The sequence below is a fragment of the Castanea sativa genome, chromosome 1 (genome assembly GCF_040712315.1).
Source record: "Castanea sativa cultivar Marrone di Chiusa Pesio chromosome 1, ASM4071231v1".
Classification (NCBI taxonomy): Eukaryota; Viridiplantae; Streptophyta; class Magnoliopsida; order Fagales; family Fagaceae; genus Castanea; species Castanea sativa.
This window is the reverse complement of record NC_134013.1, coordinates 2,213,906-2,358,084: the sequence shown is the minus strand read 5'-3', so window position 1 is coordinate 2,358,084 and position 144,179 is coordinate 2,213,906. Positions and strand designations below refer to the sequence as shown.

Sequence of the window (144,179 nt, the reverse complement as noted above, 5' to 3'; positions counted from 1 at the left end):
ACTTGTAGTGGTGAGATACAGCAACAACGGCTTTTCAAGTGCTAGTGGGACAAGTATTGGTGGTTTCATCAGATAACTCTTGATCTTCTCAAAAGTTTCTTGGCATTATTCATTTCATACTGTAGGGACCTCATTCTTAAGCAGTTTGAAGATTGGTTCACATGTCATGGTGAGCTGGGCTATGAACCTGTTGATACTGTATCCTCCCTAAAAATCCTTGGATCTCCTTTTCAGTTCTTAAAGGCTTCATCTCCATAATCGCCTTGATTTTGTCAGGATTAACTTCTATTTCTCTTTGGCTTACTATAAACCATAACAATTTTTTGGATGTAACTCTGAAAGTGCATTTCTTAGGATTCAATCGTAACTTGTAGAACTGGATTTATTTGAATAACTTCCTCAAAGCTGGTATGTGCCCTTCACGGTCTTTGGACTTCACTATCGTGTCATCAATATAAACTTCTACTTCTTTGTGGATTAGATTGTGCAACAAGGTGGTGGTTGTACGTTGGTAAGTAGCACTAGCGTTTTGAAGACCAAATGGCATGACCTTGTAACAGTATGTCCCCCATGGTGTAATGAAGGAGGTTTTCTCCATATCTTCCGAAACCATCTTGATCTGGTTGTACCCTGAAAATCCATCCATAAACGATAGCAGAGCATAACTCGCGGTGTTGTCAACCAAGACATCAATGTGAGGCAAAGGGAAATCATCTTTCTAGCTGACCTTATTCAGATCTAAAATATCTACAGACATTTTGACCTTCCCATCTTTCTTTGGTATCCTAACCACATTAGCTAACCATTTCGAATAGTTGACCACTCATAGGAATCCAGCATTGTACTGTTTCTCCACTTCTTCCTTGATCTTGAGAGTCCACTCTGGCTTTATTCTTCTCAATTTCAGCTTGACCGACTTCATGGTTGGATCTGTGGGAATGTAGTACTGTACTATATCTATATCAATCCCAGGCATGTCTTCATATGACCAGGCAAAGACGTCCTGGAACTCTAACAGCAGTGCCACTAGTGCATTTTTCTCTAAAGTGGTTAGGGTATTGTCAACTTGGATTATTTTGGGCTCATCCTCAGTTCCCAAGTTAATGGGTTAGGTTTCTTCTTTTATAGGTTCTAGGTATCCATGTTTTGATTCCTTATTATTAAGAGTTTCTTTACCAATTTCAGAAAAAAAAAAAAATCAAAGCCAACAAATAAGCAGAATCAAAAATCATATTAAAAGGAAAAGAGTTCTCAACAAACTCAAGAGACTTAACAGACTCAACTAAAGCATATTCAACTGGAAAAACTATCACAAACAAACTTAACAGGAATAGAAATACTATCAGAGATAGACTCAATAGGGACGGAAACAACATTCTTGGCAGGGGCGACTAGCTCAGCGGTCTTGATCTTTTTGGCAAAGGTGACTGACTTAACGGTCTTGATCTTCCTCAAGGAGTCCTCCATGGGATGGACGACTCCCTCCCATGCCCAGTTCTTTAACTTGGTTATGACTTCTGCAATGGCAGGTGGCTCCTAGTAAGCTCCTTCTTCCCTCAACATCAGTACTACGGGATCTACATCCTTATAATTTGTAGCTTCTTCTTCAATCTCCATGTCTATAGGCTTGTCGGTCACAAAAGCATCTAGACACTCTATGCTATCCATCCATTCATCAAACAGGTTGTGCTTGCCTTTGTTGCCCAAGTCAGTGGGTTGAGGGAAATGTTCTAGCTCGCCTTCTTCTTCCCTCTCATTACTACATTTAGCATTCTCAAGTGTCATGATTCTAAGACTGTGGACCATCAGCTTATGGTCTAGTGTGACCAACCTGGCATCTATGTCATCCTCCTCTTCAGCAATGGGTGAACTTGGCTCTGAATCATAATATGACCCCAATTCTGAAACTTCTCTTCCATGCTTGTCATACCTTAGGCCAGACCTTGAGCTAACATTAGTGATATCACTCCAATTTAAAAGGTGCCCATAGAGATACTTTTCATGGTACATTCGATTGGCTTGTGCATTCTCCTCTCTTGCATTCTCTAAATTCTCTAACACATTCACCAATCTATGTTAATCATTATCTGTATCACTCCACCTATTAGCCTCAGCGTCGTCTTCAATGTCTTGATCATAATAGTCCACATCACTATCATATTCTTCATAGAACAGGTTTGCATCTTCATCTTCTCTATCACTAGGGGGTTCACCCCAATCGTCACCACTGTATGGGCTATCATAACTTCTGTTGCTGTTGTCTTCACTATCGGTGTTGCTATCATCATCATCTTGTCCACTATCATTGTTGCTGCTGTCACTACTACTATCACTCTTGTCATTATTTTCATCTTCATCATCACTAGAGGCTACTTCCCCTTACTCATCTTCGTTATGGGCTCTTAGCTCATACGGGCTCTTCAATGCATGTTGACTAGCTTCCCAATACTCTTCATCTTCTATGTTACAAATAGGATCTCTAAGAAGCCTGGTCATGGCATTAGGATCCATGTAATTGGCCTAGTCAGTAGGAACCCACATTTTATCTTCTTTCTTCAATTCTGGAACCTTGTTGTGGCAATCAAGTAGTATCTCAAATCCAAGTACCATTGTATTTATCATAGGATTAAATTGCTGTTTAGGGAATCCCCAATAATGTTGACTCTCTTCGGCTTTCACAAACTTCTCATTCAATGTAGGCGTGTAGGGCTTTAGAGGTTCGGGAGGAAAAGGGAGTGTTTTTGCTTTGGATCAGGCCATCTTTCTCACTTCCATATCTAGCAAATCATCATCAGTGAGTTTGTAGCCAAGCCCAAAAGGTGGTGTGGCAGTAGGGATCGTCGAATCCTGAACATTTGGCTTCTTCACAGTTCTTTCCAAATTCATCCCCAGAAAGTAGTTCATTCTCCTCATCATTGCTACCACATTGTTGTTACCATAAGAAGCAAAGTCTATTGGGATCTTCTCAACTTCTCCTTCTCTATTTTCAGAAATAGGCCTTTCAATCACGAAGCCATCCAAGGCCAATGGCTCTTTCTCAGAATTAATGCCATAAACAGGTTTAGGCACAGTCAAAGTATCCTTATAGATGATCACAATAACTCCTTCATGTGGAAACTGAACCTTTTGATGTAGGGAAGAAGCTATGGCCTCTGTGTCATGAATCCAAGGTCGCCCAAGGAGCATGTTGAAGCATGATGCTATATTTAGGACCTAAAAATCCACTTTCTTGACCATTGGTCCTATGGTAAGCTCCAAGGTTATGGTTCCCAAGACTTCTCTTCTACTATTGTCATATGTCCTTATATATTGATCAATAGGCACAAAGTCTTCAATACTGAGGCCGAAGCAACTTGCAATCTTCAATGGACAAACATTCAAAGCACTTCCATCATCTATCAAAACCATCGGTATTCTCTTCCCCATGGAATCTACACTGATATGCAAAGGGTCGTTGCGATGCTTCCCCTTCTTGGTCAAATCCTTGTTAGAATAAGAGATAGTGAGTTCTTTATTTATGGACCCAATCATAGCATTCAGATCTTAGGAGGTTGTGGTTGTAAGGACCTGGATTTAGTTGAGAAGGTCTACTAAGTTTTAACGGTGTTTGTATGAGGCCATTAGTAAACCCCATAGAGATATGTTGGCTTGTGTCTTCTATAATTGCTTAAGGACTTCATCTTCCTCCGCAGATGTCTATTAGGTCGATCTATTCAAGGCTTCCATAGGGTTTTTGGTCTCCAAATATGGGGGTTTGAAGTGTCTCCCCCCATTTGTGGGTGTTTGGTTGTTTTCTTGGGGTTTGAAGTGTCTCCCTCCACTTGTGGATGTTTGGTTGTTTATTTGGGATTTGAAGTGTCTCCCTCCATTTATGGGTGTTTGACAATCCTCAGGTTCTGATTCTTCATTCCATATGTTATATCCTGTGGTGGTGGTGGTAGATGCCCTATCTATTAATTCTTCCCATGTTATCATGAAGCATGCAAGTAGGTCACAGATCAGGTCAGATGAATCCTCCTTATTCTCCTCTTCAATCATCAAGCAATTAATCTTTGTTCCTTTCCCAAAGTTCTGATTGGGCAAGGGATTGTTAATGATGCTAGGCCTTGTAGGCGACGCAATCACTTTGTTATCTATTAAGTCTTGAATTGCATGACGAAGGGGATAACAACAGTGAGTGTCATGACCAGGGCCTTGGTGGTAGGCACATCTTTCATTTACATCAAATCTTGAGGGCAAAGGGTTCAGAATTGGTCTTAGGTCCAAGGGCCTCAGTAACCTTTTTGCTTTTAGCTTATCAAACACTTGGCTCATGGGCATGTACAACTCATGAAATTCTCTTTTAGGCCTAGGCCCTTGTGGTACTTTCACAGGTGCAATGGGTGCAATCAATTGATAGGGATCATTTTTATGAATATTAGAAATTTCTGCAGCTTTGGAATTAGATCCTATATTCTTTCTAAACCTTGGTGGGTCATTAGTTTTTATGGTTCCATTATTTAAAGTATCCTCAATTTGGGTTCCAGCAGCAATTAGAGCTTTAAAGTTGGGAATGTATTATGCAAACAAATATTTATGATACACAAGTAATAAATTCTTTACAACCATGGATAATTGTTCTTCCTCACTAAGCCTACTCATCATCTGTGCGGCCTTAGCTCTCCACTTGGTGATGAAAGTGGAGAAGGGATCCTTTGGCTATTGTTTGGTAGTCTCAAGGTCTTTTCTTGTGATGTCAACTTCCGTATTGTACTTGTATTGCTTGTAGAACTCTCGGTAGATGTCCTCCCAACTTCTTGCTCTTGCATCATCTAGATTGAGGAACCACCTAAGAGCAGCTCTAGTCAGTGTGCTTTGGAACATTTAAGCAAGCACTTCCTCGGTCGCGATTAAGGGCTGCATAGCCCTCATGTACATCTTCAGATGGGACTTTGGACAACCGATCCCATCAAACTTGTCAAGTGTTGGCATCTTGAACCTGGGTGGCAATCTTGCATTAGGGAATAATGAGAGAGAATTATAGTCCATAAGGTCCTCCATCTTACGGGCTCTTCTAATCATCTCCTCCATCTTATTCATTCTTTCGTTGATCTTCTTCTCACTTTCTACGGCTAGTGGATCATGATCAGTCTTATGCTCCTCTTGATTACTCTTCAGATTCTGGAACTGTTGCATCATACGGTTCACGTCTTCCTTCAGCTGAATTTAACTAGCTAACATAGTGTTAAGTAGCTCTTAAGTGTTCATGGGTTCCTCTGGGTTTGGGTGTTCTCCTTCCTCTGTCATAGTGTGGGGAGCTTCAAACTGGGGTTGTGGTGTTGCAGCAGTAGAGTTTCTTCTATGCTTGACGGCTTCCAGTATGGTAATAGGAGTGACATGTTTGGAATTGGAGCTACTAGCTTGAGTGTTGGACTTTTATTTTCTTTGTAGCCTTCCTTCAAATCTTGACCAAATTCTCCCCTAATGATAGGCTTGGTCGAGTTAATCAAAGCTAAGACACACAACATGTAATACATTTTTAACCGGGACCAACCTCGAGATAGGTTCTAAGCCATTACATTGTAGGGTGGGTTTGTTGTTTCATTGTTTCCCATAGTTAGGACGTTACACCTCCATACTTGTAAAGTAATGAACATTGCGTTGATCCAAACGGTATGGTTTGTCTTTTACAGTCAACAGGAAATGATCTAGTAACTTTAGGCTATGAGTTGGTGAGTTCGTCACTAGGTACCCGAATCTAATGAAGACCGGTGATCCATGGTTACTACTACCACAAAATTGTTGAAAAGGGGTGCATACATATTGTTTGAATGGCACACACTATGATAGTTAGGGAAAGATTTTAATAAACAATACATACAACAAAATATCATACAACATCTCAACAAATATAAATAAACAAACAAACAACAATATCATGCAAGACCATGCAAAACAAGGGTACATATTTGGTCACTTAAGTATAATATGAAGCTTAGCAATCGACATCCCCAGCGGAGTCGCCACTGTGAGAGACGGGTCCCTCAAAAAAAGATTCGAGTACCATTTAGGGCACCTCTCTTTTTGGGTAAGTGGTATGGAGTTGCCACTTATTTTTTTTATGTACAAAAAATAAGAAAAACTAAATACAAATTTATATGATTAAATGTTCCATTCATTGATTGAATAAATAAAAATACAAGTTAAAAAATTTGAACTTTACATAGCTTTGGGTTCTAGTTACAATCTACCAAATATACATGACTTTTTGTCCTAATTACAATCTACCCAAAATAAAAACAAAAGATAGAGCTAAGTCTACTTAACCAAAAATCTAAAACCGAAGGCTAGGTTATGGAATGGGAAGGTGTTAGGCACCCATTCCGCCTAGACAGAATATGATTTTCTAAACTCTTGTGACTAATGTACCATTTTATGCATATTATGTATAATGTGATGAACATGTGAAATAAAAATTAAATCACACAAATTTGTTTATGATTGAAATCTCTTATTTTGTTTTTTTTTTTATTTTTAAATTCATATCTTTTTTGATCGATGAAAAGAATTGACATTGATTTGTCAAAATACCAGATCTGTTTTGTAGTTCGTAGAAAAAAAGTGGTTTTTGAAGAAAAAAATCCAAATCTATTTTTATTTCATAAAAACAAAGTCTTTTGGTTGGTTTAAAAAATTCAAATCTATTTTTAAGAGAAAAAAAAATGGTTTTGAGTTTTGTAAAAAAATTAGATATGTTTTATGATAATAAAAAAATGGTTTTGATAACAAAAAAAGAATTAGATCTTTTTCTAAGATGTTAAAAAAAATGAAAATGATTTTTCTTTAAGAAGAGAGTTTCACTCATAATTTAAATTTATGCAATCATGAATTAAAACAAACACAAACACAAAAATGTTTAATCTTTTTCTTTATTTCAAAAATCTGTATATGTTAAAGAAAATCATATTTGTATCTAAGAAAGATACAAATCAGTTTTTTAATTGAGAAAAATTCAGATTTATATCTTAGAAATATGCAAATCCGTTTTTTATTAAGAAAAAGTCAGATCTACATCTTATGAAGATGTAGATCTGTTTTTATTTTTAAGAAAAAGTATTGTTCATATGCAAATTATTGACGTTCAAGAAAGAGATTATAGCAATTACATAGAAGAAATAAAAAACAATCATGCTTTAAACAAAACAATTACGAATCATTCATGTTATGGAAATAAACATTCATCAACATAAAAGGGAGCATGGAAAAGATAGGATAAAGGAAACAACCTCTTGTATGAGCAGAGGATATTTTAGGGTTCAAATAAACTTATTCAGTTATCCTTGAAACCTAAAAACTCTAATTCTTGTAGCAATTCTTAGAGAGGATCAAAGAATATCAACAATTCTTAGAGAGGATCAAAGAATATCAACACTCTTTTAGTCTCAAAACGTATGCCCTCTGAGCATCTAAATTATGAGGTTCAGTCTCTATTTATAGAGGTTAGAAATCCCTAAAAAATAGGTATGGGCATTAGTGTTTAAATTCAGACACATCCTTTTGCGAAAATGTCGAAAAGGGTGTCCATTATTGTCACCTGGAGACCATTGGGCCAAATCCCATCCAAGTGTAATTCGACACTCCAAAAGTGTCAAATTGACCCTTGGATGCCGAACGCACTTTTGTATTCGGGTGCCAATTGGACTCTCTTTCTAGGGTTTTTTGGCCAGTCCTTGTACCTAAACGCGTTTTCATCTATTTTTTGGATAATTCAGGCTTTTTCAGAACAATTATCTTGAACCATTATCCTAAACAAATATCTTGTGGATAAATCCCTTAAAATAGATCTTGATAAAGTTTAGATCATCCACAGTTTTATTGCTATCCAATTATCCCAGAGGTAATTTTTCAAATTCCAGCCATGAAAACCAGGTCCATGACAGTGGGATTCTTTCTTCCTTAAACATAAAACCTTTCTTTTATATTTATAAAGAACAATATGGCATAAAAGTAAAACATAAATAAAGAAGTTGTCTTTGGTAATCCAATGGATTGAGGGTTCGTCTGAATCTTTCCGTAAATACGTTTCTATCAATCATCCTCTTCTTGTTCTTGCATGACTGTACCTGAATGTTCTTTCGACGAGCGAGCCTGTTCTTGTTCTTGCATGACTGCATCATCTAAATGTTCTTTCGGCGAGCAAGCCTGTTCTTGTGTATCAGAATGTACTTTCAACGAGCAAGCCTGTTCTTGTGTATCAGAATGTTCTTTCGACGAGCAAGCCTGTTCTTGTTCTTGCGTTACGGCATCATCAGAATGTTTATTCAACGAGCAATCTTCTTCTTGTTCTTGCATGACTGTATCTGAATGTTCTTTCGATGACCAAGCCTGTTCTTGTTCTTCTTGCATGACTGCATCATCTGAATGTTCTTTCGGTGAGCCCACCATTAGATGAATTGGAAACGTAATCTGAGAAAAAAATCGCTCAGTTAGTTCGAAAACTCCTTGATTCTGCTTTGTCATTGTGCGGCACAATTAATCAAAGCAATAAACTGTATTATATATTGTTCACGGATAGAGCTTTTGAGAGAAAACCAAAAGATAGAGTAACACACAACCCACGTGTATATATATATTCTTTTAGGAGTCTTAACCTAGATGAACAAGTCTAGGAAAACTTGTTCATATAGGTTAAGACTCCTAAAAGATAAAAAAAATGTAATTCTTTTTGTATTCTAATTTCCATGTAGATAAGATAAGAGCCAACTATCACGGTTTTTCTATTGGACTTCAGATTATTGTGTTCAATGGGTTAGATTAGGTCCATATTGAGGGGATCTTGCGGCAATAAGAGTTTGGTCTGAAGATATGGACTTGTAATTGTTTAATGATATGGGCCCAATATATTTATGGTATGTTTGGAATGGATCGGAGGAAGATGCCTTATTAAAGTTTTTGTTATTGCCTTGCTCTTCTTGCTGCATTTTGTTGCGGGTTTCTTTGTAAATTCTACCAATTCGAGATATGAGTTATGAGATATCAGTGGCAATTTCGTAAATTTTCAGCACAAACGGGTTTCACTAGCAATGTCCCGTCCCATCCTTGCGCAGGCTTTTGCTCCAACGGGTCTTTTTACCTTTACTTTCCCAAACACCCAAACCAGAGCTCTTCTTCATCAAATGAAATTATAAAGTTCAAATAGTAAAAATTTACAAATTGTAAGAATTTCATTCCATTCAAGGATAATGCACTGAACTAATGTAACAAACAATTTGTCACAATTCTCACTAATTCAAAATCAAACAGGAACTCCATACTCTGCAATTGTCATAGATAATCACTAATACTGAATCAAACATGTCATGTAAGTTTACAACCCAGAAATCTTGATCAAAACCCAATACTCCTACCTACCCAAAAAATATACATTTACCCCCCACAAACACCCATCCAAAGTCCAAACACACATAAACAAAACAAAACCCCAATCCACCCAACACCCAAATGAAAGCAACCTAAAATCTATCACCTCCTCCGCCTCCAATCCACGACATACTGCGACAGCGGCACAACTTCAAAAAGTGGCGTCGACAGCGGCGTCGGCAGAGGCGAATTTCGACAAACCGGGCACGACCCATTTAGCTTCAACTAAGCATCGATGCACAACAAGGGAAAGTAGTGGCGGAGGACGGCACTGTAGCTTCGTCTGAAAGGTGATCACAAGATGCTGGGTTCGCTGTCAAGGACGATGAGGGGGGAAGCTGACGGACGTGGGGCCAATGGCGGCGGCGCGATGAAAAGAGGATGGAGGAGTTCTAAACAGCGATGGTCGGCGAGTTTGGGAGTTGAAAGCAGCGGTATGAAAGGGAATGGGGTGACCTGAGTTTTGTGGTTGGGACTTGAGGGAAGCAAGTGCACAGTAAATAGAAATAGGGTTCCATACGCTGGTAACCTAACTGTGTGCACTGCATAATGGTCAACCCTTGGGTCCCACACAAATGTGAGCTTTTCGGCAGAAAACAGAAGTGGGTTTGGTTGCCAAACAAGGGTGGGAGTATTTTCAAAATTTTTGAGTTATAAGAAATAAGTGATAGTGTGATGAGATTTGAGTGATGAATTAACACCCACTCAGCAACCAAACAGGGCCTAAGAAACTACAATTTTCTCACATTTAAAAGGAATTCAAACACTTCTTTGACTATAACAAAATCTCATAACATTTTCACAATAAGCTAATATATCAACTAACCAAAAGTCAAAATAAATCAATTAATAATAAAAAGATTACACTGGGACTCATCATGGCTAAAAATAATATTATTGTGAGATTTGTTGCATTTATATTTCATAAAATTTCTATATATCAAATAGTTTCACAGGCACATATTATACCTGATTTAAAAAATAAAGACAAAAAATAACACTTAACTCCAAATTATCAAAATAATATACACTTTTGTGTTGAAAAATGATTCTTATTACTTGAGATGTCATAGTTATTAAAGAAACAATGCGGATTTGTTTCTTAGACATATAAAATTATCAATATTATTATTCAAAATTTCTAATAACTTGCATTCATTTTTAGGCTCTAAAATGCAAACCTTTGTAAGTATGGGTGTACATCCAACCCACCAATCCAACAAAATTGGTCCAACCCGATATAAGTTTGGAATGTGATTTGAGAATATTAGGATAATTGTATTAATTTATTGAAGAGGGGACTCAACCCACCTACCTAATTATTCCAACTCGACCCAAGTTGTGTTGGTTTCTACAAATTTGATGTGTTTGGTTGGGTTAATTTAAAGAAGCCTCCAACTTGATACATGCAAACTCCTGTTTGTGAGTATGTAATTTGGTTAACTTGCAATTTTTTCCCAATAGTAATCTCGTGGGCCTTGTTTAGATGAAATGATGGGCTTGGTGGCCTTGGCCCATGACCCCAAAACAACACCCTTAAGTCTTTAGTAGGATTCAAAGAATTGCCGTCATTGTTATTGTCTCTTCTTTCTCTCCTTTTTTTTATTTAAAATTTTTAAAAATAACTAAAAAGTTTTGAAATTAGAGTAGATTCTAATTAGCTAAAATGAAAAAAAAAAAAAAAAAAAAAAAGTCTTTTGTTGACAAAGTTTTGAGATCCAAGATAGTAAAGTTTATATTGAAAAGCTTTTACAACATAATCAGTGATGAAAGATAAATTAGAACAAAAGAACTTTTTCAATTTTCACTTAACATGCTTACATGAAGGATATTTGGTCAAGAACTCGTTTATCCAATGTTTTCTCACGATCAAGATATGTCGGGTTCCAAACTGCCTCAATTAATAAGAAGATTTTGGCAAAATAAAGGAATTGAAATGTAAGCGAAATGTACAGAAAAGATAATTGAATAACAGATACAAATTTTTTGAATCAAGTTGTGGGTTCCTGTTTTGGACAACAGCTAGGCCTAAATGGTAACGAGGTCTTGGTACTCCCAAAAAATTATATTTGTTGGTTAGTGGACTGGGCTTGATTCATCACAGTTATATTAGGCTGATTACGAACCAATTTGTGCACAAAACATGGGCCCTACAACACATATACACTCATTCATGCAAACATATACATATTGTAAAATAAATGGCTGAGGAACAGTAAAGAGTTATCAAAAGAGTGAGTAAGAACACCAAGGATCCTTAGAAAATAGAGTGACGTGTCATTATATTAAGTTTTAAAATACATTGGACCTTATTTCTTACTAGGATATGCTACAAGGTTTAAATAAGTTCAAAAGTCTCAAACTTAGATAGCTCTTTCTAGGCTTCCAAGACTTGTGAGGTTTAAATCCCCTTGAATCTAAGTGTATCCTCAAGCACTTATTACAGGATCCTTTGCAATGCCTTTCTTTTCTCTCTATTTTTCTGAAGCTTAATGAGTCTCTCTAATGCTCTTTTTTGCTCTAATTAATGGTTGTTGAATGAATTTTGTTAATGGCTTGATCCTCCTTTTATAGTACCTTCATAGGGTTTTTGGTATGCCATTGATTCCGTCCCTTTGCTGCCCTAGGTACCAAAGTTAGTGTTATGTCAGTAACATTGGTGGCTAATCCTTTCCTTATTTCTCATTGTATTTTTCTTTTGAGATTTCTCTCCAAAAAGTTCTCAGCTGGCCTTCCTCTTTTGGGGGGTCCTGATGGGGCTGACTTTTATTTCTCTTTCCAAGGCTTTTATAGAGATTTTTTAAAGCCTCTTTTTGGCTACGTCACCCTTTGTCCTTTTTCTTCAAATAGGTAGATTCCTCCCTGTCATGTTGCAAGATCCCCAACCACCTTCCTTCATAGTTCACCTTCTTGCTTTTCTCGAGGTACCAAGCTCCCTTCATCAGGTGTTGGTTCTTAAGTCACCATCTATTTCCAAAGCTTTTCTTCTGGATTGTGGGCAGCTAATGGGACATGTCTTTCTTCATTCCTTGTATCCATAAGCATGCTTCCTTGAACTGTCCAAGTCCCAGCTGATTCCTTCTTGTACTTCCCGTGGATCCCCTTCTTGGTTCTGGTAGCTCCAATGTATCCTGGTCCAGCCCATTTCTTTTCTCTGGGTTCCTAGGAGCCCCTCTTATAGAGGGTTGGGCCAATCTTCCTTTGCTTTTCTTTTCTTTCTTCCCTAAGGCCTAGGGCCTACCCATTCATGGACTTGGGCTTCCTTCTGCGCATTCTAATGGGCTTTGGCTCAAGGATTGGGCCTTCCTTATTTTTGGAGGCCTATTTGTTTTGGTTCTTAACACTTGTAATATTTTGAACCTCAACAGAAGTCAATCAACTTATTTGCATTAATTGAGTTGTTGTTACAATTGATTTTGAGCCCCAAGCCTCATGAATAACTTGGAGATAGTTTTAGACTAAAGATTACAAGAAATTGCAAGAAAAATATGAGGAAACTCCTAAAGCCCAAGGTTGGTTGAAACAAAGAACCACTCCTTGGACTCTAACAGTGAACCACTCCTTATAGCAAAGAAAAACAATCCTAAGAAATCCAATGGATTCTGAATCTTCAAACTTCAAAAGGTAAGCATGTTGCTATCAATTGCATACCATATAGACATATATTGTAAAAAATGGAAGAAAATAAAATTTTGGCTATAATCTATATTTATATAATATTTAACGGTTAAATCATAATATTTATTGATTTCATGCTTAGTTTTGTCAATTTGGTCTATTTTTGTCCATTCAATTTATTTCAACCCATTTCAGTTTGTTTAATTCAATTCAATCTACTTTGGTTTCAATCTACTTAATTTGGTTTGCAGTTCACTTAGCTTTCTTGTCGTGACAATAGAAGTAATACAATTTTATTTGTGTTTCTATTCATTTTATTTCTTTCTTCCTCCTTTTTCTTTATCTTTTTTGAGGAACTCTAGTTACTTGCTGAGATATATCATTCTTATTCTAGTTCTTCATAAAAGCCAAAAGTTAATAGGTTCTACTTAGCAGTTAGCACTCTTAGTTCATCTGCAACCCCACACGATGAATGAACCAGGTTAAAAATTACCTTGTTGTGGTCCTCAATTACTTGTGAAGTATTAATATCATCACTGGGTCACGATATATATGCCATGGTGAAAAAAACGAAATGTCAACATTTAAGAAGGATGTAAATTGCATGTAATATCTGATGCAGATTGGTTAAAAGAGAATAAAATATTTTAAAGGATTGAACTTGTAAAAGCAAATAAATCCTAATTCCACTAGAAAAGAAAAAACAACATAAAATATTAAAACATTTTATTCTCTCTTAACTAATTTGCTTCAATATCGTTCTGTTCTTGATATTCTTGCATGCATATTCTTGCATGCATTTCAAATGATTAGAAGAGTCTTTTATCCCAGTGGTTAGGAAATAGTTTTTTCTTCCACACCAAGAAAACAAAATATATATATATATATATATATATATATATATCCTAATTAAAAAAAAAATTTATTAAACAAGAAAGCCCAATTAGCTTTTCAAGTTACAATTATAATTAGAATTTGAGGTAATTTTCCAAATTCCAGCCATCAAACTAGATCCATGACAGAGGGATTTCTTCCTTAAACATAAAACCTTTCTTTTATATTTATAAAGAACAATATCTCACGTAAAAGTAAAACTTAAATAAAGAAGTTATCTCTTTGGTAATCCAATGGATTGAGGGTTTGTCTGAATCTTTCCATAAACACGTTTCTATCAATCATAATAATTCATAACATCGGGCATATAACGGAAAAACTTAAAAAATATATTATTACTATTTTAAAAAAATTACAATTCATCGTAAACATTATTCTACTCCATTTTTCTCACTCCTCAGTCCAAACAGTCCTAAAAGTATGAACTTTACCTATTACTCCATAATCATCTAAAAACCTACAATATTTATATTCGTTACAACTTACGACTTGAAAATTCAGAATATTTTATTGTCCATGGCCCCTCTTCACTGAAGAATGAACCCGGTTGAAATTTCATGAGTTGTTGTTCTCCATTATCATCGTTATTGGTATCACTAAGATTGGTATTGACATTACTTGAAGTATTGTCGCTATTGGTATTTGCATTGGCACTAGGATCCCAATTCCACGGAGAAAGAAACGAATTATCAACTTTGAAGAACAACGATGTCAATCGCATGTAATGTTGCTTCTCTCTAGAAAGTTGAAGGGCCTGTTCTTGCATGACTGCATCATCAGAATGTTCTTTCGGCGAGCAAACCTGTTCTTGTTCTTCTTGCATGGTTGCATCATCAGAATGTTCTTTCGACCAGCTATCCTGTTCTTGTTCTTTTATGACTGTATCATCAGAATGTTCTTTCGACGAGCAAGCTTGTTCTTGTTCTTTCGATGATTTCAAACAAGCTTGTTCTTGTTCTTTCGACGAGACCAACATTGGAAACGTAATGCTGGAAAAACAATTCATAGGAAATAGTTCGAAACCTCCTTTACTGGGGATTGTCATTGTGCGGCACAATTAATCAAAGCAATAAACTGTATTATATAGTGTTTACTGGTAGAGTTTGTGTTTGAGAGCAAACCTAAAAATAAGAGTCCTAATACACTCGGTCAACTAATTGTTGACCAAAGAACTAACTCTATCCTCACACTATATCACATGAGTGGTAATCGATAAAATCTTATTAGGATAAGGAGAAAAAACTTGTTGTACACTTAATAGTGTACACTTCTTAGTTCTTACGCATCAAATTCAAAATTGTGAGCGTCAACTATTGTTCTAAATTAGGTCAAAATTGTGAGCGTGAACAATTGTTTTAATCAAAAGATTTAAATTATATAATAACTATAATATTGTTTTATATAAATAGAGAAGATGTTATTAAAGAACCTTTTTTAAATATATCATAATTGGTTTACTAATTTGAACATATCCTAGAATATTAAAAAAAAAATACACTCTCCTTCTAGGAAACATATGTAACATGTTACATTATGTTTAAATTGTAGTTTTTTTTTTTCTTTCAGAATATAATTATAATGCATATATTATTGAAACTTGAATTTTAAGTTAATCTTTTGAATATTTATCATTTTTATTACTTTTTAAAGGCCCATGTCTCTAATTTCTCATGCTTATTTTGTTTGTATTTTTTAGCCCCAAAACTAAAAAGTTTAGCCTAAATAGAATAAAATTTCATAATTTTTAACCCAAAAATAAAAAAAATATATTTTTTGAGCCAAAAACTGAAAAATGCAACTTCCAAAAAAAGTTAATTTAAGGCCCAATTAGTCTAAAGTGGATTAAATTAGAATAAATGGACCAAAGTGGATTGAAACTAAAGAGTTTGGCCCAAATAAAATAAAATTTCATACTTTTCAACACAAAAAAAGCCCAAGACTGAAAAGGAAACCTATAAAAAAAATCAATTTAAAGCTCAATTAGTTTAAAATAGATCGAAGTGGATCGAATAAACCAATATGGACTGAAATAGATCAAATGGGATCGAATGAACTGAGAGGGACCCAATTGAACCTAATGGATCAAAGTGAACCGAGATGGACCAAATAGACTAAATTAGACTGAAATGCTATGCTAATAGCCTAATATAGCTCAAAATGACGTTTCAAATTTTAGATATTATATAGATTTGTAAGACTTATATGTAGTAAAATGTGTGTACTAACTATAGTATAACTAAAAAAAATTATTAAGAATTTGTTTATTATGTTGTTGATGTGAAACTAACCAATTATAAAATTTTGTAAATTTTTTTTATTGTAAATGATATTGTTTAAATGTTCTTTTTAATTCATAAGATGCATTATTTAAAAAAATCTTATTGTTTGATTAATAGTATTTTTGTTTAAAAAAGTTTAAATAACTTCGTGTACAAATATATTTGGACAAAAATAATTAAATTAACTGATTTAGTTACTTATTTTACTAATAGATATGAAGTAAAGTGAATTGAAATGCTACGTTAATGTAACTCATCCAAAATAAGACTGAAAACAGCCAAGAAAACAAAATCCCTTTTGTAATCTAATTTGCACGTAGATGTGAATTGTGAAGCATCTGATATTGATTTGGTACAGGTCTTTTTTTCTTGTTCTTTTTTTGTTGGGCTTTGGATTATTGGGTCCAATGGGTTAACTCCATATGAGATAATAATCTTCGGCTTTAAAATTTTTATACATGACATATTAACAATACAGTTCACGTCTCCTGTCTAAAGGAACTCTTCTAGCTAGTCTCATTTTGTTTGTCTCCCATTTAAAAATTTTTCTTTTTTTTTTCTTTTTTTTTTTTGTTGACTATTATCTTTCTTATATGTCAAACTTTGTTTTATTGTAAATTAGTAAAGTATTTCCTATTTCACTAATGTTTTTTAGGGTTCAAAACATGAAAAGTGAAAACGATGATAAAGTAAAAGAAAAGAAGAAAAGGGAAGGCATACTTTTGATCAATTATACAAAAATAAAAAATAATATAACCCTACAGTACTTTTGAAAATGGGTATACTTGTTGTTTTCATGAAAATTTTGTGTAAACAATTAAATAAACGTTTATTTATTTAGTGTTTTTTTTATGATTAATAATTATTGAATCCATTTTTTCTATTATATCGAATGTGTTTTTGTATATGTATGCATTATAAACTTTGACACTCTAGAGTCAAATCTGGTTCCCCAACTAGTATGCATTGTGAAGATTGTGGAGAAAAATATATCACAACATATCTTGAGAATAAAAACCAAACAAATTAAATTAGGGTCCGGATTAGGTCCAGTGCTTCCAGTACACTGGACCCAGTCGGATGGTGACATGTGTTCAAAATAGACACGTATCATCATCTCAAAACCGCCCCCAACAAGTCAAGGAAGAAAACAAAAATCAGTTCAACTATTCAATTTTCCTGAAAGAAAATAGCAGCTGTTATTTTCCTTCAAAAAATAACTCTACAAATCCTGTCCATGGGTTTTCGTCTTTGTTGTCATAGGGAAATCCATATCCAAGAAAAAGAGAAGAAGATTTGTCATTGATAAATAAATTTTAGTTCATGAACGTGTATGACATGGCCAACATTTAAAATCAATGTGACTTTGACAAGAACTTATTGCTTGGTCATCATCTACCTTCCCCCACAAACTCACTTTTTTTCTACTAATGTCACACTCTTGGCTCTTGTAGTATTAGCCACTTGAGCGACATGTAGACAAAGACAAGATGTTCTCTTCTCATCCCCAAACCAATGGTCCTTCGGGATTTCGAATAAGTTAGAAAAAAAATGTCTTATCAAATTAACGACATCTCTGTTAAACCAGCAAAATCCAACCACTGTCATGCATGAAACTATTACTCAAGTGGAGGAAATAAAAGTTGATTGTGTTATTATGATCAACTAGGCCAGCTAAATTTAGTCCCAAGTAGCGTAATCTGCAATAAGGGATAACTCTGCTTTTGAGGTTTTACCCTATATAATTGTCTTTTACAATAGGAGACTTTTATTTTTATTTTTTATTTTTTTTATATATGAGGACCGTAACTTCTATTAAGAAAAAGAAAAATTCAATACATTTCGAGTTAATGTAAACTTCACTATATTAAAATTTTCATCAATTCAAGTTACAGAATCACTAATACTCTTCAATAGATTGAACCAATATGCATTGGGAATGTCTTGCCTTCTCACATGAGATATTTGCACCATTTTGAAACCTTGTAGTTTTTGTCGAATCCCCCCAATGGTATTATCAATTACAGCCAGTGGTTCACTCGTCCTATTTCTTATTTTCTTACACTGCATACACTTTTAAATGTACGATATTCAAATGAATAGAATGTTTGTCTATAAATCACTTAATTTTGTTAACTAAAGATGGAAATAAAAGAGTAATGTTGGGATACAATTTTTTTTAACATATTACTAATTAAAGTGTTAAGTTAAATGGCTCTATTATTAATGTTATTTTCATTATATATTTGTGGGGAGTAAAATGACCCAAATGGGCATGTAGGCCTTTGGACTGTAGCATGGAGGGCCGACCTGCTCCAGAATTGAACTCTACGAATTGGCCAATACGCCGAGGGTCCAAGGGTGCAGCCAAGGACGAGCTTCTCCTCGGACAAGCCCAAGAGAATTCAAAGCTTCATTATGAAGGTCAAAGCACAACTCTAGAAAGACTAATGGTTAAAGGGGGAAACCCTGAACCTTCTCGATACACCAGTGTTAAGGAAAATATCTAGAGTAAAGGCTGTCACCTCCGCATTAAAGACTCTGCACCTACCTCCCTGGTCGCATTAATGGGGAAGTGACCCCTGAACAATAGGGCAGAAACTTCTAGTCAGAATCCCAAAAGACATCTGAAAAAGGGGTATTTAAGGGGGAGGAATGCAAAAGAGTGGGGGCTCTCTCTCTCGATCTCTCTCGCTGACTCTCTCTCTCTAAAGAAAAAGAAAAGAAATTAAGGATTGTAACCTGTAAGAAAGAAAGAGAAATAATACAGAATTGGTCATCGGCTTACATCCGAGGAGGCCTATTTGCAATTAACAATTGTTATTCACAAGTGTTTGTAACTCTCTGTTTATTGTCAAGTTCTCAGTACCTTTAACCTAGATTTCAAGCCCACACTCTACAAATTTTATTGTTTAAGGCTCATTGGGCCTGAGCCCATAATCTTCTTTGGGTCCAGATGCAATTGTGCATTTACAATATTAATCATAATCTATCAAATTAATAATTATATAAAAATATTGTGAAAATATTTGTATTGATAGACTATTTGAGAAACAGACGCAGAGCCTTGGATGCACAGAAACAATCAATCAATTGATACAAATTTTCATGTTTCACTTATAATATTGACATGATTCTATTACCATTAATGCATAATAAAAATACAATTATATAAAAATAGTTTTGTAGGAATAATAATTTAGCCTCTGTGAAAAAATTCTCGAGAACACTGCTTCCCTAGCTAGGCACAAAAATATTAACAAAAATATAAATAAAAATAAAAAAGCTAGCTAGGGAAATTGGTGCCTATCACTACACAGCTTACAGCTAGGTAGGGATTGGCGTTCTAGGAAGGTAGCAAGATTCCATGGTGCATTAAAAGTCAAACATGGATGACACAATATTGGTCCCAATCTCTGACATGAAGAAGACATTAGGGGCAAGTAGCCAAGTAGTCACAGCAGCTCTTTTTATCTGTCTTTTTCTTGCTTAAAGTTTGCGTATAGAAAGTGACCCTTGTACTCTTCTCCTTTGTGACTTAATACATATATCTAGTTGTTACAAAAACTGAAACAGGTGTTGTTGTTAAAAAAAATAAGATTCTGATTAATTGTTAATTAAAAGATGGATCTGTTAACTATTGTCTAGTATTTGATAAATATTGGTATAAAATTGTTAAGGAAAATTACAGAAAAAGGTATCTATAATAAGATGTAAGATGTATTAGATAAATATATGACTTTTGACTATAAAATTATGCTAAAGTTTACAATACGAGATTGGAATCCTCTTTACTTTTTAAGCTAGCCAAAATGGGAAATCACATCAACTATTAGATAAGCTCCATTCAATAATTCAATGTAACAATGATTATGATGTTAGTTAATCCATGCTAGTAATCAATTTATTTGTTTAAAATTGCAATGAGTTCACATATTTGTATGCACGTTTTCTTTTTCGATATTCAGTTGAAAGATTTAAATTATAAATTAAGATGTGTTAATTGAATTATAAAATTCTTAACATATGTTGCAATCAAACTAAAGGATAATATATTGAAACAAAGGGGAAACAAACTATTCAACTTGTTCAATTAACTCTATTTTATATATTAGTTGATAAATGGGACCAAATAAGCGGTGGGTCTAAATTACTCTTTATAAGATCAAGAGAGCAAACAAGCACAGTACGCTTTGGATAAGAAACAATTTAAAATTTGAACGCCAACCGTTTTTATATTTCTGATGAAAATATCTAAGTTTTACAATTTTGTAATTTTTGTAAAATTTCTATTACTTTTTTTTAGATAACTGATGAATAAGTTAAGACATGGCTTATGGTTAGTGCATTAGTGCACTGAACATATTAGAACGCAGATTCAATATGTGTTTGCATCCTAATATGTCTAGTGCATTGATGCAACAGACATAATCCATTAAGTTATAAATGCCCGGAAGATATTTGTTGGTATCAATATCGTTATTAAATACTAATACTTATCTTGATGAGATTACGTTGGGATATTAAAACGTGATAAGTAAAGAGTAGTTTGATTCATTTGAGAGCCTCCAAGAATGTGCTAGAGGCAATGAATTGAAAGATTGAGATGTACACACGAAGTTTGGTAGTACCAAACGACCCCACCTAAAGGGGGCAGCTAAAAATGGACTGAACAGGTTGAGGACAGGGGCGTAGCCCCATCCCTGTGGAGAATGGTACAGGTAATAGTAGTCATTGTGTTTGTCAAGCATTTTGTGAGGTGATGAGCTTTGCATCAATATCTACTTTTCACCAACCACATGCGTTGCGTTCATGACTTTATGAGGCTCACCCATTGGGACCAAAACATGGAAAACAATAAAAATGCTCTCCTAGGAGTAGTTCTTTGCTCCCAACTTCATCTTCTTGCTGTTGAAAATTGAGCTTGATGGCTTGATGCCAAAGCTGTGGTATGCGTGTCTTATTTATAGTTCAGCTGAATCTCTTGGTGAATTTGCTTTACTAGTTGATGATTGCTTTAGAAAAAGGGTGCAAGTGTGCTAATGTATTTGCTCCAAAAGAGGTGTCAGCAAACTCAAGACTCTGGTTTTTTAAAGACCTCCATCTAATGTACTTTTTTTTGTTATATCTTGAAAATATGGGATTGTATTATGATAGACAATGCATTTAGCGTTCGAATGCACAAAAGAGGAGTCAGTCAAACTCAAGACTCTGGTTTTGAAAGATCTCCATCTTTTATTATATCTTGACAATTTGGGACCATATTATGATAGACAATGTGTTTAGGCTGTCTGGAAACTTGAATTTGGATTTGAAATTGAGGGGGTGTTTGGTAATGTTGTTCTAATAATGTTGTTTATATTTTTTGAAAATATGTGTGGATAAAAAAGTGCATGAAAATACGTGTAATATTGTTTAAACATTGAAAACTATTAATCTAGTTACACTACCAAACAGCGCCTAATAGATTTGAAATTAAGGGATTTCAAATCTATTGATTTTAGAAGTTATTTCAAATTCAAGCATTTTAAATATTTAAAATTCTTGGTATATTTGCCAAATTCAAATTCTTGACCTTTTTAAACTTCCCAAACAAAAGATTTGGATTTAATCCCATTCAAATTCAAATTCAAATTCAAATTCAAATTCAAATCTAAATCTAAGAGATCCAAATAGACTATTAGTGTTCAAAGTTTGAATTTTTTAGTTTTTTAACAAAGGTTCCTTTATTACCAAAAAATAGCCAAATTCTGTAATTTACTTTCTTCCCTTAATTCAACAAGTTAATATTTTTCTTGCACTAACATTTTACAAATTACAAAATATCATATTTCTAGAAGCTTATATCTTTTTTATTTGAAAGACAACACATTAAATGATATTTTAAAAAATATTTTTTTTTTTTCTAAAATAACCCATAATCCCATCATTTTTACTTAGATCTATAGTTGATTCTAAACTTTTAATAAGTCAAGTCAATAATTGTAAAAATAGTTGTGATGGTAGAAAGGAGAGGAAACAGTAAACATGGCCATGCGGGAAGACTTTTGGTAAAGGCTTTGTCCAATGCAAAGTGCAAACCTGCCCGAAATTTTTGCTTTTAAACATATACCACTTTTGCTATGCCAACCATGTGCTGTTGCTTGCCTTTTTAAATTCCCAACTCCCAAGACAGATTCCTAAACTCATATTTAGAGTCTGTTTAGATAGAACTTATTGCTGAAAATTAAAAACTTAAAACACTGTAGTAAAATAATTTTTAAATGTGTAAAAAATACTGTTCATGTCAAAATTTATTGTTTATTGGCCTAAAATCACTATTCATGACTAATAAACAGTGACAGACGCGAGTGAAAAAAAAAAAAAAAAAAAACTAAACTCAGACGTGGACGCCAATCCAAACGCCCTCTTAGATTACATGCGGCAGCATCTTTTTCTCAATGATATACATCAAATCTAGTACGCAACAAATTTTTCACAATTATTGAAATAGTATTTTATGAGGGATGCATAGAAAAATAAAAAAGAAATTAACTCTTTGATAGTTTTTTAATTTTATATAAAAAAAAATTTTTAAGTAAATGATTACTGTATGTTCTTAACCGACCCTCTTATGATTGGTGAAATCATATTAAAAACTATTATTTAAACACAAACTCATCATGAAAATTTGTGTCATGGGGCATTACTTTCCTAATGAAGTTATTATTTCTAGTAGTAGGATGGCTTATCTTATCTTATGGCCAAAAGGGGAAAAAATTATAGAAGTAGGGATTATGTTACAGCAGAAATATTAAGATTAAGAAACTACACATTCTGTTTTACCAAAAAAAAAAAGAAAGAAATTACACATTCTGAAAATGTGGAACTTGGTCACTTCTGTTGTGCAAGGGGAGCTTTGTGAAAAAGTATACTAATAAATTTAGAAGTTGGAGTCTGGCTTTGAACTAGTTTCACTGCTCAGGTAAATACCAATGGAGGGTAGGAGCTTGATCAACAGCAAAGAAATTACAAGAATCCTCTGTACTAAACAAACTCTGCTCTTCCATTTTCACAATCTGGGGTTGGTGTGCTTTAGCTGAAACAACCGTTCTGGGATCAGAGAATTGAAGCCGATTCACCAATGGATTAGTGTAGGAAGATGAGCCATTGAAAGAAAGAGAAAATTTCATTTTGCTTTCTTCCTTCATGATCCCATTTGAGTCGCTGTCTACTGACCCTGCCTTGTTGCTGTTCTCTGCACGTAAGTCATTGCCTTTACTTTGCTCAGAAACGTTGTTGTCAAACTCTGATATTGGAGACTGTTCGTTCACAGAGTGGTTGCTTTCTGAACTTGCTCTACAGAGCTTGGATTTCAACTCTTTCATCTGCAATCCAAGAACCCAAAAAGGAGAAGAAAAAAAATCCACAATTTAAGTTAAAGTGAAGGACTTCCAAGAACCCAAAAAGGAGAAGAAAAAAAAATCCACAATTTTAAGTTAAAGTGAAGGACTTTAGCCTTTTGATATGCAACCAAAATGAGACTTTAACCATATATGTTAGAATTGCTAAATGAACATTTCCTAACACCTTTGTATTTTTGGATAATTGATAATTGATTATGACTAAATGATTAAAATCATTATTACTTGTCAAGGTTCCTTTATGACATTTTCAAGAGAGACATCCCATTGTAACTATTGAAAAAAAAAATCATTATTACTTAACAACTTAAACTTTTGGGAATTTGTTAATTTATCAATATATGATTTCAATTAGTCTGAAAATTATCATGTGGTTGTGAGATGTAAAAGGTAGAAAGGTTAAAAAACAAATCTGATCCAAGAGTTGAGATTAAAAATTGAATTTTTAACTTTCAATCTCACCCATTTATTAACTATTGCATATCGTACCGGATCTAGATCCCATTTGAAAGTGATGCTATTTCATCATAACTCATAAGAAGTCAGTCAACAGTTGGTAAAAAAAATGTGTGAAAATTGTTGGGGTCCTATGATTACTCATATGACATACCTTTGAGGTTAGAGCTTTGTTTTCCTGCTCAAGATTGTGGTAGTCAAGCTTTAGAGCATCATAACTAGCTTTAAGAACCCCATAATCCCCCTCCAGTTGCTTGGTTTTCCAGCGGGCTCGGCGGTTTTGGAACCATATAGCCACTTGTCTTGGTTGCAAGCTTAGTTCTGCTGCTAATTTTACCTTTCTCTCTGGTTCTAGCTTGTTTTCCACTTCAAAGCTCCTCTCCAATGCCTTTACCTGTTCCAAGCTAAGTCTCCGTTTCTTCCCCATGACCAGCCCAGTTTCTTCCTCCATATCTTCGTGCTCTAATCTATCTAGCATTGCATGGAAATCCTCACTGTAGCAATAAGTGTTGTTCTCTACATTGACAATAGTGGAAGTTTTGTGTTAGAAAGAAAAGGTGATGGAGTTTGCAATATCAGAGAATAGATGCATTCAAACAAAGTTCATGATCATGTAAGCTATCCAAGGACCTCATAATTCAAAACTACCAATTGATAATAAGTCTAATTCTAAATTCTAATATAGCTCCGATCAAACAATAATAAATATTCAATTATGAACTGTATTGCGTTTTTGTTTAAGAAGAAAAATACACACCTAAATAATTCATCGTTTTGTAAGCACAAATTCATTATGATTGTGTTTTTATTCTCAAATACCTGTGCACAATTTAACAACTTAAATGTATAAAAGATAGACTAAGCATGAACTGAAGTTTTGGTTTCTTTGGAGATCCAAATAACAGTGCTATCAGTAATCACAGGGAGAGTCAGAATCTTGTTACAGTGTCTGAAATAATGGAAATATAGCTGGGTCTATATATAAAATAAGGCATCACATAAAATTTTCTACTTGAATTTTGTTTACCTTTAGGTGGACTAATGGAGATCAAAGCAGCCAAGCTATCAGAGCTACTGAACCGCTTCATCGCTGAGATGTTTTGGAGTCTTAAGAGACTTGGACTTTTTGAAGTCGCTCACTACTTTATAGAGCTCAAGGACAAGAGTCACGCAAGCTGTTTACTTTGAAAAAACAATGTAAACAGGACCATCTATAGGTAACAGATGGCCTAATTGGGAAATGTTGTACAAAGGTAGAGCTTTGGAGCAACCATAGATTGTTCCTTGTCTTTCTCAGAGGATCAAAAAAACACAAACCATTCCATGACAAAGTTGTGGATCAAGCAAATGAAATGACAATAAAAGAGAAAAAAATCTAAAGGGTTGGTTAGAAAATCATTATCTAAGCAATCTGTGCGTGTGTAAGAGAGAGAGAGAGAGAGAGAGAGAGAGAACCATAAAAAGTGTTGGACATGGTAACCTTGGTCTTGATAAGCAATTATATATACACTGTAAACTGATGTGAACTATATATGAAGTTGGTATCAACTGGCAATTGAAGATCATAACTTTTTTTTTTCTTAGCTAGACGCAAGCAATGGGACCATGAGTCACCACTTGATGGTGATGGTTTATGTAAACGCTACGATCTACGAGTTAGATATGTCATATGTGGTGTGTCAAAACACAAATGAATATGTCTTTTAATTTTTAAATTTTTGAATATGTCAGAATAAGTTGAGTATCTTACTGTTGTAAAAAATTTATGTACATAGGTTTCAGTTAATTCAACTAATAAATTTGAACATGAACGTATTCTACCAATGTAGAAATTGTTAAAAAAAATAATGAAATAAATAGAAATAGATGGAAGTATACCCTAATGAGAAAATAATTAACATGATTATCTAAATAAATTAGACCACGAGGGAAGTTAGCATTATTGCCCTTCGAAATTATGTGCCTGAATCTTCAAAACTAACCAGGAATCAGAGAGCTAGATGAGAACCCAAGATGTAATGGGTTTAGGTGGAATTGTTTATATCTGTTTAAGGTTGTAAGCCCTCCTTTTCAGTATAAAAAAAAAAAAAGAAAAAAAAATTGCCCAGCGATATTCTTTCTAAATTAACCAAAACAAACAAAACCCACCAAAGGAGAAGGTGGATTTTTTTTTTTAACTGTTTATTTAGACCTAAATTCCACAAGCAAAATTGGCTTTACACTTCAAAAGAGTGATAATATTTTAAAGAAAGACCGACGAACTCCATGACCTAAAATGTTTATTTAATATTCATCCTTACGAATCTTTCAATAGTAATGAAATTTTTCACGAGAGTGTTTTTTATAAGTTATTGTAGATCAAGAAGTGTTTTTCCAAATTATAGATAGATTAATTAACGAAAACCATGCAAGCTCACAAAAAGTTAGGTAAAAGTATTCTTATTCTCTTTGTAAAAGTATTCTTAATTAGGACAATCATGCAAAAAGTAGGGCCTAGATTAATTAAGATTTTTTCCTTAAAAAAGGATTAATTAAGATTTTTATTATATTTTGTTTTAAAATTATTATTTATATATTTATATATTTACGTGTAGATAAAATTTCATATTTTATTGATGGATTTCTACATTTTTATTTTCTGCTACAAAAATCAACAACTTTTGAGATAAAGTTTAATAATCTTTCAAAAAAAAAAAGGTGGAAAACCTACAAGAAAATTCAAGAGTGCCGTTGGTATTAAATTAAAATTTCCTCTAGTAAAATTATAAACTTGATAGGTGCATGACAAAGAAATTACAACTGTGAAAACATAGGAATGTGAGAAGTGACGTGGGAACATGCATGACAATTTTTGTAGCAAGTATTAGCTCTAAAAAACAACAAGCGGAAGTTGCAACAAGTGTCATTCAAGCATAAGGAAAGAAAGACGTGTGAAAAAACTAGCTAATGATAATCGCTAAGGAATATCGATTACAAACCGCTAAGCCTCAAGTACAAATAGAAGGATTATTTTCAAAGGAATGACACCACTCATTACAAGTAGACTTGAAACATGTTCATACTTGTAACTTGTAAGTGCTTCATTGTAATCTTATTACCCAGGTTAATCTTATTTATATAAGTTTTTTGGAATTTGATTTAGGTTCTCTATTAATGTTAGTCTTGTTTAATCTTAAAGATGTTTACTTCGAACCAATTTGATATTCATGTAAAGAACTTGGCTTTATTCCATTTATTGTAAACCTTCAAAATCTTTCACTAAGTAAATGAATTAGGCTTTGAATTTATCCATTTCTTGTGATTCAAAGGAGCTAGAAATAACTTAGAATTCAGTCCTGGTACTTGAAAACTTATTAGCATTTCCTTTACCTGTTTTCATATTTTCATTGTTACTTGCTTAAAAGTCCTCTTAAATGAAGCATTACCAAACTCCTTCTATAATCTACGAAGTCAAATTCCTTATCAAATCGCTTTGAAAATTAATGCATACCATGACCACACTTTGAAAATTTTAATTGGAATCAAACAAGTACACCTTGGGTCACCCTCACTCCCCACCCATGACAAAGTCCAATCAGAGAGCTCTCGCATTTTCTGCTAAATTACATAAAATGACACGCATATATATATCAGAAAGTATGTGCTTCACACAATCAAGAATAAGACTTCACAGTATGATTGGCAATTTTGGCATCTCCATGCAAACCTGGCTACGGAATCCTAGCCTAGCCTAAATCCAAAAAAAAAAAAAATTTTGAATCTTGCTTCTTCTTATTAAAGAAACCCGTCAATGCTATTGAATTACAAAACTCGTAAACATCCCAAATCCTAGCAACCTAGCCTAGATGGATGCTTTTCTGTAACTATCAGTTAGGCTTTTCCAATTCAATATGGGGTGGAACACTCAATTTTTGAATATCATTTGATTACTGATACTTCTTAGAGCATTTATATTGGGAATGACATATGCTATATGTAGAGAAAATTAAGCATAAAAGCCCAAACACCCACACATCCGGACTTGTAAAAACCAACTATTGTAAAAAAAATAGCAATAGTACTTTATCAATTCCTCTCTCTCTCTCTCTTTGGGTTTCTGGTTTTTGGGTTTTTGTTTTTATTTGGATTTTGGGATATATTATTTTATTGTGTAAAAATATTATTTTAATGTGTTGTATTGTAAAATAAAAGTTAGGATTCTGAGAGTATTATAAAATGGTATGGTATAATTGATAAAGTAGTTTTTTGGAATGGGGTAGAATTTTGGGATGTGAATGCTCTTATTACCATAAAACCTTGAGTCTAATACTAGGAGTCTAGTACCACTATGAATTGAGAGAGATCTAGAGAGACTATAATTGCGTCTACATTTGCACTATAATAATTATGCACCAATAATTCATGACGCCGATAAGTTGATAACTATGCACCAACCATCTGGAAAAGGAGAAAAAGATTATGCACTAATGACCTGTTGCTGAATTGGTATGAAATTAGAAGACGCTGAGAGATTAAGCACTTGTTATCTCTTCACAATTTCCTTGTTGATCTAGTTTATTAATCTCAAACGACATTTGGTTTGGTGCTGGTACTGGAACAAGCATGGTAAGATGGGCTTCAAAATTTGCACTTGAGAAAATATTCTACAAACCATACGAGATACAATTTGCCTAAAGATAATCTTGTTAAAGACTTCGTTTGCATTTGGATCTTGATTATAAGCCAGTTTATTGATTATTTTTCTTATTATTTGCAAATCCCACATGAGTCAACTACTTATTTTATCTAGCTTTTATCTTTTATTTACCGTACTTGCAGTAAAAGATTATGTTACATTAACGTTCTCATTAGTCATTATCATTAGTCATTAGACTGCCAAGTGCAACCAAATTATTAGCAAATAAGAATCAATAAAGAGTGAGACTAGAGAGCCTTTTTTTGTGTTAAACGTCTATTTATTCTTACTTTAAAAAGTAAAGATAACTGGATAAGTCCTTTGCAGTCATATTATAGATTCCATTAAAGATTATTATGGATCAAATGGTATCAATTATTGAAGTTTGAACCCCTGGCTATTCTTCAAGATCTGGTCAAATCCGAGTGACCATTACTATTCATAGCTAGAGAGCTGAAGGAAATTAGTTTGCATGTTTTTGGCATTTATACCCCGTATCAGTATTTCCTATTTAGTGAAAATGATAGCAATTGAATTTAATAGAACAATTGAAAAGGCGAAGATTTCTCACAAGGAGTATTATTCAAAGAGACAAATAAAATAAATAAAGCTGTAGTCATTGAGAACGAGAAAAGAAAAAGACTTGGTTAGGTTGGGGAAGAAAGAATGTTAAGTGTTTAAACTCCCCTATAAAAAAAGCAACTTAACGATTTATATTTGCTGGACTTTTGATTACAACACAACCACTAATACAATACAATTATATCTCTACTAGTATATCATTGTTACCATCATTGCTGTAACTAATATAATAAACAAATTTCTTAATTTTTAAGTGTACATATACATAAATATATATACACACATTCAAATAATAAAAATTTAAATTGTAATACTGAAATTCCAGTCAAATTAAATCATTTCACTTTGAAAATTCTAAGAGTTTGTCGAATTCTTTATCCAAATTCGTTCACATTGTAGTGTTTTACCCATTCATTTCTCAATTACTCTTAAATTTTGAACATATTTTCATGTGACGCTATGAGTAGAATTAGCATTGTACCTAACTTGACTCATGTTAGTCATGTAAACCATGATTGCCTTAATGAGGAAAGACGTGAGCATCACAATTAAAATATTTCGATTCCATCATTGAACACAAATTTTCAACATTCGAGACTTCAAGGTAAAAAATTTAAATTGGTAGTGTACTGAAAATTCCGGTCAAACTAAATCCTATCACTTTGAAACTTCTAAGTATTTGTCAAATTCTTTATCCAAACCTGATCAGATTGTATTGGGTTTTCCCCTTTCATTTCTCAAACACTCCTAGATTTTGAAATATTTTCATGTGACACGAGTAGAAGCATCTAGCACCGTACCTGACGACTCATGTTAGTCATATAAACCATGATTGCCTCGATGAGGAAAGACGTGAGCATCACAATAGACTCCATCATTGTAACACAAATTTTCAACATTCAAGGCTTCAAGGTTGACATCAACAATAAAATATTTGTCTTGCAAGGTGACTAGCAAATGAATTAACATGAAGATTTCTACCCAAAAAAAAATGATAATAATAACATGAAGACAAATAAGAAATGAAAAAAAAATTATCATGCAATGTGCTTAGAAAATAAATTAACATGAAGACAAACGACCTCTAGAGGTCAAATCCTAATGAGGCAGCATATAAATGGGCTACAAAATTTATGCTGCACCCGTATCATCACCTATAAGTTAAATTTCTTGTAAACTTCTTTCAAGTCGAACTCTATATAAGCCTACCTCGTGTGAGTATATTTTATACTTTTAATCTTGAGAGGAAGAGAACGGAGAACAGCAGGAAGAGATATCAATTCCAGCAACCTCCATGGCATTGCATACCCATTCAGGGACATCACCTTTAGGAAACTACAAGACAATAAAGAAATGAAAAGGTTCAAGAGTAATACCCTAAATGTTTCAATTAAATGACCAAATTCAACAACCACATATATAAAACTCCATTCTCCCATAATAGTGACCAATGCAACAACACCACTAAGCTAAGCTCAACTGGCCCTTTCTTCTCCCATAATAATAGGATGGAGGGTGAGGTTGTGGCTTCAAAACCTATTAAATGCATGTGTAACTTACCAAAAAATACATGTGAGAAGAGTTTGACGGTATTTCCAATAGAAGACCTTTCAACCCAGCACAGCAGGATCAAAATAGTAAATAGGTTCATTGGGATAAGGAGGTTTTAATCTAACAGGAATTTGAAAACCTGCATCCCCACCCCCAAAAAAAAAAAAAAAAAAAACCCTTCTCTCTCTCTCTCTCTCAGGCTGACACGATTTTGAAATTCATCTGCCACCAAGAACTCATAAATTATAGACAAGCCACACATCCATAGACCATGGTGGAAACGTAGTAGTACCATTGCCCTCTTTAACAAAAATGCACTCGTGTGTGTTTAACATAATTTCTAATGAACTGGAGTCTTGACGGTTCAAATTAGTGCTTCAAAACTCAGAACTACACTGTTAACAAGAAAACATTATTGACCACTATGCTAAGATTAATATCTAAGGCATAAACTAGACGTGTAAATAGAGTCCAATACCTATTGCCAAAAAAAAAAGTAAATAACACCTCCACTAAAGATTAAGACTTTACTCTCAACTTAATGTGAGTATACAATGAAACAGGATGGGGAATATCCCACCAATAAGTAAATATAATATATACACAGAAAAAGGTACAATTTGAGTGAAAGAAGTGAAGAAATATACCATTATCCGCAAAAAATTACATACAAACCTACAATAAGATAAGATTGAGAAGAATGTTAAAATAGTCATTACCCAAAAGATAGAAGTGAGGAATTTAACTGGCATAAAGTTATTTACTGAACAAGAATGGAGAACGGCTATTTCAGAAGGACGTGAAAGAAAAAAGAGGAAGAGAAAATGATTGGGTGGGGGGGGGAAGCAAAAGAAAAACATACTCTGGAAACCTTCCCTCAATTATTGATGTGTGTAGATCTCGGCTAAGCTGCAATTTTAAAGAAATTCACTTTCATTTATAGGGAAGAAAAGAAATATTAAAAAAAAATTATATAAAATTTTTCTATTTGTACCTTCATCATGTAGTACAGATTGTGATATGAAAGAAGCTGAGATCCCATGGCATCTTTTGTAACAAGGCAATGGATGTAGGCCCTAGAATAGGTCCTACAGACCTACAGAGAAATAAATACAATGAGGCAGGTGTATCATTATAAAATATCAATTTATAATACGACATGTTTCGGTTATGACCACACCATACAAGCGCATGTAGGATCAATGGGACGAGTATCATCAGCCATCGCGTTGTGTTTTAGCTTCAGCACTCCCTGCATAAAATATCATAAATATCAGAAATCATCCTTCCACCCACACTGAAAAAGAAATACCATTACATTTTAAGAAGTTCATAGTTAACAGGAGTTGACTGGCAACTAGGTACAGAGATGCATATTAAAGTTAAAGATAGTTCACAATTCACATAAACAGGTGACCTGCCCGTATGTTTCATGTTCATGAGAAACATATGAATGAAGCAAAAAGTCTTTGTATATGAACCATTCATATATAAATTTACTGTATGAAAAACCGTGTTGGAGATCAAAAAAAGATTAAAAAATTTAAAGATCAAGAATGTTGTAAAAGTATGGTTCCATAGTTTATGTTCACAAGAAGCTATCACCTCAGGTACAAGAGCTGTGCCAAAGCGAGCAGTACGAGTAGGATAAACACAGTCATACATGTCAGCACCTAAAGCACTGCATACTACAATATCCAGTGGATAACCAACACCCTGAAAAGAAGTATTGAGGAAATATCATGACAGGAAAAATATGAAAAGATGAACCACCCAGTTCACAAGAATTCAAGTTAGTTTGGACGATGTAAGGTGATTTGATGAAAGAAATCTGCACCATAACATATCGTGGTTTGTCCTCAGGCAGTGCGGCAGTGCACTGAGCAACAACACGCCAAAATGAATCTTTACTTTCACCGCCTGCAAGACCACCAATAGCATAACTGTCACAAGAGTAAGCTCTGTTAATATGGCTCCTTGATCAATAAACCATAACACTACTAAAGTAAAATACAGGGATCAATTGTGGATGTATGTATGTGTGCAAATTGGTATAACAAGTTAAATCTCTGAAATGTATGAAACAAAGTTGAACCGATTGCTGGCTGAAAGACATTAAACCTCACATGTGGCAACTGAACAGAGAATGAAAAATTAAGAGAGAGAAGGCTCGACAGGAAATTATTGAAAACAAAAAACAAAAGGAAAACTTGTTACAAATTTAAATGGTGCTTCAAAGGAAAACTTTTCACAATCCTTTAAAGCTCTGAAAACAACTGTAAGCATTGAACTTTTAATGTAAAGGGCATAAATAATTAGAATTATTTATGTACACGTGGCAAAAGATAGCAGCAGAGGGCTTTAAATGCTTTCTTCAAAACCTTAAAGTACACTGCAGAGTTTTTTATTTTTATTTTTTAAAGTAGACACCAAAATTTATTTTTAAAAAAATTTAAGAAAAAACAAGTTAATTGATTTTTCAAAAATAATATGAAAGCTGTTCCTTACATATGGATGTAATACCATACATATATTTTTTTAAAATTATAATACCTTACATATGTATTAATCATATTGTATGCTATAGTATAGAGTAATGATGATATACTTTCTGTTACATGTCAAATTTACTGTTTATTCCCCAAAAAAAAGGAAAAAAAAAAAGTTTACTGCATGAAATGTATCACAGCATATTGCAAAAAAACTGCAACTGTGGTAGTTGACTACTTATGAGTTACCATGAAAGCAATGAAGTGTTAAAAGTACTGCCAAGCTTACAACTAGAATTATCATTCACTGAAAATAGTATACACATACCCAGGTAAATTCCGATCAACAAGGCCTCTAACACATATATCCCTGATTACAGTATTATGACATAAGATTATTAGTAAAGAAAAAGAATCAGAATTAAAAGATACATAGCTCAACCAAAAAAAAAAGAAGAAGATTACAGCTTGAATTGAGATTCACCTTAGCACAGGGTCTAATCCACCTTGTACAATACCAAACAAATTCTGCTCATGTGGTCTCTCGTGCGCTGCTTACAGGATGCAATCCAGTGAGAATAACAGTAACTTAGTCAGAATAAGCCCAAAATTTACCCAAGGAAGACTGGTTCTTTGATATAGATGCTACATGGCACAAAAGAACATTATTGGATCATCCATGAAACACTAGGAGATCCAGGGAAAACACTACAGGCCAAGATATCACAGTATCATATTATTGACATATTAGCACTACATGTATCAATCTTGTATAAGCATAACAACTCACTAACCTAGCCATTACAATGCTTACATTCTACATAACTTAAAAGCATGATTTCAACCAAGGCCTGAATAATAAACCTAAGGAAAAGATCTTTTGGGTTGAGAAGCCTAGGAAGTTGCAGGTGGACCAAGGATACTGCATTAGAAAACTAACTAAGGTTGATTATGTATCATACAGATTTATAACCTCTTTATGTTGTTAGTGAAATTAAACATGAGTGTTTCTATTCTGGGTACAAAATGCAATTACCTGCTATACATCTGTCTATCCATCTAAGAGTGCGGTACATTGCTTCTTCTATTCGTGGACCAGTAATGGTTGTTTTCACTACATCATCAAGAGCCATAATAATATCTGCTCCAATCCTGTTCTGCACAATTTTTTGGGGAAACATAAGGACACAAGGTATTCAAGAAGGAAGTAATAAAGAAACAATAACCATGCTTTAGCACTCAACCCTTTGGATGTTTGATTTTTAACTTCTGTCTAGAATTTTAAACTGGCAAATTTCTGCAGAGTAGTCCACCTTAAGGTGAGTTCCTCGGGATATTATAAATATGCTATAACAAATCCGAAAAATCAATAGAATATCCATACCACCACCAAAAGTTTCAAATAAAACACAAGCTTCAATTTTCCCCTCCCCCCCCTCTCCAAAGTTTCAAAATACTAATTAATTATTTTGGCCGTCGGTAAATAAAACTAAAATTTATGCAATGACAATATATTATTAGGTTGTCAATTGTGATAATTAATTAAATTTCTCAATAATGCATTCCCGTTAACATTTCTAAGCTAGCTACTAAGAGTTCAATATCTACAAGAGATCAAAGAGGGAAAAAATCATTAATGAAATAAAAATAAATTAATTCAAGAGCCAAAATATAAAGTCATGGAGTTGCCATGAAAGTCCTCTAAAGAAAGAGCATCCTAATAGCTAGAGAATCCAATATTCGGGTTACACTGAAAAAAATAAAAAATAAAAAATGCAATCATAAAAACGAAAACAAAAAAGATACGTGCCAAATATCCCATAAATCTGATAAATGCTCTTCATGACATTTTGAGAAAGTATGTTAACTGATTCTTTATGATAAGTACTATAACTGATTATATAAATTCAAAGACATTCACTACAGAAACCTAGGACTCTTGTAAATAAAATCAAGGCCCCAGATTAACAAGAAACAATCTCAACAGAAGTACCTACTTGGATTTGAATTGATTCTTCAGGTGTTAGAAGCATGGGCTTTCCATCAACTGGTGACTGAAGTAAGAAAATGAAACCTTAGTTACAAGCAATTCATTGAATTTCAGCATGTAATTATTTAGGACTATTCTGCACACTTTCTGTGTAGCTCAGCTAGTCCATCGATCTAATAAATTATTTTATTCATAAAATAAAAAAAATAAAAAATAAAAAGAAGTTACAAGCAACAACAAAACAGTAGAATACTCCAATTTTCATAACAAAAGATCATAAATAAGTAAAAACAAGAAACTCAAATTATAAATTGGTAGAGTAATATCAAAGTTATACTGAGAATTCATCACTGAAACAAAGTAAAAAGAAAAAATTATATAGAGAATCCAACGCAAGAAGCCATGCCATATTAGATAACATTCACTGCCGATATGAGATTAGACTTGCACAATTGCTTATAGAAGAGAAACATAACAGGTTTCTTATATCCTGAAACAGTTCATCAGGATAGACAGGGTTACGCCCCAATCAAATGTTAAACAAAAAAGTCAAAAAGAGAGAGAGAGAGGGAGAACTAAACAATGAATATGATGCACTCCCAAAGCATGCACCCGGGCTCATAAAAACAAACCTGCACATATTCTCACTTCTTGATTTTTAATTTTATCAAGTTTGGTACGTAAATTCTAGCAAAAGACAACATACATCTTTCAGTTCTTAGGAAGAACTTTGTACTACAACTTCAAAAATAAAAGCCGATCTAGTAAACCATCACATTTCAACAAGAACCACGTTACAAACTTTAACCATATATATTAAAAGGTACCTGAAATGTAACGCCCTTTTCAGTGATGTCAGCCAAATGCAATAATGACACCTGAAAACATCAGCAAAAAAATTATGAGCTTTAACCGCATACATCATAAACCAAAGTTAGCTATACCATAAGTAGAACAATGAAAGATGTGATTACCAAAACAGTAACAAACAAAGGCTCCATTCGTTTTCCATAGAAAATATTTTGGGGAATATGACTTATTCTTCCTTGTTTTGTTGCAATGTGGAAAATAAACCAAAAATGATTTCTAGTGTTGCTCTTGCAATGAAAATCATTATGTAAAAATTCATAACAACAAGATGTTAAGAGACCATGATGCAGCACTAAATACTCACTAAGGAATGAAGTTTGTGATATTAAAAACGTTCACATAAACCTCACCACAACTAAGGGGCTTCTGTCCTTATCTTCAAAATTTGTCATAAATTTTTTTGCATCACTTAGCATTACCTGTTTTATCCATTTTATGCATCCATAAAGTCAATTGTTTCTTTTTAATAAGTTTAAATTTGATTGAATTTTTATTTCAAACAATATTTATACTGTGTTTCTACTAGGATGCTGTCAATATATCAGTTCAATGGCAGGTGTTGGAGACAGTTTCTCTAATTCATGTATCTCTTTGTAACTAGTTTACATAATAGAGGAGGCAGAAGATAAGAACAAGGGTAACCATGCTACAGGAGTCTATAAGTAAAAATATGAGTTCAGAACAACAAGAGCCTTTGTTTCCCTGTGGAACGCACATTCAGCATCAAATGTTGCGACCAGTTGCATGCACATTAGATGCAAACTTTATAAACCTTCTGAGTTTATCAGTATCTATTCCCTATGTCCAATTTATCATTATTAAACCTAGAGGTTATTGGACATTATTAAACCTCTAGGTCCAATTAGACTAGAGCTCATTATTAAACCTAGAGGTTATTCGTAACTATATATGAGATAAGAACATTCATTGGTAATTATATAAGAACCTGGAGGTTATTGGACCCACGACCTCATCCTCCACATTTTTCTTATAAGGAGAGAATATGTCATTAGAGTTAGACCTAATTGCCACCAGTACATTGTCTAAGACTCTAGGATTCAGTTATTTCACTTATTTTCACACTCCCCATGTTACAGTAACAGATAAATGGAAAGATCATACATGTCCTAAATTGTTAAATGTAACTAACTCAACTCATCAAAGCCTCTATCCCAACTACTTAGGGCTGATAACATAGAAAATTTTGCATAACTGAACGATGCCATATCCTTTTCTATAAATCTCAATGCCTCTCTCACTGCCTTAAGGAACATGGTTTGTTGTCTTTCTCTTTACATATGACAACTTTAATTGTCCCCTACCAACTCATTAGTAATATGTACAAGTAGACCCCAGAATAACTAGGACACCACAAATCGCATGACCAATAGCAAAAAGAAAATACATTTGATTTAATTTCAAATTGATATAACATATCTTAAAAGACAACCATTTGAAAGCCACCGGAATCTGTGAGTAATGCTCTTGGCCAGTTCATGAATTGGTGAAGACCCCCCAATTCATCAATAAGTTCAGAAGTAGGACGGAGCGCCAAATGGTATGTATTCCCCAGTATTATTTGGCATCCAATCTCCTCAAGCTGGTTCGTTGCCAACCCTTTAATAGTCCCTGCAACCATTAAAACCTTAGTGATGTAATAAAATCTTACATAGAACAGAAGTGGGTGACCATGTCTGCATGTATGCATGCTAGGTCAAATGATGAAAGTATTATTGTGTATTATAACCGCTCTACTAAAAAACATATTAATCAACAACTATATGGCCTAGCACTAAAAGAACTAACTTCAACTTTTATGGAAGAGAAAGAATCAATGTCCAGTGCTGGCATATGATTCATCAATTGAATGAAATGTTAATGAGCACCTTTTTTCTTTTCATATTCAACTTAGGAACAGTACCAGTGATTTGTCAAATTATAAGGTAAAATGACAGCCAAAATTTAAAAAGGAAGTTGATATGAAAATTTATTACTTTCTCCCCCCATTGGAGGTCACCTGGGCCTATTGGTTACAAAAATGGGAAATTGCCTTCTCCCACCTTTGAAAAGTACTCAATCCCTAGTGAATGCATCATTCAATTGAAGTTCATTAAGTAGAGGAAGGTTAAAAATAACATTAATAGAAGCAATAAAAAGGGGACGTGTTGATTAAGTGAGTAACCTGATAGTATGATTTTAGATAAAATAGAATGGTGGAAAAAAAAAAAATACATGTGGCCGACCCTTAGCAGTCTGTTAAAGATCCATGGCCAACCCCAACATTTTGAAACTATGGTTTGGTTGTTGTTATTGTTGTTATAGTGCAGCGCCATGATATATTACTATCTAAACTAACTTAATGATCTTTTGTTCTAATAGAGCAAGATAAAATAAACAACATTCTTGATGAACTAAAATTTCTATGGAACACATAAGATAGTACAAACTCTAACCTTGAGTACCGACGGGCATAAACAAGGGCGTTTGGCACACAAAATGAGGGAGAGTTAGTTGAGCTGCACGAGCGCGATTGAACCTACCTAGAATCTAAAATTAGCAAATAACAATGTACCAAACAGTAAGAAATAGCAATCAGCATTTGTTTATAATGAACCAAATTAGCAAATAAAAACAATCAACATTGTTTATAATGGACCTCTAGTCTGCCTGCAGATTCTACTTTGGACTATACAACACAAAATACATAACCTAAACAACCTTAAATTGGCCAAACTTAAACTACAAAGTTGCCTTATCCTACTGTTTGAAACATATCTCTGTGTCTATGTGTTAGTATGGAACTCATAAATTATAATGTGAACAAGGTAAATAGCAAGGCATACCTCGAAACGAAGAGCCATGGAATCAAGCAATTCCGAACAAAATCCTATGAAACAAGGCGTCAGTGTGTTACAATGAATACGATGTAATCCTGAGTTTTTCAAAAAATAAAAACACGCACTGAGACACAGAGAAAGAGAGAGAGAGAGAGGTAAAAGACTTACAACGTGTTGACGGTGGCGGTGTTAAAATTTAAATAAAAGAAGGAAACAAAAAAAATATAAGGTTTGGGTAATAAACCAAAAGCAGGGCCAAAGTCTAGCAAGGCGGCTGGGTATGGTATTGTGTGTCTGGTCGGCTATTAGTGTTCTTTTGTGAGGTTTATAATAGTTTTAACCCTTTCCCTCTCGGGTTTTTTTTTTTTTTTTTTTTTTTTGCATGTATATGTATACGGCTATACGAACTATGTATGTGTTTTTTGTAGTTCTTTGACTGGAATTGGGTGGACCACTCTAGGGTGGTGAAGTTTGACCGTGGTTAGACCCAAGAGTGATTATAAATATTTTGGGATTGAAAATAGGATTGTAAAGAAATACACCAAAGTTTTAAAAGTTCATGTTTGTTTATTTTCTATTTCGAATGCAATGTGAATTTAGGCTCATTATCAAAAAAATATTATATGTTCAAGTTTTGTTTCTTTTTTTTAAACAAACTCGAGCTTGTTTATAAGTTGTTTAATTAAGTTATTATTTTCCTATATATAGTAAAATCGTGATTAAAAGTGTTTACCCTTTTACAAATTTATGAATTTTTATTACAAATATACTATTAATAATAATAATTTAATATCAAATGAATCTATTATAAATAATAATTATTATATATAATTTAATTGAACATCGTATTCATGAGCTTGTTCACAAAAACATTATTAAGTTTGAGCTTAACTTGTTCGAGCCTAAACTTGGGCTTGAGTTTGATTTGTTTGCTACATATATAAACATTAAGCAAGCTTTTTTTTTTCAAAGTCCTCAAGTTTTTCATAAACAACTTGACTTATTCACAACCTTTGTTAAGGTTTTCTTTATAACCTCAAATGCTTTCTAAGGGTTAAGTATTACACAACCAATGGGCTTACAAATAAAACAATACTAATTAAAGGTGAGTGTCACACTCAAAGCTTAAAGGGATTTGGGAGCAAAGGTTATTTATTTTCCCCAAACTGGAAAAATTGGTCATGACGAGGTAGATGAATGACTGAAAAGTTGGGTCAATTAATGAAAATGATCCTCTAATCTATGTATTCCCATACTTAATTTTAATCCCATTAATGAAATGGGTCGAATGCGTGACTAATAGGAGTGATCATGGGCTGAATCGAATTCGATTTGGTGTTAACCTAATCTTGTGTGGTGAGAAGTTCTTAAACCTATTGTCTACCAAAATCAAATGCCAGTCACCTTCGACTTAACTACTGGGTATCAGTTAAACAAGATTAAAAAACAAACATCATATTAACTTGTGTTAGATAGGATCTTGATAAATAGGGTGAGGTGGAATAATGTATCAACATTTTACTTGAATGAGAATCAATAACAACTTAACAACTCAAATTGTTATGAAGTTTTTGTGTGAAAATAATGTGTATATATAATATAGGACAAAACTTAAGTACAATATCTTAAATGTTGTTCCTTAGGTTCATCTCTTAAGATTCAACCATGTAACTACTTAATTAAAAAAAAAATACAATTTTATTCATGAAGAAAAATCCACATGGCAAAATCTTAAAAGAATAACGTAAAGAATGACACATAAATACTATACCTAAGTCTTGTCCTATAATATATAATGGTTGTTGTGTGTGTATGTATAAAAGGAAAGTTAATGGTGTTAAGAACCTTATAGCATTTGCTAATGGATTATTTTAAGAAATGTTTGATACTGCTTTTATGGAAAATATAAATTTTTTTTTTAAAATCAGTTATATATATATTTTTCTATAAAAAGTTTATAAAAATATTTGGAAAACCAATACTCTTAATTATGATTTTTGATAAACAATACTCTTAATTACGATATCCATTGGTTTCTCAAAGAAAAAAAAAATGACATCCATTAACTTTTCCCTCACTTTCATTATAGTATGTAACACGGTGTCGTTTCGCATCACTCTGCAATGCACACTCGCCCAGGACTTCTATAAAATTTTGACCGACTGCATCAAACACGGCCTCAACCACAACGGGTCGGGGCAAAATCAAAACGGGTCCAACGACCACAATTATGACAACTTAGACACGCACTGTCGTCGTGACAGAAGCATTGTAATAAATTTCAGCGTTTACGCTTCTTCTTTCTCAGATCTCGTGCGCAATTCCATAGCCAAAACCCACCCAAATTTCAAAACAAAATCAAAACGACACAGTTTAATCCACGATCAGGTGCTCCAATTTTTTCCAATTCTTTCAGCTATTAATTCATTTCCATTTTTGGTTTCTACTCTTGAATAATTCAACTATTGCTTTCCAAAAAAAAAAAAAAAAAATCATACAATTATCAAACACTTTAGCTACATTGATGCTTGTGATCTAAATTCAGTTATGCCATAACACAATATTGCCAAATCGTGTTGTTTGTGAGTGAAATTTAGTTGAAAATTTGGCTGAATTGGCTTTCGATTTTGGTGGAAATTGAATTTTGTGTTTCAGGGAAGTGGAATTAGGTTAAAGTGATTTTTTTTTTGGTGTGTGTGTAGAAGAAAAATGCAGCACGCTCCGGCTACGATTGAGGAGCAATTGATATTGAAAGCGATCAAGGAAGAATGCCCGTGGGAAAACCTCCCGAAACGACTTCAAGCCACGCTTTCTTCTAAGGAAGAATGGCATAGAAGGTAGCAGTTACTGTAGAACTTAATGCTACATTTTGCGCTTTTTCGAAGAAAAAAAAAAGTAGTTGTTGATTTTTTTTGGTTTTTAGATGGCGAGAAATTGTTAATTGTGTGAAAATGACAAAAACTATGAGGGTCGGGTTATGGATCATCAATAGACTAATCAGGGTCGTTAGTGTGGACCGGGAAGTATAGATGTATTTAGAAACATCGCGGTTTTAGAAAGTTGTACATAAGCAAATAAGCTAACTAAACACATACAACTCTTTAATATGTTAGCTTTTCTAGGTATAGCTGTACTTTTGCCTAGCTTATTTTTTATAAGCTCAATAAGGCAATGAAACTAAGATAATCCAAAACGAGCACGAGCATTTTTGAGGTACAGTTTGAAGTTTGCTAGTGGCAAAGGCTTGAGCTGTAGATGCTCTAGGGATTTCTGAAGTTTGTTATCCTGAAACAAATGTATGCACTTCGAGATGTCTGGTTAGGTCCATTACCATTTGTTTTATTATTCATTATTCATTTCAGGCAAAGTTTTCTTTCTAAATTGGTTTGTACAGTATTATATGTAGGATTCGACATGTATTCTATTCATAACCAATGCTTTCTGGGCATCCCTTAAGAATCAGAAAAAAAATCAGTGAATAACTGAGCGGCAAAGGTTTTGACATTGAATATTTTTTTTTGTATAAACAACGAGCTTCATTAATGAAGAAAAACTCCCAAGTATACAGGGGTGTTCAATGGGAGGAATACAATCAACATCTTAGATTACAATACTCTCAAACAAATCTAACAGAGAATAACATGAGATCAATTGTAAGGGTCTAGTCTGATCAAGCATAGAATGAAAAAAATAAAAATGATTAAGCTTTGAACCTCTTTCGTAGAAAATGTAAATCCATTACTGTGAGGAGAAATCAATACACTGACTATTACAGCTGCTAAAAAGAAACTTAAGTTTAATTATTTAAGCATGTTGATAGACTTGTTGGATTTTTTAGTTTATAGAAGCTATTCTAGTGGAGTGAAATTTTTACTTTTGTTACTTTGACAATTCTGCACCATTTGTTATATTTTATTCTTTTCCTTTTGACCTTCTTGAACGAGTTATTTGATTTTCTTTTGAAATGACCTTTTTTCCTTCCATGAGTGCAGGATAATTGAACATTGCATAAAGAAAAGACTCCTATGGAATACTTCTTTTGCTCGCAAAATATGCAAAGAAAGTGAATATTATGAAGATATGATGCGTTACTTGCGAAAGAATCTAGCGGTGCGTGTGATATGATCTTTTAAAAAAAAAAAATCCTTTTGTTGGATTTTTGCTTATTGTAGTGTCCAAAAAATTTGTTTATGTTGCAAGCTTATGTTACTATGCCATTGACTTCTAGCTCAAACGACAATTCCTCGTATAATAATGGGATGGAGGTGAGGTCATTGGTTTAAGACCCATTGGGTGCATGCATAGCTTATCAATAAAAAGAAATAGCTAATGTTACTGATTCATGATTAGAAAAAAAATTAAAATTAAATGGAGGATTACATGTTGGCTTACTTTGTGCAAATAAAGTCTTCCATATAACCAGTTAGCTTATTGACTTAGAGATGTTGCTTCTATTATCTTCTTCAAAAAATAAGATTTATGCAGTTTACATGTTGATTTTGTTATTTTCAGCTATTTCCCTATCACCTTGCTGAGTATGTTTGCCGTGTGATGAGGATATCGCCTTTCAGATATTACTGTGATATGATATTTGAGGTTATGAGAAATGGTAAGAGGTTACCTTCTTTAACAAATCTGATACAGTTTTGCTGCAATTTGCAGCTATCATTATTGTTCGTACTTTTACTTGCTTACAATAAAGGAGTTTTCTCACATCATGTCACATGCATCATTATCAGCCTCCCTTCCAATTAATATCACCTACAACTTCTCATATACCAATGAACTGCTAACTTCATTGATAAAGATTTTCTCACTGAAGCTACATTTGGCAGAACTGATCTGCTAGATTAGTTGTTCATATAAAGTTTTAATAAACTTCTGCTTATCCTAAAAGTTTAAACTCATAGGAAACGGTGAATTTAGTTACTTAGCCATATTATTTTAACAGTTCCACTGGAATCACAATTTTTAATCCTTCTATGGGCTTTTACTAATTCTGTATTCAACATCATGTCAGAAAAATATTGGGGGTCGGGGTGGGGGGAAGAGAGAAAATTTTCCTGCTTGAAATCCTGTTAGTCTGTAGTCAGTTTACCTTCTTAAGATAATAACATCAAGCTGATGTATGTTTCACATAGTCTTGGTACTCTTCTAATCATGAGCATCACGATTATTTCCTTTTGTGGAGTCAGGCATACATGGAATATACTAACTGTTTCTTTGAGTTTAAATGTTTTTGTTCCCTTTTTTTTTTTCAAAATTTTATTTTATTCACCCTTGATCTGTCAGTATATCCTTATTCTTTACTTTTCAGTTTTCCATTATTAGAACAATAGTATGTATTGTAAATCTAACTTGCCTTTATCTCTTCATTGTTTGGTTGTCAACTCTCGGTTACTTATCATGGTTACGTGTGCATATGTGCCTTTGTTTGTATTTATGCATCATTTACCTTCAAATTTGCTTATGCCCATTTTGGAGATACCTGCTTATTATTTGATATGGTTGATGGTTGTCCTTATCATTTGTAGAGCAACCTTATGACAGCATCCCAAATTTCAGCGCTGCCGATGCTTTGCGGCTTACTGGAATCGGAAGAAATGAATTCATTGATATCATGAACAAGTGCAGATCTAAGGTAGTGGATAGGTTTGCTTGTATGTTTACGGATATTTGTGTTTACACACACAATGTTAATTTGTATCATAAGGTTTCAGTAACGTGCACATATGTTACTAACATGATATGGATGTTACTTTTTACATGAGTTATAATATAGGTTCCTTTAAGAGAAACCAATGGAACTCAAAGATAGATAATTCTTTATTAATGCTTTTTAAGTGGACTAGCAGCACTAGCCATAATTATTATGTTCTAAGCTTACTTATCAAAATTATTATGTTCTAAACTTCAACTATCCATTTCACAATTTTTTCCTCTATAGCACGGATCTCTTTTCATCTCCTTGCAATTTCAGTCTTAATAAAGCTTCCATTTGTAAATTAATTGAATTCTGATATGGTTCATTTGGATGGAAGTATCAAAAGAGAAGGATTTGGATTTCAATTTTTAGTTTAAATCACTTCAATAAAGTATGAAAGGGATTAATTTTTCTGTTGATGAAATTTATGGATGGGTTTAAACTTTACTAATATGCGAATTTGAAATGATTAGCTATAAAATATTATTTCAAATCCATGACATTACAAGTTTTTTTGTTAGATCAAAATCCTCTAAGCTTAAATTATCACGTCTTGTTAAATTCATATCAAACTATTTATACTACCAATCTTTCTTCAATTTGACTACACAAATATTATGAATGGTTTGTTCAAATCTCTTGATTTTAAATCCTCATATCCAAATGGAACCATATTGTTTATGAGGATATTTTCATTTAGTTGTGCTTGATTAGTGTTATAGTGTTATCTAATATCAGTTAAGTATATGTATTAAAGATGGGCATCTTATTGTGCAAAAATGTCTTCAGTTTCATGTATTTTGCCTTATGCTGGTATCATAAGTCATTTGCTTTCAGATGGACTATACATTATTATCTTACCTATTATTTACTGTTTTGGAGCTATCCAGAAAATTATGTGGAAGCTGAACAAGTCAATTGCAAAGGAAATGTTACCTACGCAACCTGTAGATTTTGCAATTGAACCATGGTGGGGAGTTTGTCTTGTAAACTTTACTCTAGAAGAATTTAAGGTGAGGTTCTTAATAATCCTTTTTCTTACCATTGAATTCTTAGGAATTTCTACCGAAATAATCTCCTTTGATTTCATTGGGAGTTCAGTCACACAAGAAGTATCTCTGTTTATGTGCTTTTGGGGCAAGCACTTGGTGATTGATGTGAACTTACTAACTTTTCCTTCTTTTTATAGAAACTCTCAGAAGAAGAAATGGCAACAATTGATAAAGTCTGTAAGGAGGAAGCAAATTCATTTATTTTGTTTGATCCTGATATTGTAAAGGGTCTCTTCAGACGAGGGTTGATATACTTCGATGTCCCTGTTTATCCTGATGACCGTTTTAAAGGTACATTGGATATATTTACAGTTTCTTTTTTTTGTCATTGGTTTCACTAGTTTTTTATACCTTAAATTCTATATGGATTCACTTAGCTGAAGCATGCGCCAAAGCCAAAAGTTATTTAATTTTTTTTTTCCTTTCTTTTATCTCTCTAGGCTTTCATTTTGTTCTTATTGTTTCTGTTATCATTAATTGCAAGTCAATGACTTGTGAATTTTCTTCAAATTATATAGTAATTCTGGAAGGTTAGCTTTCTGTTGGCATGAAAGTCTTCATCCCTATGTCTTATTTTATAATAAAAGCATGGGTGGCTTGTTATTCGGTTGCATAACCTGACCTTCCCCTAAAGAAGATTAAAAGAATGAAATCTTCAAAGCACTGCTATGTACAAATGAACTTATCCAAAAAAAAAAAACCTTTTCACATTCAAATTAAGAAATCATGTGTTCTTTTTTGGCTGTGAAATCCTTTCTAATTGAGGTAACCAACAAAAGATTTCTATAAAGGGCATGGTTGTGTGGACTTCTGGTGAAGCTTAGCTAGCTGAGTATATATATTTGATGTCTACTTAATGAACTAATTAAATTTATACCTAGGAATAGCATATAGTGGATTTTTTTGCTTTGCTTTATGGCATGCTTTCTTCTTCTATTTTATGTTATTTATATATGTGTTTTTGATAAATGATAAGGGCAATTAATGTCTAGATTACATTATTTTACATTATCATAAGTGATGCCAATGACATCTGCCTCATATGGTCATGGGTTCAAAACTCATTAGGTGCATGTGAAAATCACCCAAAAAAAAGAAGTTATGATGAGTACTTTCTATGATTTGTACTTAGGCTGTAAGCTGAGACAGTTTGGAAAGTGGGTCAAAGTTTCTTCCTCTTAACACTTCTATGTGTTGATTGGAGTGGTGAAATATAAGATAAGTTTAATAATAATAGTTTAAGAACGATTCATCCTCTTCATTTGAAACTCTTCTGTGGGGATTTTTGTGAGTCCACAATGTTAATGATAATGGTCATGGTTGTTCAGTTTCCAGGCTTGAAGGGTTTGTTTCCAACAGGGAGCAGTCCTATGAAGATCCTATCGAGGAGTAAGGCAGTCGTTCTAATATTCAGATATTTTCTGTCAATTGAGTGTTTTCTGCAACCAGTTAATTTTTTTTTTTTTATAGATAAAAGAAATGGGTTATGTATGGGATCCTAACACTTGTAATCTATCATTTAGGTTGCTGTATGCAGTTTTTGTTGTTTCAAGTGAGAATGCAACTGTTGCTGAATTGGCAACTACTCTACAGGCTGACCTTTTGCAGCTGCAGGCTGCTGCATCTTTTGCATGTCGACTGGGATGGGCAGTAAAAGTAATTGATCCAGCATCTGTTCTTCAAGATACAAGCATTGCTAGCTCTCTTAGGGCTACTCTTAGTGATGAAGATGGTTCTAGTGCTAGTCTAGACTCAGCAAACATTTTTGTTGACGGTGATGTTGCTCAACAAGGAGATGTTTTGGAGAAAGAAAACAATGGGCCCATTTCTGCCCATGCACGTGTCGCTTTTGTGGTTGATGCTAATATAACATCCTATCTTATGATGGGGTCTGTTTCACCAGGTATGTTCATTTTTGTCATCTTTTTTCCCCCTTCATGTCAATGTCAAGTTCATTTGTCTTATAATCTTGAATGTGTCCTTTATCTTGTTTTTACCCTGAACATTATCAGTTATCTATGTGAAAACAAAATAAAGTTGAGACACTAGCACTGTTGTCAGCATGGGAACTTCTTGTAACAATTATCTAGTAGCGACTAGAAATAGAATGGTCATTCTATCAGTTCCCATAGGAGCAGAAGTTCATCTTGAATGATTATTCTATCATTTTCCAGAGATGATCTGAAGTAGCAAAGTTAAAACATTTAATGTGTCGTCTTTATGCGATATTTCTTCTGCAGAACAACTTCAGTCTGTCTTTCATCAATGATATTTCTAAGGGGACCTACTTCATAACCTTCCCAAAATGTATTCATCTCTATATAAGGCAAGAGCGAATTCTCTTGTCAAAAGGATCGAAGCATAGTGCTCCTCTGACCCTTTTTTTTATTACTTTTTTTATGTTAGACTGCACTGTGAAGAGGGAAGCAACCTTCTTCAGAACTTGAATATGATCCTGCTATATGCTGGAGACAAATTTCCATGAACTCAGCCTCTCATGCTGCCTTATCCTATCAACTTATTAAATTTTTAGACATTTAACAATACTTGCCTTACATGCTAGGATTCTACACAAATTTTATAGGAAAGTGGCAAATCAAGATGCTGGAAACTTGTCTCAATGCTTTTTCTCATGTATTGCATTTCAAATGAGAATTTTGTCTGAAGTTACCCCTTCCTTGAATTCTGTATTTCCTTTGCCATCATCATAAAAGACACCCATGATAGTCTGTGGTTGCATTAAGTAAAAGAGGTACCCAGAATATATCTCAGCTTGTGTAGACTATCACAGCAAGAATAAATTGTGGTATCATGAGAACGATTTCAGGCTGGATTGCAGCCAATTGCTTCCATGCTTAATAGTTAACCCTGTTCAAACTTATTAGTTGTGATTTGGAGAACAATAATCTTGCCTTGAGTGGTATATTTAGTCATTTCCACTCCCCTGCTCCCAAATAAGTAAATAATCATTTGAATCAGTGAACTTTTGACTTGGCTGCATTTTGTTTTGAGTAAGGGTACGTTTGGTATACTGAATAAGGATTACGATAGGAATTGTAGTCTTTATTATTAGGAATAAAATGTGTTGTAATGTAATAACTAAAGCTATTCATTAGTTTTGTTATGAGTTATAACATTAGAATGAAACTTAACATTTATTTTAGGAAATTTCTTAATCATACAATTATATCTCCTTAAAAATTGTTATTTTTAAATTTAAGAGAGATTTGTGTTATTTTTTATGATTTTTTATTTTTATAATTGTTAGATATATATGGAAAGTTTGTTTATTTGGAAATATATTAAGTTTTGAAATTATTGCGCTTACTAAAGAATAGCTAATACAACTTTTTAAAGAGGAATAGTTATTCCTCATTTTGAAGAATAGCTATTCATAAAGAATGATTATTCCTTGTAATAAAAACATAACTAAACTAAAGAATAACTAAATCATAGGAATAACTATTACATTATAACGCCTATTACAGTCTACCAAAGATGCCCTAAGTGCATAATGCATCTGGGACAAAGATGAATGAAACTCTAGTGTGAATCCTCTTTAGTAATGAGAAGTGAAAAAATGACTATATACTGGATCATATAATACAAAGTCATGCTTCTTTAAGAGAAATGGGCATCTGTTTTAATCAATGCAAATTCTATGATAATGAGAAGAGAAAAAATGACTATAAACTGGATCATATAATTTAAGGTCATGTTTATTTAAGAGAAATGGGCATCTGTTTTAATCAATCCAAACTCTATGACAAGAAGGCCTTGGCTTACTGAATTTTGAGTTGAACAAAACTTTGATTTAAAGTCATATATGTATGTATGCGCCCTCCCCCCCCCCAACCACCAAAGAATAGACTGACAAAACTTAACAGGTTGATTTACTCATCCTGTCTAAAAAATTTCTAGGCTTGGCACTTTCAGTAATTTAATTTCCATCAAAATATATCATAACAAGTAGTAGTGGTACTTAATGAGAGAAAAAGTTGAGCAATCTCATGGATGTTTTACTCCACAAGTAGAATTTATGCAAATTGCATGATATTAATCATATCTTTCTGTTAATTTCCTTTTACAGGCTTAAAATCCCATGCTGTAACACTATATGAAGCAGGAAAGTTGGGTCATGCTGGCATTGCTGATCTCTGCAAGGATCTGAGTACGTTAGAGGGAACAAAATTTGAGGGGGAATTGCAGGAATTTGCAAATCATGCATTCAGCCTCCGTTGCGTTTTGGAATGTCTGCAATCTGGTGGAGTTGCTACTGATGCCAAAGCAGAAGAAGTTTGTGATAAGATGGGTATGTTAGCTTCAAGCAATGATGAGGCCACTTTGATAGCTGACATCACTTTGACTGACAAATCAGGAAATTCTGCTACAAACGAAGCTAGGCTGGATAAAGATGATTTGGTTAGTTCAGGGATGCCCCATGAGGATTCTATTTCAACTGAACCTGCTACTGGAAGTGCTGATGATGAAATATTTTCTGCTACCTTGAATAAGGTGTCTAACTCAGATCCAGATTTCCAGAATGATGAGAAAAAGATTCTATTTGAAGGGTCAGATGCTGGAAGAGATTCACTGAAGAGGAGAAAGAAATATCGTGTGGATATTCTTCGCTGTGAAAGCTTGGCTTCTCTTGCACCAGCAACTTTAGACCGATTATTTCATCGTGACTATGACATTGTTGTGTCCATGGTTCCTCTTCCTCCTTCATCAATTCTTCCTGGACCGACAGGTCCCATCCATTTTGGTCCTCCCTCTTATTCATCTATGACACCTTGGATGAAATTGGTGCTATATTCAACTGTGGCTAGTGGGCCTCTATCAGTTGTTCTCATGAAAGGACAATGTCTACGGTTGCTTCCTGCACCATTGGCTGGTTGTGAGAAAGCCCTTATATGGTCTTGGGATGGTTCTACGATTGGAGGGTTGGGAGGGAAGTTTGAAGGCAATCTAGTCAAGGGAAGTATACTTTTACATTGTTTAAATTCACTTCTTAAACACTCAGCTGTGCTGGTACAGCCCCTCAACAGGTGTGATCTTGATCGATCTGGAAGAATCATGACCATGGACATTCCGTTGCCTCTAAAGAATTTTGATGGTTCAATTGCTCGTGTGGGGAAGGAATTGGGGCTGTGTGAAGAGGAAAGTTTGAAACTGAACTCTCTGTTAACTGATTTGGCAAACAAGATAGAGTTGTTGGCAGTTGGTTACATTCGCCTATTAAAACTTTTTAAAGAAAGAGAATCTGACCACTTTTCTCCTGATGATGAGAAGTATGAATGGGTCCCATTGAGTGTGGAATTTGGGATGCCACTTTTTAGTCCAAAATTGTGTAACAACATATGTAGAAGGGTGGTATCATCGCAATTACTTCAAACAGATTCACTTAGTGAGCATCATGATGCAATGCAAAATTTACGGAAAAAGTTGCGTGATGTTTGTGCAGAGTACCAAGCTACAGGTCCTGCTGCAAAACTTCTTTACCAGAGAGAGCAAGCAAAGGAATCATCTCGACAACTCATGAACTATGCTAGTGGTAGATGGAATCCGCTTGTTGACCCTTCTTCTCCCATTTCAGGAGCCTTGAGTGAGCATCAGAGACTAAAACTTGCTAATCGGCAACGTTGCCGATCCGAAGTTTTGAGCTTTGATGGTAGCATTCTTAGGTATGTATCAATTAATACATTGTGCTGTTCACATACTGCTGATATTGCCTTGAAATGTTTTATGGCATTAGTCTCTATACCAGTTTGCTAGTGATTTCCTATTTTAGTAATTTTTAACACAGAATATTCAGTATATACATTTTAAAAGTTTTTACTGAAGTACTCTGTATAGATGAGAGGTGGTTTTTTGGAGGAATTTTATATGGGAAGATTCTTTCTTGCAATTATCTGCTGATAATATTTACTGCAGAAAGATTTGCAATTTCTAAATTGTGTAATGGTGCCTGGAGGCTGTGGTATTGAGTACGGTTGTGGCAGTAGATAAAGCATCATGTATAATTATCTTGCTAAAGATTTTACTAAGAAATTGTTTAGGTTTTTCCAATGGACCTAGTTAAGAGCTTAACTTGCTAGACACTTAGGAGCGGATCTATTAAGAGGAGTGGTTTTCAGGAAGTGTTATTATTTATGTGGAAATATATTGTTGATTTGTATTACCTTTTCCAATTACTCTTTTAATGTAAATATCAGTAAGAAGATGTTTGACAAACCCAGTGGTAGCACCTGGTTAGGTAGCAAGGAGCCTGATAAAGCTTGGTGGTTGCAGCTGTGGATTTTTTTGTTGTTAGGAATTATTAATGTAGGTCAACAATAGTTTTTTTTTTTTTTTTTGGATAACCTAGGAAACCTGTCTAAAGAAGAGCTCTTTGGACTCGCCTCTAACCAGTAAAACCTATGGGCAACTAACTGCACCAGTCATAATTTTTGGAATAAGTTTGACTCTTAATCATGGTTACTTAAGGGCCCTTACAAGCTGCAAAACAGCTTTCTGAGGAAGCATTATGAGTGATGCACTGATGCTAGAGGATTTTTGAGACTGTCTAAATTTTGTGAGGGTGAGCAAAGTTAATAAGGGACACAGCTTTCTGGAACAAAGTCAGGAAGCATTTCGTTCTCTTCTTTCTTATGTTTTGTCTTGTTGAATATAACATTGGTAGGGAGTGAATTCTTGGTACTCTTTGCTGCTATTCTGATCTGATTTGATAATATCCTGAATTTAATTATTGAATGATACTTTGCAGATCATATGCCCTAACTCCTGTCTATGAGGCTGCCACAAGGCCCATTGAAGAAACACATACTGTGAGTTCAGTAAAAGTTGAACCGGATGAAGTTGACAGCAGAGAAGTAACCCTTCCTGGTGTTAATCTTATTTTTGATGGTTCTGAGTTGCACCCCTTCGATATAGGTGCCTGTCTGCAGGCTCGTCAACCTGTCTCCTTAATAGCAGAGGCTGCAGTGGCCTCTGCATCTGTTACAATTAAATAGGGCTTTATGCTACAAAATTTGCTCCGGTAACATAGAAAAATTTGTCCCAATGCTAGCAGTTAGCAATATCCTGTTCTTCATGGCCATCATATTCAGGCTTCCTTTAAGGTCCAAGGTAAAGAACAAACATGATTTATGTCATCAACAAATTCTTTGTCATTTTTCGATCTCCAAGATTTATCTTTTATTCTACTAATCACTCATTTTCTATTAAACGTGTCATAGCTGCCAGCCTGCCACACAATTTACTCCTGTGGCCTTGAATATGCTAATATTTAAATTGAATTTGTATTTTGCTCCGTGTCCTCATAAAGCATGGTTACTCTCGTGTAGTTTGACATGGGCAAAGTAACTAGGAAACAATGATATGGGTTGAATGCTTCTTAAATCAATTAGAGGATTTAGTTTAGGCTTTTGCTTTTAATTTCTGGGTTCCTTTGCCTCTATAAATTACTGGTCACTATGGAAAACATGAGTTGAAGTTAGCTGACAGCAGCAACTATGGTGATACAGGTGATTTTTTTTTCATTAGATAGAAACATTGAAATTTTTATGCTAATCTCTTTAATTCTTGAAGAAAATAACATATATAGGAAGAGTTCTCATTTTTTTATGAGGGTAAGCTGCCTGCTCTCACAATCAAATTGTTTGATGATATGAAGGAGATTAAAAAAGAAAGGAAGAATTAAGATCAAACAAGTAGGGTATTTGAATATTGTAGTCATAGAATTGAGAACATCTGTTTCAGTATCATGTTGATAACCTTATGTACATTTTGGAAGGTACATATTGTACTTTGTAAGTGAAAGGAGAAATTGGAGTTCTTTCTCAAGTGCAAATTTCTTAATTGATGCCTCAAAAAACTGTGTTTGAAGTGGTGCTGACGGGAGCAGATTTCTCTCTTGATCATCAACTGTTATCTCTACAATTTTATGCGTGTGGCTTTCCTTGCATCATTCCATTCTATTTGATGTAGTTTTGGTTTATTATTGTCTTTACATGCTCAGTAACTTATTCATGATTAGGTTTTGGGTTTGTGCAGGTGGTGTTTTCTACTCAACACTGTCAAATCATGGAACTTTGGTTTATTATTTACAGTGGGACTATGGTTTGTCGGTATATCTTTCTGAAATAGGACATGGTGTCATAGTTTCACTGATATGATCTCCATTAAAAAAAAAAAATCTTAGCTTTGTGGGCACATAATTACAGGGAGAAGAGTACTACAGCCAAATGAGGTGTATAATGAAGCATATTCATTTGTCATCCAGTGTTCAATGATGAAATGTTTCTACCTTTTAAGCCATATTCCAATTTTTTTTCATTTGATGCTTTTGTGGTGATTCACAATTGTGAGGAAGATCTGCATGATACGGTAACAATTGTCAACAGCTTGTGATTATTTTTACTTGATTGTTTTTTTTTAGAAATTTTCAATCTATAACGTCTGTTTCTGATAATTGTTCTTTATTATCAGACTAAGACACCAATCGGTTTTTTGGTGTAGGCTGTATAGTACCTGATTGTGATTTTTGTTGTAGCTTTTTGATGATAGTTTTTTATCATCAAATTAAGACACCGTTCGGTTTTTTGGTGTAGGCCGATTGTGATTATTGTTGTTGCTTTCTTTTTTGGTTGGGCCAACTATTTATCAAACTTTAATGAATACAACTCTCTCTCTCTCTCTCTCTCTCTCTCTCTCTCTCTCTCTCTCTCTCTCTCTCTCTCTCTCTCTCTCTCTCTCTCTCTCTCGTTGTGGTGTGATGCTTCTTCAGCTTGTGTTATACTATTCTGGCCCAAAAACAAATGAAAAAGAGATCAGCTGTGTTGTTGATGTGGATTTGGCTTAAGGTGATAATCTGATAAATTTCTTTTGCAAGGTCGTTGATAATGGCTTGAAAGTTGAAACCACCACTAAGATATAGGATTTAAAATATAATTTACCATCTTTTTAAAAATAAACTAACCCAAAACACACATTTATGGTAAATCCTTACCAAGTGAGTTTAAATTATGTACACCATACGGATATTGCATCAATTGTTATTATAAAGTAGAAAATTGTTAAAATGATCGTTAATTTTATTATAAAAATCTTACAAACTAATATAACAATAAATATAATGAATAAATTTCTCAATTATTATTCTAATTTGCCTTCCTCTGTGTTCAGAGTCTCTCTCTTTTTTTTTTTTTTTTTTGAGTTTAATGTCAGAACTTTTCCTTCGTCCCAATTCAAGGTGTATGCATTTGTCCAATGATATTTATATATTTTTCAATCACTTATATAGCTAGGAGTGTGATAATACCTAGTACAACAGACCCACACAAGCTAATGATTTCTATGCTCTTTCAATTAGTTTTTTTATTTAATTTAGAGAAATATAAATTGACATCATAAGAAAAAATTTGACAATTTCATTATTATTATTATTATAGTAAGTAAAAACGCTCTCCTCCTCTCCCCTCCAAATCCTTACAAAATAAAATAAAAATAAAAACCTCCCAACTGGACCTACAAACCAAAATAAAGTGAATTGACTGATTCATTATTTTTGTTGATATTTTTGCATCATCATTGTATATCATAGTTTATAATAAATGATAGAGGACCAATAAAGTTAGGTAAAGTTTAAAAACAAAAATAATATTCAGTAAAATAAAAAGAGAAAAAAACAAAGAAAATAGTAATAAAATTTTAGTGAAAAATAGTTTACTGTACAAAATTTAATTGACAAATGGAATACTAATATTTCAACACACAAAATTTACTTGAAAATTTTAATAAAATTTGGTCACTAATATTTTGATATTGTATGAAAATAATTCTTATTGTTATGTAATAGATGAAAAAGGAAAAGTTTATTTGAATAATTTTAGATGGAGTGTGAATTCTCTCAAGGCAAAAAGTCCAGTGAAAAAGAGGCAGAGCTCCAACAAAGCACCAAGAAGGCAAAACATGCGAAGGGAGCCTCGGAGTTTGGCTCTCCACCATCCTACAGGGATAAGCTCGTCGGTGAGATGCCAGGCGCCTTTGTATAGACATTTAATCTTAACAGTCATGAGCTGGATATGTCCACCCCTTCAATGGGTATGGGTGAGTTGGTAAATGGTATGGTGGCTGTCAACCTGACTCCAGACACGAAAATGTCCATTAGGGCTAGATGGAACCATGCCTTGATTGTGAAGGTTTTTGGACAGACTATGGGTTTCCATTATCTCCACTTGAAGGTAATGGGTTTATGGAAGCCAGCGGGTCGGCTCGATTGTGTCGACTTTGGGCGAGATTTTTTCCTTATGAGATTTGGGCTGGTTGAGGATTTTGAGAACGTCATCAAGGGAGGGGCGTGGTTTATCGGGGTCATTTTTTAACGATTAGAGCATAGGAGCCAAATTTCAAACCAACTAATGCAGTGTGTAATATGGTGGCTGTGAGGGTTAGGCTACTGGAGCTGCCTTTTGAATACTACTTCAAAGGCGAAGGGTCGATTTACGAGAATTTGCATTCGGGAAAACTTGGAATAGCCACTGACCATGTGCATTCTCCTTGAAGGGGTTGTACAAGAAGTGCTCTATGGAGGTATCAACACCCTATGGTTTTCCTGTGGTCGAGTGGGGCACCGGCAGGATGTTTACCCATTTACAATCAAGGAAAAGACGCCTAACTCGGAGATAGAGGGGTCTAGCGCTCCTGTCGATAAAGCTAACATTAGTAGGATGATATGATGGGCGTATATTGCCCTAGACTCTGTAACGTTGCTGCTACTGGCAATGTTTTTTAGTTAATGTTAATTCCTTGGTTACCCAAAAAAAAAAATAATAATAATAATAGATGAAAAATGCTAATTTAATTAATGAACAAAATAAAATATTACTTTATGCCACGTGGACTGTCATGTCGGCCAATAAAAACAAAAAAACTTAAGTATCAAAAACCCTAACCTCTAGCACGAACGATATAGTGAATCACTGAGCTCCTTAAGGCTTAAGCTCTTCATTATCCCCTAACAGAGACATCGGCTGTGATTCCCGACGGCGGGCTTGAGAGAGATGTCGAGTGGGATTCTGAAGAGGACGGAGATAGAGGGGAGAGGGAGAGGTCTGGTAGCGTCTCAGCCACTGAAGGCTGGCGAAATTGTTCTCAGGGACTCTCCCATTCTCCTCTACTCTGCTCTTCCTTTCATCAATCAATCCTCCTCCGTCTATTGTTCCCACTGTTTTAGAACCTTCTCCTCCTCTTCTTCTTCTTCTTCTTCTTCTTCGTCTTGTTCCCATAACCACGTCTTCTGCAGCCAAAACTGTCTCTCTTCTGCACTCGCATCGTCCCACTCTCCTTGGCTATGCCAAGCCCTCTCTCGCCTCCGAGATTCCGCCCCTCTTTTACTCGAACAACCCGTGGAACAACAGGTCCAGGCTCGTTTCCTCGTGGCGGCGTACAATCTCGCCCTTTACTCCCCTTCCCAATTTCAGATTCTGCTCTCTCTCGAAGGCGCCCCTGACGCCACCGATACTGCCACTGCTCAATTCTTGCATTCCCTCCTCGTCTCCTCCCTCTTTTCTCCTCCTTCTAATCCTCCAGTTCCGTTCTCGTTAGAACTCACGGCTGCTTTGCTCGCCAAGGACAAGCTCAATGCCTTTGGCCTTATGGAGCCTTGTTCCTCCTCGCATAATAATTCTGGCCAACAACGTTCTGTTCGAGCTTATGGTATCTACCCGAATGCTTCTTTCTTCAACCATGACTGCCTTCCTAATGCTTGCCGTTTTGATTACGTTGACTCCGCTCCTGACCGCAACACTGACATTGTTGTTCGCATGATTCACGATGTTCCGCAAGGCAGGGAGATATGCTTGAGCTATTTCCCTGTGAACGAGAATTACGCCAGCAGGCAGAGAAGGTTGATGGAGGACTATGGCTTCACCTGTCATTGCGACCGCTGCGAGGTTGAATCAAATTGGTCCGATCATGAAAATGATGATGATGATGAAGATCTTGTCCAGGAAGAGGAGGAGGAGGAGGAATTGATGGATGAGGACGACCATGAACAAGACCAAATGGGATCCTCTAAAGAACAAGGGGATACCGATTTCCCTCATGCCTATTTCTTTCTTAGATATATGTGTGATAGAGAGAATTGCGGGGGCACACTAGCACCTTTGCCCCCCAAGGATGATGGTACTACTGCCTCTAACATTCTGGAATGTAATGTATGTGGCAACCTCAAGGATGACCAAATGATTGATACTAGTGGAGCAGAAGACGAGCATTCGATGGATGATTGAGCTATGTTACACATCTTTTTTCTTTCAATTACTATGATGTTATTCCAGTTTTTCATGACTTGTAAAATGAATTGTAACTCTTAAGTGGTTCTTGCTAATATATATTTTTTTGATAGGTAGTTCTTGCTAATATTAATTGCAGGACCCTTCCTTTTTATCTTGAATTTGTTAATTTCATTGGGGGTATTTCTTTCATGAACATTGCTTTCTAATCATCATTGATATTGTTTTACATAGACATGACTTTGGAATTAATAACAAGTCTCAAATCATCTTTGGTGTGAACCTCGTATCTGTCATTCAAGTTAGCCTTTGTTATGATTAGAGGTTGTTTTACAGTTATATTGTTGTTGTCTTTAAGCATAGTATGAAAAAGGTGTCGTGGCTAATCATGGAATATGTTCATTTTGTAGACACGTTGGAATTTGTATTTATTTTGAGTTATGTTCTGTTACTGATTTATGTTTTAAGTCAGCTACTAGTTTGTTTTATGCACTTTGGATGTTTGTTTTAAGTTATGTTGTGTATTGACAAGTTTGATGTGTCGTGTAATTTGACTTTTGAGTACTCTAGATGATTGCCAGCAGGTTTGAATAAAAGTTTTTGTTTAGTGTCATTTTATGATATCCAGGTTTTTATGTATCATGTATATTTCCTTATTGTCTTTGCGATTTGGTACTTCTTAATGCCAAAAAATATGGATGATTGCCAACAGGTTTGAATAGATGTTTTGGTTTAGTGTCATTAGGTATCCTGTATATTTTCCTTACTGTCTTTGCAATTTGGTACTTCTTAATGCCATTAAATATGGATGATTGCCAACAGGTTTGAATGGATGCTTTTGTTCTTTATTGTCTTTGCAATTTGGTACTTCTTAATGCCAAAAAATAAGTACGAATAAAGGTGAAAAGAACAAGCACGAATAATCAAGTCGTGTAATTGATTGCCATAGTTGATGTTGCAAACTCAAAATTACATCATTTGAAAATAGTGCATTAATTGGTCTATAAGCTATCCAACACACTACCATAATAAACTATGGTAGTCTCTTTAGTTTGTCTCCTCCATTATCTACATCTAAACTATGTACATTAGTCTTCTCTGTTTTTTTGGGTGCAAGTCTGCCAACATTCACAATTTAATCTCTTTTAGGCTCACTCTCCACAAACACATCTGGCATCATTGTTCTGCAAGCTTCTGTATGAGCTACTTGAAGACATTTTTAAACTAGCACATATAGATAACAATTTTGTTTCAAATGAACAGCCATTAAAAATCCACAATAACAGCCATAACAATTTAGTTTCAAAGTACAGCTTGCTAAAATGATCAAGATATCTTTGTTCTAAAAAAAATATTTGGTTATTTACTGCTCTTACCTATTCATCAACTTCAAACTCAAAGGTGATCTATGAGAACAATAAATTGTACATAATACGTATGCTGCCACCACTTCATTAAAATGGTCAGTCAGAATGCTAGATTTAAAAGAGTGCATTCATTTGCAAGGAAGTCAATACCGTACCGGAGGCTGTACCGGTTTGGCCACCGGTACGATATATTTCGGATACCGGTGTACCGTTTCGGGTTTACCGCTATTTTATATATATATATATACACACACACACACACACACACACACATACCAAAATCTCTAGAACCATGTTTATAAATATATAATATTTCACTTATATTATAGTAAATATAAAAGTTTATTATAAAACATTACCTCAGTTCAAAACAAATTATTCATAGTTTTAGACTTTAGTATCAAATAAAGGAAAAAAAAACACAATATAAAAAATAGAATGCTTAGTTGTTCATTGCATACTAAGAAAACAAATAATACTAAGAAGTTAATGTAAATAAGTTACCATTATGCCTTTGCAAAAATTCAAAAATTACAAAACTAAAAAAAAAAAAAATTTCTGTACCGGTCGGTATTGCCCGAAATTGGCCGGTATGGCCGGTACGCGGCCGGTACGGCCGGTATTTTTTCCGGTACAATATAGAAGTGTACCGGTACCGGTGCACTGGCCGGTACGGTATCGGCCACACTGTTCATTTGTCTCTCATCAACAACTAGATTAGCAGAGATAGCGATTGCATCTGATCTGAAGTTGTCCCCCTAGCTGTTGCTACAACTATATCTGTATCCAAATCCTGCATTAATAATTGAAAGAAAGAAAAAATATATTCAGGACATAACCTAGTAGGATATATACCTGGCCAAGCAACCTCTTCCAGTTCATACCTTCATTCATAAGCAAAGTAATCTTTTAGGGTACTCAAGTGACTATTTTTCAGCATGTACAACATACAAACCATTACAATTCAGAGAGAGTACCCCCAAAAAAAGGAGTAAAAGAAGATAAACTAACTGTATGAGAAAGAGTTGACAAGATCGGTAAAGAGCTGAGTTGCTGATCAATTACTGCAAAAATACCCCAAGAAGAAGAAGAAGAAGAAGACCTTTCCAGACCATGACAGTACATTCTTTTTAACTAATCATGTAATACCCCAATTTTGTTTTTATGATTATCATCATAACTTGTCATTTTTAATATAAAGTTGAGGTACTATATGCGTGCACAGAAAGATGGGACAAGACAATGTTGTGGTGCTACAAATAGGTGAGAAAATTAAAGTTTTAGTGCATACAATTAGTGCAACAATTAAAATAATAAAAAAATAAATAAAAGAGGAAGATGTTTTATGAACTTCTGGAAACTAAAGAGATAAGCTCAAGTGAGTTTTTAACTCCAATCCACTACCCCACCAAGCCCATATCTCTGATGCGTTAAAATATAAGGTGGAGGAAAAGATAAATTAGGGTTTTCATAAGAGTTTTTATTAAAGAGGCTAAGAGGTGTTTTTCCTTAGAGTTTAGCACAAATACAATTGAAGAGGCAACCAATTGTTCCAGGTATGATTTTTGTTAAAATTTTATCATAGAAAACTTTAGTGATGTCGGACCCTAGAACAAAAGCTGAAATTATTAAATCCATGAATAAGGCTTGCATCATTTTCATAGGGCTATAAGAACTTTTGGCCTGCTGATCTATACCATAATGTAATTCTGATTTGCTGGAGAATTTGCACCCGACCCCACACATGTGTCACTAGTTAGCTCTCATTTTGTCAAAGTCCTATTTTCTCTTGTTTATAGCTTTGATAGTCTATGCCTAGGTGTTGACTATTCCCAAACACAATGAACCATTAGGGTTCAACACGTCTACAATTCTTTAAAAGGATAATGATAGATTTGAAATTTCATACCAAAATTCTTATATTAAATCCGTAAGGTCAATGAATGTTAAGTTCATGAATAGAATCATATGGGTTTTGGCCCACCATTTGCATTGGGGTTATATATTAAATCCTAAGGTGTTGCTACTGCATTCCTCATGGTTAAATGAGTTTCAATTAATGCAAGGATGTATTATTGATTAGAATACCATTGGTTAGAGAAACGTTAATTTAGTGTTGAAACTGTAATTAGTTCAACAAAGTATAATCCTAGTGAGTCCATTTGTATAGTTCTATTACTTTATATTTTGTAGAAGATATTAAGTATATTTCCATGATTGATTATAGGTCTTATTTAAGAGTATTTTGAGACTATTTAGAGGGTGTTTCAACTGGACTTTCAAAGTTATTCAAGTACTGTAAGTAATTATGCATAATATGCATAAGTTTTGTCCATTAGGTTCTTAAAAGTTAAAAGTTTTCAAAAGTTTTGTATTTCAAACTTATATTTTCTAAAGTTTGTCAAATGTATTTTTGCATCATTGGAAGAGAAATTTCGACTATTAAATAATGTTTTAAAGAGAAACTTTGAGTTCTAAATAACGTTTTGAACGTCCAAATATTAATTAGAAGATGAGTTCTAAACTAAACTATTTTCATAAAATAATTGAGTTTCAAAGTAAGATTTCTAAAAAAGTTCTTGTTTTTTAAATTTGTTAAAACCAAGTGATTTTAAAGTCATATTTTTATTCTCCAAATGGTATTTAAAATGTTTCTTTTAGCAAATTTAATTTTCAGATTTACTAAAGAATTGTTAAAAAAAAATTGTATAAACTCCTCAATTCCTATTTGTTCCCTAAATCCTATTTGTTCCCTAAGAGAGTTAAGCATCCTTTGATTTTGTTTCAATTCAATATTGTGATATTCAATATGTCTTTATATCTGGAATAATTATTAATATTAAGAAAATTATTCTATTTTGTATATGTTTTGTTTTGTGATATGTAACTCAAAATGAGTGTTTTTAGAATTGATCAGATATATGTGTAAATTCGCTCACAAAATTGTATGTGAGAATATATGTTGATCCTTCACCAACAGAGGTTAGATGTTGGTATCCGCTCACAGGATTGTATGTGAGAATATGTGATATGTGTATATGTGACACTATGCTTTGATCAATTATTTGTATTTGTTTTTGAATGACTTTACGATTTGATTATATATGTATTAAATAGTTCTTTATATGTTTGGAAAACAATATTTGAGATTTTGAGTGAAATTATGAAATCAAACTCATGCTTTGCTTGAATTCCGTTGTGTATTCTGTATAATTACTTACTAGATATGTGACTCACCCCATCAATTACTATTTTCAGATTAAAGTGTAGTTGGGAATATAGAACCTTTGGATCGCTTTGTAAGGTGCAAGGTAGAGCATGGAAGTTGTAGGTGACTTCAATATTACTTGAAAACTTATAGAATTTCAGTTACCTTTATTTTGTAATTCATGTTTTATATAGTTGAGATTATTTTCAATTTGTGGAGTTTAGATTTTTGTAAGAGGTTTTTAAGAGTACTTGTTTCTTTGGAGTTCTAATTTATTTGGATCAATTATGTTTATTGAGTTATATAAGTTCAGTAGGTTAGTCATGCATCTAAATTCATGTTCTATGGATTTGGGTAGTGACAGTGTTGGTATTAGAGTCGGCCCGGTAACTCCGTGTGGGCTCAGAGACACTACTCCACAAAGTGGGGGAAATTGTGATACCCTAATTTGATTAATTGTGTGAGTGTGTGATGAGTCCAACATCGGGTATTTACTGGGTAGAACTGGACTTTATTAACAACTACAAGGAGTCTCAATTGTGACTAATTTTTTTGAGGTATAATGCAGATGTGGCTAGCGCTTTTCCTTGGGTCATTACATATGGTATCAAAGCCAGCCCAGTAACCCCGTGTGGGCTCAAAGACACTACTTCACAAAGTGGGCCCTAACGAGGACGTTAGAGATTTAAATGGTGGAAATTGTGATGCCCTAATTTGATTGACTGTGTGATGTGTGTGGGTGTGTGATGAGTCCTATATCAGGTTTTTTCTGGGTTGAACTGTGCTTTATTAACAACTGCAAGGAGTTTCAATTGTGATTGGTCCTTTTGAGGGCTCTGCCTGAAGAGAGAACACATTTTTGCCCTCGCTGCTGTTTGCAACATCGGATGTGTCATTGTCTTTGCCACAACCTACAACTTCGGATTTTGAGGACGAGAGAGAGCAGATGGAGATGAGTTTGGTTGGTAAGATCTCACGTGTTTCAGTTTAAATTTGGATTTAATAAAAAAAAACTGACATGACGATACATTTGACAACTTATGTCACATGAAAAATTATTATATTATTATTATTATTATTTTGAGAAGGTATATTTTTGTTATCTTGTTTGACATATCAACCTTTTCATCTAATTCAAAAAAAAAAAAAAAGGGTAAATTACAAATTTAGTCCTTAACTTTTACACTAAATGTCAATTTGGTTCTTAACGTTTTAAATATATCAATTTAGTCCCTAACCTTTGGTATTGTATCAAAATAATCCCTGTCGTTAAGTGATGGATGGAAAATATTGACGTAGTGAACGATTAAAATAAAAAATTATTTCATGCCACATCATATAACCCACATGGAATAAACAATAATTAAAAAGAAAAAAAGCCAATTTAGAATAAAATTGGATCTCAAAATCCCAAACATCCACAATAGCTTCATATTGCCGCCACCAAGGATTCCGATTTCCAAATTCTATACTTTTGCAAAATCAAATAAGAACCCAGATATTATCCAGCCAATATAATCACAATCAAACTAATATCCCAAGCAAAACAAAACGAAAACGATATTTTCTGCAAATAATTTTTTACTGATACCAACAATCGACACATGATGAAAGCCACTCTCCTCTAGTCTAGCAAAGAAAAAAACCAGCTAACAATGCCAAGGAATTTCATCATATAAACATATTAATTTAGACCCCAACTTGTCTAACCAAATCCTAAAGAGTAGTCTTGCAATTTCCAAAAATTCCATTGCGTAGCCACCTAAAGAAACCAATACCTAAATCATTAACAAATTGGAAATTTTAGATAAATAGATGCCCAATTAATCTTTGAAGTGTTCTTTTGCAACAAGAAATTATTCGAAGTAGCAATATCCCACTCTGGCACATTAGCTTGTACCTTTGCGTCCATTGAGGAATGAAGAGGCCGGTACTCACCGAAGCTGTTCAGGCCCTTCAGGGTGTTTGAGATTGACTTTTGAGATCCAATTTTATCATAAATTTTTTTTTTAATTTTATTTTATGTGACATAAAAATAATTTTTTATTTTTGCCATTAGCCATGTTAACATTTTTCATCTATCAGGACTATTTTGACGTAATACTAAAATGTTAGGTATTAAATTGACACATTCAAAATGTTAGGGACCAAATTAACATTTAGTATAAAAGTTAGAGACCAAACTTGTAATTTATCCAAAAAAATTCCATCCAAAGTATAAAGATAAAGATTAAATTGACATTAAACTGGAAGGTTATGATCTAAATTAAAAATGGTTTGTAATTTACGAAAGTTTATAATTCCATTAATTTGTATTCATGTGCATCAATGCATCATTTATTAACTATTTTTTTAGCCCAAAAAAAAAAAGAAGGTTGTGTTGACGAGCACTTAAGGTGTCCGTTAGCAACACACTTTTGGGTAATTTTTTAGATAACTTTTTTAATTTTTGACAAATTTTTAGTTTTTGACAATTTTTTTTTTTATCTCTTTTGACAATTTTTTTATCAACTTTTTTTTTCCCTTTTTAAAGTAAAAAAAAAAAAAAAAAACGTTAACGAGCACAGCCAAAAAAAGAAAAGAAAAAATCAATCTCGAGTCGTGTGGGATATTTATGATTTAAAGCGGAAAAGGACAAAGGCACGTGTCAATGCACGTGATCCAACTATTTTGTAACCGTTCACGTGGCAGACAAATAGGCTGGATATCCCGCTTCCATGACGCTCTCGAAACCAGAAAATGCCTCCAAAAGATCAACAAACAAAAATGTCTCCCTCACTCACAAGTCACTCCCTCTCACTCACACTCCAAAACTTCCTTTCTCTCTCTCTCTCTCTCTCTCAATTTCAGATTCGAATTCCTTTTCCTCTTGCCTCAACTCAACCTTGAGCGCTTCCAAAGCTCAGCTATGCTCCTTCATCATCCACTTCTCTACGATTCCAATGCCACCAAAGCCTCTCTGATCGCTTCAGTTATGTCCAACAACGCTTCTCGTTCTTGCATTGGACCTTCTCACATCTCCGAAATGAGGTCAATTATACTATTTATGTATCTGATTTTCTTTTTTTACATTTTGATTCAAGTTCAGTGTGTGCGCTCTTTGATTCATTCTTTTTTCAATGATTCTAAACACGTTGATTGTGTTTACGTTTTTGTTGTTGTTGTTGTTGTTGAGAATTATGAGAGTGAATTCTAAGTTCGTAAGGAGTTTTGATTTTCTATATGAGTTGTTCTTTGACTTCTTGTGCGAGTAAAATCGATGTTACAAAATTCGTTACGGTTTGGACTTTGCTTCGTTCTTTTCTGTTCTTCTAAATATTTTGACTGTGTTTACGTTTCCGAGAGTGAATTCTAAGTTCGCTAGGAGTAATATATAGGTTAGAAAATTTGCTACAGTTTGGTTCGTTATTTTCTGTTATTCTAAACACGTTGACTGTGTATACGGTTTTAGAGAATTATAAGATTAGAGTCTAAATTCTTAGGGATTCTTGCTTTAAAAGTGAGTAGTTCTTGAATTCTTTTGAGAATTAATAATAAGACCTAATGATCGATCCTGAATTCAATTTGAAATGGATTCATTTCATGGTTCGGATTAGATATTACAAATCTAAAGGTGTATCCAGTGCTATATCAAATATACAATGTGCAGAATAGGCCAATATATAGGCAGAGTCTAGAATCAGTAGTACACAATATAATCATAAGGTACAATAAGTACAATAGACCAACTAGGCTTGGGCCTAAGGATTTTGTAATCTAATAATTTCAAATGACAAGGCACCATGAACTGTACTCTCTCAATTTCATTTGGAATGGACGGGATCCTATTCACGTTGTCGGCAGCCAGTTAAGTTAGAATACGAGTTGAAAACAGTGTTCATTGGCCTAGGAATCTGTTTTTTGTTATTATGTGTTGGTTTGAAAATTTAAGCAGGTAATTAACTAGGAAATCCCCTCAGGATTTCCTAGTTGATTACCTTATTACATGTCAAAAAAAAAAAAAAAAATAAAAACTAGGTAACTTGCTTGACTCGTGGTTATATCTCCATCAGATTGAAATTAAGTAAGCGAGCATCAGGTGGCAATGCACCGGGACTTTCCAGTAAGGCAAGTTTATTTTTCTATGGTATTATGAATAGAGTGGTGTTTGTTACACACATCTTAGCTCATAAACGTACACACACATCACTTTTGCACTGAAATTGCGACTCCAAGTGATGTCATGGTTTCAGTGCAAAAAAGTGTGTGTGCGCGCACGTTAACATGTGTGTAGTAGTCATTTCTTTTATGAGTATCAGTTATTCTTGTTATTCCAAACTTTGTCTGCTAATTCAAGATTTGACTGGACTTTTGGCATCAGTTAGACAGGGGGCCATGTAAAGCATTGGAAGACAAATGTTTATGGTCAGCGTGCCCAAGAACGTGTACTTGAGGTACTTTTTATTTGCATATGTATGTGTTGACCTTTGTTTTCTATCAGCTTGCACTTTTTGAATATGTAAAGCATTGAGAATGAACAATAAGTCTTACAAAGCGAGAAAGGTATGACTATGACTGAAAAAGTGATAGGTGGAGAAGTACGGTGATACTATGCAAAAATCCTTTTGCAGTGTCTTCTAATAAGTGTTAGAAGTTTTGTCAATCATCACAGTGACTTTCACCGGGTTTTTATGAGAATGACAAAAAGAATTGTTTCATTTTAGTTATGATTATATGTGATTTTCTTAATGGATTCTGTAAGGTTTAAAACCTCTTGTTGTGGTAGACTTGCTGCTGTAAATCTTATAGCTGGGAATATTGTAGTCAAAGTATGTCTTTTTTTCCGCCTCTCTAAAATAAAATAATTGTCAATGTCTTCTCATGTGCATGCATCTTTTGATCCTGTGCTGCTAATTTTCAATTGAGATTCGGTACATGTAGTTTTTGGGGGTATCAGAATTTTTTTTTACACTGAAATGGGAATAATTCATATTGTCATGTATTCACCTTTTTTGATTGTAGGAAGAAGCCCCTCAAGTGTCTGAGACCATACCATCAATTAAAATTTTCCCAGGTCAAGCATTTCCGCTGGGTGTATCAGAAGTTGAGAGTGGGATCAACTTTGCTATTTTTTCACAGCATGCTTCTGCTGTCACTCTTTGCTTATCATTTCCTGAGAGGTGAAAAACAATTTCCTTTTCAATTAATAGGTTAAAATTCAGTTTGGGATGTGCATCTCAGTGTTAAAAAGGGTCAAATTCGCTTCAGGTTTAATAATTATAAATTACTTAATTTTAATGCATTCTGAACTTGTATTCTGCTGACAACTTCTCTTTCCTTTTGAGACCTTGAATTTTACGCATTGATATTCTGCTGTCAATTCCTCTTTCCTTTTGGGTATTAACTCATTAAACTAACGAAAGAAAGAGCATTTGAATAAAAAGAAAGTATGGATTTCTTATATATAAGGTATGGATAAGGTCATATATGTATTGCTGATAAATATATCCATACATACATACATAAATACATATATATTATGCTTGTTGGGTTGGTGATAGCTTGTTTATATTATGAGAGTTGGTGATTTGGGCTTAAAAACTTGTATACTTTGGTATGGCTTCATTAAAATTTAGTTATTACTTATTAAAAAAAGAAGAAGCATGGCTTCACTAAAGGAAGTGATATGGAGATTATTGAATGGAATATGAAAGCATGTCTATGAACTTATGGTTAATGAACATGAGCTTTGTAACTACTATATAATGTGGTTACATATATACATACAAACATATTTGTCTGGTAGGTGATATCTTGTGTATAATATGAGGGTTGGTGATCCGGGCTTCATACCTTTGAGATTGGTATGTGTTTACTGTGGAAGTGACGTGGGGATTTTTGCATGGAAGGTGAAAGCAAGTCTATGAACCTACAATTGGTGAACAAGAGCTTCATAACTACTTTAAATGTGGTTAGCCAAATACTCAGCATATTTTAAGGGATTGAAAGCAGAAGAATCTTGTTGTAGGTTAAAATGAAGTAAGAGTGGTTTTGGGAAGATGATTGATGTGGGAGACAAAGATAGAGACTTGGTCATATCTCAACTTGTCAATTTATTGTGTAAAAGATATTGGTTTATTCAAGAGTCCCTTACAGATGTCATTTAGTCACGTTTGCTCTACCTTTTTAATATTTCCTAATTCCTATATACTGTTTCTTCTGTAATGGTACTTGTTGAGAAACAATTGATACTTATCTTTTGTGTGCATGAGATAAGTTTTTTTCAAGATGCAATTGAGGTTTCCTTTGTGTGTGCAACTATGTGCATTTTCTTTGTGAGGGTATGGGCCTATATATCAGAATTATTTGTAATTGTCAGCTTGTGAATTCTTTATACACTTAGTGTAGGATCCCTGATTGTAAGAGAAATGCTCTTGATTGACTGGAAAGTTTGGCAGGTGGGATGGTGAAATGATGGAACTCGCTTTAGATCCTCATTTGAACAAAACAGGAGATATTTGGCACATATGTATTGAGGTAGTCTTGCTTTACACTTCTTTCTTGTCTTTGGTCGACGTTGATAGCTTTCCTTTACTGTTCTTTATCAACTTGCTTTACTAGGGGTATCTTACTGGTTTTCCTCTTGGCAATGGAAATTTAAGTTTGTGTGCCTATTAGTGGCAGTGTCTGTGCCTGCCTATAGTCTTTACATGTCCATGTGCACATTCCAATTAATGTTTATAATGGATTTCATGCCTATGAAACGTTGTTTTGATGTCTCAAAATTGCAGTTATGTTACTACCTATAATATTGCTTGTTTATATGAGTGTATAAGTTAAATACGATAAATGTTCCACTGCAGGTTAATGCATTTACAGTCTCATTTTTGAATTCTTACAGCAGCTGTGGTGTACACCCATGTGTGTGTTCTCTTTAATCTTTGGTTTGTTTAGATTAGAGAGGGGAGACTGCCGGTCTGCTCCTATAATAGCTCACCTGTGGACATCACAGTGGTTCCAAAGGAGGTCTTGTATATTCCATTGTCTTCAAGTAAATTACTTTATATTCCTTTTCCAAAATCCGCTGGAAAAACTTGCTGCTTGAGTTATCAGTGTATAAAATGTATTTGAGACATTCATTTAAAAAATGATAAGAAATTTATGATCCCTAATCTTTGCAAAATAATTTTCTGGTGCTGAAGGTTTGATTTCAGTGGTTTAGCATGCTTTGGAGTGTGGGTTATTGTGGAATGGGTTTTTGTTGTTTAAGTTATGAATTTTGGGTTCACTGACTGCCAAGACTGCTTTTATCTAGTCCCATGAGATAGTAATATAATGAAATTTTCACTCATGTAAAAGATATATTAAGATGGAATTTTTTTTCTCCTTTTTTTGGCAATTCCCATAATTATATTATTAAGAAATACTTCTCTTCAGGATTTTCCTCGGAGTAATGTTCTCTATGGTTATCGCATAGATGGTCCTCATGATTGGCATCAAGGTCATCGATTTGACAGCAGCATTGTGCTTTTAGATCCTTATGCAAAGCTAGTTGAGGGTCGCCGATATTTTGGAGATGCGAGCAAAAAGTTTTCTAGTTTTCTTGGAACTTATGATTTTGAGAGCTTGCCCTTTGACTGGGGAGAGACCTACAAGCTTCCAAATATACCTGAGGTGATAAATTGTCCTGTTAGATGACAATCTCTCACTCACTCACTCACTCACTCTCCTTTTTCAAATTATGGTTTGATAAGCAGTAACTTGATAACTAAATTTGTATTTTTGTTTTCACCTTTTGAAGCTTTTTTGTGCTTGTAGCTGAAATCATTATTTTTTCACTTGCTTTAAGTTGATAATTAGACACCCTCCTTTCTTTTGTGTCCAACTTAGATAGTATGTTCTTTAAATTATCAACCTTTATTATATTTGCTGCTGCTTTTGCAGAAAGATCTTGTTATATATGAAATGAATGTTCGCGCTTTTACGTTTGATGAATCTAGTGAGTTGGATCCAAAGATACGAGGGAGCTACCTTGGTGTGATTGAGAAGGTAATGGTATATCATTTGAACTGAATAGCATTTTAGTAGATAGTATTTGAATAGAATCAATGATGTCTTAAATTTGAACTTCTAGCAACTATAGATGTTGGAAGTGAGAGAATTTTAACAGTTCCATTAAATTTTTTTCTTTTGAAAGATGTCATTCTGCAAGAAACTTAATGTTTCTTTGACACAGGCATGAGTATGGGTGTCCATCATGGACTTGAGATGTTCAAAGCAATGACCAAGTATATATTATGAATATAGGTTGAATTCGAATCATGGTATAATGTTCAAAACAATGACCAGGCATATCTTTTGATATCAAGTTTAGGCATGGGCCTTTTGCTTTCTTAAAAAATAGTTGACCAGGAGCCTTCTCTCCCTGAGCAATCTTTAAATTTGGGGTTAAATGTAGATAACTATCCTAAACTATTGGAGTACTGGCAATGTGTGCTTCAAACTTTAAAAGTCAAAGTCAACACCTTAATTAGATCAATGAGACAATGAGGACGCTGCCACCTAAATTAGTATTAAGTTAACAGTTGCATGATTTGCACGTGATCAGTGATAGCAAATGACAAAACCCTCCTAAATGTCATGCGTAGGCACTGCTAAGAGCCTGTTCCTATGGTGTTTTTTTTCTTTCAGTCTCTCATTTCTCTAGATTGCTGGCAGCTTAGGTCTCAAGAGTGCTGGTGGCTTGGGGTGGAGCTTGGCTTGAGATGTGGGTGAATTGGGTTCACAGAGGTGGCAGCTCATGATGGTGGTTATTCATGGTGTGTTGGGGATTTAGGTGGGGTTGGGTTGACCAGTGGTGGTTTTCGATGTGTGTGGTGGCACGTGCTTTTCTTTTTCTTTTTTCTTTTTTTTGGGGGGGGGGGGGTAATAGTGGTAGTTAACAGCAGCTTGTGGTTGATTGAATGAGACTTGACATTCAGCCTTGAGTGGGTGTGGCCAAGGTGGGTCTTTGTTTTGTGGAGTTTTGATGGGGTTTAGGTTGATTTGAAGTTTTGGTGGCTTCTTTCTGGCAATTTGATGGTGTAAAGTAGTTTTGGGTGATGGACTCACAACAGCTTGGTTTCTTTGTGACAGCTTGCCAAAGTTTGGTTAGCTTGATGGTTTTTGCTCTTGGGTAAGGATGGTTTATAGAGGTGGAGGTGGGGTGGCTGCCAGTGTGAGTGTCTATGTATTTTTGGGTTTTTGTATTATTGACTAGCATTTTTGCATATAATGCCTTCATTTTCCTACCTACTACTCAGGTCAGGTGCAAATCATGTCACCGTTAACTTTTATATTGATTTGGACAGCTAAATGCTAATTGTATCTATTGGTTTAATTAGGGTGTTTATTGCAGCTTTTTAAAGTTTGTGTTGTACGTTGCAAGTTTCCCATAGTTTAGGGTGGTTTTCTGCATTTAACCCTTTAATTTACAAGTAGTCACTTTCTGTAGAACTGTGGATATTTATTATTTATCGACTCCGCATGTTTTTTTTTTAAATAGCATACAACCAAAACTTCAGATATTCCCAAAATACTAAAGTAGATAGTTAAAGACCTTTTGAGACGTGCAAGTCCCTAAATGGCTTGTCACAAAATCCTGATGAGACTGGAAACTAGTGACATGTATTTAGCTAGCTTAGATGGTATTAGTGGTGCACTGGATTGAATGGAAGGAATTGCAATAAAAGTGACACTTAGTGCCACAGAAAGAGGTGTGGTGGTTTCGGAAAAGGAAAGTATAAAAAGATTAACGATGATATGTACTACGTCCAGCGCTTTTGCAGTAAACTGATAACAATATATCATACCAACTTTAGCATGGCATTGGACTATCAAAAGAGTGCCTAGTCTTATGGTTCTGTGGCTACCTTTTATAGCATGTGCATGTCTATGGACATTTAACTGCACTTTTGGTCAAAATACTCCACCTATGGTTCAAATTGCATTTATTTAATGAAGCAATTTTTTTTTTTCAAACTTTAGGTGGAGAAACCTTGATGTTTGGGATATGTAATTGTTGTTTTAATAAACTTAAGACATTGTCTATAGAAACTCTAGGTCTGGTCGGTCTTTTGTTATCTTGCAAACTACTCTTTGACTTACCAATTTCCTTTTTTGTGGGAGCAAACCATGCCTACATAAATCGTATATTGATTAAATGACTGGAGTTAAATAATCTTTTTTTGAAGTTTGGTACATAAATATTAGTTCATGTTTGACCATTTGATAAATAATATTTTATGACCTTTTTTTTTCTCATTTTAATTTGAAGATACCACATCTTCTAGAGCTTGGTATCAATGCAGTGGAGTTGCTGCCTGTCTTTGAATTTGATGAGTTTGAGTTTCAAAGGCGGCGAAATCCTAGAGATCACATGGTAATTTAAAACCTCTCACTTCATATTCTGTAAGTACATAGACAGATATAGATCTCCTTCTGTTACTGTTAATGCATTTGAAAGAAACTATAATTTATAACAATGTTACTAAGTTCATTTTATTGCTTAAGCATTCAAAACTTAATTTATTCATGCAAAGATTTTGGTATATTTTGATTTTGGACTGTAGTTCCACTACATTTGGATCAATCAGGATGTGGAACACTGGAGTAAAACAATTTTGTTAATTAATTTATTTTTTTACATACTTATTTCTATATAATGGATTTTCTGAATGATTGCAATGCCATGGTAGCAACATGTACAATTTTATCCATTTGGAATAACACACTACTGCTGAGATATATATACATTTTTTTAATGCTGGAAAGTTTATTTTGGCGTGTGCATGTTTATATATCTCCATAATTATTTATGTTGATGAGATGGAAATCACCGAGCACTATCGTAATTTGTATGAACATATTAATTTGTAGGAAATAAATTATCTTATCATTCGGTATTATACATGACAGGAATGCCAAGTCCTTGAGATTATGATTTGGTGTTTGGATTAGTTGACTTTGGAATAACATATATTTGCAATTTTTTTAAATCATGGAGATGATATAACTGGAAACACCGACTCAAATGGTGGAGGAAACGTTACCATCTATTACTCAGTTCTCTTTGGAGGTTCTATTCATCTCCAAATGCAACAAGTTTCTTCGAATTATTTTAGTTACTAAACTTAATTGGAACCCTCATCATTATAATTAGGAGATAACATCAACTTGAGAGTCAAAACAATAATCTTTAGTTAATACTGGGATAATCTTGTCAAAATGAAAGAAAAAGAAGGTAAAGACCTGAATAATCTTTATTTGTGCTTCTTTTATATGGGTAATCTAATAGTTAGATTAGCAAAGAAGAGAATAATAATCAACCAACAAAGAATCGCTAAGCATATTTAATTTAAAATTAATTCAAAGAGCTGTTTCCATGTGACCTCTAAATTTAAGTCAATGCCCCATGGACATATTGGAGGGTAACAGGTGGGATGCACCACAGGGTACCTTGAGACAATAAAAGTTGGTAGCAAAGCTGTAGTATAGTTATCTAAGTTGAGTTTTTCCTCCTTGTATATTTTATGCTTTACTTGATTTGTGGAAGCAAATTGAACATGAATCTTAATCTTTAGTCCTAGTGGGGTGAGTCGGATTATATGTCCATTGCATTATCATATGACAGTATATGTTAATAAGTGCTCTGGGACTCTTGTTTTTGAAGATCAATACCTGGGGCTATTCGACAATAAATTTCTTTGCTCCTATGAGTCGCTATGCTAGTGATGGTGGAGGACCCTTTAATGCGTCCCGTGAATTCAAAGAAATGGTCAAAGCCTTGCATGGAGCTGGGATAGAGGTATATTGTGTCTTTCCTTCTCCCAAAAGTAAAATACGTAATATTTTTAGTTGATAGCAATTTTCTTTTTTGTTGAATCCCTTTTAGAAGTCTCAAATACTTATTATGACAGCGGACTGCATTGAGATTTTTCCTTTTCTACAGGTCATTTTGGATGTTGTTTATAATCATACTAATGAGGCCGATGATGCCAACCCTTATACCACTTCATTTCGTGGCATAGATAATAAGGTGATTTGCACTTATGTTGTGACTAGTCTTGCACTATCATGTTCCTAATTTTCTGTGATTGCAAGCACTTGGATGCTTTTATGTTTTACTACATGTTTGGGATACTTTCATGCCTATTCTATATATGGAGAAATTATTCAAGGTATTAATTTATAATATGATTTGAGTACATGGCTACTATTACGTATAATTTTTTATTTAAAAAAAAAATTACGTGGCTACAGTTGTGTACCAAGACATAACTAGTTATTCATACTTAATTTGCTATAGAACAATTGAGGTAGGAATTTTGTGATAATTGGTGAAGGCCATGAACCAGTGGCTGAAATGAAAACAGATATTATTTGTATGTAATTGGAGATGATAGGGGGACATATAGTATCTCTATTAGATTTTTGCTAGTGAGTTCTAGTTCAAAAGGCACTTCCTCCATACATAATGAATGGGTTCAAGGATGAGGTCGTGGGTTTAGGATCCAATTGGTGCATGTGTGACTTACCAATATAAATTAAAATAATCTTTTATTTTTTTTAATCCTTTTTTCTATAATATGCCACAAATTGATCTACAGGTTTATTACATGCTGGATGTAAACAAAAATGGCCAACTGCTGAACTTCTCTGGCTGTGGTAATCCAAATGTCTTCCTTGGCTATTTTCTTATTCCTTTTCCATATGGATTTAAACTTCAACATATTACAAAAAGTAAATTCTAACTTTCTTTTGATTCTTTGGACTATGGTACTCCTTTTTGGATGCTTACCATCTTTCATTGCTGTGTTTTCTTTGCTGCCTCAAAGTGCATTGTGGCCAGCCCCATTATGTTAAGCTGTGTTCTGCTTTGAAGAACAATATGCCAAATTAAATTTTACGTAAAATTGTTGTGCTGAAAGCATGATATGCATTCTTTTGCTACTTATTTCCAACAAACATATAAAATTATTCTTGTGAACGTATAAATTTCTCTCAATGCAATATTTTTTTGGTCTCCAGGAAACACATTAAACTGTAACCATCCTGTGGTCATGGAACTGATTCTTGACAGCTTAAGACACTGGTATGCAAAAATCACAAAGATATTATTTGGTAGCACATTTTTAATGGCACATATTTTGTTTTATTGGAAGAATTCAACTCCTATGTTGTTATCTCTTGAAGCCATCTCCTCACCAACCATGTGACAACAAATTACTCTTATTCTTTGGTTGAACCATATCTTTTATTGTTTTGCCCATTGAAGTGTACCATGTAGTACTTTGTAGCACTAGTTAGCATAAAATGGCACTGTTATCCAGATTTGTTATCAGAGTTTCTTCTTGAAGCTTGTCAAGTCCATCTAGTAATTTGGACTAACCAATAGATGGGTTGAATACTTGATTTAGTTTGATCAGTATCCTCCAGTCATCCCTGAGAACCTCAGAATCTTTTCTTTCAATATATTAAACAAAGAGGTGATCCTCCTCCATTCTGTCAACAATTTCAAGAGGATCATCTGTTGTTAATGTTATCTTAAGGCAGAATAACTTATTGGAAGTGGGAAATAGTTAATATTTGATGAAACTGATCCCATGCTTCTTTTTGATGGACATATTTTTTTCTGCTGTTGCATATGTTGTATTTGTTTGTTGATTTGCCTACCACTGAATTTCTACTTCACATCTCAAGTTCATCATTCTTTCACCAATTTGCAGGGTTGTTGATTATCATGTGGATGGATTCCGGTTTGACCTTACTAGTGTCCTTTGTCGAGGAACAGATGGTTCCCCACTTAATGCCCCCCCGCTAATTAGGGTAAGAAATTATATGAATCTTTATATATATTATCACAGGGAAGAATGCAACACAGCAGTTTTATGAAAATTATATATACTTTTAAGGAAAGATGTAAAGTAGTGGAAATTTCTCGACAAGAAAGAAATTTTTTTTTGTGATATCTCAGATACATTTTCCATATTATCATAAACATCTTGAAGTAAATTTTAGTCTGCTTTTTAGAGTTTTTGTATCTTATATATACAGAAGAATTTCAGGCAACGGCAATAGGATGCAGCTGTAAATACCTAATCGCATACATTTCAGAATCGTTCTTGTGGATATCACACATTTAGACATGCCATTTTTCATGAAAAATGATTACTATATTTCAATTACTAATTGTTTACCTCCAATTATGCTTTTAAGCTACACTTATACATACATACATATATATATATATATATATATATATATATATATATATATATAATCTGAGTTACTGACATACTTTTTGATATACTGATTTGATTTTTTCATAACTAAATCTTCAATTTAAGAATGCTATGTACTTTTGATTAGTTGAAAATATCATTGTGTACAATTGAGTTCTGTTTAGTAAAAAATTCTCTTTAGTTACTGACATACTTTTTGAGATACTGATTTGATTTTTTCATAACTAAATCTTCAATTTAAGAATGCTATGTACTTTTGATTAGTTGAAAATTGTGTGGCCAGTGGAGGTAGGTGGCTTGGGGATCTGGAAAATTGGGTTGTTTAACCAAGCTTTGCTTGGGAAGTGGTTGTGGCGATTTGGGAATGAGGTCTCATGTTTATGGAGGCAGGTTATAGCTTCCAAATATGGGGAGGCCAGTGGGGGATGGTGTACTAGAGCTGTTAGAGGGACATATGGATGTCGTATGCGGAAGAACATTAGGAAGGGGGCTGAGAGCTTCTTTGGTCATGTGTTGTATGCGGCGGGTGAGGGTTTTCGTATCAGATTTTGGTATGACCCTTGGAGTAGCCCTACTGCCTTGAAAGATTTATATTCGGCAATGTTTGCTATTGCTGTGGATAAGGCAGCTATGATTTCTGATTTGATTGAGTTTGCACCGGATGGGGGTGGTAGAAGTTGGAATTTACGCTTCCGTTGTGCTTTTCAAGATTGGGAGATAGGGATCTTTTATGATTTTTTTGCGCATATATCATCCAAGTTACCTAGAGGGGGTGATGATACCATGATATGGCAATTGAATCGTAGTGGTGTTTTTGATGTGCGCTTCTTTATTTCTCATTGCTAGCAGCCCCATTGGTGTATTTTCCTTGGAAGAGCATTTGGTGTGTTAAGGTACCTTAAAGAGTGGCTTTCTTCTTATGGATAGCTGCTAGGGGTGGGATTCTTACTATAGACAACCTCGTTAAGAAGAATTTACCTCTTGTTAATTGGTGCTGCCTTTTTTGATGTGAAGAGGAAACTGTGGATCACTTATTGATCTATTGTAAGTTTGCTCATACCTTGTGGGGTGTTGTCCTTCATTTGTTTGGGGTTCAGTGGGTGATGCCGAATAATGTTGTTTTTCTTCTCTCTGCATGGTGGAATTGGTTAGGGAGTCACAGTTCAGATGTGTGGAATATGGTTCCAGCGTATCTTATGTGGTTAATTTGGAAAGAGTGCAATGCTCGAACTTTTGAGGAAACTGAGAGACTTGTGGACTGTGTGAAGTCTTTGCTACTTAGGACTTTGTTTGAGTGGTCCCGTTTTTGGGGGTTTACGCATTGCCATTCTTTGTTTGAATTCCTTAATTCTGTTAGCCTCTCTTTTTGATTGGTTTGTATTCTTTTCACTGCAGTGAGTTTACTATCGTAAATTCATTGTACTTTTGTTATCAATAAAGTTTGTTATTACCTATCAAAAAAAAGAAAATATCGATTGTGTAGCATTGAGTTTTGTTTAGTAAAAAATTCTCTGGATTCATTACATCTTGGTGAATGTGAATCCCAAAAAAAATCTACGGTTGTTTGTCAGTTTTAACTTTGTTGTTCTCTTAAATGAATGCATTGTATGTGGCAAGTATACAGTTTTTCCTTCTTACACTTGACAGCACTGCACAGTATATGCAGAGTTTCCTTCTACGTACTCTAGTAGCACTGCATAAAGAGAATTGGTATCTTGGTTTAGTGACTAATCCTATCATTGTTTATTGGGGCCAGGCAATTGCCAAAGATTCTGTCCTATCAAGGTGTAAGATTATTGCGGAACCTTGGGATTGTGGAGGTCTTTATCTTGTTGGAAGATTTCCAAATTGGGACAGGTAACTTACATCTTTTTAGGAAAAGAAAGGGTTGGGGGATGGGGGGGGGGGGGAAGGTATTTGTCAAATGTGATAAACTAGCATAGTTCCTAAAAGTTTAGCCTGTTAAAAAATAGTGAATTCTATCATTTAACCATTATTGTAACATTCCTTTTAATAAGTGGGGCCCAACACATGAAATTTTTAACTTTTCAAATGGGAGGTAAAGTTGATTTAACTTTTATTCTAATACTCCTCTTACCCCATACTCCTTCATAAGTAGGTTCAACATGTGGGATTTATCTTGTCACCTACTCTGATGTTACGATAAACTACCAATGATGCAAAAAACTTATGGTATTTGGAAATATGAATATAATCATCAATCATTATTCTAGCAAAATGAATAGGTATTCAGAATATATCACTATTGTTGTTTACTGTGAAAGTGTTTGAGGGTTTGATAAGTCAACCCTAACACATAAAATATTATTTATATATAAAGTACATGATGTTACTGTTTTGCCCCTATTACTCATAACACTCCCCCTCAAGCTGGAGAGTATATATCATACAATCCTAGCTTGTTACATAATAAACCCAAACGAGTCTTACATAAGGCTTTAGTAAACATATTAGCAATCTGAACTCTTGGAGAAACATATGGAGTAGCAATTACACCATCTTCTACTTTCTCTCGAGTAATATGATAATCTACTTCAATATGCTTGGTTCGCTCATGGAACACAGGATTGGAGGCAATGTAAATTGCTGCTTGATTATCACAATGCATAGTCATAGGCAGCTACAAATCCATACCAACACCAAAAAAAAGAAATGCCCAATCCACCACTAAACCTCAACCTAGGCTGCCTGAATAGATAATCAGAGAATGTATTGAAGAAGAGAAGAGAAAAAAGAAGAAGATTAGACCATGGTTGAAACCCTCGATTGAAAACTCCGGCGGTGGAGTTAGGGTGCAGGAGTGGCGAGGGGAGGACCCGCGAGTAAGCTAGGATGGGTCGTTGGAGGAGGGTGAGTAAAACCCTGCCTCTCTCGTGGTCAGGCGACGTCGTTCTGGTGTCGTGAGACCGGAGAGAGGGCCACCGGCGCTGGACAACTCCTTCAGCCACTAAAAGATCGTTGGAGGTCTCTATTAGAGTCGTCGGAGCTAATACCGGTAGGTGGTCGTCGGAGGGTTAACGGCAGCGGCAGGTTGGTGGCTTTGATACCATGTTGTTTATTGTGAAAGTGTTTTAGGGTTTGATAAGTCAACCCTAACACATAATATTATTTATATATAAAGTACATGATATTACTGTTTTGCCCCTATTACTCATAACAACTACATTTTGAGCAGATGACAATCTGTTGCTTTGTTAAGGCCCAGCATTTGGAATTTTTAACTTTTAAATGGGAAGTAGAGTGGATACAAGATTTGAATTTAAGACCACTTGCTATTTATCCAAAATGTTAAGTTGATAGAAAATTGTGAGTTTAATCACTCAACCATTATTTTAACACAATTGTATTTGGATTGCATTGTCTCTATTTATCTCCTTCATTCTTTCAAAATATCAACATGATTAGGATTTATAAATATTTCGTCTATAAAATGTTTAAATTTTAAGTTTTTTGTATTATATAAAATATAAGTAGATCATTTGTTTATAGATCATATGGTGAATACCAAGTACAAATAAAACATGAATCCAATGGTGGGGTTTTAAAAATGTTAATTAAATAAAAAGTTATTAAGCAGTGTGAAATGAACAAAGAGTTACACCAAGTGTAATTGAATTTGACCCTACTACAATAAGTATCTGAATTGTTTTTTTTTTTGATAAGTAGCGAAAAAATATATTAGAGAAGAACACAGCCCCATACATAGGAAATGTACTAAAGAGGCAAAAACATTAGGAAACCAAATTACAATGATCAAGCAAAACAGGAAGGGAAAGACAAGAAAGAAATGGTAAAACAAAACACCATTCGAGAAGAGTAAAAAAGAAAAAAGACTTAAACTCAAGAATGGACCGTTCGCGACCCTTAAAGGTCTGATGCACTTATTTTGATGCACTCATTTTTTCTAAAATAGGGAACCTTTCTAAAGAAGAGCCCTTTGGACTCACCCTTGTCACTAAAACCCATGGGCAACTGACCCTACCCTTGAGATTTAGTTGTTGGGTAGGCCAGTGGCATTCACCCCTAATGGGCTATGCAAGTTATGCTAAGGCCTAAGAGCACAAAAATTGGTGATTTTTCTGAGTTGGGTGACAACTCCTTGAATAATAAATAGTATAAATCAACATTTGACTCGGATCTTCTAAATTTGGAGTTGTTTCCCTATACCAAGATATTTCATGCAACTGTGCCTTACTTACTGGCACAAATATTTGACCTCCATTATTTTTGACTTTCGTATACAGATGGGCTGAGTGGAATGGGAAATACCGTGATGACATAAGAAGATATATTAAGGTAATGCTAAAAGGGAGTAATTATCCTATATAGATTAGTCTATATCTTGTTGTCCTTAGTTTTGAGAATAGTTTTAAAGTAACAATGAAATATAAACAGCTGATATCAAATTATAAATTTTTTGAAAATGAATAGTAATTCAATTATATGATTGAAATTATCTCCTAGTACCAATTGTAAATTCAAACAGTGGGTTAAAAGATTCAAAAAACTACTTTATGCAAAGAAGCACAAAGCATATCAAAGATTACAAAAGAAGAGAAAAAACAGCAAACAGAGAAAAGAAACTAATTACAAAGAATTAAAGAGCTAAGAAACAAAGGGAGAGATTCACTAGATGTGAGTCCCCAAGCCTTAGACCAATCAAAAAGGGAACCAGTAAAAAAAAGAAGCAACTGGTCATCGGATCTATCTAAGTTCTCAAAAGTTTGCCGGTTGCGTTCCTTCCAAATATACCACATCAAATACAACAGAGCTAAATTCCATATGCTAGATGAATGCTTCCCCAACCAATTCCATCAACCAAACATGAAATTTACAACTAATCTTAAGAGAACCCACAAAATCCCAAAAGTACCAAAGACAAAGCTCCACAAACGATGAGTCTTCCCACAATGTAGCAACAAATGATCCATTGTCTCCCCACAACAATGACACATGATGCACCAATCAACAAGATCAAATCCTCTACCCAGCAAATTATTTAATTATCAACCGTGAGAATCCTATCCTAGGCGACTGTTCAAACGAAAAAAGATACATGCTGGGGTGCCTAAACCTTCCAAATATCTTTCCAGGGAAAAACAATGGAACCACACAAGTTATGATAAAACGAGTGGATTTTAAAATCCCCATTCTTCGCCAACTTCAAATTGATTTTTTTGAAGAGAAACTTAGAAATTTCATTGCTTAAAATCAAAGAGATACTTCAGATTCAACAATACTACCCAAACCAGGTGGGAGTTTTTCTAACCTAACAATTTCAAAGGGTATATTACAAGCCATATGTGCTAAAGTATTAGCAGCTCTGTTTGACACTCGTGGAACGAAGTGGACACTACAAATTGCAAAAGTCTGGAGCTCTAGCTTCAGTTCTTCCATAATGTGGCCCAAAGGTGATAGATTCTGTGCTATGTCGTCTAAGCCAGTGATAATGTTCTTTGCATCACCTTTAAGGCATACATGGTGCAGACCAATCTCCTTTGCGAAAAGAATAGCCATCTGAGCAGCCAAAAGTTCAGCTTCTGCAGCACTTTCCTCATGTCTTTCCTTCCTACTCAATGCCACTATGGGGGAATCTTCAAAATCTCTCACCATAATATTGGATCATTTAGAATATCCTCACCCTTGCACGGTTGTGGTAGAACCAAATGAACCATGCACAAGTGAAAAAATAGTCTGTCTCATCCCTTGTCAGGTGGCAGAGTACCTGTTCCACAGCTTGTTAAAAATCTTGCTCTACAAATGGCATTTTTCCTAAACCCAGAGAACTAGTCACCCAAATAACTTGTGCCCAAGGACAACCTTGTAAAGCATGCCCCACAGATTCAGGTTCCCTGCTACATAATCACATAGAGGATTTGATACAACTTTCTTCATGACCAGTGATAGCTTGGTAGGCAAAATTTTGTGGCAAGCCCTTCACATGAGCACTTTAACTTTGCAGGGTACACCAGACTTCCAAATAGAATTCTATAAAGATTGTCTGTCTAGAGCAGTGGAGCTTTCTGCTTGATATGATTGCACATTTTGATTAAAGGCTAGATGATACATGGACTTTACACAGAAAATACCATTCCATGTTAGTACCAAACTCGACAATAATCACGGAGAAGTGAACTCAAATTGATTTTAATGAAATTGTTAGATGTTTGAAGCCACAGCTTTAACTAGTCTAGACATGGGTTAATTTTATCACTTATGATAGTACGACATGTTATTAATTGTCCTATCTAGATGGGTCCTGTAATCAGCCTCTCCAAAATTTGTTGTATGGCTGTCTTCCAATTACCTCTTCCAAACCCTGTAAAAGTGGGAGCCTTATGCACTAGGTATGACCTTTCAGCATACACATGATAAAGGCCTATTAGGAGAAAGAATAATCATATCATTAACATGTCATTGCTTCTGTTTTCTAATTTTTTTTTTCTCTGTTGTACATAATATAGGGTGACACTGGTATGAAGGGGAGTTTTGCAACTCGTGTTTCTGGATCTGCTGACCTTTACAAAGTAAGCATCATTTTGTTTGCATTTATTATTTTCCTGTTTGTATGTCAAATTCCATTTTCTAGGTTTGTTTATTAACTTTTTACATCATTGATATTTCTGCCAAATACGAAACTGATGAGTGGTAATGATAAGTCACAGTGATTAGGCCTAATTTTTCTTACATCGTAATGTCATATTCTTTTAATGGTAAGATGTTCATTAAAATTGGACAAGTATTCGCACTGACGTGAAGAACTTTATTTCCAGTATCCGTGTTCAGAGGCATATTGAAATTCATTTCTACCCCAAATACTCTCAAATTCAAAGAACTAACCTACCCTTTTTTTCCCAAATAGTATAAATTTCTTTCCGCAAACTGTCTTGATGAACACTATCACCTTAATAGCTATAGACTGCTGAAGTCATAGACTAAATACTCACGACCACAGGGTCTAACACCCCGCTACTCATGCTCAAACAATTGATTTTATTTAGAGTCAAAAGGCCCTCTTTTCTTTAATGATCAATTTGTCATGACTATGACTGATTTGGGGGAGATTTATTATTATTATTATTATTATTATTATTTTTATTATTATTATTATTATTTTTCTATAGCATCCCTGGGCATGCAATTGCTAGTTTCAATTTATAACTAAATACGGGATGTCCTTATTGTGATATGGGGCCAAGATATGGCTGATTTTTAAAAAAAAAAAAATTTATTCTGGTCTTGGTCATAGATATTGTTTTTGTTGAGCACGGATGGGCTTTTTAGTGCTTGGTGCTACTAGGTATGAATATTATTAGGAATTAGACTACTTTCATAGTAGTAGTAGTAGTACATAATAATATTTTTTCCCCACTATAATTACTGTAAAACTGAAAGTTAAGTGAAATTCTAAATTAGTTTTTCCCCCCTCGGCTCAAAATTGTTCTTTTTAGTGTTAGTGTTAGCGTTAGAGTGTGTGTAGGGCTGTAAGCTTGGTAGATATCATTGGCTCACACCCTGAATAGCTCAAGCTTTTAGGAGATGGTTTTTACAGTTTCTATGGAAGTTATCTCATTGACTATACTTAAATCAAGGTGTGGCTACTGTTCTTATATTTTTATGCTCAATTTTTCAGGTGAATAAGCGCAAACCTTATCATAGTGTCAATTTTATCATTGCACATGATGGCTTCACACTGTATGATCTTGTTTCATACAACTTAAAGGTATCTTCAAATTTTCAATCCATCAGTTTATTTTCTATCGAATCCTATAGCATGGGGTATTTCCCTAAAAGAGTTTTGGTTTTGTAGCACAATTATGCTAATGGAGAAGGTGGAAATGATGGATGCAACGATAATTTTAGCTGGAATTGTGGTTTTGAAGGTAATATAAAAATTTGATGCTTCTTAATTTTAATCATTTGTTGTAGTTTTGACTTTTGAATATAAAAGCAGTGATATGATAAGAGTCCATGCAGTCTCTCCTTTGTCTATCACACCACATCACAAGTACACATTTAACTTTCAAAACTACTGATCTCCGTCAATCTATTTCAATTGTTCCAATAATGGTTTATTACTGCAATCATGTTTCATATATCTCTTACTGGAGATGCTTTGTTATTTTCTTAACCTGTCCATATTCTATTTTTTGGATACTACAGCCAGAGATGCTCTGTGGTTTTCTTGTCCTGTCCATATTGCCATTTTTTTTTGGATACTGCAACTGGTTCATATTGTTGTCATTGTATTGGCTAGCATTGCCAAATGTATAAATTTTCATTAATACTTTTAAAGAGTCTTAGATGATTAAATTAGGGTAACCAATTACTACTGAATCTGTCTTTATGGCAACTGGCTAACTGCACTGACATTTGTAAATCTGATATTTAGAGAGGGAGGGAGAGGGAGGGAGGGAGGGGGTGGCAGGTGGGGTCAATTATGGGCCCTGCATCTTGTGTGTTAGCTAACAGTCTAACAATGAGGGTCACCTCAACTAGGGATACTCAATTGTCTAACATAGAAGCTATCTGATGATGTTGTGTGAAATATTAGATTTTTTTTTTCTTCATTTCTAGATTCTCTGTTTTGATCTTTATTGATTTGACAGGAGAAACTGATGATATCAGTATCAAATCTTTACGCTCCCGGCAAATGAAAAACTTCCATTTGGCATTAATGATATCTCAGGTAAATATATTTGAAAGTCTTTTCATTCTTCTTTTCTGTATGTCTTGGCTATTTATTTTTCGTTTCTTTTTTATGCTGATTGTTAGGTAGTAAATAAATTTTGAAAACCCCCATCCTCAACCATTTTTTTTCACTAAAACATCATTTTTGGAATTTAGCAACTTTGTTGCCAGTTTTCTATGGTTTGTTTCATGCTAGCAGTGAATCTGCAGCAATGATATAACTGTATGAGTGCATATGACTAGGGAACACCGATGATGCTAATGGGGGATGAATATGGGCATACTCGCTATGGAAATAACAACAGTTATGGGCATGATACTACTATTAACCATTTCCAATGGGGACAGGTGATTTTTTGTATTATATTTGTTAGAAGTGTGTGGTTAAATGATTAAATTTACCATATTCCAATAGTTTAAGCTTTTGGGACAATCGGTAATTTAACATGGTATCAAAGTAGGAGATCTTGAATTCAAACTTTATTTCTTCTACTCTATCTCCCATTTAAATTCCCACATGTTGGGTCTCATCTAATAAAAGGTAGTTTCGGCCCACACGTAAAGGGAATTGTTAGAAGTATGTGGTTAAATGATTAAATTTACAATATCCCAATAGCTTAAACTTTTGGAATAATCGGTAATTTAACAATATTTTTTTCTTTTTGATAGCTTCAATCCAGATAGTGACTAATTATTACAATTACTTGGTAAGACAGTTGGACACACGGAAGAGTAGTCTTTTCAGATTTTTTGCGAAGGCCATTAAATTTCGCCAAACACATCATGTATTTCATCGGGAAAATTTTCTCAACAAAGTAATCTCTTTTCTCTTAAATGAATCAAGTTAATATTGTCCATTTATATTTAGGTACTTTGTTTTTGTGAGGCTTATTGAACTTTTATTTTATTTAGGGTGATGTGACGTGGCATGAAGACAATTGGGACAACTATGAAAGCAAATTTCTTGCATTTACGTAAGAAATTATATGTATCTTTTGAGTAAAATATGGATATTTGATGTAGTTTGAATCAAGTTTCTTTTTGTTCATGTGATACAGTATCCTTGATTTTGTAGGGCCTCATTTGGAACATAGGATTGGATTGAGATAGGTTGGACTGGTTGGATTGGATTGGATAATTGTTAACCTAATTCTGTGTTTTGTGCAAGCTTGCATAAACTTTGTGCAAGTTTTCATACCCATGAGACAGTTTACAGGAATTCTAATTCACATATGTATTATGGCGTGATTGAACTAGAGACATAACATGTAGGTCTCACAATAAATGAAGGGTGTTAGACTTATGATTAAATTATTAAATTCACCATTTCCTAATAACTTAAGCTTTTGAGACTATTGGTAATTTATCATGGTATCAAAGCAAGAGGTCTTGAGTTTGATCCCTGTCCACTATACTTTCCATTTAAAATGTTAAAAATCGTAGGTGTTGGGTCCCACTTATTAAGGGAGAGTTTGGGTCCACACGTGAGAGAGAGTTTTAGAATTATGGTTAGATGATTAAATTCAACATATCCTAATAGTTTAAGTTTTTAGGAAAATTGGTAATTTATCAAAGGGTATCATATAACATGCTTTTTAATTAGAACCTAGATTGGAGAACTTGATGCTAAGTAAAATCTATGCCTCTCTTTCTTTTCTTATCAATATAACTTAATAAAGGTTAGAATCACAAAAGAGGAAAGGATGTGATCAAGCTTAAAGTAAAATGGCATGTTTGATGTTCATTCTTATTAAGAGGCATCAATAGGGTCTAATAGACTGATAGTATTGTGTTCCCATGGAAGGGGAACTTTCAAAAGTTGATTTATTTATTTATTATTATTGTTTTTATTTTTTGGTTTTGGGAAGAAAGAAGGGGGGTTGGGGGTAAGGAAATATCTTGATAGTGCAGAATATTACTGTGGATGTGTGTTGTGTGCAAAAAGGTGAAATAGTTTATCATGTTGGTTTACTTCAGTTGTAAGGTATCTGTGGTTGCTAGTATTATTGATCTTTGTTGATAAAAGAGTGTTTGAGTTAGTCAACAGTTTTGGAAAGGGAGGAATGGAAGGCTAGAACTTGTGTGGTTACAGCTGTGTGCCCACCGTGCCTTACATATCCCAAAAAAGTGTACCCACCATGCCTTATGTGTTGCATTTGGCAAGAAAAGAATAGTTGAACTTGTGGTGGTGTTGAGATCTCCTGGAATAAGCTTTAAGTATATGTTTCCAAAATCGGTCTTTGACTGGATGTCTGCTTTGGGTAGTATTCTTTCTTCCTCTTATTAAGCATTCTTGGGTTCTTTGAATTAGGTTCTCATTTTCTCTCTTTTTCCTTTTCAGAGGACCTTTGATATACTGCCTAGTGTAGCCAAGTTGCTACCTTCTTTTTCTGTTCACTTGTTCTTTTAATAAAGTTCTTACTCATTTGTATACTAAGCTCTAGATTTGGCTCGTTATTCCCTTTTCCAGGATAGTTGAGTTGAAAAAGTGCTATTATGTCATACCATCAGCAGAAAATAATATCGTAGGTTATGGGCATGAAATGAGAGAAGACGAACACAAAATGACTTCATGATACAAAAAAGAATTTAGTTGGCTTTAGAAACATATACCTATTCCATATTTCTAAATTGAAACATGACAGGGAGCTCTTTATTTAAATATTAATGTTGCAGGCTTCATGACAATAATGGAGGAGACATCTATTTGGCATTCAATGCTCATGACTATTATGTTAAAGCCTCGATACCCCGACCACCAGTAAAGAAGAGCTGGTTTCGTGTGGTTAGTTTTCTGCCCTTCTGGTGCATATGCGAAACTTTTTACTGTTGTGGATTGTTAGCTGCATATTTTGCAATATTGTGCTTTGGAAATGCACTTCAAAACCACCAGATTTTCATTTGTTGTTTCTAACTATCATGCATGGGATATCTACTTGATAGAGTTGGCTGCCAATTCTTTAAATTCGTTAGTCATTGTATTACAAAAACAATTTTGCATGATGGCACTGTGATTGCTCACCAGTTTACATGTTCTTGTTGTTCCATTCATTTCTGTGAATCCATTTTTGAACCAATTGATCTTCAGCGCATCTAGACCACAATTCTGCAAATCCACATGACAAAGCTATGTTGTATAGTGGTTTTATATTTTTGAGAAGATTATTTTGTATAAATTGTAGGATGCCTTTAATTAATGATTTTATATTGTCTAATATTGATTCTCAAAAAAAAAAAAAAAAAATTGTCTAATATTCCTTCTTGTTGACTTTCAGGTAGACACTAATCTTGGTTCTCCTGATGACTTTGTCACTGATGGCGTCCCAGGCATTGGAAGCACCTATAATATTGCTCCCTACTCCTCAATTCTTCTTGAAGCAAAGTTATGAGATGATATCAGGAGCTACTTGCTAATGAAGTTCTCAGTCTGTCTGTTCTGATCTGGATGACTGATTGGTACCTGAATGAAGATTCAGGTTCCATGCATCCAGGACATCGTTGGAAGTAAAGATGTGGATGAAGCAATGCCATGGAAGGAATGCAGACATGCATTAATCCCAAAGCAGAATTTTCAGTAAGCAAGTATATAGTTCATAATTATATTATACTCTATGAGAGGAAGAAAGTATAACCTTGTACCAAAATAAAGAAACAACTTAGAACTGGGCAATCTTGTTTAGGATATAACCTTGTACCAAAATAAAGAAACAAGTTAGAACTTGGCAATCTTATTTTAGGATACGCTTAATTATGTTGATACACCAATCATGACTACCAAAATGGTTGGTTGGTCTAATAAGTTATACAAAATTATAAGCGATGTATCTTTCATATTTCATAAATTGCTGCAGACCATTTCTCTTCTCCAGTGCTTGCTACGTACATGAAATGAGCTGTGGAAAGAATGCCACTCAACCTTGCTCTAAAAATTATTGAATCTAAAATTTTTTGAAATTTGCGAAGACAATGACCCTAGCGGGCACCCATTTAATGCTACCTCTTTGGGCCATTGATTTGGGTAGCATTGGATTCGCAGTGAAGGTAACCTCTAAGAGAGAAATGGAGTTGGGCTGCCTTATTTTCTTTCCTGAGGAAAGGAATTAGGGCTGTCTCATTGAACCTGCATCTTTATTTCATTGTAGCAGTGCACTTGCTTACCTGAGCCCAGAAGGTGAACCAGTGGGACTTCAGAAAATCTTGTATGTGCGGGTCTCATGAGACCGGCACACGAGATACTTTCTTGACTTAGAACCACCAGCATTGGTCAATTATGCAGTACCCTTCCTTTCAAGTATAAGAAGGGAGTGAGACATTCTTGGTTAGAAAAAATGAAGATATAACTTTGATGTCATATTAGAAAATGTGTTATGAAGAAAATAAAGAAGATAAGGAATTTGATTGATTTGATGTGGCTCAGCCTTAGAAGCCTATATTCACATGGATTCACTACTTTTCTTTCACCAATCACAATTAGCCACATAAAGAGTTATGGTAAAAGTTGTACATTTTTTTGTGGTACTAGACTTTTTATCCTAAATCAGTAAATTGAAGGCTTTTCCAGTTCTCCTTCTCTTCTCAATCTGACCTACTATTTTCAAATTTTAAAAGATCCATGTTTTATCCTAAATTCTTAATTTTTTTTTTAGAAGATAAATTCTTAATCCAAACGCCCACCTTATATATAAATAAATAAATAAAACAACTACTACGTTTTCTATTTCTAAATTTTATATTAAAAAAATCCCTCAAAAAACCTTTTATAAAAAAAATAAAATAAAACCCGCATTTTCTAACTGTTCTAAAAAAATCTTTATTAAAAAAAAAATCCTACACCCATGTTTAACTAGAATTCTTTAAAAAAAAAAAAAATAAATAAATGCTCTTTTTTTTATCAGAGACATTAAATAAGATAAGTACTAAAACTAATCCAAATTCAAAATTTTTTATTTTTTATTTTTTCCAAACAGTAAACCAGTAACAAAATCCTATATTTTAGGTCATTTTAAACTTATTTTTCGGATAACTACTTCAAAAGTTTTAACCGTTGGCAAGTTTGCAACCTTACACTCTCCTCGGTAATCCATTAGCACACATCTCCATTCTTGTACTCGTACAAATCACTCAAAAAATTTAAGATTATCATAGATTCATTATCATTCACATACTCGAGTGCATTACCTTTGAAGCTTCATCGTGATCACCAACCTTCAACTTTTACTTGGTGGGTCTTTAATTTGGGTTCTCAAAGTTTTCAACTTCTGTATGTGGTTCTGCTTTCGGATTTTGTTTCTTTTATTGAGGTTATCATTGTTTGATTTTGAAACAGAGGTTATAATTCAGAATCATACACACCCTCTATCTCTCTCTATCTCTCAAGTCTCAACACTAATAGTAGGTAATGCATACCTACTATGACACTCAAATAACCTTGAAAACATTAGACATTAAATATTTGCAAGACATACAATTGCGTTGTAGTTGCTATATAAATTTAGAAGATATCAACTCTGCACAGTGCATGGTTTGATGTCCCATGGCTTTCTGGATATGAATGTATATATACTAATAAACCAGAACTACTCAAGTTTAGTGTTTTTTTTTTTTTTTGAAGGGTTGGAGATATAGGTCAATTGTGAAGGAAACACAACTTATTTCATTGCCAGCAGTGCTTACTAAGAACTCTCACAGGGATCGGCTTTGTTAATTGTAGTATTCAGTGGAGGTATCACAAGATGTTCAACAAACAGAACACAGCTGAATCATCTCGGTAAGGAGTCCCCCTCCCTTAGAGCATTCCCATTAGCTTCTTTAAAAATATATGTATTTTGCACTACCAAAAACACATTTTATTTATTTAACTCTACCACTTTAAAAACACACCTCACATCCTGTCCTTTATTTTACAACCCATCACACGGAAATAATATATTTCCTCTTTCTCCCACATACTTTTTTATTATTATTATTATTATTATTATTATTATTATTATTTTGGAAGAGAGAGAGTATGTATAAAATAATTTTAAAAATCAAATACATTATTGCTATAGTATTCTTTATCTCTAGATATTACTGATGCTACAGTAATAAAAGAAAAAGAAAAAAAAGAGCTGATGTATTGAGTTTAAGTGATTTGTTTGCATTACCCAAAAAGAATGCTCTTATAATTAATATTTGTTCAATAGCATGATGACACAAGTTTCATAATCTTTTTCACAACTATTAAGGTGATAGATTGTGATCGGTGTATAACAAAAGTGAGCATTATTGCTTCATCTTTATATTTGCTAAATTCGTTTGTAATATTCTTTCTGTTTTAACCCCCCGGCGCCCTTCTTATTCTCAGGTTGTCCAAGTCTACATCTTCAAAAGGTGTCCAGCTTCATGTCCATGGTGCGCCTTGTACTTTGGACAAAGTGAGAAAATATTTCCAAAATTCTAATTCAATATTTCTCTCTCTTTTTTTTCCCTTCATTTCTCTACACTTATTTTATTTCATGATATCTTTTTGTTTTGATCATGACAAAATCCGTAGTGCTCATAATTAATATTTGTGTAGGAACTTCTTGCTGCAAGATCAGGCAAAATAGCTGCATTTATTAAAGAGAACCCCCAGGAAGATCTTTGTCATTTCCTCGAAGACATTCCAGCCGACCCAAATACTTTTGAGCTTATTGCCAGATTCTGTCATGGGTTTGAACTGCAGATTTCAACCGAGAATGTTGTGCCGCTCACTTGCCTTGCTTACTACTTGGGGATGAATGAAAGTCACAGCAAAAATAATCTCTTAATCAAGACTCTTACCTTCTTTGAGCAAAGAATTCTACCCAGCTGGAATGAAACCATTAAGGCTCTCCTTGCTACAGAAAATATTTTGCAACAAGCAGTGCATTTTGGCATAGTTGATGCCTGTTTAAAATCTATTATTGAAAAGGCACTGGTTGATCCTTGCCTTCTTGGTGAACCTATCAAGAATTTGACCCATGCTGATAACAATGAGGACATTGATGATGTGAATAGGCCAAATGCAAGAAGAAGGCTATTTGGATTTGAAGGGAAATCAGAGGATTTGACAATGCTGCCTCTGCAGCTATACGAGCCCATCATTGTTGCAATGACAAAGCATGGAGTCCCATCAAAGTATGTGGCTGCATCCCTTTGTAAATATGCAAAGAAATGGGTTTTATACAAATCCACAGGATGTGAAGAAATGACAATTCACAGGGAAGTCATTGAAACCGTTGAGAGGCTTCTGCCTCATGAGAGAGGACTCATTCCATGCACGCTATTGTTTGACATGCTTCAGTCTGCAATTGTTTTGGAAGCTAGTGCTGATTGTAGAAATTGTTTTGAGACTAGGATTGGAAAACAACTAGAAGAGGCAACAGTCAAGGACCTCTTAATACCTTCTCAAGGCTATGCTAAGGAAGTACAATATGATATTGAGTGTGTGAGGAGGATGCTGAAAATTTTCTATACAAATTACACTTGTTCAGACGTGTCAGGGCTAATCACAGTGGCGGAACTCATTGAAGAATTCTTAGCTGAGGTTGCAAGTGACATAGATTTGAAGCCAGACACATTTATTTCATTGGCAGAAATGTCAATTGCAGCTTCATTGGGAACTCAACGAGGCGCTGATGGAATATACAAGGCTATTGACATCTACTTGGTCAAGCATAGATACCTAACAGAGGTAGAGAGGGAGGAAGTGTGTCGGGTTTTGGATTGCCAAAAGATGACCCCTGAAGCTTGTGAACATGCAGCCAAAAATGAAAGGTTGCCGCTAAGGGTTGTGGTGCAGGTTTTGTTTATAGGGCAATTGAAGCTACGTGACACGATCACAAAGGAGATGCAGGCTTCTTATGACAAGTTGAGAAAGGAAGAGGAGGATCTAGCAAGGCTAGACTGTGGTGAAGAACAAGTAAGGACAGGAATGGAGAAAATGAGCAACAAGGTGATGGAACTAGAGAAGGAATGCAATATGATAAGGAAAGAGATTGCGAGTGTATGCAACCATACTGTGAAGAAAGAGAAGGGTAGCATGTGGAGAGAAATGAAGAGGAAGTTTGGATGTATCACTACCATGCATCATCCCAACTGCCAAATAAAGAAGATGAAGGTGAATCCAAAATATGGAGTAGACCTTTAGATGGTTGTTCCATTTCTTATTTCCTTTCCAAGTAGTTAGGCTTTCTTTCCCCCCTCGTTTTAGCTTCCATGGTTCCTTGAATAACATGACCACAGTCCTTTGTTTAGTGCCAATAATTTCTGCAGTTTTTGAGTTCCAAGTTCTCTTTTAGATTTTTCAGTATGATCATTAAATTTTATATTCAAAATTTCAAACTAGTGCGACTAATATTTTACTAGTGGTGATTATGGGAAAAACTAGGAAAGCTTGGAAGGAAAGTGTTAAGCACATCGTCACGAGAATGAATTATTTGAATTAAGCATGAAGATAAACATGCATACTTTTCCCAATTTAAAAATCATTATAATGTCAAACTTTTTCCCCATTTTAAATGAGACATTATAAAACATTATAATGTCAAATTAGTAATTCGAATTCACACAATATCTATATGATACTAATCGCAAATCCTCACAATACCTGGGTGTAATATAATTATTTTATAAAAATTTAATGTAAAATTTCTAGGGTATATAGTGCATGTGCTATTTAAAATCATTTTCTTTATTTTATAAGTTTTAGGTAATGAAACATATAATATATTTTTCATTCAACAATGTAAATAAAAAGGTAATTTAATAAAAATATTTAAATTACATAATTATAATATTATTTTATATAAATTGAGAAAATGTTATTAAAATTACTTTTTTAAAATATACCATAATTTGTTGACTAATTTGAACATATCCAAGAATATATATATACATATATATATATATATATATATTAAAGGTACACCCTCATTCACTACAAAATAAAGGTTCTATAGCTGCGTTTTTAAAACGTGACTATAGCTCGAAAAAACGTGACTATAGGACGATTTGGTTTATAGCCGCGTTTTTTTAGACCACGTTTTCAACCATGGCCTAAAGTGCGTAACTATAGGCCTGATGGGCCTATGGCCACGTTTTTGTAGCCGTGGCTATAGGCAGGACCAATGGCCACGTTTTTATAAACGTGGCTATAGGACATACTCTAAACCTAAAATCGAAACTCTAAATCTAAAATCAAAACCCTAAACCTAAAATCAAAACCCTACAATCACAAAATTGAAACCCTACAATCACAAAATCGAAACCCTAAACCTAAAAATCAAAACCCTAAACCAAAAATCGAAACCCTAAAACAAAAATGGAAACCCTAAAACAAAAATCGAAACAATCAATTTAAAAAACTTACTGTTAGTTGGCCTTGTCAGTGTCTTGAGTGAGATTGAGAGTTGGAGAGAGAGAGGGAGAGACCCAAGGCAGCGCCGGTGTGTACGATCGGTGGTGGAGATTCGGTGCCTTGGGGGTTTTATTTTTATTTTTTTGAGGGTAAGGCTTTTTGCCGCCGCCTCGGACTTTGGTGCGGGTGAGGGTGGAGGCGGTGCCACGGCGCTTGGTCTGGAGGTCAGTGACGATGCCTTGGTGAACGACGGCGCGGGTAGTGTCGAGTGGGGCGGATTGAGTTCGAGTTGGGTCTTGAGGGAATCGGGTTCGAAGGGTTTTAGACAGAGCAAGGCTGTTTTTTGGGTAAGCAGATTTTTTCTAAACTATTTATAGTAGGGTTTTTAGCCCTGTTTTTTAAAACACAGCTTCAGGGTTAACTATGGCCGCGTTTTTGAATAAACGCGGCTTTAGGACAGACCTAGAGCCGCGTTTTTAAAACGCGGCTTCAAGACATATATTAAAAAAAAAAAAAATTTCAAATGGGTCTAAAGCCGCATTTTAAAAACGTAGCTTCAGACCCATTCCAGAAAAACGCTGCTGGAGAACCAAAAAACGCAGCTACAGACTTGGGCTTGGGCTGCGTTCAACACACGCGGCCATAATATAGGTGTTGTGGGTGCGTTTCTCAAAAACGCAGCCCAAGTCGGGTCTTAGGCCGTTTTTTTACAAACGCGGCTGAAAAAAACGCGGCCTATGACCCGCGTGTTTTGTAGTGATTTTATTGAACACATGTTACAAATTACATTAAGTTTAAATTATTATATAATTATAATGTTTATATTAATGAAACTTGAATTTTAAGGTAATCTTGTGAATATTTATCATTTTTTTAGGGTCCATATCTCTAATTTCTAATGTATATATATTTTTTGTATTTTTTAGCCCAAAACTAAATAGTTTGGCCCATATATATTAAAATTTCATACTTTTTAACTCAAAAATTAAGGAAAAAATAATAATTTTAAGTTCAAAATTGAAAAAACAACTTACAAAAAGAATCAATTTAAGGCACAATTAGTCCAAAATGGACCAAATATGCCGAAATGGACCGAACTAGATCAAATAAACTAAAGTGGACCGAAGTACACCGAAAAAACCAAAATGGACCGATTGGACTGAAATACTGTAGCAACAATAAATATTACGCTTTAGTTTTTACATATTTTATATATATATATAGACTATAATTTCTTAAATATAATTTTATTTAATAATAAAAGGTTGCTAGTTATGTATATTTCATTTAAAAATTATATAATTAATAGATAAGTAATAATTGTCTATACATAGATGATACAACTATTGATTACGTTATGGAGGATTTTTTTCAAACAATAGCAAGTTTCCTATATATTGTTTTCTCTAAAAGCAAGTGAATCAACCATTCAATCAAAAAAAGATTGAATAAATTTGCCATTTCTTCTCTTCTTGAGAACAAGTGGGCTATTTTTATTTTTTATTTTTATGTAAAATTATGTTCAATTTATGATTGGAAAATAACATATTAATTCGATTGTTGTGAATAACGGATCAAAGCTACCTCCTTAGATTTCTATTAAAGATTGAATTGGGTCAAAGCTACCTCGCCAGCTTTCTATTGAAGATTGAATTGGTACGCAACACAATATGTTAGAAAATTTTCATTCAAATGGGAGTTATAAAATAAGCTTAGGCCTTTTGGTTTATAATATCTAACACTTCTAGAAGGAAAGAATGCCAATTGGTTGTGGCTGACTGGTAAAACAAGCCAAGACCAATTTGTCGTTGATGTGGTTGATATTTGCAAAGGTAATGAGTGCTCTATAGCCCAGGCTATAGTGAAACTTCTCATCTTTCAATTTCTTGTTTACGTTTGTACCTGTTTGGCAAAGTTTATTTTTCAGCACATATTTTTCTATCATTGAGAAAATGAGATTATTTGAAAAAGTGGTGCTTAAACCACTTTAGCAAATAGGCTCATGGATTTATATAAACAAACCACAAGATAAGCATCTATAAGATTGTAGATAATTAAGTATGCTAGCCAATAATGATTGAGTTCAAACGAAAATTATCACCGAGAGTAGTGGTTCAATAGTCACCAGAGATACTCCTAAAATGGTTTGGTGGGCATTAGATTTTGGGTTCAACTCTCACAATAAGAAGCACTTAATTATCATTGATGTTTTGGTAAAGTCAGAATAATTATGGCTCACTTAACCTAACGAGTATGATGTTACTATAATCATACTTAAGTAAGAAAACCACCTTAGCTGTCCCTATAGGTCTATACCCTCTATTTCCATTACCAAAAACAAAAAAAATATATGCTGAAACAAAAATTAAAACAATGTAAGATAGCTGCATGGATTCTTGGACAAAATAAAGTACATAATTGGCATGGTTGTATGGTACTACTACCACCCTCACAAGCAAAGCAAGGATTTCTCTCTCTCTCTCTCTCTCTCATAGAAGCTTTTTTTTACTTCTCATTAGGCCCATTTTGCGTGAATGTGAGTGGAAAGTTCATGGTTGGAACTTGGAAGATTGGTCTTTTTTTATGTGTGTGTGTGCGTTTCACGTTGGAAATATTTATAGCAATGGCAGGCGTGTAGAGTGGTAGTGATGAATGAAAATCTAAAAAACATGAAGATGGACCACAAGTCCAACCCTAACATCGTGACAACCAATCACAGACAGACAACAAAAATACTTGTCAAACAAGCAAACAGTCTTTCTTTCTTTCTTTCTTTCTTTCTACCTTCATAGCCACAGCTTTAAACAGACGTGGAGTACTCTGTCTTTGACCACACACTATTAGTACGTTTTTTACACTCTTATAGTGGAATCAAACATTTCTACCCTCCCTTGATTACTTTTTTACATCCAACAAATTAGCTTCAAATACGTCACAATATAGACGTGTGGAATTATATTCAAAGTCAAGGTCTCGTGGACTAGGAATAGAGAATAGTTGTTCATCAAAAAAAGGAATACAGAATAGTTGGTTGGAAATTGTATATAATCTTATGTTCACAGGAAGCATCACAAGGCACTTAGGAAAAACAACCGGTCAATTTTACAATGACTCCAAATATTATATATTTATTAGGGTAAAAGGTGTTACACAAGTTTCCTACTCACATATTTTAACAAACAATATATTCAGATCTCTTTGAATATTCACTAGATAGGCCATTTTGAATATAAATCACTGTGTAAGTTTTTTTAAGGCCTCATTTTCTTTGTTTTATGTGTTTGTTAAAAATACTTAGTATTCTAAAAAAAAAAGATCTCTTTGTATATTTGATTATTTTTTTGTCCAACGTACACTGGGTTATTTTGTATTATATAGACTTGTATATAATAAACACCACATAAGCTGCTTCACTTGGAGCCCAGAGGTTCAAATGAACCCCTTGTTGGCCACACCTAAAAAAAAAAAAAAAAAAACTGTATATATATTTTGTTTTGACCTTAAAATAAAATTTTGAACACCTTAATCCTGATTTTTTTTTAAGCTCAGCTAAAATAAGTTTGAATATGATCCTCTTAACAATATCCTAACATTTAAAAAAAAAAAAAAAACTCAATAACAAACCAATTTGATTTAAAATTTGGGAAAAAAAATTAATATGTCCAACAACATAAGTAAAAATTTGTTAATCTTAAACCGTAGAAAAAGCCCATTTGGATCTTAAAAAATTTGAAATAAATCAATTAAATGGGAGATCAATAGATGAATAATTACTTAACTATGTACATTTAAAAAGATGTAGCCCGTAGGATTGATAATGAAGAAATCATGTAACGATTTCAAAATATAAAACATCATAGAAAGCAATTGTAAAATTTTATATTTTTGTTTTTTGTGATGTCAATATATTTAAGTTTTCTTTTATTTTAAATTTTATTTAATTTATGTTTCTTATTGACTTCCTAAAATATAATCCTAGAGCCGCCATTAAAACACCGCCTTATTTATTAACCTCTCTCATCCCTCTACTCCCAAAAAAGAAAAAAAGAAAAAGAAAAACTCAAAAGAAATAATAGAAAAACACATTTTTATTCATGCTTGAGTAGGATCTCATTGTATTTCAATTATGGCTCCCCATTGAAGTACAATGAGTTGTTTGTATGAACTATGAAGCAAGGGGGGTAAAAAAAAGCTACTCATTTCGGTCGTCCAAAAATTGGGAACAATAGGGTCCCAATGTCCCATATCTTATTCCAAATGTCATATGTGCCTGTTCTGTTCTAATGCTTTTCTGTTTTTTACTTTTTATTTTTCTTTTTTTAACTTTGTTTGCCATGACTTTAAGCTGTCAATATTTATTTGAAACCTTAAAAAAGCATCATGATTCATGACCCCAAAACCCCGTCAAATGCGTTTTGCTTCCATTTTGAAGAAATAATTCAAAATGTCTCCCAATAAGCTGTAGTGAAAATTGAAAAGCCAAAAAAGCCACCTACCATTGACTAGTCTATAGTTCATGTATCTTTCAATCCCAAATCTCGATTAAGATTAAAAATTTTGTACGGGAATGATTAACCTCAGGGTCCTCAACAACTGTGGATTTGAAAATCAAGTTTCTTTGTAATGTAGAGTTAGGCTCAGAAAATTTGGAATAGAAAAGACTGATTGCAACGACAAATTGGTTCAGTTAAATTCCCTTTAACTCCTTTAACTTAATACATGATGATTTATAAGACTATTTAAGTATATTATTTAAGAATAAAGTTTGGCTATAAAATTGGTTGTAACTTAAGGTTACAACTTAATTTTAAAAAAAAATTAAATCGCTATATATATTGAAAATTTAACCATAAATTACATGTTCTTTACATTCTTAACACATATGTCAAATTTTGTATTATCAAATGTTATTTGTTATATGATCCTTAAACGTATTTTTTATGCATAATTTTAGACTACAAAAACTTGCAATTTAAACAATTGATTGATAACATAGTTATTAACTTTTGATCTTTTAGAAATTTTGTAAGCATGAAAGATATAAAAATAAAATGTAATTTAATGGTGAATTTGTTAAAATTCACATCCAATAAAAAGATATTGAGTGAAGTTGTAGTCTTAAACTACAACCAATTTTGAAGTCAAAATTTTTCATTATTTAAACCAATCACATAACTCATTAAAATGTCACATAATGAAAATACATATAAATTGTCTTTCTTAATCATCACGTAATGGTTAGGGGAAATTTTATCTAAACCAGTTTGGAGGAAAACAATTTTCATATGAAAATTATAAACTCAAAATCATATCCAATTCAGTTTCAAGATATTTTAGATAATCTTTTAAGAAAAATGTTATGTTCATAACATTTTCACAATAAATTTTAAGTAGTAGATTATTATTGGTTGTTATGGGTGGACAAAAAAGTAAATTTAAGTTGTGGATTCAAATTAAAACCAATAACTACTTACTATATGAAAACCAATTATAATTACATATGATTTGTTATGAAGATATTGTAGATGTCATTTTTCAATTATAAAGTCAAATTGCACCTAAACAATATACCAACTCATCCCACAAAATTGGAAAGTCTAATTTATGATGTAACTGCGAAAGAGTAAGGGTCTTTTGAATCAATCTAAAATTAACCACTCTTACTTTGCATTATAATCTAATCGCATTCGAATCAAACAACTGCGGCAAATGAATTATTATTATTATTATTATCATCATCATAGTCTACTAATAAGTTTCTAGTCCAACACAGAAGGAAAGGAACAAGGCCAAAATTGGGAATTAACCCAATTTCCCAAACAATATAATTAGTAAGTACTGTTACAAAATTATATTTTTTACTAATATCTCGAGTCTAAAAGAGTCGATTTTGGGCTAAAAATCGAGTCTTTGAGGGTTGATTTTCATGGTCTAACCACGTCTGATATGACATTTTTTCCACATGACATCTACCTAGAAATCGAGTCTTAGAGACTCGATTTATAACCCTTTACAAACCATGTATAATTTTTTTAAGCACACACTTTTACACTTTCTCATCAGAGAAGAAAGAGAGAAAAAAAAAACCCAGAAACAGATCAACGTGGGTGGCTTCAGATCGGTTTTTGGTTTTTTTTTTTTTTTTTTTTTTTTTTTTTTTTTTTTTTTTTTTTTTTTCACGAGATCGCCTTCCACGCCGCCAATTCGAACGAGGGAGTTGGTCATCGCCAATCTACAAGCGTTAAGTCTGTTCGACGGAGCCGACTGTGAGTGCGAGTGAGAGCCAAAGCCTTTGTGTAAGTTGCAGCGAAAGGAGCCGGGGTGAGTGGTAGGAGAGCACATACAGGTTTGTTTCTAAGGGGTGGTGCGTTTCACGATCTGGTGGTCGTGGTGAGGGTTGCTGATGGCATCGGACGCGCCGTCGCGTGGGGAGACAAAGATGGATCTATTGGGAGAGATCGAGAGGTGGTGGTCGATGGAGAATCGCATCGAAGGAGACGACGGATGCGAGGCTCCGTACATGTTGACGCGTGGCGAAGAGGTGGTGGTTGTTGAAGAAGGTCGTCGATTTGGACGACAAGCTTGAAGTGGAATAAGCGAAGGCAAAGGAAGACGAAGAAGGTGAGTGAGAGTAGCTGTCGGAGAATCTTCTGAATAGTGAGAGTGACTGGATAACTGGTCCACCCATGGCGATCTGTTTCTGAGGTTTTTTTTTTTTCTCTCTCTCTCTTTCTTCTTTGATGAGAAGATGTAAAATGGTGGGCTTAAAACATTATACATGTTTTGTAAAGGGTTATAAATTGAGTCTTAGATACTCGATTTCTAGGTGGACGCTACGAGGAAAAAATGTCATATCAGACGTGGTCAGACCATGAAAATCGACCCTCAAAGACTCGATTTTTAGGCCCAAAATCGACTTTTTTAGATTTGAGATGTTAGTAAAAAATATAGTTTTGTAACAGTGTTTACTAATTATATTATTTGAAAAATTGGGTTAATTCCCAATTTTGGCCAAATGAACAATATACGAGATGTGTAGAAGAAGCTCTCATGTATGCCACAATCCATGATTGGAAACTATGGGATATAAAAGAAGATACCAACCAACCCTTTAAGAAATCATTAATTATAATTGAAGTGGGTAAGATAAAAACCTTAGGATTAGCTGGATATAATAATATATATATTACATTGCAGTACTTATCTAGGGTGGTTTCTATTTGAATCGAAAATAAATTAGGTTGGAAGACCATAATTTGACTCTCTGTAATTTCTCTAAAAAGAGGTCCATGTGGTATGATATCGAAAGTTATAAAAAATGTGAGTGTATCTTTCTCATCAACAATTAATTTTGAGGTGAAAATGACATAACTCACAAATTATTAAATGAATTATTCAATAATTCATTAAAGAATGAATTAAAACAATTTAATATTAGGCTTAGTACAAACTACAAACTGTTTAATTTCTTTATTATACTAAAAGTTGAGAAGGACAGTGGTTAAACACGACAAATAAATTGGAGACAAAGTTCAAGGTGTGATCTGTACGTCCTAGATTAAGTTGAAAAATGTTGTCCATTACTGTTAATTAAAAATTGAAACAAGAACGTGCACAATAATATAACAAAGCATAAAATTCCTGTTCATAATTTAGAATTTTAGGAGGTAGGCATAGAATTCTCAATGCCCCAATAAAAACCCATCACTATGTATCAGTCACCGTCCAATATTCTTATGACCTATTAATATATTTTCAAATTGAATTGAATTATTCAATAAACCATTCTTACTCTTTCCTTAATCATTATACATTGACCAATGTTGACCATAAAACGTGTTGGCTGGTTATTTTTCAATTTTGAATAGCTTTGAACAAAACATAAAGATAGGAGAAAATTCTTTCTAAGGTTAGGCGAGCATTCTTTTAATTATGTATATTTTATTCAGGGATTGTAGAATTAGTAAATACTAGTTCATAATTACTTACCAACGAAAGAGTAAATAGTTCCTCATTAATTATCTATGTCAGACTGATGATACATGGAGGATTTCTACATGGTAAGTACTTTTTTTTTAGAATCACATGGTAAGTACTTATATCAACTACGACTGATCCCCTAATTTTATTTTTCTAGTTCCCTTCCATTCTTAGCTCGATGCGTTATACATAGCATTATTATTTTATATGTATTGTATTTAAATAAAAATTGAAAGAAAATGAAGGATTCAATTAGAGAAAATCTTATTCCGAGTCAACAATTCAATCAAAATGATATTAAGTTTCCTATTTCTCATACTCTTTAAGTAAAAAATAGCAATCAACTATTCAATCAAAACATCAAAGAGTCTTGTAACTTAACTAACATTTCATAATGTTTCTAATGAAGATATTTTTTTAAGGGGGATTTTAACAGAGACGTTTAATGTTCAAATTTCTTCTTATTTAACTATAATAATAATAATAATAATAATAATAATAATAATAATAACAACAACTATTATGGGGAGTAAAAGGGCCCAATGGGGCATATGAGCCTTTGGACTGTAGCATGGAGAGCCGATCTGCTCCAGAATTAAATTCTACGAATTGGCCCATACGCCGAGGATCTGAGGATACAGCCGAAGGCGAGCTTCTCCTCGGACAGATCTAAGAGAACTCGAAACTTCATTATGAAGGTCAAGGCAACTCTGGAAAGACTAATGGTTAAAGGGGGACATCCTGAACCTTCTAGATGCACCAGTGTTGAAGAAAATATCAAGAGCAAAGGCTGCCACCTCCGCATTAAAGGCTCTGCACCTACCTCCCTGACCACATTAATGGGGAAGTGACCCCTGAACAGTAGGGCTGAAACTTCTAGTTACTGTCCAAAAAGTATCAGGAAAGGAAGTATTTAAGGGGGATGGGTAACTAAGAAAAGGGGGAAGAATGGTAACCTTCAAGGAAGAAAGAGAAATAGTAAAGAAATAGTCCTCGGCTCAAGTCCGAGGAGACCCATTTGCAATTATCATTCATTGTTTACAAGTGTTTGCTTATAAAAGCCCGTTATCAAGTTCTCAGCACCTTCAATCTAGATTTCGAATCCACACTCTACAAATTTCATTGTTTAAGGCTCATTGGGCCTGAGCCCATAACCTTCTTTGGGTCCAGGTGCAATTGTGCACTTACAATTATACTAAACAACTTGTCTATCACTTCTTTTTCCAAAAAATAAGTGGACTATTTTTGGTTAAATTATGGTCAATTTATTATTTAATAAAAACATACTAATCTTTGTTTTTATCCTAAATATTATGGACACTAGGTAGTGCCGGCTCTACTATATATGCATTTGATGCGGTTGCCTAAGGTCCCAAGTAGAAAAAATGCCCCCAAAATTTTACCAATATGATTATTCATTTAACTAATTAAGCCTAAATATTAGTCAACAACTAAAATAATATTTTTTTTATCAAATGAAAAACAAGAAAAAAGAGAGAGGGAGAATGCTACGTCCATAATATTTTTACAAAAAATTCTAAGTAGCAAGTTATTTTAGACGGTGAGTGATGGCAAAAAAATAATTTCAGTCGAGGGTTCAAATTAGAACTAGTAACAACTTAACATCTAAGATTTGTTATGAAAAATATTGTGAATGTAGCTCTTTTAAAAAAATAAAAAAGAGAGCAATACACAAAAATTTTACAACATTTCTCATAATAGTAGAGTTGGCAAACTTTTTTATTTATTTATTTTTATATAGAGTTGGCAACTTTTTACTAGTTTTCACCTAGATCCACCATTAACATCACTCTTTTACTTATCATTATCAATCTACCACATCAACAGGTATAAAAAGTTTTGTCAAATTTTGTGTCTATATATTTTCCAAAAATGAAATTCTATGTAGTTCATGTTAATTAATAATAATTTTGCATTTAAAACAAGATAAAATAATTTAAATAATATTTTATTTTTTAAAAAGTCATATTTAAATACATAAAAGACCTTAATTTCAGTTTTCGCCTTAGACCCTCGAATGCATTAAGCCGCCCCTGACACAAGAAATGCCAACCGGTTAAGTTATAAAATTATTGACAACATATTAAGTTTTAAAAGGAAGTGTTAACCTGTTAAGCTATAAAACTATTGACAACATATTAATCTTTTAAAGATTAAACTACTACACAATACTACATATTTCAAAAATGTTTTTGAAGAAAATTTTATTAGTCCAATAAAAATTGTCTTTTCGTTTATGTTTACTTATGTTAATTTAAAACAAGAAACTTTGGTGGAGTTTGGATAGCGTGTCCACGTTTGGGCTTTTTTTTTTTTTTTTTTTCAGCGTGTCCAATGAACAGTACTTTTTACACATTAAAAATTATTTTGCTACAGTATTTTCAGTTTTCAATTTTTAGCAATAAGTTCTATCCAAACACACTCTTATAGTTCTACTTCGATGAGATTGAGATTATCCCAAAAAGTTTGAGTTAAAATTTTATCTCACTTATAATGAATTTTTATTATTATCAAAACATGTTGATAATTTAAGGATTAATAATAGAAATTTATTATTTTCTCAACAAAAAAAAAAAAAAAGAAATTTATTATGTTCTGGAAACAATCTTGAAAACTTCAATGTGTTGCATAATATTGAAAAAAACAAAAAGATAAAGTCCATGATAAGTTCTACGAACCCCACTCACATATCTTATTACCCCCCACTCTTTTGCTTTCTTTTCCTTTATAGATATAGTACACACCCCATTATTTTTAACCGACTTAAATTAATAAGAATTTTATTAAGAGACAAACACACTCTCTCTCTCTCTCTCTCTAAAGGAAGCTTCTCAGTACTCTCTCTCTCTCTCTCTCTCTCTCTCTATATATATAAACCCCTTCACCACCTTCTCTCTCTCACAAACCCTAACTCTCTCTCTCTCTCTCTGTTCTCTGTAGAGGTTCCTCTGTTTTCTTTCTCACAACAATGGCTTCCTCTACTTTGATGACTCTCATGGTTCTCACCTTGCTAGCCTCCTCGGCTCTCGCTCAGGCTCCAGGATCCGCACCATCCTCATCACCAACCAAGTCTCCATCTCCCACTTCTTCTCCACCACCGTCTCACGCTCCCTCTCCCACCACAAAGCCACCGACTCCCTCTCTGGTTCCAACTCCATCCACCACTCCTCCGTCGCCTTCCTCCGCTCCGTCAACCTCGCCTCCGGCCCCTCCCCCACCGTCCGTCCCAACCCCCTCCAATGCGCCGACCGGTACTCCTCCGATCAGCGTGACTCCGGCTGCGGCTCCCAGTGGCAACGGCGCCGGTTTGAACAGAGTCGCCGCCGCCGGATCTGTTGCCTCAGTCGTCTTCGCGGCTGCTCTTTTGCTTTAGATCATCGCGTCGCTGGAGTTCGTTTAGGGTTTGATTCTACTTAGTAACTAGTTTCTATTTTTAAATATTTTAGGGTTGATGGGTTTCCTTTTTATATTTATTTGTTTTGGTTTAATTTAATTATCATCATCATTATTATTAGGTCGGTGATAGTGGTGGAATATATGTTCATGAATATCACTTGAGGGGTCTGTGGTGCTTGATTGGATTGCTTTCTATTATTATTATTATATTATCATTTTTATTATTATGGATTCTTTTTTATAATTTTTTTTCCTGCTTTATATATATATATTTGTGTTTAGTGTCATATATTTTGTTTAACGCGCATAATTAACCTTAAAGTTTTGGGATTTTGAGACTAATAAGATTTTGTGGATGTGAACGTGGATGTTGTATCAGATTTTGTTTTATACATGTGATCTTTGTGAATTATGACTGTGTTATTAGTGTGTTACAACCTTAGAGAGTGATGGTGATTACTGATTTAGAGAGAGAGAGAAAGAGAGAGAAGGGAAGGTGTGAAGTGGTGGAGGTGTTTTTTGTCTTTTTATGAGAAGAGTGTGGGTTCTCAGAGGGGACAGCTGGAGAAGAAGTGAGAAAGTCATATATGAGTTTGCTTTTCCTGTTTCAGTGTTTTTTCTTAAATTAAGTAATGGTTTGTTTGGTTTGGTTGGAAAAAAGTTGAAGACTTCTTTACCTGGGTCACATGTTCTCACAGACAGCTGTCTTTACTCTGTAGAAAGCCCCATGTGCTTTGCCACAGACACAAGAGAGAGAACGAGATAGCTCTAGTCGTTCTTTTAGAAAAAAGAAAAGTTCAAATAATTCTTTTTTATTTCTTTTAGATTATGAATTATATATATCTTTTCATAAAATTGTGTTAATTTGGTCTCTATAATTTGTCAAATGAGTTATTAAAAATCTGAAAATGACTTTTGGAAAAAGAAAAGTTAAAATAAATTTTTTTTTAAAAATTATTCATTTTATTTTTCTCATTGATCTAAATTTTGGTATTGTTTTAATAAAATTGTGTTAATTTGGTCTCTATGTTTTCCAAATGAACACTAATCCTTTAAAGCACTGGCTGGCCTTTTTTCACAATCGTGATGATGTAAATGACGGACTTAAAAGAGGACACCTAACAATTTTAGTGGGGATTAATTACTCATACGACTACTAGCCTTAACCCGAATTGTTGTTGGCTCATCACTAGCCTTAGTCTCCCTTTTCTTTTCAATTAGTCCGAGTCTTCCTTTAAATGGTCAAAAGTCTACACATGTGAGGGGGGAGGGCTCATGTGATAGAATCATAATGTATTTTCACGTAAATATAAGTGTGAGTCTCTCATATAAAGACTTGAATTTCGATCTTTGCTTTCTATTTTAGAAGCACTAATACTCTTGAAGTGATCATCGCAGTAAGAGATGTGCAGTGGTGAAGGAGAAGGATATTGAAATATATATTAATTACAATTTTTTTTATTAGTGGAGAAATCTTGGTGAAGAAAGTAGGATACTTATAACAGTTGTTCACCCCTATAAAAGACCGCTTGATACATGTCTTTCCTTGCAAAATGTGCGACTCCTATAGCTGTGTGGGCTGTACAAAGGCAAGATACATAAAGCTATTTAATTTATCTAATACATGATGTACCGAAGCTTATGTTTAAAAGGTATAGATGTTGTCTACCAAACAAACACTTTCTCTTCAATGATGCACTAACTCTAGTCATGAGTTTCCTGTATCTGCTAGTTTCACGTTTAAATGAAACTCAATTTTAACTTGTTAAGTATGGGCCTGCAACATTAATTCAACCATATTTCGGCACTGTAGTATATAATAAAAAAAATATAAGAAAAACTATCCAACCATCTTTCAGCACTATTGTATATAGTCAAAAAATATGGGAAAATGTTGAGCCTATTACTCTTCACTACTAGTAACAACTAACAATAACTGATTTAATTGTGTGACTTTTATGCTCTAGTCCAGTAAACCCATGCCTTGAAAATACAGATGCATGTTTTGTTGTCACTTTACATTTAGATCTAATGGTTAGCCTATTGTGATTTTCTCGATCTGGTTAAACAACAGCAATCGCCACTAAGTTTACGTTTCGGCCAAAAAGAAAAAAGCCACTAAATTTTAAAAGGTATTAGACGATTCTTCCAATAAAGGAGAATAATTGACTCCATCACGGCTTTAGCACATTTGAATTACTGAAGTTGGCCTATGGGCCAAGGAATTCAGGTTAAAAGCCCACTTTTACATAATGCTAATTTGCAAGCTCAGCAAGCTCGCACCCTTGACCTTGAGTACTTGACTATTTTTTTTTTTTTTGATACAGAGTACTTGACTATTAAATATGATAGGCAAGAGAGAAACCTCAAAGCTTGATCTTGTCATGAATTATGATACAATCTATTGATTCATTGAACCAAAAAATCGTAAGCAACGATGTAATAGGGGTTTGAATGATAGCTTAGTGTAAGTAACTGCACCCTCTATGATGTTCAGTTTCTATGGTTCAAAATCTCTTTCCTTCCCCACTATACTTACCTAGCAAACTTTTTTACAAGCAACGCTGATTAGTCATTCCTAAATGGTGGTACATAATTTGTGGTTTTGCTACTATGTGTTCAAGCCTTCAAGGATTCACACAAGTCTAAATGATACTAGAGATGATAGAGGCGCTTTGGGAGGGGGGTTGAACTTGAATGTGTTAATAGTTCATTCCCAATAAAGCTAAAGAATGATATAGCACATGATATTGATGAACCGAAAATGACACAAGCTGCAATATTTCCACTGCAAAACACATGGGTTGTAGCTACCAAAAACTAAAAAAGACAAAGCTGCATTGCTGTCGCAGAACACAGCCTGCAACAAGTACTCAAAAACAGCAAGATGTCCTCTACCTGATACAAATCAATTCCAGCTCTAATAATATAAACCAATGGCCCATATGACCTAATACTATTCTCTGATCTGTCCCTTTATGTGGGTTAGGTCCAAGGTCGAATCCCATCACTTACATTATTCAATCAAACCAATTCAGCTGAGGCTATTAAGCACAAACTTGATACTTGCTACCATCAATCAGGGTGACGAAAAAAAATTGCTGCCACTCTTGATGCAGGAGCATCTTCTAAGTTGTTTTAAGATGTCTTTATTTGAGTTCTAGCTAGCAGTCTTAGTTGTTGAGAACGGTTAGTTACAACTATCTTTGTGTCCAAACAAGAGCCTTAAGACAGTTAGCTTATATCACAGTTATTCTTATCTAAATTAGTTAGTCTTGTTAATGAGTTAGTTACTTGTATTATATGTAACCAGTGTTAGTTTGACACTTGGCAAGATATTAATGGTTGTTAGTTGTAGAAATTGTATAAGTACTCTTGTACTTTCATTTTGTAACCAATTCTTGAGAATTAGTGATTTTAAGCCCTTGTGTGCTTTTCTTTGGAACTTAGTGTTCTTGTAGAGGTGCCTAACCACCTACTAAATGTTCTAAGCAACTCCAATTGCTAAAAAATCCCTAAACAGTTCTGCCTACACACATTCCCTACATCAACTCTCTTGGTGAAAGACTATTCATAAAACAAATGAGCCTGCACTCCAAATGGTTTCTATATAGTAGAGGATCACCATTATAACCCCATCTGGCAATAATTATGTGCATTTGGATCTGCTTATTTTCATAACCTTATTTTGTTTATTGTGTAAAATGTTAGGGAAATATTTTTATGTAATTGACATATCTTTTGATAAAACGTACTTTACTTATATTTGGGTAAATCTAAGTAAGTTCAAGATGATCATTACAAATGGTTACATTGAAGACATGAAGATTACTCAAGAACTGCTCAAGAAAAGTGCAATTTGTAGGTCTCGATACCTCTTCGACAGAAGCCTCGATAGAAGCTCGATCTGTCGAGATTCATTAAAGCTCGACACATGTCTCGATCTATCGAGCTTACGAGATTCAGACTATAGCCAATAACATTTTTATTCTAAAAAGCTATTTGTTTATGAGTTTGTATAATCCTTATAGTACTAGGAAAACCCAAGGTTTGTGGGTTTGTATAATTTTTATTAGACTAGGAAAACCCAAGGTTTGTGTAAACCTATTTGGAATAGGAAAGCCCATTAAGCTCCTATTTAAAGGAGGTGGAAAAAGAAAAACCTAATTCTAGAGAGCTTCATAAGGTTTTCTTTTTAAAACCTTAGCCTCCTTTTACAGAAGAAAAAGTTCTTGCTGCATTTTTTGTACGCATTTGAGTTCTGTAACTAAGTAAAATCTCTTGCACCAACGTTGAAGATCTTATTGGTGTTTCTATGTGAAGTTGCTGCAAATCAATTACAATAACAAAGGGTTGTTGTGGAGTTAGTTACGTACTTGGATCTGTGTATCAATTGGTTAGTCACATATTGAGAGCCGTACATTGAAAGGAGAGATTTTCACTACATTACAAGTCCAATTGTGTATTGGGGTAATGATTCAACTGTAAGTTGGTATAAGGTACTGAAATTCCTTTATTTGTAACAACTTGTTTTGATAATAGTGGATTCTCGGAAGTGGTGACCTTAAATTTACTCAGTGGAGTTTTACCTCGGTGGTATTCCCCATTCGTAAACAAATCAACCGTGTCAAATTTAATTTCTGCTGCATTTAGTTATTTGGTGATTTGTTTGTGCTACCACGCATATTGCATGTTAAATTGACTTAATTAATTTACTTGGGTAATTAATTAATTAATTTACTTGGGCAATTAATTAGTTAATTTACCCAAGGAGTCAATCCATTCTTGGCCTATCATTAAAGTATAGTTGTATCTTGAAAAAAAAGTTATATCTTTAAAAAGTTCTACATTATCTTTTAAAATAAAAATAAGTTCAACTAAACAGACTCATACATAGAGGGATGTTGGTAGCTAGTAGTAATTGAGACTCTCAGTAATTTTGATAGTTGATTTATCATATTAGTTCTCCATGCTGTTGATTTTATAATGGATCTTCATCTGAGCTTATAAAAGTTCATAAAGAGTTGGTGGAAAGCCTTAATGGGAGTAGAAATTGAGATTAATTAAGTTGCTCTTTGATGATGATGTTAAAGCAACCATTGAAAGTCCACAAGTGGTTGAAAAAGTTATAAAGTGAGATGCAAATTTGTTTTATTCATGTTAAGAGTCTTTCTCATGGATGTAACTTCTCATCAATTAGTTAGGTAAGCTCTTCATATCAGGAGTTAAAGCTCTTGTTAGAATTGACATCAAGGAAAAATACAAGCTTTCATTGGGTAATTTTTCGTGTTTTTCTCTAAGAAAATTTCTTAATCTGTAAGAAAAAAAGAAATATAATAGCAGAAACTGACACATGACATAAATATTATTAATCCACTTCCACAAGGTAATTAGTCCAAGAAATCAATTTAGTAAATATAATAGGGAGCTCAATTTTTTATTTTTTGGGTAAGTAACACACAACCAACCGGTCTTGATTCTTGAACCTACAATTGAACCCTCAACCTAGAATGTATAAGGGGAGGAGATGCAATTGAGATAGAGCTCATTTGGAAAGTGGATTTGAATTTAGGTTTTTCTTATGAGAGGAATTAGACAATTCAATTGAATTACGAAGCTTTTGACAGAATTATATATGAAGGTACAGCATTAATATGGAAAACTCCTTAATAATTTGTAGTTTGTCACTTATTTAAATTATTCGTACTCTCTTGACCTGGAAATATAACAAAGCTGCCTTGCATGACTATACCAACTTAGCTTCTCATTCATTTCAAGTCTAATTACCTCTAGTAACTAATTTTTTCTAGTGTTCTCATCAATTAATCGTACATTAACAATCAAGTGTATGGATTCGCATCTAAAAGTACCGTGTTGCTTATGTGAGTGCTGTGATTCCAAGAAATTAATATAGACTCAGTAAACATGAATGAACCTCAATGATTCATCATGGTTTAGCTTTAACTTTAACATACCCAAATACTCCTGTAATCTCTGAATTTTACATAACCTATTCATTCATAAAGTAAGAAAAGTCTCAATACAAACATGACTGACACCAAAAGAAAGAAAAAGCACTGCCTCCAACCTGGCTAGAAGCCTAGACTTATGAGAGAACCAACAAAGAAAAAGCAAACCAAGTCATAGCCAACACAGCCACAATTGGAGAAAGAATAGTCCCTGAAGATGAATTAGTTGAGGTAGTACTAGTAGTAGTAGTAGCAGGAGTAGTGGTTGTGGGTGTGGTACTTGTATTAGTACTTGGTGTTCCAGCTGCTGGTGTTGTGGTTGATGCTTTAGCAACTGTTACAGCAACCTTCATGCCACTTCCACAATGGCCAACAACACCACAAATGAAGTAGCGAGTCCCAGCAGTTTTTAGAGGGATGGTGGTGGCTCCACTGCTATCTGAGCTAAGAGAATTGCCCGCAGTGCAGGTGCTGTAGTCGCTAGAGCTCACTTCATCCACAGAGTGCCCACTCGCATAGTTGAACACTACAAGAACAACAAAATCAACCAAACTTGATATAATCTCAAAATTTGAAGTTGTTTATGGATCTCAACAAACTAGTCAAATTGAACACTATCACATTAAGATTTATAAAATAGAGTCTAAATCCTGGTTCAAAAACTGTATTACCTTAAATAAATTTGTTGTTTTGATTTGTTATTTGTCAATCTTATATGTCCAAAATACTAACTACAGCTTCAATTTTGGGATTATTTCATTTGAAGTGTAAAGGTCCCTAGTAATTATTAGTATTCGTACAAAAACATGGTATTCTTCTTCTAACATAAGAGTGAGTGTTACTAATCAAATTCATGGTAGGATTTATTATTATAAATGAGAATAGAGAGAAGCTAGTTGTTAAATTTTTTAAAAATCTAATAACTTTTCATAAGACACTTTGATTTCTTTAATATGTGTCATCTATTTCCATAATTGAATACTCTACTATCACATAAAAATTTGGAAAGGTAACATTGGAAGTTTATAGGGCAATATTTCACATGAAATATTATGCCTAGCCCAATTAAAAGTGTTACCTGAAACAGTTCCTTTTGAAGTAGTTAGACAAGGAAATTTTGTATGTTATGGGACTGGAAAAATGAAAACTTACCAAGGCTATCGCCAACAACAAAGGTCTTGCCACTAGTCCAGGAGGTATAATCATAATTAGTGACCCAACCATTGGTGTCTCCAACAGTGTAAACAGTGGCCAAGCTTGGCACGACCATACACAAGGCCAAGAGTGCACACACAATTCCAGCAGTGTAGCTAGCCATTTTTGTGGAAGAGAAGAAGATAATGAGGCTTTTTGGATAGTAGTTGAGGATGTGGTTCCTTATATAGTGCTATTAAAGGGGTCGGAGTTAGAAAAATTTGGCCAGCTTTTCATGAACAATTTTCATGATAGGTAATTCTGTTCTATTGGGTTTACTTGAACCATACCTTATACCTAATGCTTAAGTTAGTGGGCCCTCCTCTTTTTTTTTTTCCTTCTAGAGATAAAGGTGTCAAATAAAGTTAATCTTATTCCATTGTTTTTATGTTTTTGTCATAAACAACTCCATATTATGATTGTTGTATAATAAAAGTGGGGATAATAATAAATTGAAATTCATATAAATGTAATGTTGTTCTAATCATAACTTATTGCCTATACAAACTTTAAAAAAAATAGTTATATTGATAACATCCAAGTGGTTTTTTTTTGGAAAAACAATTATTCAGTGTGGTTTAACTCTTCATTGCAATGTCAAATTCATATTTCACAATTTAAATGATTGATTTTTTTTTTTTTGGAGAAACAATTATTCAAAGTGGTTTTACTCTTCATTGCAATGTCAAATTCATATTTCATAATTAAATAATATCAATTATCAAGGCTAAAAGTTTCATCTTGCCCAAAAAGTTGGTTGTCTTTTTTACTTTTTCCATAACCAAAACATATGTATGCTTTTTATGAGCAACCTTTTGGTTCATGAAAGGAGAAATTAAGCAATTGCTTATCTTCTTTCTTGGCATTCTTGCCCATTAATATTTATAATTAAAATTTGTTGCTTTCGATGTTGCTGTTATGGTCGTAAAACTGTAGAGAGTTGATGATAGACGCCTCACAATTGGGTGGAAGAGATTCTTAAACATCATAATGAGATTGACATTATTAAGCCCATGAAATAGATAAGATTATAATATGTGCTTGGAATCTACTCAATGTAGTGAATAAGTTAATGAAAATGTGAGCTGTGAAAGCATAAGGGCATCGACTTCTTTGATAAAATAGAGCCTTCCATGACCAGCCAGGGTTGTTAGGTGGAGACATTGTATACATGTAAATGGGAACTATAATTCTTTTTTGGCAAAAAAAAAAAGTAAGATCCTAATTGAATGATATCTCTCTCTGTTTTTATAATTAGGGCAGTCAAGCTCACCTCTTTGGAAAGTGTCTAAGAAGCTACTAGATCAAGAGGCCTCTGACAATTGTGATGATAAAATCTCTGACTTCAACTAATCAACATGAAAAATAGTTTATTTTAAGCTATCAACAGCCATAAGGGGACTGTCTCTAGTGTTTTATGCCAAGTTGCCAAAGAAGATAGGTTAGCTTTTAAATACAAGATAAAAAGATATTAAGAAATTAATTCATCATATTATTTATATGGCAATCAGACACATTTGTCAATTTATTACTTCCTAATTTTGTAAATTTTTTATAGTAGAATTACTTGCTATAAATTTTGATTCACCACATTAGAGATGATATTAAGTTATAGTAGATTCACATGTCAGAGGCGATACACCCTATTTCCATGACACACCGAATTTTCTCATTAGTATAAATTGACCTAGAAAATAAAATAGTCATTAATGACATCATGACGCGAAACTGTGAAAGATCTCATGGATCTCAAAGCAAATATAAGTTGAACTACTTTGGTTTAAGTTGAGAACAATTAGAAATTAAATTTGGTGGAATGCCAAAAGCAGCCGATAAAAGTTGGCGAGGCACTTAAATTAAACAACAATAATTATAGTGGGTCTAGAAACAATTAAGATGGGTCACTGCCAAAGAGTTTTACCTCCCTTCCCTAATAATGATATTTCATCTCTAAGTCCTTTCAATGGGATTTGGTGGATGTCGGTAACAAAGTAGTAGAAAGCATAAAATTCATCTCTCTAAACTGTGGTAATTTTTCTTCCATGTTGTAACTTCAAAATAGGTAGAAAAATATTGGGCTTTAGTTTGTTAAGTTTGTCGGATGCGAGACTTTGAGATCAAATATCACCAGCATAAAAATGAAACCCCAGATGGTAAAAGGTAATCATCTTAAAGTGAAACATAATAAGTTTAAATCTTATTGTATGTTAAAAAAAAAAAATGAAATAAGTGTTTGATTTATATATTTTATAATTTCTCCTTTTCGTGACTAATTTTGTAAAAGGCCTCTACACTTTCGGCTCAGACCAAATAAAAAATAAGTGGCAGCCCTAAAGGGACTTTTGAGGAAATAGCTAAATCCTCAAGGGCCACTGCTTGATGGACAATGTCTCTGGAGAGGCATTCTTTCAATATCAGGGTCAGGGTCACGGCCAGGGTGTTAAGCATATTGTTTTTAAAAGATAAATATAAAAATTGGTGTGTTGCGGATAGCATATAAATCTTTCATTAGGTTCATTGTAATATAAGTGTTTAATATAATATAGATCGTTAAATCAAACCATATAAACTTTTGTGCGTACTTTTTTTTTTTTTGTTTGTATTTTCGCTTATCATTAAATTATCATACACAATCATACCACAACGTTCCAACTAAAAATATTAAAAAGAGATCAAACATATTCAAGGCATTCACGCAACATGTGTGTACTCTTTCTTCCATACTTCCATCATCAAATTATCATACACAATCATACAATAATTTTCCAACTAAAAAAGCTAAAAATATTAAAAAGAGATCAAAGATATTCAAGGCATTCAAAATTTGCAACATGTTAGAATCAATCAGCCCATAAAACGCACGTACAATGTGTCATAAACTGGTAACATGAGAATTGAGATTCGATTAATTCCTTTAATTTGAAACCAAAAGGAAAACGAAGGCAATGAACCCAAAAAAAAAAAAAAATTAGCACAAACCAATTTTATTATTTATTAGTGGAATATATAGATTTTTTTTTTTTTTGCTGAAGGAATATATAGATTGAAGGGTGGGATGTCTCAATTCTGATATAACCCACACACCTAACCAGTGTTGAAAAGTCTTAAGTACAACATGTTCTGAAAGTGATAAAGCCGTTGCATAATTACTCAACCCGGACTAATAAGTGGGTCCCACCACATTCCAAAGCCAAAAACCAACGAAAGCAAAGCATACAAAATGTCAAAAACATCTCTTAAGTCTAATTGAAAAGGTGGGTATGTTATGGGTTCGACAACTTTTAGATTTTGGTTGGACCCTTGGGCTCCATCATACTCTGGCCAACTACTCTGCTGGGTTAGTCCATTTTACCCGCACCAACTACTTCCCTTCATAGGATTCCCCCAAGGAAGGGGGAAAAATATAAAATACACAAAAAAAACACCAAAATAAAGATGGCAATAGGGTGGGACAGGGATAGGTCAAAGGCTCGATGATGGGTGTCTCGACTTCATCCCGTCCCGGGCTAGGAATGGGATAAGTCAAAATAAAAATATTATACAATTTTTAATGAGGCAGTTCTAACTGAGAGAAATGAGAGGAACATAATAGTCCCAGTTGAGAAATTTTCTTGCCATCCCTTAAATGATGCAGCATACCTTCTTCTTCAAGTGAGTTATCTTCGATCGTGTCTTATTCCTGCAATGAAGTTTAAGGCAACGCAGTTTTGTATTGAACAAAATTGAAAGCTAACAGCGTAATTCAATTTTTTAATTTAGCCAAAATATAATTACTAGACTACTTAGACATTGGCCATCAAGCTTGTGAATATCTCACAGATCTCAGCTGGTTCTGATGTGGTCGAGACAATCATACAATTCACTCGTAGACTACACATACGTATTATTGTTTTGTCAGTGGGTCAATGTCTGTTTGTAGATTAATAAAAAAAAAAAAGTGAGCAAAAGCTTACGCACCTAACACGTCAATATATATAGGGTTATGTGGCAACTTGAATTGTATCCACTGCACCTTTTAATAATCTTTCAATGGAAAAAGGGACCTGGAGGTTGTTGAAGATATAAATTATACAACAAATTAATGATGAGAGTAACATAAAATGATAGAGAGAGAGTGTGACACAGAATTAGCATGGTTTGGTTTGACATGATAGCCAACGTTTGACAATAGAAAAGTCTTTAACTGTATCTTTCTTATTTGAATTGTGTATTACAATAAACACAATGCATTATATATTACAAAACCATAGTCTACACATGGAGGAATATATAGAAAATCATTATTTACCTATTCTATGATAGTGTCTTTAATATATTCTAGCAGGGATAATAGGGCTTTACGGGGAGGATGTACTATCAAGTTGGATTTTTTCGAATCAAATAGGATTTGCATTCATATTTGGATTTGGTGATCTGCATAAATCTCTCTTTGTTTTTCAGGGATTTAAACAGTTTGTAACTTATAAAAGAGACCAATAAAGAGGTGAAAGATAAAAAATAAAAGAAATTGGAGAATGACAAGGGACCAAACATTATAAATGGGTTTGTCCTCATATGCAAGTCACCCTTTTACTTATCTATATCATAGATGAAAACTATAGATATGGCTTAGTACCCGTTTGTTTGTACTTTCAGATGGCAAAAAATACTTTTTGCTTCAAAGTTCAAAATGCTAGGTGTTTGGTGGGTATTAAAAAGCTACTTTAATTAGCAATAACGTTACTTTTCAAAAAGTGCATTACCCCTAAAAAGCCAAAGGACCTTCGGCTAGTTTTTGCAAAAAAACCACTTCAACTTTCAGAAATTGTTGGTTTAATTACCAAATTGCCCACTTGTTTTATTAAAAACCCAACTTTATCCTTTGAAACCCCTCAGACCATGCCAGAACAGATAACACCATATTCAATAAGACAAAAACATTACTAAAATAGTGATATTGATATTATTAAAAATAGATAACATTATTAAAGTAAGACAAATAACATACTTGGTTCAAAATTTTTAGAATAACAAATAATTGATGCTAAAAAAAATTGTCGTTATTAAAATAATACCAATAATAGTAATAGTAATAGCAAATAACTATGACAATAATTTATTATTATTATTATTATTAAGTAGCTTTTTTTTTTTGAGTAAGTATTTTGAAATAGTTGATTTAAAAATAAAATAAACTCCCTTATATATACATTGTTCTTTTTGATAATTTACCACTCAAGCCACTACTTTTATAAGTGCTAGCCAAACACTCAGCTTTTTCAAAATGCATTTTTTAACAGCATTTACCAAACATTCAGTTTTTTCAAAATGCTTAGTTTTATACCGCACTTTTTAAAAACCCTACTTTTTCAAAAAGTTTAGTTTCAAAAAACTAAACCAAACTCACCCTAAGAAAAATTGCAAAACGCGTACTCCAAATTAGGCAACAGCCTGACAGAACAAGTAAACTAACTAAACATGTGAATAGCATGAACCTGTACTTACTACAAATATTTTGACCAGAAAAGAAATACAAAAGAATATGGTATGCATGAATATGATGTCTTCACTCTTCAAAGCTATACCTAATCCTTTGGTAGAATTTCAACATCAACAAGATCTTCTCTTCTAGTTTTCTTATCTTTTATTAATTTTTTATTATTCTGTATTCTAGGAATAATGTTTCCTTCTCTCATGTTACAGTTGATCCTACAAATTAAATTCACAATGGAATCCTCCATTCATGTTAATAGGAGGAAGCTTTGCTCTAGAAGTATTGAAAATTTTTCCAAAAGATACAGGTCAAAAGATTTAGTGCACAATGTCATAATGGTAGTGTAGTGATTTCATTTTCTGCATGCATAACATTTTTTGAAACTGATAAAATAGAATAAATTCAACAATCACTTAAACTAAGAAGACAACCCAAACAAAGCATTCTCCCAGTCCCAGCTATCTAGAATCAGCTATGGAAATCTCATTTTATCATTCTATTCTCAGGTTTTAGCAGTACAGCACATAGTTGCCTATATACTATTGCTGCGCCTCTTAGTTTTAAAAGGCAGTGGGACAATATCATGTATTAATCAATGTGCTACCTATGTTTCTTGAATAGACATACAACTTTTGTCATGAAAGATGAAATGAAATAGAGAAAAAAATGCTTAAGCAATTAGGAACATCCAGAAAAATCAAACAACTATAACACTCGAATGAAGGGATAGGGTTCATAGTTCTGACAAGTTCATTATGCAGTTATACAATAGCAGATTATACTTAAAAAATTAATTAATAATTTTTTATACACCAAGATTTTTTAATGTCACTTATTGATAAAACTCTTTATACTTAAAAGATTGATAATGGTATGAATATTCTCTCTTTTTACAGCTACTACTCAAACACTTCTAGCTATGCTCCCATGGAACACAGGCATCTACATACTGCCCCCAGTGTGCAAGCGATATGTGGCCAACATATCTTCAAAACAGAAGCTGATACGAGTTGTTTGCAAATGGGTAATTAATACCCAGTGTGTATGACATTATTAATAGCAAAGGCTGGATTTAGAAGCTAGAATTTTATTTGTATGACTCCACCCTTGCATTTGAAGGATTATTTTTCACATAGCTGATCTCAAACTCCAAAAAGAAGAGGAAAATGACATTTGCTGTGGATAGGTTAAAATAATTCAATAGCATAAAAGTAAAAAGCGGGTTAAAAAAGACTAATGCAGCCAATGCCTAATAGTTGTGATCAATGATTCTTTGGTAGTTGAACAACTCAAACATCACATTAGAAGTAGCTTATGTTATCTCAAAACTGAGGGAAAAAAGGGGGAAAGGAAACAAGAGAGAACTGATAGCTTAATTTGTAAATATAATTTGGCGTAGGATAGAACAGATTTTTTTGTTTCCCTCCCAACAACCGCATTACCATAGCCACAACAAACATCATGATGGATTCTGACATAATATTTTCAAGGCTTGGCAAAAAAAATTTAGAAGAGGAGATTTGATAAATGATAAATTTTTGGCCAGGTGTTTGACTACAGAAGAGAAACTATTGGAAAATTTTAGGTTATCCAACGTATAAAAATATGGAGTGGACATCTGAGCTTTAAATTGCTTCTGCTTTGAGTAACATTATGCCATCAGAGGATAGTTTCTACCAGCTGCATCAGAAGGATCTATAGATTAAAAGGTCTCTCTCTTTCTCTCTCTCTGATCAGATTCAAAGAAGTTTCAATGTAACTGTGGTCAACTTTGTTATCAAACAAATTTCATAAGCAACATTGAGGACACACAAATTCAGCAGGAAAAACAAAAACAAAAAACAAATAATTGAGCGCACAGAATCAACTATCAAGATAGAGAAATGTACACATGAAACCAGCAATGATCTACAACAAATAAGCATAGGTAAGCCAACATCAAAGAACATGGAAGAAGTATCAATATAAAATAAAATACAGATCCAAAATGTGTATAAGAACATCCAGGAAATGAATGGCCCTAATACTATCTAGCCTTTGTCATCCCTGCTTTCTGCATCGCCATATGAGAACTGCACTGAAGTTAGCATGAAATCCAAGCATGTGTGCACACACATCCCCGCAAGCAAGGGAGAGGGAGAGAGATATTATATACTCTAATAATCAAACAGAGATATCTGTTTGAAAAAGTTCAGCTGCCAACCTCCCCCCTCCTACACACACAATTTTCTTGAGGTTTAGGCATAACACTTAACAGTTGAATGAATCTATCGGATTTCAAAAACTTTTGTTCACCTTGCCTCTCTTACCCACTATGAGCTACACAGATCATATACCCTGAAGATGAATTACTTTATAGGAAGGAAAAAAAAGGAGAGACAAGCAGAAGAGCCAAATATTGCCAGGCTAAACCATCTGAATGTCACACCAGTATATTCAACAAGCTAAACTGTCAACACATGTTCATGTCATTATTACACGAGGGAAGATGAGTGAAGATGGTATTCCAGTCCAAAGGAAACTTGAACGAGGTCTTTAAATTTACCACCATAGCATGCTACCTAGCATCTTTTAGTTAAGGAATGTTGACCTCTTCAATATGGATCTTCCAGAATTCAAAATTATGAATATATGTATTTATGATAAGTAATTTAATATATATAAAAAAAAGGCACAAAATGGGCACAAACAACATACATTGGACATATACAAGAATTACAGCAACAAAGCCCTAGTCCCAAAACTATGGCTCTGCAATAAATCCGCAATAAAACAATTGTGTTCACATGTATTCCTTTCTACCATTCCATCATATCCAAAATCAAAATCTCTATTACCTTCTTAATCAACATATCCTTTTTGCTACTTTTACTAATTTTATTTAGGTCTTCCTCTAAATCTTTTTGTTTCCTCAACTTGAATCAAATCACTCTTCCTTACTAATGCAATAACTGTAGAATAATTTGTAAAAGCTATAAGTAGAACAGTTGTGGAAAAGATGAGAGAGGATCCTTCTAAAATGGCCTGCTGAAGCATAAAAATCAATATTCAAAAACGGAGGAGAGCTTCAATTCAACTTGAAGGCACCGCAAGCACAATAAAAGACACAAGTGAATTTGAATCAAGGTATTAAGGTGATGAGCTCTTGTTAAATAGTGGATAGGATCCAAGATAGAGCTTGACTAGAATACAAATCCAAGTAATAGTCCCCAAGTTTTTGATGGCATACCACATCAGTATTTGTTTCTTATCTGCAGCATTGAATTTAAGAAGCTTTGCCTACTGAATCACAAAAATGAAGAAAATGAAGTGAATTCACAGTCCCTGAAAAATTCACTTTCCATTCTCATCAGCAGTATCTGCTTGCTCCACACTAGAGTTCAACTCAGTTGATGTATCTCCAGACTCTGCACTCTCTTCTGTAGTTGATGTATCTCCAGACTCTGCACTCTCTTCTGTAGTTGATGTATCTCCAGACTCTGCATTCTCTTCTGCTCGTAGTTTAACAAATTGTCGACTACGTGCTATTCGAATTGGTCTTCCCATAAATATCTGCAGTACAGAAACTTCTCAAATCAAATACAATCATATTCACTAGGAATAGTCTTAGAAAATTAAAGCAGAGAATGCAACCAAGCATTATAAACATGCCCACAGTCATCATCACAAATCATAATGATTCAGCACAATTATCAAGACCAAATTACCTTCCCTTGGAAAGAAGAAAGAGCTTCATCAGCATCTTTCTTGTATTTGAAGGCCACAAATCCATACCCAGAGGACTTTCTCGGATTCTCATGAAATATAACTTGTGCAGAAACAAGACTATTGCTCTCTGAACCAAAGAATTCTCTGAGATCTTTAGACCTTGCTTCGAATGGCAAATTTGCTACAAACAAATTGAATGTTAATGGCTTTGGTTGCACAGGGGGAGGGGAAGGTTTCTTCTTTCGTGCCCTGGCATAATTGATCTTTAAAGTGCGGCCCTCGAACTCCTAGAAAGCAAAATAGAAAATAAACCAGCAACTCCACAAGATGGCAAGTTAAAGAGAAAAATCTTGTCCCTTATGTGCTACAGATATAATGGAAGGAAAAAAATATAAAAAAATCTTTGCCAAATAGTGGAAAAACCAGCAGAAATGAACCTAACAACAAAACAAACACACACAGTGATACTAACTAATGTAACGGATCGAGTAGTGGAACGGTTTGCTAGTAGCGGATTAATTTTCTGAAATATTCTTTAATTACTTTTCTCTAATTTGGTTAAGAGAAATAAGAAGACTGAGGTTTGCTTCAAGGGAGCCCTATAGCTCCAAGTTAGACTAGCTAAAATTTTGTAATTTGGGAAACCATGACTCTATATTCATTGTCTCCATCTAAATTTATCCATGAGCTTTCAATTAGATAAAGATAAACTTCAACTTTCTAGAATTTATCAACAAATGACTCAATTTATCATAATATAGACCAATATAAATCATCCTACAGACTCCAAACTAATTTCTTTGAATCCATACAATAATTGCAGATCATTATTTACTCCACAAATGACTGAATGTGCCAATTTGTCATATACACTTAACTTGAGGAAACCTGCTGAGTTTTCTCAGGTAGCCAACAACGACAACCACCAAGCCTTAGTCTTAAGATTTTGGGGTTGGTTATGGATTTTTCAACAGACTATTCATGGTTGACCATATGTATTTTCTTCTCACATTCTATTTGAAGTCATACTCTCTGTTACTTCCTTAATTGAAATGTCATTTTTTACTACTATTAATGTTATTTTTGGTCTTCCTCTACCCCTTTTATCCCCCATCTTTTTTTTGATAAGTCTATCTTACTGGTGCATTGCTCTCCTCTAAACATGACAAAACAATGTCAAGTGACTCTCTCACACCATTTCATCAAATAGGGGTCACCTCTATTTTTAAAGGAATTTCCGCAAATCCTATATTTCTTAGTATTTCCACCTATTCATGTTAACATTCTTAATTCGATACTAATCAAAATAAGCTAAACACATAAAACACAGCCACAAATGAGCCAAATAGTCATATACACTTATCAAGGAAGTCTGCTAAGTTTTTTCAGGTAGCCAAATGATGTAAAATATGAAACTCAAGATACCAATTGCTTTCTTTTCCCTATATTCTTTTCATCTCAGCAACACAACACTATTGCAAAATTACAGGCATAAAAAAAAAAAAAACCCAAAATGCTTACATACGAGTCGAGATTATTGAGAGCCGTGAGGGCCTCCTCAGGCGAACCCATTGTGACAAAGGCCAAACCTCTGTTTTTGACCTTGTTATGCATAGAGAGCTTAACCACCACCGCACCAAAAAAAAAAAAAAAAAAAAAAAAACCACAAACCCATATCAGAAAAACCAACAAAAAACAAAACCCACAAAATAAAATTGCTCAAAACAAATAATAATAATAAAAACCTCAACGTCTAGGACCGTCCCGTGTTTCTCAAAGAGAGAACGAACATCTTCAGCGGTACAAGACCAAGGTACGTTCTGGGCAATCAGTCTGTCTCGTGAAAACTCCTCAGTTTCTGGTTCCAATACTTGGGTTTCGGTTGAAACATTGGGTGAAGAAGAAGGAGCTTGAGCTTGTTCTTGGGTGGTGGAAGAAGAGAAGCGCAAAACGAAGTTGCTATTACTAAGTCTTTTGGTTTTAATGGAAACGGAGTGAGAGAGATTGTGTTTGTAGTTGTGGGTACTAAGATTGGACAAAGGCGTGCGTGTGAGTTGTTGTTGCTGTTGTTCAGTGGGGAAGTTGCGAGTTAGAGATGGAGAGTGTAGAAAGTGTAGAAGAACTGCCATTAACGTTTGTTTGTACAAAGCAGAGAGAGTTTTGAGATTTTGAGAGGAGAGTGTCTCTCTTTCGGAATTTGGATATTGGATAAGAAGTGGGGACTACTTGGAGCTGAGTCTATCTGCTTATGAGACTCGCAAATTGGCACGTTTAATTGGGCCGGAACGTAGTCGTTTAGCTCATTCTTCTTTTTTTTTTTTTTTTTTTTTGTATTAAAATTTGGAATTGTTTTCTTTTTAGTTTTTACATTTCAAATTTTTTATTTTGGGTTTTCATGTTTGATTCTATGTTTATAATGACCGTTAATGTTTCAAAATTTTTATTTTGGTCTTTCATGTTTCATGTTTGATTCAGTTTTCTATTTGATCTTAAAAGTTTTAAAATCTTCGTTTCTATAAGTGCAAAATGAAAATTTGATTCAAATATAAATGACTAAAATGAAAAACTTAGGTAAAATAAATGTAAAATAAAAAGGTGTGTTTGTACTCTTTCAAGAATTATCTCTATGGTTCACATAGCATCTCCTCTCACAAAATATGGATTTTTTGGCAAGGTGAAAGTCAAGTTTTCCCTTACTTCTATAATATCTCTAATTAATGGTTGTATAGAGCATCCTTTTTAGAGAATGGAACTCCAAAATCTATAAGGCCCACATTATGTGACCGGGGCACAATGCAACTGTTGCAGGAGTTACCCCATATTGCATGGCATGGTACATTGATTAAAATTCTAGGCAATGTTTGTCCATAAAACGTAACCACAATTCTTTAAGTGTATGCAACTCCTGTAACTAGTGCTTGTGAATCACTTTCCCAAACCATAAAATTAAAAGTGTGCCCATTTGCAAGTGATAAAACTACCCCTTGTCGCTAAAACTTAAGTTAAAAAGTTTAAGGGGTGTTTGGTACTAGTACTTAAAAACTGAAAACATGTAGGTGAAAACGTGTGTGAAAGTACGTGTGGATAAAAATGTGTGTGGAATTATGTGTAATGTTGTTTAAAAACTGAAAACATGTGTTCAAGTAAGTGTACTAAACATGGCCTTAATTATTAGGAAATAATGAATTGAATCACTTAACCATTATTTATGAGTCTAAAATCTCATTTAATAAGTGAGACCTAGCACGTGAGATTTTTAAATTTGAAATAAAAGGTAGAATGCATATTTGAACTCAAAACCGGGAAGAGGGGGGGGGGGGGGGGGGGTTGGGAGAGAATCACATATGAATATGTGCAGCACATGGAGAATGCAACAAGAATACAGATTACATGACACCGCAAGATCATTTTCCAACAAAAAGAATTCATGGGGAAGAAAGATACATCATGTCCTAAAATTCTCCATTAGAAGCTAATAGGAAGCAAACAATTTCCCTGTAGTATTATCTTGGAAATACATTGACAAGATTTCCAATCCTTCTCAGCAACATATTACAAAGAACTCTTAAATTTCGTTAGATTGGTGTTGTCTAGAGTCTAGACAATCCGACTAAGAAGAAAGCCCTTCCTTTCCTTGAATTCTTAGCGGCAGAGAATAACAAGAAAAATTAGTTCCAAATGGTAAAAATTTTAAACACCATCCTGTTTACAAAGGGGGAAGAAGAAAACATCAACTACTCATGAAATTTTGTTAGAATTTATGCATTTTAGAGTCAGGGGAGTTATTTCGCAAGGGTGAAAGGGGATGTCTTGCTAAATCCACATCATTAAAATCAAGCTTCTTCTCAACTGGGCTGCTTATCTTGGGGCTTGATTTTCGCTTGTTTGACTGCAAGGAAGTCATATAGAACATTAAAGCAGAGACCAGAAACAGTACCAGAAGTGATTCAAAACACCACACAAGCCTTTTCTTTTTTAAGTAAAAAAAAATTGTGCAAGTTATTCTTCTCTTTCTCACCTTCGCAGAAGCAGTGCCAGTGTGTTTCCCACTAGAACCATGATGGCTTCTTTCTTTCTGATATTTCCTAAGCAACCTCTTATTCTCCTCATCCAATACATTGTTTTCTTCAAATAGCAATTTGACCTACATTTTATCATTAATAATTTAGATGAATATTTGAAGAACATACAATCCAATGCATGCAAATGAGAGAGAGAGAAGTGGGGGGTGGGGGCTCATCTGGCAAATGGGTTTTACTACTCTCCTCACCTCCTCTTCTGCTCTAGCAAGGTTGATCCTTAAATGTTCCTTATCATTCTCAAGTGTCTTCGCTTCAGCAGCCAGTGATAGAATCTTCTGAGTTGATGGCCTCAAGCTACCACAATATCAACAAAAAAAAAATGTTTTTAAGTAACAAAGTGGCAACTCAAATATGGGCAACAAATTATGATGGTAAAATTACCTAAAGGCATATTGTATTTGTACAAACACAAAGTCACCACTAAATAAATCAGCCAAGGAGGAATTATGTCGAAGTAAAAGAAAAAATTACTCACCAATTCCACATTTTAAGCAATCTTTGACATGATTCATGACTGCTATTGGCCTCCAAGAATGCACGTGCAGATGAAACATCATCTTTACTGATCAATGTTGTTAACACTGACTCAAGCAAACTGTTCTCTATAATTGTGTCCTCAGCAGAAGAATCAACCTTCAGGTTAACAGAAAATTTAGGTTTGTCAGCCCTAATTCTATTTAAGATAGAATCAAGCTCTCTAAATTGCTCTACCTATTACAAATTCATTATCAAAACAGAAGATGAGAAATATCAAAGAGACAAAGACAACTTACTAGCAAATTGATTTGACTAAAGTCAAGTTCTTTTATCATAAAAATATAACACCAATATTAGTCTCCTTTACACAGTACATTAAGAAACTTGTCATTGTAAACTGTAACTATGAATTGTTCCTCTGTTGTGCATGTGCAGACACTGTTACTGGGTTTGGCAAAACCAAAACTCAGTTGTCAAAGAACTGTTCAGACGTTATTACACCATAAGGGATTATGTAGATTTGAAAAAGAAATGTTTTTATCATTTAGCTTTATAAACACCATGAATGCAGCATGACTGCTGGATTAGTAAATTTCATACATGAAGATATTTTGAAACTGCAATTCCCACATACCACAAATAACTCATCAAATTCACCTTGCAAGCATTTTTAGATGAAAATTACATTGAAAACCTTAAAATTCATGAAAAAAATGTAAAATTCACCATAAAATAAGTTTAAATAAAAACAATGTATTAAGGGAACCTTCTTATAGTCAACAGGATACATGCAGCAGCACTGAACCTCAAACAAAAATTGCATGGACAATTAAATATGCTAGGACACAATATAATACACCACACTCTTTTTCATCCAAATTTCCTCCAACCAGCTTCACACATAAATGCTTCCCTACTTTTATCAAATAAAAAATATTGATTCAATTTGAGAACAGATTTGCGCCCTGCTATCTACATCTTTATCTGTTCTGTACATCTTTTCATTACTGAAAGCACATCATATTGAAAAGACTACTACTAATTCATGACTACTGCATCATATTATGGGTATGACCAGCTGCTAAATAATTTTCACTTGAAAGACATGATGGCTTCATCGAAAACCGCTATATTCTATTGAGTTTGAATAGGATTTATTGTTAATTTATATTTTTACTGTGTTTGTCAACACATTCATTTCCAAATATTTCGGTTCTTTGAAGTGCCTGAAAGGGATTGCCCAAGATAAACAGTGAGAGAGAGTGAGTAGAAAATTTTTTATTTTTATAAAAAAAAATTGAAATCATTATTTTGGAGATTCAGATAACAAAGTTGATATTTCAATGTAAAGAATACAACTGAACAAAAAATGGGTTCAGTTTAATTCGGTTTAAACTTTAAACTGTGGAAAGAACACCAAGCTTCTCAAGAGTGAAACTCTTGCATGCAGAAACATCAGAACAACAAACAATTTTATTTATTTATGTGAGAAATAAAGGACCTTCCTATCAATAACAGTCTTAAGGAAAAGACAACACACACACACACACACACACACAAAACCATTGCATATAAAGCAACCTATTTTGAATGCATATATCATATACAAATCATAGAAATACACACAGAAACTATAGTATCTAAATGTTCAACTTGACAGAATTTAAGTCACCCAAAATATTCTTACTGCAGACATCACAAAATTGACAAGCATCACTCCAAATTCCCAACTGGCTCAATTCAATGAATAAAAGAAAAATAATTCCACTTTATAAACCCATCTTCCCTGATGCACACTATAAAAAAAATTAACCCACAAATCCACTACATACAAAATTAAACAATTACCCAAGTACCTTTCTCTTTCAATTTATCAAATTTAACACAAAAATAAGCACATAAACAGATCAAGTAAAAATAAAACAAGGAAGATTAAAAAATAATTACCGTGCGCATCTCACATTCACACTTGTAGAACTGCAATTCCTCTGACAACTTTCTGACCTCCTCCTCCAACTCATGGACTCGAATCTCAGCCTCCTTGGCACGCTCATCAGCCTCATTCCCAAAATCCATCAAGGCTTCCCGGTCACGATCATAAAGCGAGCACTCCCTCTCCCACTTATTACACTGGCTCAAAAGATTCGCACACTCCAAAGCCAATTTATGATTCTCCTCCACAAACTTTTTCAAAGCTTGCGCATTCATACTCGCCTCAGCCTATAACATTTCCCCCAACCAAAAAATAAAAATATCGTTAATTCACCAAATAAAACATACATACATATAAATATAACAACATACATATATACATACATGAATTATAATTCAGCCAATTACATTTTCAAATCAAATAAAAGACAGACATCAAATATATATAATTGATGACAAAGAACCACTCCAAGGCAGGGTCACTTCGTGTACCCACCCTTGTTGAGTAAACCCCAGATACACAACCCCACCTCATACATAACCTTGTATCCGGTAATTAAAATTGAGCTAACCCATGTGGGCATATATATATATATATATATATGTATGTATGCATGTATGTATGTATGAATTAAAATTCAATCAATTACATTATCAAGAACACTACGGAAATCCTAAAAATCAACAAACAGAACACACACATACAGAAACATAAACATACATACATACATATGAATTAAAATTCAGCCAATCACATTTCCAAAAGCATTAAGGAAAAAAAAAAAAAAAAAAAACTTTGAATCAAGAAATAAGAAACATGCATACAAACACAAAATGGGTAAAATTGAAAGGTACGAACCCTAATGCGGTCGATGAGTTCGTCTTTCTCTCGAAGCTTATACTGTAAGGAAAGGCATCGGTTGCGAAGTCGGCGCTGTGCTTCTTGGGAGACACTAAGCTTCAATTCCAGAGTCTTAGTCGATAAAGGGAGCCCTAGCGAGTGATCAATGGAATCTTTGATGTAATCGTCGATTTCTTGAGGAAGATCCATATTTTTTTTTTTTTTTGGGGATAAAAATCAATCTCGGGACCGATCAAAACCCTAGAATTTCACAATTGGGAATTGAAATTTTAGGGTTTTGTGTGGCAAAAACGAGAGCGTTTTCAAACCCTAGAGAGAGAGAGAGAGAGAGAGAGAGAAGAGTTTGGGTTTGGTGTGAAGTCTGAAAGATCTAAACGACGGAGTTTTAGATTGTCTGAAAGGTTTCTTTGTTAGTTTGTGATATCTCAGTTGGGTTTTCAAATGTGGCTGGGTAGCCGTTAGGGCGCGATTTCAAATGAAACCAAAAATTTAGCTGTGGGCCCCACGTGGATGCTGATGATGATGATGAATATGGATGGCGCTTCAGTTCAAAAGGTGAAACGTAAAACGTATTACGGGGCCCGTAATAAACCATTGGAGATTAGGATTAAAAAAAAAAAATTATAAAAGGTATTGCTATGATCTTTTTTTTTTTTTTTTTTGGTAGAGAGGTATTGCTATAATCTGATTAGATAGAGAGGAGTACATGAGAATATAGTAGAGTTTTTTTTTTTTTTAAAGAGGAAGAGCACGATAGAATTGGGTCCAGGATGGAACCAAGACCTGCAACTTGCTGCTGTCCTTTGGTTTTGTTGTTTTTTAGCCATTAAGTGTGTGTGTGTGTTTTCTTTTTCTTTTTTTTTTTTTCTTTTTTTTTTTTTTTTGTGTGACTTTGATAGGTAAAATTAGTTGATTGGGCTTAATATTTTTGGTTTTATTATTGGTAATTTTTGTTATTGAACTAATTGTTTTGGACTTGTACATTTCATTTTAGATTTTAGATGTATAAATGTTAGAATTACAAATTTTTTTACAAATTATTGATATAATGAGTGATTATTGATAAGAAAAAGTGATGTAAGTGACGAGCCTAGATGTGAACTAATAATAATTTGTACCTCAACAGTTTGTAAAAATATTGTAGAAAAGCTTATGCTTGTAGCATTACTCTTAAAAGAATTAACGATATTGTTTAGAAGCGCAAAGTATAATTTTATAAAATAAATTATTAAAATAGTACGTATATTTATACTAGTAATTTGAAAAAAATAATTGGTTGGAAGGCGTTGCCCCCAAAGCCCAAGTGTGCCTCCGTCCTTGAATTGGACGGCAAAATTGACTTGATAATGAATGTAAGCAAAATAATAATTATATATTAAAATATATAAATAAGATTTGTAATTCAATTTTTGTGTTATTTTTAAAATTTTATGCATTAGTCTGTAAATCAATATAGTAAAATTTGTAAAATTTTTAACATCACTTGAAGTGAGGATAAACTCTCAAAAAAAAAAAAAAGTGAGGATAAGTTTTCTCAAAAAAAAAAGGAAAAAAAAAAGTGGGGATAAGCTCATCCAGATGAACTTATCCTCACTTATTTATTATTATTATTATATCTAAATTTCGGATTAGGGGTCTTTCTTTGACTTCGTTACACACTTTTATTTGGTATGTATCATCATACTTACCTATAAGAGAATCCTCCTAGCATTGTACATGTATGATTAATAAATTTATTAACTAAAGAAGTGTTTATAACAATGGTCACATAGTGAACCTAATTGCCAATGATGAGATAGAGGGTGATCATGGGTTGGTCAAGCTCATGTTGGTTGATCTGATTACATCAATTTGAAATTCTACCAATAATTTTTTACCACAGACATGTGGGTTGAAGATCAATTTGGTAAAAGATTAAATCGACAATTGGATCAATTGAACTCGCAAGCCTCTCGTCAATGCTAGCAATTTGAGTGGTGTTACAATAGGTGAGTTGATGGTAGGGTGGTCGATACCGTATCAGTATCGGCCGTACCGGCCAGTGCACCGGTACCGGTACACTTTTATTTTGTACCGAAAAAAATATTGGCCGTACCGGCCATACTGGCCAATTTCGGGCAATACCGGCAGGTATTGGGTATACCGGCCGGTACATAAATTTTTTTTTTTTTTTTTTAGTTTTGTAATTTTTTTAATTTTTGTAAGGGCATAATGATAACTTATTTACATTAACTTATTAGTATTATTTGTTTTCTTAGTATGCAATGAACAACTAAGCTTTCTATTTTTTATATTGTGTTTTTTTTTCCTTTTAGTTGATACTAAAGTCTAAAACTATGAATAATTTGTTCTGAATTGAGGTAATGTTTTATGATAAATTTTTATATTTACTATAATATAAGTGAAATATTATATACTTATAAACATAGTTATAGAGATTTTGGTGTATGTATATAATATATATATATATATATATATATATATATATATATATATATATATAATAGCGATAAACCCGAAACGGTACACCGGTATTGACCGATATCCGAAATATATCGTACTGGTGGCCAAACCGGTACAGCATTCGGTACGGTATTGACTTCCTTGGTTGATGGAGATCTCAGTAGCTAGTGAATATGGTGAACACCTAGGTATGCCTGCTAGATTTTAGTGAATATGGTGTGTATCTTATTTTGTTCAAGGTTGTAGATATGTATCTTATTTAACTCAAATTGATTTGCAATCCATGTAGAAGATGCCACTACTAAGTACTAATGACAATGATAATGAAGATGCTTTGCGAGAGATGACTAAAGTCAATCAGCTTAGCGACCACTTGCCAGTGCCGAAGTTGATGTTGGCATGGAGATTTTTTTTTTCTACCTCTTATTTTATATTTTATTATTTTTATGGTGTGATTAAGATTGTAAATAGGATTTGAATTAATTTGGACATGTGGTGTCATATTAAAGGGTGGATGTACTAAACTCCTAATTTCGCTAGTAAAAATAAAATAAAATAATTGATTTGACGAGATTGATTCAAACAACTCATATTGATTGGATTTTTCAATAGATTACATGATGGTCAAGGATTATTATGATGAAAAAAATGGCAAGCTCTCAAAAAAATTTCTAACCCTTCAAAGAGAAAACTTTCCATTAACTTCATGGGTCACATAATATTTTCAAAATATTATAGTCTTTTGATAATTCGATAGTTACAACGAGGGAGAGAGAATTTGAACTATGAATAAATGCCAACTAATTGAGTTACAAGACTCTTAACTCAAAATATTATAATTAAATATCTCTTTTTACCAAAGATATTATAGTAAAATAAAAAAAACTTCATTTCAAGCACCAAGATTTTTTTTAATAAAATAATTACAATTATTCATTCAATACAGAGGAGAATATGATAACCCATCACCAAATGTTCACATTTATGTGTGTTCTATAAGTAGCAGGAAGTGTTTATTATGCCTCAGATTTTATGCCTATTTATCTTTCACATCTTAATCATTCACAATTTTGATGCCTCACTTTCAAGATTCGCTTAATAGTTTGGTTTTCGAATTTCTAGTTTTTCAAATTGAATTGAAGTTACAAATCGAGAAAGAATAAATAATCTTGTCTCATTTACAAATTACAAGTCAAAGGCCCACATGGCCTGCCCTAGAACTGTATTTCACCAAGTCTAACTTTGGCTACTTTCTTCTTTAGGTGTCTTCTTGGCTTGGTCAATGACAGGGTCAATTAATGATTCCACATCCTTCTCCAGTGCTTCAACCTGCAAATTGTATTTGAGTAATTAACTTCCCATAAACAAGTTGTAAAACAAACACCTTTTACTCTTATTGATAAATTGGGGGAAATATGGACATATAACTGTTAGGAAGAATTGGCACAGTTATTTTTAGAATCAAATCATAAAATGGGAATATGGGTCTGGTTCAAAACTTCAAATTATATCATTCAATAACATTGTATAAAATTATTTCTTTGTCAATCTTATTGTTTAGATCACGTATCTCTTCATACTTATCATGAATACCAAATTTCCTATAATCTAATTTTATTATTTTTATCTAATCTATGTGCGTTTTGTGTATTTTTATATAATCTATTTGATGACGTGATATTAACCAAAAGTGATACAATGTATAATTTCCTAAATTAACATTGTTAAGAAATGTTTTGGTTCTACGAAACTGCGTGGCAACAACAACTGAAATTACCAGGCTTTGTCATGTGCACCGCATTAGAAAAATAAACAAATAAACAATTGGAAGGCTATATATAATATAATTCTTATTGATAACTATGAGACTAATAGTTAACCAAACCACAAGACTTAGTCAAATTACAGGATTGCAAATTGCAATAATGAATGAATTCTCCATAAACTACCATAATAAGAAGCTAGCATCTATGAGATCAGAAGCAAGCAAGCTGGATCACATGGGCCCAGTTAATGCTGATCCTAACCCTATCTGTTTCAATTCAAAGACTATAGCTGTACATTTTTTGCATAGCCTGGGAGAAGTGATTAATGAAACTTAGCGGGTGTTCCGTAAAAATTATTTTTGTCAATTTATTTTACTATTCAGTTTATTTTTGTTAGGATTTATGAGTCTTACTACACTTTTTGGTACTATTCATAGGTTCTACTGTACTATTTTAGCTAACTTTTACCTTTATCTACAATATTTTTAGCAAAAAATTTTCAGTTCCAGCAAAATAAGCGGATTCCAAATGTACCAGAGATAATGAAACAAAAATATAATAAAAGATTATGCAATTGATAGTTTGATAAAATTGGTGTCTTATTCACTACGGCTTTAGAAAAAGAAAGGGTATTAGGTATGACCTTGTCTATGGCATCTTCTACTAGCTGGGCATCCTTGGCTGTTTTTTCTGCTACTTTTTCAATAATTTTTACAGCAACTCTAAGTTTTCCTCCTTCGGGAAGGTGCTCTGAAATTTCTTCTGCTACTTTATCCACTTCCTCAGCCACCTTTTCTACGACCTCCACCACCTCTTCTGCGGTCTCCACCACAGTATCAACTTCCTCTGTATGTCAAATCCAAGCACCAAATTAAACCCCCCATTAACAATGACGATGTAAACCTTAGTCCCGAAAAATTTTGGGGTCGATTATGGATCAGCAACAGACTACTACATTATAATTGACAAAATGGAGAAGAACAGGTTAAGTTTCCTTACGTTTTAGCTTGAGTAGTGGCCCAAGTTTTATCCCAAAGAAGGGTAGAATTGCTGATGCTATTAGTCCAATAATCCAAAGTTTCCTGCTAAGATATTGGCATAAACTTTTATTGTCTCACAATGGAGAGGAAAAAAAAGAAAGAATATTACAAATCAAAAAGATTATATGATTTTTCTTACCATGGACCAGGAGAAGCTGGATTAGATGGCATTGGAGGTACTGATGGTATACTGCTATGGACAGCCACATCCCTGCACCAATACATTCACATAGAATTACTTAAGCTGAAAAACAATTGTATGAAAATCACCCAGAAATTGTTATGCAAAATCAAAGAATAAAAAGTGAAAAATTAGTACATCTTTCTTTTGCTGACAGCTAGCTCTCTCAGCCCAGTTTTGAGAAACTGTAACCTCTGATCAGTACCAAGAAAAGACCTTTTCTCGTTGCGTGTTGAGATAAGCAGAAACCGATGAGGATTTGGAATTAATTGGTATCTGCGAGAGGCACCAATAAGAGTGCTGGTGCAAGAAAGAATTGATTTTGATGCAGACATATAGAACCTACTTTCTGTATAACTCTTTACAACAAGTGCTTGCTGCTGTGATAATCAATCTAATCTTACAAGTTTGTGCTAATAAATGAAAGGGTTTCAATCAAGAATAAGACTTGAAAGAGTTTTGAAGTTTGAACTATGAAATACAGATTGGCAAGAACGTGCCTGTTAAAATAAGAATTGGAAAAAGTAATTAATGTGTCTTGGAGGAATTGTTGAGGCAAATATATAATAGTTTCCCGTACACGCTTTTATCATGGATTTGTCACCGATGCCGAGTCAATATTCTAACTTTTTCAAGGTCAATTACTGTATAATCCTCGTTTTTCTTTTTTGTTGCTGAAAATACTCTTAATTGTTTGCTTCACGTTACTTGTTGCTTTTAAATTATACATAGATTTAACACTGTTTAGAAATTTCTTGGTTTCCTCGGAGGTTGTAAATTCTAATAAACCATGCCCACCTATCCACCAATCTTCGCACAAGTTAATCAACTTGCACAATGTTAAAATTTAGCTTGTTTGACTAAGACTATTTGATGAAATCTTTTGGGTATAATTTTCTTCCTTTTCACATGTGCATGAAGAATTAGTCATAAGAAGAAAGAAAAAGCCAATTCCAGATTCCATCGGTCTCGTACTTGGGTATTGTACTGTAGTATAAGTACTTGCCCACGTTTAAGCCACATTGGGCATGCACAATACAGTAATGACTAATGAGATTATGACTGGGCTTTGTAATTGTAGATTAACCTTTGTTAATGTTGGGCTAGTGACATACCTAAAATCTTTGCTAGTCCTAAGATTTTGTCAACATTAAGTAAGTTTGGTATGAACCACATGCTAACCAACATTGAGCTTTGCTAAAATGAGTTTGGTATGAACCACATGCATTCATTATATTTACAATTCTGTTCGGATATTCTCCTATAAAGACTTCCCAGCAAATTAAAAAAGAAAAAAGAAAAAGAGAGTCCTTTTTGGTCTGTCTTTTCAATCTATAAAGCTTAAAATTTGGTAATGAAGATGGAGGAACTATTATTTTGTACTCGCAATATGGATAACAGTTCTAAATTTCCAACTAATTCAAACTTCTGGACTTGCTTCATATTTTAGTTTAGAAAACCTTTTTATTTGTTGTTAAACTACGTAATTGATTCTTATCTTTTACATTGTATTTCAATTTGATTTTTAATCTTTCAATGCCGTGTTAATTTAGTTTTTTCCTTTTATCTCTTAGATGGAAATTTGCTAACCTAGCAAAAGACCAAAATAAAAAATTAATTTTTGTTGATGTGGCAATAAACTAATTTTTTATTTTAGTCATTTGTCATATCAGCAATTTCTATCCAAGAAATAACCATAGGAACTAAATTGATACGATACTTAAAAAATTAGGAACCAAATTGAAATATGATGTACAAAATAAGAACCAAATAGATAGTTTACCATCTTTTTTTTAGACACTAGCAGGGTGGAAATATTGGATAAATTAAATAGGAACTCTTGAAACCTATTGGCCTTAATTATAATCTTATAATAGTGCTATGAACACAATAAACTTCATAACTTGTTAAAATGATAGGTTGTAATTAGTGTAACATCATTTTCATTAAGATTACTACTAATCACCATTTTGACAGTTTTAATTTTTTTTTTGGAGATAAATGATACAAAACGATTATTTAAAAAAAAAAATTATTATGTCACAGTACTTATTGATAATAATACTATTATAATTATATCAGACGCAATGATAGCCAAAATTATATATTGTACCTTTCTTTTCCTTTTCTCTTTTTGCCTTTTCGGCATACATGGTCATATATTTATGAACTGCCTTATCCAATGGGCCAATGGCTTCCGGAGACATAAAAGGTTACAATTATAAAAATTATACATTGCTAGAGGAGTCTCCCAAGTTCCATCCCCTCACGTTCATAAGAAGAAAAAAAAAAGTTCCATCCTCTCACAGAGAGTGTGGGTCCAAATGGAGCCAGAAAAATTAAACTTGAGCATTCACGCCAAGTTTAATACACTTCTAAAAAAATTTGGTCCTAAAAACACACTTCTACTATTTTTATATTTTAGCAACTAGACCACATGGTCCCACTACATCAAGCTCTTTATTTCTTCAATTTTTCTATGATAAAACCATTTGTTACAATTTACTGAAATTGTCAACTTGAATGATAAATAATCACTTTCATATAAATTCATAATTTTTTCTACACTACTTACAGTTAACCACATTATAGTTATGATGAAAGTTGTGGCAAAAAAAATTGTGTCCTTAGAGCACTTGCAGCAGTGGAGCTAAATAGCTATATAGCTATTTTAGCTCCACCAAAACACCAAAAAGAAGTATGTAGCAATGGAGCTAAATCTATATTTTTTTAGCTCATTGTTACAGTGCACATCTATAGATAGATGTGCACTGTTCATGAGAGCTAAAAAAAATTAATTTTTTATTTTGTGTTCACATTACCTTTTTATTGTGGTGTTTTTATTGTAGTGAGATGTATTATTTTATTGTGGTACATATATTATTTTATTGTGATGTTTATATTATTTTATTGTGTTGAAAGCTAAAATAGATCCACTGCTGCAGCATGTGTGTAGGTAAAATAGATAAAGTAACTTTTGGTAAAGCTAAATTGCTAAATTTTTAGCTCCACTGCTGTGGATGCTCTTACACAAAGGAATTGACTCGTTATGGGTTAAATTGAACCTTAGACAAATGATTGGCTCATTGTGGGTTGCATGCCATGCCAGAGAGAGATTTCATTATAACCTTTTTTTCTTAATTTGCTAAGGTAATAAATTGTGATTTGAATAATATCATTTTTACATGAACTTACTACTAACAACATTTTTATTATACTTTAATCACAAAAGATCATATGTGATAATTTTTTTTTTTTTTTTTTAATTTTGAAAGTGTTAAAAGTCCTTAAACTTATTTAATATGCAAATATGGTGAGTCAAGGATATACAAGAGATTCCTGATAAGTTACCTAATAGTCATCCTCTTGAATGCTTTTTCTTGTAAAAAGTATAATTTCATTGCTTCAAACAACTACTTCTGTGAAAAGTAAGTGAACTTTGTTTGACATTCAAGCCTTTTTGTACCTGGTGCTATTGAGATTTCAGAGTTCAGAGTCTTCAGACTAATAAATGATGTTCTTTGCTTATTGCTACAAATTGCTTCGCTAGAAACACTTCTCGCATAAAATATATAGCTGTATCCATGACTATGAGCTACTGTAGCAGACACCTTCTAATTAAGGCCCACTGGCAAGTGGCAACCTTATCTAAAATTACAAATGTTAAACTTGGTTTACTTCTTAAATTTATAGTAGTTTAGAAATTAACGAGTTAGATTAGTTAGGCTGTTGCTTTCTTTTGTTTCATAAGGATCCATATGTGCCTGCTACTCCAAGGATATTTGGCTATTAGCTTAATTCTTACAACTCTCAAAATAAAAATATGAATTGTCCATGCATAAGGTTAACATGAATCCCGCATAAATTTTTAGATGGCTGAGAGCCTGAGATTTGTATTATTACATGGTTTCATTCTATGGATTCATTTTACAAACTGTAAGGTCACAATTTGCATCTAAGCCCAATAGTAGAAAGGGTATAGGCCCAAAAAGCTCAATACAATAAATTTGTAGAGAGTGAGTCCTAAATCTAGTTGTTTATAGGCTTACTTAGCAACTGTAATGACTCAAGATCATAAAACAATAGTGATGGACAAGTTTATATGATGAAAAACTATCCTCGGACTCAAGCCAAGGTGCTAGATCTTATACTTCTTTCTTCTTAAAGGAAGATTACAAAAATATCCAGTCTACAGTGTTTTCTTTCTTTCTCTCCAATCCCCCATTTTCTTGAATGTCTCATCCTCCTTTTCTATCATCTTTCTTCCTCTCTACATCCTCCACGTATGGATCAGATTATTGGTTTTGATACTTGTCACATCAGCCCTTCCTTAAAGTCTTTGGAGGTAGCTGTAAGGCTGAACCCTGATGCTTAGCCATTAGCTCTTCATTAATGCGGCCAGAGAGTTAGCTGTAGAGCATTCAATGCAGTGACAGCAGTTTTTTCCTTAGATATTCCACGGTCCTTCCTAGTCCTATACTTTTACCATATATATCCTTATCTACAGGACTTCCTAGAAGGTTGCTTCTGGTAGATAGATCATCCCACTCAAACTCAGCTGTACTTTGCTAAGGAAGTATTCCATCTCGGACCGCCTTCTTGGACAACCTTAGTCAGATTTTATCCTTTTACTTTCCAACCCGGACCCTTGAAGAGATATTTTCCAGTTTTTGGACTTCCTAATGTCCTCGAATTGGGCCACTGGCCCAGTACATACATAGATATATACTCCGGGGCCCATTAACCCTACACAAACTATGTCACTTGTAGAAGATTATGATTTTTTTTTTTTTGGATAAATAGATAATGATGCTTCTTGATCCTTAAACATGGAATGAATTTCATTAATCATACCATCACTAAGTCTTAGGCGAGATTCTTTTTCTTACAAAATGATAGATTTAGAGATAATGAAAAATACTAGTGCCACAAAAAGTTTCATAATTTTTGCCACAATTCGTCACATGACAAGTTGTGAATGGTTTCTTGCACGTTTATAAAAAGAATCTCAGGCATATCCAAAAGGTGACATTTTTGCCCGGGTTGGCGCAAATCCACTCTACAATCTTGTTAATATCTAATGGGAAAAGGGGGGAAAAATCATAGCGTAGAGTGGAACATACGAATTTTCATTCGTATAAACAAGGCCTTTTTTTTCCCCCTCTAGTAAAGAAAACAAGACAATTTTTATAGAAAAGAACTTGGGAAAAAAAAAATCAACTTTTTAGATATTATCAAGATTGCAGGGCGGATTTACGTGAATATTGGACCTCTAACTCTAAGCATTTTTGTGTTTCTTTATGTTGTTTACAATTACAACTAATTCCATGCAGCAAAAAGGACAACCAATTACAACTTAAATAGCTAGCATTAATTGTTATTATTACTCTCCAAATAAGTAGACAAACATTTAAACTCTTAACAATTGTGAAAGAGACTATTCAAAAAAAAAAAGAAGAAAAAAAAAAGTGGTGGTGAAAGAGACATTGGGTTTTTATCATAGCCTTGAATTTTAAATTGGCTTAGCAAGTCTTATAAGCAACAAAACACCTGAATAAATGGCTAAGGAGCCAAAGAAGTGAAGAGTTATAATCAACGTTACATTTGTGTGTTCTAATTAATTCAACTGGTAAAAAATTTTATAGTTGAATAAGAGATTTTGGGGTGCAATTTTCACTTACATTTAAAACAAATTAGTGTCTTAGTCGATAATAAAGAACAATCATCAAGAGCGGATGCCATTAGTTAAAACTCAAAAAAAATGTTGCATTCTCTCTTTACAACCTTCTCCTATAATAGTTTGATGATCCTTTTGTCCATGGAAGAAACACTGGCATGCACCATATGAAAGTTGTGTGTGATTTACATTGAATGTTAAATTATATATGGAGGCCTAAAGTGTGCACAAGGGTCAGAAAGCATATCTCACATGTAGTTTTCTTCGAATTTGCTTATCACCTTCACACTCATTTAGTCATGAAGCATCAGCATAGAAAATTACAAGGAAAAAAATAAAGAAACCGAGTAAGGTCATATATATAAAAATAACGTGGAACATTCTTATCTAAATAACATTGTCACAATTAACGACTTGACTTGAAAAATAGACGAAGAAGAAGTCGCAAATGTATATTCGTGGAAATACTCTATGGAACGGAAAAATACACCCTGTTATGGGTGTATATTTCCTCACACTCACAGCTGGTGGGACCCACCAGCTGTGGGACCCATACAGCTGTGAGTGGGAGGAAGTATACACCCATAACAGGGTATACTTCCTCAGAACAGAAAAATCTTTTATCTGAAAAGTATATTGGATTGGTAATGTAAATTAATGATCGGATTCAGAGAAGAATTCAGGACAAACCCACTCTTTTCGTAGGACCTAACGCTATAGACTAAGTCAAACAGAAACAAAGCTCAGCTCTTGGCATTGTTATCAAATATCAAATGCTATCAAATGCAGCCTTTTAAATCGTTGAACCCATACGTTCAAAGTGTAGCTACCAAAATAACATTGTCTTGAAAAGTGAAATGTGCTAAAACTAACACCAAGATTGGATAGAATTAGATGAAGAGGCTAATTTGAAGTTTAAACAAGTATTCAATTGAAAATAAATTTGAAGGTGTAATTTATAATTTAATCTCTTTTTTTCTTTCCTGTCTTATAAAAGTGAATGCTAAGATTTTTTGTTTCAGTAGATCCACTCAAAATCAAATGATTTGATAGTCTTAAACTAAACTAAATGTTTGGTCCTTAAAATATGGCTTAGTTCCTCCGTGATTACTATTTTTTTTTTTTTTTTTGATGAAAACTGAAAACTGAAACTGAAACTGAAAACTGAAAATACCGTAGCAAAATAATTTTTAAATGTGTGAATAGTACCGTGGGACCCATTTTTAATGAAAAAGTTGTTAAAAAGTAAAATTTGTGGGACCCATAAACAGTACATTTGTGTACTGTTCATAGCTGAAAAGTCAAACCTTGTGGCTGGGTTAAAAAAAAAAGAAAGAAGGAAGCAAAATGCGGACGTGGACGTGTAGACTTGGATCCAAACGCCCTCTAAATGTTTAGAAATTTATTGGTTTCCTCGTAGGTTGTATATTCTAATAGACCTAGTCCATTTTGGTTCTAGATAATAATAAACCATGCCCACCTATCCACCAATGTTCGCACAAGTCAATCAACTTGCACAATGTTAAAAATTAGCTTGTTTGACTAAGGACTATTTGATGGAATATTCTGGGTATAATTTTCTTCCTTTTCACATGTGCATGAAGAATTATTCATGAGAAGAAAGAAAAGGACAATTCTATAATTCCAGCTGTTGGCCATATTATCAAAGACACTTTGTCTTATGTTAGCTTGTTATAAAGCTATTCTTTCTCTCACGTCAATAGGCAAGGCAATGGAGTAACACATGTTTTAGCTCAGAGAGCAAGACTTGCCTTCCCTTTACAAGTTTGGTTGGAGTCTGTTCCACTAGATTTAGATGCTGTTATTTTGGCCGACTTTAAATCCACTGAATAAAAAACTGAAAGTATTTCCTTCTCAAAAAAAGAAAAAGAAAAAAGGATTCCATCGTTCTCGTAATTGGGCAAAGTACTGTAGTACAAGTATCTGCCCACGTTTAAGCCACATTGGGCATGCACAATACAATAATGACTAATGAGATTATGACTGGGCTTTGTAATTATAGATTAACCTATGTTAATGTTGGGCTGGTGACATACTTAAAATCTTTGCTAGTCCTAAGATTTTGTCAACATTTAGTAATTAGGAATGTCATCCTAAATCAATATTGAGCTTCGCTAAAATAAGTTCGGTATGAACCACATGCATTTATCATACATTTCTGTTCGGATATTTTCCTATAAAGATTTCCTAGCAAATATAAAATAAAATTTTTTTTGGGCAGTCTCTTCAATCTATAGAAAGCTCAAAATTTGGTAATGGAAATTGGAAATGGAGGAACTATTATTTTGCGTTCGCAATATGGATAACAGTTCTAAATTTCTAACTAATTCAAACTGATGGAATTGCTTCATATTTTTGTTTTAAAAACATTTTTTTTTTTGAGACACTAGCTTTGCAAAATAGGGGGGAAATATTGGATTAATTAAATAAGCACTCTTGAAACTTATTTGCCTTAATTATAATTGTGGGGAGTTAAAGGACCTGGGCAGGTATTTGGGCCTTTGGGCTCTGTTAAGAATGGTTAGTTCGTTCTTGACTAAAGACCTTTAGGACTGCAAGTCGGCTCACAGGCCGAGGGTCCGAGGAGTCATCCGAGGAAGAATCACTCCTCGGACAGACCCGTGATGACTTGGAGATTCGATAGAAAGATCAAGGTAGAGTTCTGGAAAGACTATAGGTTAAAGAGGGGATCCAAGTATTCTCTAGACGTACCGGAGTGAGAGAAATATTTTAGAAAAAAGCTGTTACCTCCACATTAAAGACCCTGCACCTACCTCTCGGGCCGCATTAATGGAGATGTGACCCCTGAACAGTAAAATTGAACCTTCCGGCTATTACTTAAAGACTTCAAGAAGGTGGTGGAGAAAGGGAGGATCTGGGGATAAGATTTGGGTGACACGTGGATAAAGAGGGAAGAAGAAGAAGTATTTAAG

At 33.8% G+C, this 144,179-nt stretch overlaps 10 protein-coding genes and 1 pseudogene across 19 annotated transcripts; 4 read left to right on the top strand and 7 right to left on the bottom strand.

Annotated features, from left to right (window-relative positions):
• Positions 1-22,927: 22,927 nt before the first annotated feature.
• On the bottom strand, positions 22,928-25,550 carry LOC142622359 (uncharacterized). 2 transcript variants are annotated; one of them, XM_075795812.1, is made up of 3 exons: positions 25,077-25,550; positions 24,204-24,565; positions 22,928-23,557 (listed from the first exon to the last, which is right to left on the bottom strand). In XM_075795812.1, exons 1-3 carry the CDS (start codon positions 25,135-25,137, stop codon positions 23,144-23,146), a joined length of 837 nt encoding a protein of 278 aa, XP_075651927.1. In that variant the 5' UTR covers positions 25,138-25,550; the 3' UTR covers positions 22,928-23,143. The 2 variants fall into 2 exon arrangements, with proteins under 2 accessions (XP_075651927.1, XP_075651928.1); XM_075795813.1 differs by lacking the exon at positions 25,077-25,550 and adding an exon at positions 24,807-24,982.
• A 4,633-nt stretch (positions 25,551-30,183) lies between these two features.
• Positions 30,184-39,343, bottom strand: LOC142610412 (uncharacterized). Its single transcript, XM_075782234.1, has 16 exons — positions 39,212-39,343; positions 39,050-39,093; positions 38,660-38,753; positions 37,657-37,835; positions 36,164-36,214; positions 35,344-35,400; positions 34,383-34,503; positions 33,831-33,897; positions 33,675-33,716; positions 32,695-32,800; positions 32,463-32,573; positions 32,038-32,109; positions 31,852-31,953; positions 31,720-31,766; positions 31,505-31,532; positions 30,184-30,641 (listed from the first exon to the last, which is right to left on the bottom strand). The coding sequence occupies exons 2-16, from the start codon at positions 39,065-39,067 to the stop codon at positions 30,540-30,542; spliced, it is 1,197 nt and encodes a 398-aa protein (XP_075638349.1). The 5' UTR covers positions 39,068-39,093; positions 39,212-39,343; the 3' UTR covers positions 30,184-30,539.
• Positions 39,344-41,226: 1,883 nt separating this feature from the next.
• Positions 41,227-54,500, top strand: LOC142610389 (uncharacterized). 4 transcript variants are annotated; one of them, XM_075782202.1, is made up of 12 exons: positions 41,227-41,431; positions 41,746-41,880; positions 43,036-43,153; positions 43,556-43,652; positions 44,578-44,684; positions 45,638-45,760; positions 45,937-46,090; positions 47,128-47,188; positions 47,323-47,702; positions 49,890-51,483; positions 52,566-52,927; positions 53,855-54,500. In XM_075782202.1, exons 2-11 carry the CDS (start codon positions 41,753-41,755, stop codon positions 52,810-52,812), a joined length of 3,009 nt encoding a protein of 1,002 aa, XP_075638317.1. In that variant the 5' UTR covers positions 41,227-41,431; positions 41,746-41,752; the 3' UTR covers positions 52,813-52,927; positions 53,855-54,500. The 4 variants fall into 4 exon arrangements, with proteins under 4 accessions (XP_075638317.1, XP_075638326.1, XP_075638334.1 ...); XM_075782211.1 differs by having other exon boundaries at positions 41,287-41,431; positions 41,749-41,880; XM_075782219.1 differs by lacking the exons at positions 41,227-41,431; positions 41,746-41,880; positions 43,036-43,153 and having other exon boundaries at positions 43,597-43,652; positions 44,609-44,684.
• A 2,276-nt stretch (positions 54,501-56,776) lies between these two features.
• Positions 56,777-58,222, top strand: LOC142641541 (histone-lysine N-methyltransferase ASHR2). The gene has a single exon (XM_075815983.1). It carries the CDS (start codon positions 56,863-56,865, stop codon positions 58,090-58,092), a length of 1,230 nt encoding a protein of 409 aa, XP_075672098.1. The 5' UTR covers positions 56,777-56,862; the 3' UTR covers positions 58,093-58,222.
• Positions 58,223-65,424: 7,202 nt separating this feature from the next.
• Positions 65,425-89,507, top strand: LOC142622053 (isoamylase 3, chloroplastic). Of its 3 annotated transcripts, XM_075795464.1 has the most exons (24): positions 65,425-65,700; positions 66,723-66,777; positions 67,035-67,103; positions 67,672-67,829; positions 69,108-69,186; positions 70,087-70,323; positions 70,594-70,698; positions 72,965-73,069; positions 74,360-74,494; positions 74,639-74,725; positions 75,297-75,354; positions 75,718-75,781; positions 76,416-76,515; positions 78,688-78,788; positions 81,197-81,248; positions 83,417-83,479; positions 84,586-84,675; positions 84,763-84,835; positions 85,562-85,641; positions 85,887-85,991; positions 86,360-86,458; positions 86,556-86,617; positions 88,320-88,428; positions 88,919-89,507. In XM_075795464.1, exons 1-24 carry the CDS (start codon positions 65,579-65,581, stop codon positions 89,030-89,032), a joined length of 2,322 nt encoding a protein of 773 aa, XP_075651579.1. In that variant the 5' UTR covers positions 65,425-65,578; the 3' UTR covers positions 89,033-89,507. The 3 variants fall into 3 exon arrangements, 2 of the variants coding, with proteins under 2 accessions (XP_075651579.1, XP_075651578.1); XM_075795463.1 differs by lacking the exon at positions 86,360-86,458 and having other exon boundaries at positions 65,454-65,700; XR_012841861.1 differs by lacking the exons at positions 86,360-86,458; positions 86,556-86,617 and having other exon boundaries at positions 65,454-65,700.
• Positions 89,508-90,702: 1,195 nt separating this feature from the next.
• On the top strand, positions 90,703-94,068 carry LOC142622528 (BTB/POZ domain-containing protein At5g17580). 2 transcript variants are annotated; one of them, XM_075796016.1, is made up of 5 exons: positions 90,703-90,864; positions 90,970-91,038; positions 91,255-91,410; positions 91,990-92,059; positions 92,203-94,068. In XM_075796016.1, the coding sequence occupies exons 3-5, from the start codon at positions 91,376-91,378 to the stop codon at positions 93,793-93,795; spliced, it is 1,698 nt and encodes a 565-aa protein (XP_075652131.1). In that variant the 5' UTR covers positions 90,703-90,864; positions 90,970-91,038; positions 91,255-91,375; the 3' UTR covers positions 93,796-94,068. The 2 variants fall into 2 exon arrangements, with proteins under 2 accessions (XP_075652131.1, XP_075652132.1); XM_075796017.1 differs by lacking the exon at positions 90,970-91,038.
• A 7,110-nt stretch (positions 94,069-101,178) lies between these two features.
• Positions 101,179-101,692, bottom strand: LOC142621573 (uncharacterized; annotated as a pseudogene).
• A 10,697-nt stretch (positions 101,693-112,389) lies between these two features.
• Positions 112,390-113,827, bottom strand: LOC142622701 (blue copper protein). The gene is made up of 2 exons (XM_075796228.1): positions 113,523-113,827; positions 112,390-112,896 (listed from the first exon to the last, which is right to left on the bottom strand). Exons 1-2 carry the CDS (start codon positions 113,686-113,688, stop codon positions 112,508-112,510), a joined length of 555 nt encoding a protein of 184 aa, XP_075652343.1. The 5' UTR covers positions 113,689-113,827; the 3' UTR covers positions 112,390-112,507.
• Positions 113,828-122,152: 8,325 nt separating this feature from the next.
• Positions 122,153-124,992, bottom strand: LOC142621506 (28 kDa ribonucleoprotein, chloroplastic). Of its 2 annotated transcripts, XM_075794776.1 has the most exons (5): positions 124,491-124,964; positions 124,267-124,365; positions 122,745-123,032; positions 122,522-122,589; positions 122,153-122,485 (listed from the first exon to the last, which is right to left on the bottom strand). In XM_075794776.1, exons 1-5 carry the CDS (start codon positions 124,872-124,874, stop codon positions 122,371-122,373), a joined length of 954 nt encoding a protein of 317 aa, XP_075650891.1. In that variant the 5' UTR covers positions 124,875-124,964; the 3' UTR covers positions 122,153-122,370. The 2 variants fall into 2 exon arrangements, with proteins under 2 accessions (XP_075650891.1, XP_075650890.1); XM_075794775.1 differs by having other exon boundaries at positions 122,153-122,589; positions 124,491-124,992.
• Positions 124,993-126,139: 1,147 nt separating this feature from the next.
• Positions 126,140-130,543, bottom strand: LOC142608083 (uncharacterized). The gene is made up of 6 exons (XM_075779792.1): positions 130,096-130,543; positions 129,252-129,524; positions 127,303-127,460; positions 127,016-127,121; positions 126,764-126,889; positions 126,140-126,634 (listed from the first exon to the last, which is right to left on the bottom strand). The coding sequence occupies exons 1-6, from the start codon at positions 130,285-130,287 to the stop codon at positions 126,497-126,499; spliced, it is 993 nt and encodes a 330-aa protein (XP_075635907.1). The 5' UTR covers positions 130,288-130,543; the 3' UTR covers positions 126,140-126,496.
• A 3,170-nt stretch (positions 130,544-133,713) lies between these two features.
• Positions 133,714-136,029, bottom strand: LOC142605606 (uncharacterized). 2 transcript variants are annotated; one of them, XM_075777034.1, is made up of 5 exons: positions 135,687-136,029; positions 135,507-135,578; positions 135,327-135,412; positions 134,971-135,173; positions 133,714-133,890 (listed from the first exon to the last, which is right to left on the bottom strand). In XM_075777034.1, exons 1-5 carry the CDS (start codon positions 135,881-135,883, stop codon positions 133,798-133,800), a joined length of 651 nt encoding a protein of 216 aa, XP_075633149.1. In that variant the 5' UTR covers positions 135,884-136,029; the 3' UTR covers positions 133,714-133,797. The 2 variants fall into 2 exon arrangements, with proteins under 2 accessions (XP_075633149.1, XP_075633156.1); XM_075777041.1 differs by having other exon boundaries at positions 135,327-135,409.
• Positions 136,030-144,179: the final 8,150 nt, after the last annotated feature.

Coding starts and splice junctions, on each gene's coding strand:
- LOC142622359 (XM_075795812.1), bottom strand. CDS start 25,137: ATGAAGCGGTTCAGTAGCTCTGATAGCTTGGCTGCTTTGATCTCCATT. Junction 24,566..25,076: donor CTCCATTAGTCCACCTAAAG/GTAAACAAAATT, acceptor TTGTCAATGTAG/AGAACAACACTTATTGCTAC. Junction 23,558..24,203: donor ACAAAGCTCTAACCTCAAAG/GTATGTCATATG, acceptor CTTGGATTGCAG/ATGAAAGAGTTGAAATCCAA.
- LOC142610412 (XM_075782234.1), bottom strand. Junction 34,504..35,343: donor AAGAATCAATTCAAATCCAA/GTAGGTACTTCT, acceptor AAAATTGTGCAG/AACAGGATTGGAGCAGATAT. Junction 32,801..33,674: donor GTTGATCGGAATTTACCTGG/GTATGTGTATAC, acceptor CTCTTGTGACAG/TTATGCTATTGGTGGTCTTG.
- LOC142610389 (XM_075782202.1), top strand. CDS start 41,753: ATGCAGCACGCTCCGGCTACGATTGAGGAGCAATTGATATTGAAAGCG. Junction 45,761..45,936: donor TTACTCTAGAAGAATTTAAG/GTGAGGTTCTTA, acceptor TTCTTTTTATAG/AAACTCTCAGAAGAAGAAAT. Junction 47,703..49,889: donor GATGGGGTCTGTTTCACCAG/GTATGTTCATTT, acceptor TTCCTTTTACAG/GCTTAAAATCCCATGCTGTA.
- LOC142641541 (XM_075815983.1), top strand. CDS start 56,863: ATGTCGAGTGGGATTCTGAAGAGGACGGAGATAGAGGGGAGAGGGAGA.
- LOC142622053 (XM_075795464.1), top strand. CDS start 65,579: ATGCTCCTTCATCATCCACTTCTCTACGATTCCAATGCCACCAAAGCC. Junction 74,726..75,296: donor TTCGTGGCATAGATAATAAG/GTGATTTGCACT, acceptor ATTGATCTACAG/GTTTATTACATGCTGGATGT. Junction 86,618..88,319: donor AGCAAATTTCTTGCATTTAC/GTAAGAAATTAT, acceptor TTAATGTTGCAG/GCTTCATGACAATAATGGAG.
- LOC142622528 (XM_075796017.1), top strand. CDS start 91,376: ATGTTCAACAAACAGAACACAGCTGAATCATCTCG. Junction 91,411..91,989: donor AACACAGCTGAATCATCTCG/GTAAGGAGTCCC, acceptor TCTTATTCTCAG/GTTGTCCAAGTCTACATCTT. Junction 92,060..92,202: donor CGCCTTGTACTTTGGACAAA/GTGAGAAAATAT, acceptor ATATTTGTGTAG/GAACTTCTTGCTGCAAGATC.
- LOC142622701 (XM_075796228.1), bottom strand. CDS start 113,688: ATGGCTAGCTACACTGCTGGAATTGTGTGTGCACTCTTGGCCTTGTGT. Junction 112,897..113,522: donor TGTTGTTGGCGATAGCCTTG/GTAAGTTTTCAT, acceptor TTGTTCTTGTAG/TGTTCAACTATGCGAGTGGG.
- LOC142621506 (XM_075794775.1), bottom strand. CDS start 124,874: ATGGCAGTTCTTCTACACTTTCTACACTCTCCATCTCTAACTCGCAAC. Junction 123,033..124,266: donor TCAATAATCTCGACTCGTAT/GTAAGCATTTTG, acceptor TTTGCTTTCTAG/GAGTTCGAGGGCCGCACTTT. Junction 122,590..122,744: donor TTTCTTCTTTCCAAGGGAAG/GTAATTTGGTCT, acceptor TCTGTACTGCAG/ATATTTATGGGAAGACCAAT.
- LOC142608083 (XM_075779792.1), bottom strand. CDS start 130,287: ATGGATCTTCCTCAAGAAATCGACGATTACATCAAAGATTCCATTGAT. Junction 129,525..130,095: donor AACTCATCGACCGCATTAGG/GTTCGTACCTTT, acceptor GAAATGTTATAG/GCTGAGGCGAGTATGAATGC. Junction 127,122..127,302: donor TTGCTTAAAATGTGGAATTG/GTGAGTAATTTT, acceptor ATATTGTGGTAG/CTTGAGGCCATCAACTCAGA.
- LOC142605606 (XM_075777034.1), bottom strand. CDS start 135,883: ATGTCTGCATCAAAATCAATTCTTTCTTGCACCAGCACTCTTATTGGT. Junction 135,579..135,686: donor GCTGTCAGCAAAAGAAAGAT/GTACTAATTTTT, acceptor GTATTGGTGCAG/GGATGTGGCTGTCCATAGCA. Junction 135,174..135,326: donor GCCACTACTCAAGCTAAAAC/GTAAGGAAACTT, acceptor TTTGACATACAG/AGGAAGTTGATACTGTGGTG.